General features: G+C 38.8%; 1 protein-coding gene across 1 annotated transcript; it reads right to left on the bottom strand.

Moving 5' to 3' along the window:
• Window positions 1-28,851: 28,851 nt before the first annotated feature.
• Window positions 28,852-83,232, bottom strand: AGPAT5 (1-acylglycerol-3-phosphate O-acyltransferase 5). The gene is given in 9 exon segments (XM_008925856.4): window positions 28,852-31,417; window positions 33,120-33,243; window positions 47,333-47,494; window positions 56,414-56,504; window positions 62,918-63,007; window positions 67,903-68,018; window positions 68,233-68,302; window positions 82,998-83,168; window positions 83,170-83,232. Coding segments are annotated over 9 exon segments (1,098 nt in total). The 5' UTR covers window positions 83,218-83,232; the 3' UTR covers window positions 28,852-31,191.
• Between the last annotated feature and the right edge of the window lie 60,947 nt (window positions 83,233-144,179).

Here is a 144,179-nt window from a genome sequence, read left to right as displayed (position 1 = left end):
TGGCCAGGCTGATTAAGTGGGTAAAATTGAAGAGACTTGTCTGTCTTACAGAAATTCTGAGTTGATGTTACAAACCACTCCCACCCCCCCCGGCCAAAACCTGTAGGATTAGTGAAACTCTGCAACAACCATTGTACAGTTATGATTTGAATTCTTTGGTGGGGCTTAGCTAAGGTTATTCTCTGTGAGATTGTGGTAATTGAGAACCAAATCCAGCCCAGTTTACTTTCTCACAGATAACTCAAAGGGAAAATGTGGGGCCAACAGTGAGTGCTGATCTCCAGACTGAAGTATAACAGCATGATTAATTACAAATGCTAACCATGTAACATCTGCATATGTACTCCTGGGAAATAGGTCTGAAATAACCGTATGTGTAATGTCTTAGTTAAAAATAGTTATTTTGAGACAAATATTGCTTGCACTTAGGGGATCTCACCTGTAGTTAGATGTGATTCACTAAACATGAATTTATTCTGCGTCAGTACTCTGGAAGAAAACATGAAATCTTTGTGCTATAGATATCTCTGATTACTTAAGCAACTTACTAGACGTTGCAGGGAAAAACTGCTGAGTTCACATAGTTTAAAATAAATATGGATAGAAACAGTTTATTACTTTATTGGCAGTGTGTAATTAACCAACAATCAGTGAACTGTCCATACAAGACCAGTAATACAAATAGACAAACCATGCTAGAAATTTCTAAACAGTCTCCTATAACTAATCCCAAAGCCTTGTTAGTGTACACATATGCACACACAGAAACAGGCCCACATGCGCACAGAGCTGGGTGCACCCCCTCACTCATGGGCAGTATGGGTTACAAAAACACCCCTTCCCCAAAGATTGCAGACTTCCCTGTTTACACATGACTCCTGCAGGAGATATGGATCCTCTACCTCTTTGCAGACCCCTGCAGCTCTCTACAAGTCATGGGCTGAACCACCCACCCTCGAGGCAGTTGTTTCCCCTCTAAGGTCTATCCCTTCTGTTGTGAGTTTTCACGCGTCTTTTATACTTCTTTTCAGTCTGGCTCCTGCTTTGTATCAAGTGTTTTTGTAATTCCCCAGTAACTGTTTAATCTGGTTGATAATCATCTTCTCTAACATGATCAGTTTGGGCCAATGCTGACAAGGCAGTTTGGTGTGTTTTGTACACGGACACACACGGATACACACTTTGGACACATCTTTATCTTTATACATGACATTGTCTATGCCATCTGTCAAGAGGGGTGCTGTGCATGTCTGTCAGGTCCATAGTGAGGGAGAGCCCTCCTTGGGATGCACCTGGGCCACTGGAGCAGGGAGAGCAAGGGGCTTGGCCAAGCAGCTGCTTGCAGCCATGTGGCTGACACTACTGAAACCAGAGTGAGTTGTGATGTTCTGGATGCATCCCACACAGTTGAAGGTAATAAGTGGGCAAGCAAACCTATCCTGACATCCTTTAGGCTCCAAAATCCCAAAATGAAATTAACAGTTGCTTTACTAAATGTCTTTTGAATACCTATTATGATTCTCAATAAAGGCATCATAAATGAGACAGAAAGAGGAAATTGGATCATTGGAAAAACTCTGCAGAGAGACCATCTGGGCCTGGTGCTTTACTAGATGGTGAAGAATTTACATTTCACACTCCCACAGTTTACATTTTCCGAGGTGATAAAGACATTTGGATCATTTTATTTTTTGGATGTTTTACATAAAATGAAAAACCATGATTGAAACTGGAACTGGAGTCAGGAAATAACCAGATTGAATACAATGTGGTAAAGTGCTAACAAATGCCACGTGTTATGTGATTAATTTAGTATAAATGCCAGTTATGGATTTGGTTTGTCAGCAGTTGGCTTGGGTTTTGTGATTACTGGCCAATAGTTTGACTGATGATTTGATCTATAACAGAATCCTCAACTTTTGGGAATGAAAGAGAGTTGCAGTGATAATGAAATGCATTAAGTATACACAGAGCTGTTAGCTGCTAGAAAGGACACTGATATATTCTGGGGTCTTCAAGTAACTGATGAATAGCCTTGTCTCTCAATTCAGTATGATTTATGGTGGTAAATCAAGACGGGGGATAGAACCATGGGACTGCTATTGTTTCAATATGTCTTCAGGCAGCATTTTTGAATTGCAGATATAGAGGTAAAGAAAACTCTGGGTCTGACTATAAATACATACTGCAAAGTATGGCACCACTCTTGCCTCTGAGTCAATCTCTAATCACTGTTCTTGGCGTATCAGTACTGAGCCATGGGGAAGGGCCATCTGTCAGAAGTAATTGAAAATGGAGGCACTGACCATCTGTAGGTATTTAAGGTCTCCTGATAGTTTTTACAAGCTGAAGGATAATCTAGTGTTATAATTTATAGTGTGTCTACCTATTATCCTCTACATTTTTCAAAGGAATACATTATTCTTGGTCTCTTGTCTTTCACTTCTGTGGCCTGTCTCTTTATGTCACAAACTTATTTCCCCCCATCTCTGCAGTTCACTGTTGGCTGAAGTGACCCCTGTAAATCTTTGTAAGTTTGAGAATCTTTCAAAAGATGTGCTATGTAAATTACAGGTCACTGTTATTGTTGGAGCTAGCAAGAAGCTTTCCCTAGAGCCTTAGGATTTGAGTGGGCTAAAGCGGAATTCAGATCTAGTTTCTTCTTTGTGAAAGTCAATGATTGCTATATTCCATTGCTCTCTCTTGTCCATATGGTGTAAATGATTTGACAAATGCCAGCACTATTCCAGAGAAAAGATGTGTAGATGTGTAAAAGTACTGTGCCTGCATACTTCCTGTGTGTGCCCAGCTATAGCTGGTTAATAGTACATAATAATGTACACTACTTGTAGGATCAAACTCTTGATTTTATCAAGAAATTAAGATTTGTAATGCTTACTTTACATGTTGAACAGTTGAATTTTATTTAAATGTTTATTGGGTGTGTCAGTGTGAAGGAAACTAGCTCTATCATATACTCAGAGTAAGTTTGCTTTCTACCAGGAATAAAAAAAGGTTATTTGAATATTTTTGTTAATTATCTTTCTCATGCAGGCACTCAAATACTGTACAGGTGCCGAGCTCACATGGAGAGAAAGGAAAGATACAGCGAATTTTAAATAAAAATGCAGTCCCAGCAGGATTTGAAGTACACTGCTTTGAAACACAAAACCAGAACTTTATTATCAAAGCTAAGCAAATTTTATGAACATATTCAAGGTGCTGTTATGATAAATGAAGGAAGCCTGTGAAGTTGCTTGGAGTTGTTTGAGAATAAAAAGTAAAATACATTTAAGTTTCAGCAGATGGTTGGCAGAAATCAGAACACAGTCTGTTTTTCTGGGCAGGATCTGCATGCATGCAGACCACAGACAAAGGAGACTAATGGCTTGTTTGCTATGCAACCTTGTGCTCTTTATAGGCAAACACTCCATCAGTGTTAGACAATGGGAAGTTGAGTATGGGTGCAATATGGAGCACAGAGCAGCTGACTATGAAAGCTATGTATTTGTGTCCCAGGGAGGCAAGGCAAGGAATACACAAGAGTGTTCCACCCTTTCTGTGGAGCATCTTCCTCTCCCATTTGATCTTTACACAGAAGTGCCAGGAGAAGAGTGGAGGATATGGGAGCTGCTGAGTAGAGAATGTAGAGACTGTCATCGACATGCTCATCCCTGGCACATTAGAGGCGAGGTGGTGTTGGCAGCCCTGGGTCCCACAGCGGGCTGGTGCTGCAGTGCTCTGCACACCTGCGTAAAGCAGTGAGATTTGGACCAGGAGAGATGTGACCATCTGCCTGTTCATCTTCAGAGCTGGAAGCTGGCAGCTGGTTGTAGTGCTGGAAGGAAGGTGACTTTGTCACCTCCCTGTTCTTGCCACCTCAGAGCCTGCCTCTAAAGGCCTGAAATGAGCTGCCAAAAAGTATCTGTGAAAGATTGACTTGTTCTTAGAGTCAAAGTGTTCTTCTCCACCACCAGAGGATATAGAGCAACTGATTTTGCTTTCCAACAGAAAAAAAAAAAATTATCTGGGTTTTAGTGATACTTTTCTTCCCTCAGAAGCCTTTTGAGGTGGAAATGACTGTGTGGATCCTGTGTTAGAGTAATTAGTCTGACATGAACTAGCTATCACACTCATCCTTGGTGTGAGTATCTGAGCTATTCTTGGGTACCATATTGTCTCACAGAAGCTACTGCTGCCTATCACATTCCTGCTGCTGTTTACTGTCTCCAAGGGAAGGAAGGAATTTGCACTTTTTTAAGGTTGGTTTGGAGGCTTTATAGAGGGAGGAGGTAAAATCGATTCAGAGCCTCCAACCTCAGACTATACAAAATACTTGTATTTCCAGCATGGATATGGTGCTCCTGGTCAGATTCATACTTCTAATACTGCAGAGAAGGCATGTACTTCTACAACTTTTGATGCTCTACTGCTGTTGTCTCTAAGTCACCATCATCTTCAGGGTCTAGAAGTGTCTAACCTCAGCCCAGTCTATTAAAAAGCTCAGGTGATCTGAATTCCCTTTTTATAGCTTTGCACAGAGCAACATCTTAGCTGCGCTCGATGACGGTGGTTTTGTGAGGGGAAAAATAAGGAAGCAAATTCGCACTCTTGTTTGTGATTTCAACCTCTTTTTGAGAAAAGGTTCAGTGCACTCACATTCAAATGTGACTTAAGGTTCTTCCCTCCTATTTTTGAAGATTACTGTGCATGTGTATTATGGAAGATGGATGTTATTAGCACAGAACAGTGTGCTTGTTATCTATTATACTATGATATATTTACTGAGAAAATTTTAATAAATAAACCACAGGCTTGAACCTCTGAACCCTTCTAAACCAGCCAATTCCCATGGGAGGTTCAGGAGTTTTTATGGATGAATACTGTGTTCTCATGAGAATTTTATTAGAGCTTGTAGACTCAAAACTGACTAGCAAGAGAATTTATGAGGTTACATGGGAACTATCACATCTTTCATTCCAACACCCTATGAGTTTATAAAATGAACCCTTCCTTAAACCGTGTTATAAAATAGAAGAGTGTTAATTCAACTTTAATAAAATATCTAATATTATCAGTGATTTCTTATCAGTTAGCACAGCTGGTTAATTTTATCAACTTTTCAGTTTTCAATTATCCTAGATTAGAGGGTTGGGTAAAGGCTTTTTGCTAAAAATTGGGGGGGGAAGGAAAGGAAGGGGGGAAGGTCAAAAGTTACCAAATGCATCAAAGAACCCTTGTCAAGATGGATAATTAGAAGGGTGAATAGTGTCCACTATGTATTTGCTTAGCCTCTATTCTGTTTACTCTCTTGAATACTCTCTAAAATTCCTCTTGCAATTTTGTTTAAATTTAGAACAATGTTGAAGTTCTGTAGCTGCACATTATCCTGCTTGAAATTTAACTGAAAATGTTATTTTGCATCTATAGTTCATCTGGAAAGCTGCCTAAGCCAGGAATTGAGGTCTGTGGTAGTGAACTACAGAGGAAGTGGTCTAAGCAAGACTCCCTTCTGGGGATATTCCGACATTTTATTACATTGTGTGTACTAATGAGTAGAGAAAAGGACTGAGAGCCAGGAAGGGCAGAGTTTTAATCAAATGACTCACGATATCGCCTTCAGCAAAATACGTGACCTTGTAATTCAGCCATCTTAGCTATAACAGTGGGTAAAAATAGGGACTCAGTGTAGTGTTCAGGCAGAGATACAGATGTGCCTGTTTCAGCTGTATTCATGGTCTGCAGATTTTTCCTCCTTTGGAGTACACAGCGTGGGAAAAGATCTCCTTTCAGCTCAAATCCATGTTGACATGTATTTTTCCTTTAACGAGAGTTTTTAAAACTGTCAGATAGAGGTCAGTCCTTTGCTCAGTCTGATTCACCTGTGAATGATTGAATTTGTTGATCATAGTGGTGGTCAGGTGTCAGGGAGACCAGGGCACAAGGAGGACAAAGATACACATTTTGAATGGTTGTTTCAAATCAGATAGATTCCTGGTGCTGTTTGCCCAACCAGACAGAGGTGGGAGACCGTCTGGACTGCACAGTCTGGGACACTGGAGGCTAAAGAATTTTCTTTAAATGGTACATGAAGTGCATCAGTTTTCCGAGTGGCACTGGAAACGCTGGCTTGGAGATGGTCCTGACAAAGTGCAGTTGTTTAAGATGTCACAGGCTTTGTTTTAAATCAGGAGTAGATCTTTGGTATGTGTCTAGCACCGATTTAGTTAAGAACAGCCTGTTTCTGCTGCATGCAGCTCCATGTATATTAGTCCTTATGCCTGACTCAGATCACGGCCCCAGAACTCCCCCTGGGGAGCTTCAGGCTCTCAGCAGTATGTGAAAGCATTCACCTGTCTCCACGATTCTTTTGGGTGGAAGGTGCCATACAGAAGCATCAAGGAAAGCTACTTATCATATTTTATAAATATTTCAGGCCCTAAAAAAGGGACAGGACTGGCTTACTTTACCAAATTTGGAACCACCTATTTTATTTCAATCTCACATTACACATTACATGCTTACTGTCCATCAGAAATGTGAGGAAGGAAACCTCATGGGACTTTACTGCTTACCTTATCAGCTTTCAAAATGTAAAGACCTGTTGTGATGGCAAAACACAAGGATTCAAAGTATAGAATCATAGAATCATAGAATCATCTGGGTTGGAAGAGACCTCCGAGATCATCAAGTCCGACCCTTGATCCGCTACCACCATGGTTACTAGACCATTACACTGAGTGCCACATGCAGTCTTATCTTAAAAACCTCCAGAGCCGGAGAATCCACCGCTTCCCTGGGTATCCCATTCCAATGCCTGATTACCCTTTCTGTAAAGAATTCTTCCTAACGTCTAACCTAAACCTCCCCTGGCACAGCTTATGACCCTCTTGTCTTGCTGATAGTTGCCTGGGAGAAGAGACCAACCCCCACCTGGCTACAACCTCTTTTCAGGTAATTGTAGAGAGTGATGAGGTCTCCCCTGAGCCTCCTCTTCTCCAGGCTGAACAACCCCAGCTCCCTCAGCCTCTCCTCATAGGACTTGTGCTTGAATCCCTTCACCAGCCTTGTTGCTCTTCTCTGGGCCTGCTCCAGCAGAACTGTATTTTCATAACAATTGTTCAAGCATAGGAAAAACATAATAAATACATCTCACGTCTCTAGTTTTTGCTGTCTCATGATTGGAAGGAGTGGACAAGGTAGATACTATATTGCCTTTTGTAAATCAATTGATCTATGTATTTTTAGACATTTATACAAAACAGGTTGACTAAGCCTCTTGTGCTTCAGATAGAAAGTATCCCTGAGCTAACATTTCACTGATTCTGTGAAGATTAAAGTAGGAGGAAATCACATACAAGCAGGACTACAAATCACTGAAGTTATTTAATAAGAGAAAAGCACTAGATTGGCTCAAAACCAATCTGGAAAGGCTCTTTGTTGAAGTTATCAAGCTAATCACATCTGGCCTCATTTTTTTATATCTTATGTACTTTTATGAATTTATTTCTTTTCTCTTTGACATTTCACATTCACTGAGTTTTTTATTTTTCTCTTTTGGTTCATGTAAGCTCAGCAGTTTGGACTTGGATCATTATTCTTCAAGTTGTGCAACACTTAAGAAGCTCGTGCAGAAACATTGTTTTATTCTTTAACAAGACCTTTACATTTTTCTCATATTTACCAGCCCATAGCATAATACGAACCAACAAAGAGGCTCATTTTGTAACTCTGTATGACCACCAGGTTCTCATTGGAATACATTGCAAACAATACTGTAAATTGTTAGGAATGAGTGAACAACAGTTTTCATGGGGATATTTGCTGCCTCTGGCAAATAAAAAATTGTTCCTGTCATAACAGATGGTCATATTGCTGGTTATCTGTATCTTCTTCCTGCCAGCCACTGCCCTAGCAACAGTAGTTGCTACTGAGCCGATATCTCTACTAGAACTGCCCTACTTTGTGCTCTGAACAATTATTTCAGGCTCTAGCAGATGTGTATTTCCAGAAACACCTGGCCTGTGAAGTGTGCTGGCTGACAGAGAGGCATGCTTTTATTGCCCCATTCAGATTAGCATCCTGCCTTGCTGCCTCTTTGCCAGCGATGCCTCTGGCAGCTCCTTACTCTTCTTCAATCGGTGTTGCAAAACACAAAGTTTGCTAGTAATTGTTTAGTGGTATAGAGTTAGTTTTAAATGTAGGAAAACAGATTTGAGTGCTGTGACGTTACCAGGAATTCTGATTGCAAATACTTGTGCTTCCAAGTGTGCTTCACTGTTTTAGATATTTTCTAGTAAGAAATTATCTACCTTTTTCCTCTCTGTCAGTGATGAATCTCTGTCCTAATCTAAGCTTGTGGTGCCCTGTTCATCCACCCTGTTTATCTGCTAGCAAGAAGAGCACTGGTTGTTCCCTACCCTTCCACAAAGAAGACAAAATGCCGAGGACCTTCTCAATAGCAAAGTTCAGACTGAAAGAAGGGATTACCTGAGCAGCATTTCAATGTGGAAAAATTCAAACTAAAAAAAAAAAAATAAAAAAATGGAGGTGCCTCTAAAAGAATATTTTCTAATTATGTATTTTAAAGTTGGATTTTGGATTAAAAGAACAGCAGGAGAAACCTCCTTTTTTTGAGCTATTGATGTTGTAGAATATCACAGAAATGTTTTGGAAATACTAACCAGCCATTTTCCTTCACAGCTAAAGAAGGAAAACCCAAGGGAACTATTGCCTTCCTAATTGTAGAAAAGTGCAGGAATGCAACTCAAACATGCTTTTACCATCCTAATTTTAATTGTACATTATAGTTTAAACTTATTTCCATAGTGTGGAAAACACTAGTTAAATTTGAACTCTAGGTCATGAAAGGAATACACATGGATATTTGCAGAAAGTGCTCTCATTGGGTGCTACTTCAGAGTATCATTTCCATTTTAAAATTCCATATCCTTAGGACAATTAGTTTGAAGAAGTTTAATTACATCAAGTGTAATTAAATTTATAAAATGTTCTTTAGTTATGTTTAAAAAGACTGTCTGAGAAAACCTATTTCTAAGGGCACTGCCGATTTATTCATCTGTCTTTTCAGGCATGTTTTTTTTGGCATTTTCATCTATGTTTGGCCTCATTTTTAATGAACTTTTAACTGCTAAATGGTGGTTATCTGGGACACAAGAATCAAAAGTAGTTAGAGTTCCTCAAAGCTAAGAAGAATAGACAGAAATACTGCTCAGCATTTTACACAGTAAGCTGTGGAACAATGAACTATAATTATCTCCTGTTAAAACAGCAAAATAAGAAATATGCCAGCTTAGATTTGAAGTTGGCAGCAGTTCAGAAGTTTGAGAGAATGAGAAATTGTGGAAATTCACTGCCTTATTTTTCCCTTCATGCCCCTTCTATGTCAGCTTTTTAGTTTGTCTGCAAATGCTCAAAATTTATTTGCTCTAGAAGCTTCATCTTCCATCCCCTCATTGTTAATAGTGGCAGCATGAAGCCAATCAGGCTCAAAAAGATGTCAGTTGTCATTATTCAGACTTCAGGCAAAACACCTTTCAGTCTAACTTAGTAGTTACATACAGTTCAAATAGATGGGAGAAACAAGCATCCTCATTTTACAGATAGGGAATTAAAAAGTGTATGGCTCATCTCCGTGACCTGAGCTCTGTGCAAGTTAGATGCTTAATACTGAACTATTTGCTTAAGCTCCTTCCCTAGAGGAGAAAGATAGCCCTCAGTGATTTATCCCATCTGTCTTAAAAATCTGTATTAGAGTGGATAGAAAGGGTGATCCTGTGATAAGGCTCTTGCTCTATCTCTCCACTGACTGTATGGGAAGCCGAAGTGGAAGGTTTTGCCCTCAGTCCCCCCCTTGCAACTGAAGGAGCTTTTGTGGAGGCTCCCAAGGTGGTCAGGGCTAAAGTACATGTGAGGAGACACTGAGGGAGCTGCTCTTGTTCAGTCTGCAGAAGAGATTGCTCCAGGGGGACCTAACAACAAGTTCCAGTACCTACAGGGAGGGTGTCAAGGCATGGAATCAGGCTCTTCACAGTGGTGCGTGGTGACAGGATGAAAGACAATGTCTCAAGTCAAAACGAAAGTGGTTCACACTCAGTATGAGGCGAAATCTTGCCCCCACAACAACAGCCCAGCTGTGGAATAGATAGGCCAGAGAGGCTGTGCACTGTCCATGATTCAGATTTTTCAAGAACCACCTGAGTAACTGGTCTGATCCCATGGTTGACCCTGCTTTGAGAGGAAGTTTGTGCTAGAGACCTCCTGGGGTCCCTTCCAACATGAACAAGTCTGTGACTCTCAGCTGACCATGCACTCGGACTTTCATGCAATGTTAGATGTTATGGGGAGCTGAGAACAAAACTGAACACCATTACATCACCCTCCTAATTTACATTATCCTTGGATTACTGAATGCTCTGCTTAATTCCACTCACCACATGACAGAATAGGTGTAGGAGAACCAAAAAAGATACAGAAAAGAGGCTGTGAGGAAAGACTAAATAGGCTAGGCTCTGCATCTTGAAGAGATGTGTGGGGTCTGGATGTACTACTGACCTAGGAAGTGATGATTATTGAAGAGATGCTAAAAAGGGAATGATTAGTCACTGTTTCTAGAAATATAAGTAGAGAGCACTCAACAGTGATCAGGCAGTAAGTTTAAAAACAAACAAGACTTGTTCATGAATATATAATAATATTGTGAAAGATTTTGAGAAGGCCAAAAGCACAAGTAGATTCAAGAAGTGGTTAGATGAGTTAATGGCAAATGTATCCGTTGGTACGCAGGGATTTGGATGAAACTATCACCTCAGGAAGTTCCTAAATGGCTGTTTGCTGGAGGCCAAGAGACCATGTCAGGAGAAAGTTTAGGATATGCATGGCCTTGGTTGTGCCCCTCTGCACCTGCTGCTGTTCACCACAGAGGAGAGTCCTTGGCCAGTCTGACAGCTCTCATTACTACCTCACCAGCAGTGACCATAGTCTGCTCCTGCTCCCTGATGAGAGTGGATGAAATGGGCAAATTAAGGGAAAGGCACCACAAGTTCTGAAGGAAAAGGAAGCAATGTGAGAGAAAGGCTGGGACTTAGGAGACCTCTCATGGTATTGACTTGCGGTGCTGGGTAGCTTGAGACTAGCAATTATCTTTTTACTTTTTGTACCACATGATCCCTGTCTATAAAATTTGTCTGTTTTAATCTTCTGTGGGGGTTATTAGCATTAAAATATCAGTAAATATGAAACACAAGGGGTGCCATCAGAACATAAGGAAACACTTTTCTTGCTGTGAAGGTGACAGAGCACTGGCACAGATTGCCCAGGGAGGTTAGTCTTCATTCTTGGAGATATTCAAAAGCCAGCTGGACGTGTGTCTCAGCAGCCAGCTCCAGGTCACCCTGCTGGAGCAAGCAGATTGGACCATACGACTTCCAGAGGTCCCCTTGAACCTCAAAAACTCTGTGATTCTGTGAAATAGCAATATTAGTAAATATAAAATAAAATTAGTAAATATAAAATAAAATTAAAATGATACGACTATTCATGTTAAGCTGAGCCTCTCTAGAGGTTCAAAAATGTGCCTGAAAAAGAAGGGAGCTGTCAGCCATGGTTTTTTGATGTCACCAATGTTACAGTGCTCTATGTAAACTACACTTTTATGAGGATTTCCTTGCACTAGAATTGGATGCTTCTTGAGGTACATGTGGATGAAATCATAGCTGCCATCCACCAGTGTCCTCTTTAAAATGTCTCAGCAGGGCAGAATACTCCTAAGCAAGTGTGTTAGACGACTAGATGGCTACCTTATGTTCAAAGACAAGTGCTGTGCTTATAGAACCATATCTTCTTGTTCAGCTTTGATGCATTTATCTGGGCAGATGCCCTTAGCTGAGCTCTTGAACACAGCTCTAACCAGTCAACATGAATTTTACCCAAAGGAGAAAACAGAAATTTTTGGTGTGCCTGTGACAGCTGTGGACTCCTCAGTTTACACCTGTCCCTGACTGCTACTCTGTGCTTGTTCAGAGCAGATCTCTGCTGCAAACACCTTGACTTGCCATTGCAATGGTACCCAAGCCATGAGTGCAGTATTGCTAATTTAGCTGTCTTGTTACATAAGCTTTGCAAACTCAGTGTGTGGAGTTATCACACCTGGTTGTGTCTAAAACCCAGGTTTCCATGGATGCCTCTTTATTATACTGCATCCAGCAGATATCCCCAGGTGTGCATACAGCATGCCCTTACTGTTGGCCAGGGTCTGCATTACACAGTGAGATTGCTTTGCTGTTGGAACAGTATATAGCAATGCTGGCTTATCCAAAATAAATACATAGGGAGACAAAAGATACTATTTATTGCTACTCATTAACAGAATGAGCCCCCAAAACACTGCAGTTTTCCATTGTCGATTGTGTAAGATTTTGCATTGCCAGTTAACCTTTAAATTTTATTCTTCCCTAAAAAGAAAGGATCAGGAGGATGAGGGAAAAAATCTCTTTTATCTCAGGCTTTCCTCCAAAGCAATGTTACCATATAATATAAATACCTTGGATACTAAGGCATAGAGATTTGGGCATAGAGAAGATATAAACAAGATTTAGATGTGCCTATGTGAAGCTACAACTCTGAAAATTACTCTTTCCTTGCCCCTAAATTTGGAAGATTCAATAGGATTATAGTTTTATTAATTCCAAGGCACTACCTATACACAGGCAGATGTACATGTGTGTGCCTACAAACACAGATACGTATATATATGTATAAAGAGATACATGTGCAAAGACTTTACAAACTTGAACAGCATCATATTTGGTTCAAAAGGAATGGGAATGTAAAGTGAGAGTCCCTTCCACTCCATCTTCAGTGTGGATTCTCACAGCATTCCCTAGCATGGCTTCTTGCACCAAACACCAAAGAATAGTTTTCTTGAGAAACTCCTGTATTTGACACAAACACTTTAGGTTAGTTGGAATTTGTGTATTCTATGTGAAATACATGCTTATTTAAAAGTAAAGTTTCATCCTGTCATTTTCCATTTTTAAAATGTAAAATACACCAGGCCTATGTGAGATGGCAAGATGATGACAGTCTAATAAGACAATGTATAGACAGAGAGGAGAGTTAAAGATCTCTGTGTTTGACCCCATGCCGAGCTCTAACATTTTGTTTCTTGCTTTAATCTTTGCTTGGTGTCTCACTTGTTATTGTAACTTTACAGAATTATTCTCTCTCTTTCCTTTCTTTATGCTATTTCTGCATATAAATACAAAAAGCACAGCAGTAAGCATTAAAAACAGCAAGATCAGAATGACTTCAGTTGGCTTACAGCAGGGATGAATTTTCTCCTTTGCCATAAGCTGAGCAAAGGAGAGAGAAGATGAGAGGAATGGATTTCTTTAATCAGATGCAGACTTCTCACATTCTTGGAGTTTTAAAACCATCAAGGCCACACTATTTTATCTGTCCACTCTTCCTTATTGTTCTTTGCTCCATGACCAATGCTTTGGTTTTCTTGAGACATACTTTATGTCACACTGAAATGATGGAGAGATGGTTTTGTTGGTGCAATTCATTGACTAGGAAATTACAGATCACAGAGCATTCTGAGGTGGAAGGGACCCATAAGAATTGAGCCCAACTCTTCAGTGAATGGCCTCTACAGGGATCAAACCCACAACGTTGGCATTATTAGAACCATGCTCTAACCAACTGAGCTAATCTCTGATTAATACTCGAGGTATAGCTCTCTATGGATTTACGTGTTGCTTTGAAAAGCAGAAATGAAACTTTATAAAGATGGCACAGTAGCATTATAAACCTACCTCGCAGCAGTAGTTTCCCAACTTAAAGCAAACAAAGCAGTGAATTAGGCCCTGAAGTTTAATGACCCAAGTAGGCAAGGGAGAGCAAGCGCTCTTTGTATGCAAGACAGGAACTGGTTGCCTTGACAGTCAGTGAAAGTCAGATCAAAAGGTTGGTTGAAAACCCTGGCTTTTAGAAGCAAAGATGGGAAACAACATCTTTCTTTTCTAGCTCTGGGGTTGGGAGATAGAGGAAACAATAGCTGTTGTACAGACAGAGAGTTATTTGAATTCTCCCTGCTACCTCTGTGCACCTGATCAAACAGCTGGTGGTTGAAAGGTTGATGCACTGTCAGGCTTCCTGCATGATACGAGCATGATAAAAATTGTTGCAGCTGAAACATCTGAAAGTAAAAAACTTAGAAGAAAACAGATCCCAGGAAGGAAAAGTGAGGCAACACAAAAGAGTCCTAACCCTGGGACCTTGTCATTCAGGCATGCACAGGCTTCAGGGGAAGCCCAAGGGGAGGAGAGAGAATGTCTTTTCTCCAAATATGCCTTGGATGGGCTGCACAAAAGCACTAAAGAAGACATCCTTCCAACCCCACCTTTTCTTTAATATAATATTATCCCACTACACTAGAACATAAAACCCATATACCCCTCTCTTATTAGCAACCCCTTCTCAGTCCAGGATCATAATCTCCTACCTGCTACTCTGGAATTCCTAACATACCTCAACCTCCCCCTCTTGCTTCACCAGTGGGATCCCTTATCTCACCTGTCTCCGCCCTTATTTTTCCCACATCAATCCATGTTTCCTACTTTTTCTGCCTCATACCTTCTGCAGCCAGACCCAGGAGCAGCTGCAATGTCAGTGCCCTCCTGCCACAGAAGCAGGGTGGAGAACAGGGATCTGTCAGCTGCTGGCCTGCGTGCAGGGGCTCACTGAGCAACTCAGACACCCAGCACGGGAGCTGCCACCAAAGCAGTACACTAAACCTTAGCACCCCATGAACCAGCACTGGAGATATTAAAAACCTGACTGGACAGGGTCCTGGGAAACCTGCTGTAGGTTACCCTTGTAGCTGACCCTGGGCTTGGACTGGATGATCTTCTGAGGTACCTTCCCACCTCAACTTTTCTGTGAATACGTAAGCACTGAGCTCTGTTGTGAGAGAGGCAAGAGGAGTTAAGAAACTTAAGTTGAGAGTTGTAGAGGTAGAGTTTGAACTGCGTCACTGATTGTCAAACCTGTTTTTTAACCACTTGAGCATATTTGGTGCCTAAATGAAGCCTCTCTGCAGACCTTGCTCTATTTTTCCTTTGAGAAAAGGCAGATAGGAGAAAATATTACTTTCCCTGATGCACTTGGCCAAGGACAGCCCCCAGCAAGCATTTTGCACCTGGGCAGTAGGAGAAATTGTGTAAACTGATGGAAAGATGGGAAATGATGGGGACATGTAGGAGGACAGGTGAAAAGCTGGAAGCAAAATTCCAGTTCTGCCAGCACATGCAATTCTGACAGCTTTAGACAGCAAAATATAAGTCAATACTGCATTTCCAGGGCAGCATGGGAAAGCCATACTGCTGTCTGTGTTCATTAGGAAAATTAGCCCTTGAACATGCCTGCTATGAAAAATATATCCATTGTAAAGTGCAAAGGAGCAATTTATTTTAGTAAAAAAGCTGGCAGTTCTATCTGAGGGATGGTATATTCACATCCCCATTATAATCTACTCTGGGTAAAATAGATAAAATTACTGCATTTTTACTGGGAATATTGTCAAGACAACTTTTAGTGCAGCTATTTTGAGAAATTTGTAATACCATGCAATTAAAAAAGACATGATTTAATATACTTCCACATTGTATCCACTTCCTTAGCTTTATCCACTTTATCCACTTTTCAACTTTATAGCAATTTCAGTTTTGACAGCCATTCTGATTGTGTTAGCAGCAATGTGAAATACAGAGTGTGATCACTGCTAGGTCCTGTCACCACTGGGGTGGGCTGCACTCTGCATTTGTGGGGATCAGAAGCTGATGGAGACCCATGGCATGGCCAGCATCCATTGGGCTGAGCTGGACCACCTCAGGCTATTACCATCTACAGGGCCTGCCTACCAGTTTATGTTGTTCTTTTCCTTCTGGTTTTGTTTTGATTTTTCAGTCACTATGTTGGAGAGAGCATTAGAACACTTGAAAATTGTTCTTTGGCTGGGGCCAAAAAAGAAGAGCTTTACTCTGCAGCAACAGTGAGAGGATATGCTTATCATGATGTCTTGGGGATGTTGAAGGGGCTTCAAATGACATGAGTTTTAAACACATCTAATGGGAATTATATAGGATAAGCATGTTGGAGATATTAAAACATTGTGACTATATTAGGCTGGATTAGATGCAATCTTTTATGGATGCATACTAATAAACTGCTGTTTGCCATAGAAGCCTCACCCTACTTGCAGTCACGCTGCTGGCAGCATTGCCAGCCCTGAGAGCTCAGTCATCAGGAAGGTGATGGAAATAACTGACAGCCTGGCTCAGACACTCATTGCTATTAGATCTGATCCTTTAATTTTGCTCTTACATTTTCTCTCACACAGTCTGGCAATTAAGCTGCTGTCCTGCTGAGTCAAGTACAAGCCAAGGCATAAACTATGGCAATGTAAGGTGCTGCTGAGCTGTATAACTGCCTCACACCAGGGACTGGGCTGAGGGCACTGATTTCATGAATAGAAATACTCCCCCTAATCCCAATACTTCTCTGTCTTTAACAAATTGTATCTGCAGATTCTTTGGACAAAGGGAGAGATGTTCTTTGTGTTTCGTAGCCCAGAGACAGATATAGTAGGAAAAAGAAGAGCGATCAAATGCAGGTTGTACAATGTGTGTTTCCCTACACATCTGTAGGCCAAAATTAATTTCTAATGTGGGACTGTGTCTAGTGGATGAATACATTGCTCTTCCATATGAATGCTGGGAAGTCGTGTGTGGGACCTGGCTCTGGAAAGCTCAAGTGAGTTTATGGCATGCCCAGCCTGCACACTGCACATGCCAGCAGGTCTGCTCCTGGGTCTAGCAGATCCAGACACCTGGCAGAGTTTTGTCTTCCAACTTAAGCTTTCTCTTCCTCATTTTACCACTTTGTACTATCTGGCTCCTGATCTCTTCCAAATTGGATTATCCTCTTATTCTTTCCAATACACCTGAAATCAATGAGGTCAATGTAGTATAAGTGATGGTGAGGTTGTTATAGAGAAGATTAAAGAAATGCAATGGGTTTTACATGCAACAATAAAGATCCAGTCCGAGTAACAGTTTGTAATCCAGGACACAAAAAACGTAAGGCAAAATTGATGGGGAAAATAGTACCTCAAAGTGAAGTAACAGACAAAGGGAAGGGCCAAGATAAAGTAACAGAAGTAACAAAGATACAACAAAACAGCACACTAAGAGAAAAACTGTGTGTCTGACTAAGAGAGAAGTGTTCTAGAAACCACAAGAAAGGGAACAAAAAGAGGGAAGACAGCATGAAGCAGGGAGGATAGAAACTTTTAGGACAAGTGAACAACAGAGAAACAAAGTTGAAAGCTGAGAATCTGGGAGGCTTTTCCAAAAAAAAAAAGTAAAATGTAATAAAAGTGTGTGCTGAATTCATCCTGTTCAGGCTCATTTTCTCAGCAGAATTGATTGCTGCAGAAACCAGCAATGGAGGAGCTCTCAAGGTCGTCTCATCTGACTGCCTACAGAGCAGAGATCTTCTCAGAGCCAATAGTGTCTTTCATTTGCTTCCCCCACTTTAATAATGACTAAATATAAACTGAGCTGTTGGCAATATGAGTTATGTTCTCTGTGAGCAGTAAAAGCCTGTGGTTTATCCTGACAATAAGGGGGACAATGTGGAGGTGAGGGAGCTTGTAAATTACAGTGAGTATATTAGCAAGGACAGAAGCTACAATGATGGCCTGTTTCTACAGAAGTGATTCTTGTTTGTCTGTCCCTCCACAGTTCATCAAGAAGACAGGCCCCAAGGAGGCCTGCAAATAAACCCAGGTTTCCTGTAGAGCCGTGTCCTCTAATGTCAGACCAGAACAATTCCTCCGTTTTTTGCTCTTTTGTTCTCTTTAACTGTGGGCTGCACGGGTAGAAACATGCACAGCTCTGTATGGTATGATGTTGAATATACACTGGGATACCTTGGACATTCTGGCCCTACTGCAGGTATTTTATTACAGCAGTCTGAGAAACACTCTAGAATAGAATAGAATAGAATAGAATAGAATAGAATAGAATAGAATAGAATAGAATAGAATAGAATAGAATAGAATAGAATAGAATATACAACTCTGCTTTCATCGTGCATTACCCTGCATGAAGAGTTAGACAACAGGAACCTTAGGAGATCATTAGACCAAAGAGCAAGTGTTCTTGCCTGAGAGGAGAAATAAAACTTGTAACAATCCAGTGACTTTAATGCAACTTTGTTGAGAACGGGATAGGAGCAATTTACTCTGAACCCAATGGGAATGACATGTCACAGCTGAACCCTGTGTAGGATCTACAGCCCAAGCCATCTCACTGTGCTGAGTTCTCAGTATGAATAACAGTGCTAAGCTTTGGAGGTTGTTTTCTTGGTCATCTTCTAAGTGCAACACTGACTGCCCTGAAATGCATTTTAGAAGTTTCTGAAGTAAGGTAGAAATAGATCTAACCATGGTTTAGATTTTTTCTTCCAAAAGTAGGCACATAATTGCACATTCTGCGCTTCCTGTTTCCTTGAGCAATAGAAATTTCTGGATCAAAGTATGGCATTTAGCCATGTAGTTCACTAGATGCAGTACATCCAACATTGCCTAACAAGACTGATCTTTTGTATGGCAACATTGCTAAATATAACTCAGCTTCTGTTGGTCTCCACAGGACAACACAAGTAGCTCAATAAGAGCTGGATATCAAAAAAACCAAAGAGGCAGAGAAAGCAGACCTGACAAGAGAGCATATCTCTCTCCAGGCCTATCCCCAAAAGGGAAGAGAGTGGGACACCCTGTGAGAGTATGTCAAGATACAGAAGCCAAACCACACACTCACTGCAGGTGTTTTGGCAGCTCAATTTTTAACAACCCCCAGGAGGGTGGCATCCTCATGTCAACCTCTCTGTCCCAGGAGAGGGGCAGAGGATGGCAGGAGATGACCCCTCTGCTCAGGGGTGGCTACACTGCCTGCAGCCCTTCCCCCTGGGCTGGAGGTGCTGAGACATGTCCAGTGCCCCCGTGGAGGAAAGGGGCCAGCATCCATCTGGATCAGTGGAGTCAACCTCCAGCACGGACATCTGCGCCTGAGCTGCTCAGGCTGGGCTCTCCTTGCAGCCTGCAGACATACAGTCAATATAACTAATCAAGCTAGGCTCTCTTTCATCTCATCCTGGAATCAATGCCTAAAATTGTTCAGAAGAAGGAAACACTGGACATGTATTTATTTCTTGAGTGACATTAAAGAGAAGTAAAAGGGTCTGGGTTCCTCTGTCCCCTATAAGGGAGTTCAGGTCAGCTGTAGGTGTGTATACTGTGGATGTCTCAAGATATCTGAGACAAGTGTGATGCCAAATGCTTTGCCTGTGCAGCTATAGCTTAAGGACCTCCTGATCACCACACACAGGTTTAAATCAGACACCCTTTTTCTAGCTGGGACAGCCAAGAATTGAGCAAAGGAATGCAGAGGGCTTGGCACAGGATCCACAGGCTTAAAACAGTCCACACTAGGAATTCCTCAAAAAATAAGAGGAGAGTGTTTGGTTTATTCTGGAGGATATGGAAATCAAAGCACAGGGATCTCTCTTCCTCTTCCTGGTTTTGCAGCAAAGTAGGAGATAGAGGGAAAAAAAAGTAGTTTATTTCTGTAGGCCACAGGTTAGTCAATACATTGAACCTGAAGCCCAGTTGACTAGGCTCTGTAGGGGTAAACCACATGTGAAACAACCAGCATTTGTTTGGATACTTACTTTGTTTTCTGAGGACACAGTAAGCATCACTGAGTTTGCATTGCCTTAGTCCTCAGCTCCCTTCTGTCTGGCTCAGACTGTAGCTCGCTAACCCCCACATCACACACCCCCCAAGGCCTCTTCTGATTCATTATCAGGCTAGGGAGAATCTGAAATGTAGAAATTAGTCCATGGTGCATTAAGTCAGTTTCCTACATAAAACATGGTGCATTAAGGCTTTTTATTGTGTCACTGGTTTCTAAAAGCAGCTTAACCAAATCTCAAAACCACTTCACATATTTTCAGTAGGAAATCATAACTCTTCCCCATCATTTTGGCAGGCCTCTTCCTTCTCTGCCCTCCCACGAAATTCAGTCTTCTAAGCTGATTTCTATAATTCCTTTCACTGAGAATCTGTCTTGCTGCCGTTGCTGGTTTGATACATTTGACCATCCCACAGTGAAAGGGAGCAGGCAGGATGTTTTTTTCCTCCCTGCAAATATAGAGCATTTATGCCAGTTTTGCAGGAGAACCATCATGTCCTCTTGCAGCATCCTTCAGGGCCAAGGGCTCCTTGGAAGGCACGTATTGCACATGTGATCTCCGGGGAATGAGCCTGCTGGTGCTTTCCCTCACTCTTGGTCAATCCCGTTCAGTGAGTTCGCGGCATCTCCTTTGCGCCGGGGTTGACAGGGGCAGCACTGACTGTAAAACGTGAGGATCAGCCCTCTGCCCTTTTCCCTTCCTGTCGCTGGTGGGAACAGCCCGGCGCTGGGATCTGCTGGCTCTCCACGAGATGGTGGTAGATGCAAAGCGTTGGGCTGGAGCTGCCTGCGAGCGCCCGCTGCCCTTCCTTCCCCGAGCCAGGCATGTCCCAAACCGTACCCCAGCCCTGCCCTCCCCGAGCCAGCCGCTGCACATGGGACTTGTTTGGGCAAAGCAGGATTGTCTGCAAAGAGCAGGCAGAGAGAGTCCGTCTCACAGCCCAGGCTGCCCAGCGCTCTGGCACAGGACTCCTTAGGGAACATCTGTCCTACAGAAAGTGCCTTCTTAATATGCATTGGCTACCTCAGGGTAGCCACCACATTACGAAAGCTGTGCAAGCAGGACAGCTCAGGTTTGAGGCTTCATTATAAACCACACAGAAAGATCTGGGATTGACTTTTTCTCTGCAATGAAAACCAGTATGTTCCCTCTGTATTTGCAGTTCAGTGTGGAAAAACATTAGATAATGGAAAGAAAAAGCTACCATTCTTATACCCAAACACATATTCATTCCCCTGTATGTTGGTGTGCTTCCTGTGGGCATGCAAGGCACGTGCTGGCCAGAGTGCCAGGGCAGATACCAGGAGATGCACTGCCACAGTCCTGGAGTGTGCTTTGCACCAGCATGTGCTTGCTGCTGAATAGTAACTACCCCTTACAACCCTCACCCAATGGCTTATAAACCGTAATATCTCTTCCTATTCTTCAATGTAGTTCAATGTAAGAGCTTCTCCCAGGTAAGAATTTGGTGTGAAATGTTTCCAAAAGAATCAGATAACCCATATCACTGCAGGGGTCCTGGGGATGGAGAGCAGGATCATATGGGACATCCACCCTCAGGTTCCTGCCTCCAAAGGAGGCTGAGCTTGCAGGGACAGGGTGTCACCTGCTAGTGACTGTGGCTTGCTGAGACGACAGGTGAGTTTGAGTTCATTTGCACAGAGAAGAGTAGCTGGTACCCCAATGCTCATCGCTGCAGTCTGCTCAGTGATGACACCAGAGATGACCCAAAGGCAAAGTACACAAAGGAGGGAGCCCCACAGGACTGTGGCAGCCAAGTGCCTTGGGAGTGGATATGAGCAAGGGGAGGCTTGTGTCAGGCAACCTGTAAGACAGCATGCACACCACCCGTGTCAGCTGGGCCCAGATTCTGGGGTTTAATCCAAGATGCTGGCTGAGCTGCTGCTGTTGTGAACAAATTAGATTGTAACCAACACCGGACAAGCCTCTCAGCTCATAGTTGCCTCCTGACCGAGATCTCTGCTGTTTGTGTGAAGCTGCTCCTTGGCTCTGCTCCTGTGCAAACTCAACAGAGTGACTTAGGTGGCAGGTGGTGTAAGAGGAACTCCTGGATCCAGAACAGAGGACAGGAGGCTTGGCAGAGCACTGGGGTCTTACAGCCCTGCCGCTCACAACTGACTCGCACAGCAGGAAGATGCAAATTTCAGCTGCCCTGGCAGGCCAGCTTGTCTGAGGGGCTACAGGGGATGCTGAAACCCCCCCAAAATGAGCCTGAACATGCAAGCTATGTGGCTGTTGCTAACACATAGTACTGGCATACTGTGTGACTGAGGAACTGTGTGCTGTTGTATCTGCTTCATGAAAAGAATCGCTTCTCTTTTAAATTAAAGCCTGCATTCTTTCCTGCAGCATCAAATCTCATGTTTCTTTTCTAATGCATTTTATAATCAAACCGTCAAAATTCTTCCAGGCAGAAGTTAGTAATATCAGCCAGCCAGTTTGGTTATAGCAATACTGACCTCACTTGGGTGGCAGGACCGTTTCTGAGCACTTTAGAAGCACATTGGTGTTGGATGATACTCAGGAGCTAGTGTTAGAAACTGATACTGAGTGAACAAAACACAGTCTTTGCTTACAGGAGGAAACAAAACACTTAAGATATTCTGTACATGCCTTAGCTACTCTCTGCTTTAGCCCTCCAATTCAGTTAAACCTTTGTAACCTCATTTGTCTTGGCATATTACTGGGTTTGGCTCAAGTAGCCAAACTTTATTACACAGAAAGCAAATCTGAGATATGTGCAGCCATAAAACAGATTCACAGAAGTCACCCAGTTAAAAAAAAGACTCATCCAAACCACCACCAGTCCCACGTTGATTCTTGAGTCTAAATTTTCTCAGAGTTCAAGGCTGAGGGAAGGAAAGATGCAAGCTACATACATAGCTGGTAGTGCAACCTAAGTTTTTGGACTGCCTAATGCATCTTGCCATCTCAGTTCTGGGTTTATTTATCATTTATACATATTTATTTTTATTATTTTTTACCTTTGCCCAATTAGCAAAAAGCTAGTTAGTAAAACACTAATTGTCCAATTAGCAAAAAGCTAGTTAGCAAAAAACTAATTGCCCAATTAGCAAAAAGCCAGAGCTTTGCTTGCCAGGTGTGTCTTGCAGGCTAGGTTTTCTTCAAAGTTTTCAGCCAAAACAGTTCATGTGTCTAAGAGCACCTTTTTTCCTCAATGTAATCATGGCCAGGTTCAAGACAAGCAAAAGCCCACATCCCCCTCCCAATACTCCAGCAATGTTTGAAAAGCTGTGGTGCTTTTTTTTTTTTATTGGAAGAGGGACTTGGAACTGGACAAAACAGTAACCTTACTGCTGAAATAGACTTTTTCTAGTCTCTCTGAAAATTTGGCCAATTCACAGGGCTTTGGATGAAAACCAAGCCAGCTGCAGTTCACATGTGCTCATCAGAAGCCAGCTAGAGATTGCAGGCTTCGTTCTCTGGTGAGTTCATGAGCATGGGATATACTTTAGGGCCTGGAGTAGGACTTCCCTAGAACTTGCATTTTCTAACTGCTTCAGGCCAGAGCAACTCTAAATCCAGATACTTGAAAGTATGGATTTTTAGTTGTTTTTTCAAACTGTTTGTTTCCAGGCTACATGAAGTGACTGCATTCAGAGGAGGTGAGACACGGAAGACAAGGAGATAACTTGGAAAAGTAGACTTGGAACAGACAAAAGGAACCCCGGCAGAGAGCTGGGGGAACACGAAGTATGTGAAGACTGGGGTGGAAATCAAAAGATGAGGAGGAGACTGAAGCACAGCAAAGAACGAAGGCAACTGGGAAGTGGCATATGGGGAAAGGATGTGAAGGAACTCATTTTAGCCTCTCTTTGCACATTATTCTGAGCTCACTTAAGAACACCTGAAGGCCTTCCCTTTCCTTCTGACACTGTCATGGTGAACGTTATAAAAAAAGCACCAAAACTTCACAAAATAAAGTATTTGTTGAACACCCCTAAAATGCAAGGAACAGCATTGCCATCATATTACAAACAGAAAACCAGAGCCTGGAACTATTTCCTGATTATTCAGTCCAAGAAGTACATTTGTTGTACCAGGAGACTGCTGTATAGTGGTGTATGCATGTTCTTTATATGTTCCTGTTGCCTTCTACAGCAGCTGCAAGTCCTAAATTCTTCTGTTAGCTATGCTTTATTTAGGTCAGGTATCTAAGGAATAAGGGATGCAAAACTTCACCTCCATGCATGTGGAAGGATTTGGCCTGAGCTGAGGAAGAGGGGAGGGATGAGAATCTGCAGCGTGGCAGATCCTTACCCAATTATTCTATGGCATCATTTGATACTCAAGTTACTCCAAACTTTGAGGGTTCAGGAGCAGTCCTTCCTTTCCAGGATGTCATATAATTTCGAGAGGGTTTTTCTTTTAAGGCTTTGAATTTGTCCTGCTATCAAAAAAGGAATCTGAAGTCCCCATTTACTTCAGCTGAGCATGGTGTGGCCCCTGGAGCCACAGCCTCTGCCATGCACATGCTGTAAACCCTGTGGCGCTGCCAGCACCCACGGCTTGCGCTGAGATTCTGTCTTCAAACAGGCACTTTGGGGTCTCATTGTGACTGCAGCTCCCTGGTTTGCCTTGAGTTCCCTTTCCTGGCTTCTGCAGAGCTGGTTGATGAACCACCTAGGCTTTATCACTGTGGCCAGCATCCTCAGTGATGGTACATGTCCCAGTTCACACCTTTGCTTTCATACATGTTGTGCTGTCAAGAATAATTGTTAGTTTTAAACCAGCACTGAAAGCAGCATCAGGCATTCCAAAGGGATGCACAGGATGAGCTAGTGACAGCAGCCACTTGGCATTTCCAATCCTGTGGTGCAAAAGGGGATGTGTTCTAAGTATTTCGACTTCTTGAATCTCTTGTGGTTTTGTCAGGAATACAATTGACATATCAGGATATGTACGCACAATCTCTTATTACTGTTTAAACTTAGAAAACAATACCATATCCTGTGCCAACAGGACTACTAAGGGCTATGCAAAATTATTTGTCAGCTCTTTGAAATACCTTTCCTTTTCTGGATAATAAAAACACCATTTCTCCAGCAGTTTCTACTTCTCTGTCTTTAAACAGTTGTGTGAATCAGGTTATTCACCTATGACTACAACCAAGTCCTAGCTACAGGTGTGTGGTTCCACAAAGAAGTATTTCTGCACTATAATTTAACTTCCCTGACTGTAAAAACAGTGTGTGTTTTTTAAAAGTCTTTTCAACACTTGTCAGTATGTGACCATACTAATGCAATCCTTTGCAATCAACAGGAATTTATTAAAGCACCTTGATGTCAAACCAACTTTTTTTATACCTTGCACAACAAGAAGTGATGACTTCTTCTTTTACAGAAGCCAAATAATGCTCACAGACTATACAGACTAGAGGCAAATCTTTATAGCCTCTTTATCACACAAGACTTTAAAAAACTTGGGTGCAAAGTAGCATAAAGGCAATGCCATTTTCTGAACCTACAGTGTTTATGCTAAAAGTGCAATAGGATACTATAGGAAATGCAAATGCCTGTTAAACCATAAGTGACAACCTTAACGAGGGACTGTTATGCATACAGCATGAAAAGTAATTTAACTTAATACCTCCAGTTCAGGTTTCAGCCTTGATTACTCTGCATATTCTTCTATTTGTGCCTAACAATGTTGAACAGCATTTGATACTTTTGGGATCATTACAGTGTCAACTCTCCCATCTTGGCCAACTGCAAATTAAATTCTCTGTAGCTGTTTCCTCTGTGGTCCCAAATGGATGAAATTGTTGCACAGCTGAGTAAGGCCAGGGGCCAGTTATATCCAAAAATTAAAAACTGCTTTGGCAATTTCAGCCTTCATGTCTCTAAAGGAGACAGGGAAGGAGGGCCTTGGTGTGGAGTGTGGGACCACAACAGCCATAGTGGTGACAAGGTCTGCTAGTGCCCATGAAGTGTCAGGCTCACTCCTAACATAGAAAGACACTTCAAAAATATGGCATTTTAGGGTGGAACCCTTCCCATTTTCCTCTTTCTATAAGCACAGCCTGGAGGCTACAGCTGCCTGCACACTGGTGTGAGCTGTGGGCCATCTCTGGTTCCACCTTGTTCATAGGGCAGTTCAGAAATGCCCCAGGGCTGAAGCTGAATGCAGAAATCCATACACCCAGCCAGTGTCTTTGGCACCAGTTACAGTCATGCTGGCCCTACAAATCTTAAAATAGTTTCCAACCTTGTGAGGTGAAAAGCAGCACTGGGGATGCCCTGAGGATATGGAGTGCTGGGGAAAGTAAAACAGCTCTTGTCTTTCTCAGGCCAGGAGTTGTTGAGACCATATGTCCTACTTTCCATTCCAGTGACTGTGCTTTGATGCCCAAAAGTAGGCATAACCCTCCAACTTGTTGCTCATCCATGTTTCAAAGCACCAATGAGCCCCAGCCCACCTTATGGAGAGAACACCATATCTTGTATACTTTGCAAACAAACCAAGAGGGTTTTAGGATCTACCATTCTCCAAACCCCTTTGTACTGGCAGCCCAGTGATGGTGATGCCTGTCTTAGTCTGTAGTGGTGGGACTGGGACTTGAGGGGCCTGTTTTCTGCAGAGGCTTTGTGGGGAGCCTGGCAGCTCAGACCAGCAGCTCTGTCGGCCACTGAGAACTGGCAGCAACTTCTGCCCCTGAACATCAGCATCCTCTGTAGGTTCTCTGGGCCAGTCAGGCAAACAGGTTGAGAAGGCTCTGGTTCCAATAAGTCATACAGAGAACGCAAACAGAGGCATCAAAATGTCCTTCACAGTCAGAATGGCTGTGAAATAGTTTGTACAGGCAAAACTAACTGAACTTTCACATCACAAATACGACCCAGGAACAAGTCACTATTTTTCAGGGGTACATCTAGTCTTTGCATTTACTTACAGCCATGCAAACTGCCTAACAGTGAAAAGCACACTCTGGCAGAGACAGGAGTGAGATCCATCCTGGATGTCAAATACAGATGTTACAAAATCCCAGAATGGTTTTGGTTGGAAGGGACCTTAAAGTTCCAACCCCTCTGCCATGGCCAGGGACACCTTCCACTAGACCAGGTTGCTCAGAGCTCAACAACCGTTTTCTCACCAGCAACACCTCCTTCCAGCCCACCAGCAACAGACTCCAGCGTTTCCACTGGCTTCTGCCCACCAAATGCCAGTCCTCCTAAGGAGGATGTGCCCTGAAAGAGGTGGGTGTCAGTGGCTTATCTGTCAGCAGCTTATCAGAGTGAAAACAAACAGGGAAATTCTTCAGGTCCAGGAGGAGAATGGAGGAAACCCAAGATTCACATCAGTTTTAGACGTGCTGAGGGACTCCTCATTAGGAAAACAACAGACCAGTCAGCCTGGGGTAGGGCTGCAGATCTGGGACTCAAACTGAACAGGTAGGAGGTACACTCAATAGGCTGACCAGGATACTGCTCCTCACACAGAAAACAAATCTTCCCTGGAATCAATCAGATGTAGTGATGCCTGACTGGAGCTGATGTTTCTAATATTTTTATTTTTTTTTTAAATTAGATTATCGTTGCTTTTCCTTCTCTGGATTTGTTCTGTGTTTTGTTCTACTTGTGTGACTTTTGCCATTATACAAACTTAAAACAACAATTTCTTCTTTTGTCTTATGCTCAGCATACTGTGCAACTCACTTCACTGGGACCACAGAGCTCCAAATTGATGAGACAGGCACGAACAAGAAAATGAGGACAAGAGCAACCCCACTGTGTTTGCTTCAAGCCCTGTCACCACAGCCGCTCTGCTAAAAAGTGACCTAGAACTGCAGGTTAGGACCAAACTGTGGTTTCCAATTCTAGAAAGGAAAAGCCTTTATAAAGCAGGTGCCAAGATCTTGAACCTATTAGCTGGTTTTCTACTGCCTTTCTGGGCATGGTTGAAATTTCTGTCATTAAAAGTGGTTTTTTATTTGGAGGTGGTGGTGGGAGAAATATCTTTTTTTAAATTTTTAACACTAAAACAAAAATCCCAAGCCTGGTCCTGGTCTCCTTCATCATCCAAACCCAAACTCGTTATCTCTCTCTCACTTGAAGTGAGTATATATATTCTGTGCATGCTAAAATAATCAGGGGCCAATTTTTAAGTACTAAAAGAAGTTTTACAGTTATGTTACATTTGACTGAAAGGAGAAAAAACAAGTATTACAGTAAGAAAATGCTTCAGAGGAGCAAGCAAAGGACTGCAGCAGGCTAGAGCCCCTCACATGTCCTCCTCAGTAATTTCTTCACTCTATTATCACTCAATGTTTTCTGTCACTTCACTTTTTGTGTTCTCTGTTATTTAAGTTAATGTTTCCTTACCAGCCTTTCCCCAAAAGTAAACACAAGCATATCATTGTAGAATTAGCACATAGTGGTGGTCTTGCAAGTTTTACATATTGTGTATGCACATGAACAGAGCAGTACTTGTGTAGAGGGAAACTGCTGTTATGAAAGGCACTGACAGAGCTGGCAAAGGAGGTTTTTGAAATATAGGTCCATCTGAGATTTAACACATCACTAAAACTTTGGTGGCATTTGCTACCAAGATATACTTCAGGTATTTGTTTGCAATACCTCTTCCCTCCCCTTGGGTCTGTCCACACTGTCTGCCAGTGTGTCAGGCCAAGGCCTCGAGGTCAATTCCTGGACAGGACTGTGGTCCTGCACACTAATGAACATTACTAAGCCTGTGAAGTTGGTGCAGGTGTTCATGGGTGAAAAGCTATTGCAGTTTGACCCACCTGGTGGTGTGTTGCACTGGAACAAGCACAAATAAATTTTAATGCATTTCTAGCTGCATGGGAAAAAAAAATCACAAAGTTGTTTTTTTTCAAATGACTGCTTCTCACACAAGTTTTTCCATCAAGGATTTAAAACCACACTCATAGCCTTTGTGTAAGCAGTTCCTATTAACCAAGCTACAAACATGAAAGTGCAGAAAAAATTGAACAAGTAGACAGGACAGAAAAGTTGAATGAGCATTGGCTCTTCTTATTTTAATGAAGAAATATTTCAAGTTAATATCAGTGCATATTTAGAAATAGCATGTGATACTCCCAATGCCAAATACAACAGCAAATTACAGTTTCAAAACTTTATAAATGAATGGCAAGGAAAAAAAAAGATTAACAGAGAGGATAAGGTTCAAAATAAACATCCTGTTTGTTTGCTGCACTGTGTCAATTATATTCCTGGTACTTACACAGCAAGAGTGATCCAGTATTTCATGGTAATTAGGCTCTCCAAAATAGCAGTTATTTTCCTACAAATGAATTAAGCGGTTTGCATTTATTTTTGATGTATAATTAAATGTTATTCTTAGCTGTTACAAAGAAATTTAGTCATGTCAGAGTAAAATTTCATTCCATGACTGAAAAAATCACACTAACATAGGAACATTGCCTTCTGGTTATACCCACTGGTAACAGTCAGCTGAGAATAGGAAGAACTACGTGTAAGCACATTTGGCTGTTACATAAAATGGCTTTTTTTTTTCTGTTTCACAGCCTCATAACAATACTGTTTTTCAACATTGTTCCCAGTCATTGTTTTTAAAATGGTTCATCAACATATCCTGAATCAATCACCGATATAAATAACTCCAGTGACAAAATCCATTATGAAGGACACAGAACTTCAAACTGAAAGTTGTACTGAATGATTTTAAGGTGGAACTGTAATAACTGTAATTACTCTATAAGGTTAAAAAAAAAAAAAAGAAAAACACACAGTAAAAGCCGTATCTTTAATTAACTGGCAATGATGGAATCTGAAAAACTGAGATGTAATTTTAAGAGATGTCTAATTCACAATGGACTGTAAAGCAAGACAAATCATACTGAAGCTAGAGAGAAATGCACATTTAAAGCTTGCAAGTGTTATATAAAAATATTTTCTAGTTCTTTCATTTTGATACAAGGAGTCCAATTCCCTAATGGAAGAAGATAAAATACATCCTCTTTCCTACCCCATTGCTGTACATATAGACTGTTCCCTGGATATCAGGAAATGGCTTTTCCCCAGCAAAAATACCAGCCTTGGGAATCGCAGACTTTCTGATAGTCAGAGTTTGTTGATTTTGCTTTTTAAAGTATACTTTCAAGCAGGTGAAATACTGACAGGATATGCATTTTGTTCACTACTAGTCTACTGTGCAAATCTTATACATTGACCCTGTAACTTCAATCCAGCTGCAGTCTGCATCACCTAGAATGACTGTGAATCTTACTGTGATACTACAGCATGGAGATGACTGCCAGGTTATGAAATATCAGGCTAAATCAGATTAGTGGGAAAGGCACATGCTTGGGATTTAGCAGGAACACCTGAAGGTTCCTTGTTACCGTACCCTTATGCTCCTGGAGTTACAATAATTCTGTGCAGTACCCAAACAACAAAGTTTGCTTCCAGAAAATTGTGAGGTAACAGGAAACTTCTGCTTATGGCACGTACACATGAAAGGTCTGTGAGTTCAGCTGAAACACTTGAGGTGGTAGGGATAACAGACACAAGGGAGGCTACAGTCTGGTTAGGCCAGAAACAAAAACTTAACATTTTGTTACACCACGTACATTCCTTTTATGCACAAACACAAGGTGCGCAAAATAAACTGTTTGCTCAGTACAATTTAATGTTTTGCATATGTAAAATAATCACCTAATACTGCAATATAATCAAAAATCATGCACTAGATAAACAGAGCTGCTTCCCCATGAACAGTAGTTCTCGGGAACATTTTATTCTGCTTCAGGTAACATCTCATGATTTGCTAGCTTACCCAGTCCCTTTTAAAGAACACAGTATTTAGCTAAAACTGAAGAGCAAAATTAAAAAAAAAAAAAAGAAGTTTTGATTTTATTTGTGATACAGCTGGGACAGATGCAACTGAGCTGCTGCAATGCACGAAAGAACAATGAAAATTCAACATGAATATCAGAAGAATAAATATATACTCTAAATTAAGCTCTGTAAATACATTCACAGGTCCACTTAAGACACCCTTATGCATAATTCATACTTCTTCAAATCTGCAGAGAGAGATGGATGTTAGTTCATGGGGAAAGCAATTTATCATATGACTCAGTTTATCTGTCATTATTCCAGCAAAAATCAGTAGCAAATCTGAAAATCTACATTACTTTTCCCCAGACCAACCACACAGAGGCTTAAGTCACAAAATCTATTATTTCCAATATTTGACCAATAAGGCTTTATTTACACTTTTTTTTCTATAAAGTCAGGAAAAGGTTTGGTGCAATGTACAAGAAAAGACTGCACATTTCACCAACTGGAGACTAACATCTGCTTATGGTTTAATGCTAACCCAGAGGCAGCCAATTAAAGTCCCATATATCCATGTTTTTACATAAAGTTTCCTTCCAGATTCTGTCAGAAGCATACTAGCAGTCAGGCCACCTAAAAACAGCAAAGATGGCAAAGTTTTCTTGAGGCTTAGTTTGGAATGAACACTTTTTCCAGGGAATTTATTTCTTCTTTTAGAATCCTTTGCATCATAAAATTCTATTAGTAACCTAAAAGCAGAGAAAAGGAGATGGTTAAAGTCATACAGGAGTGTAAGGCATTTTAAGCACCTTAGTTTCCTCCAGTAACTGCTTCTAATCACACATTATTTAACAAATGATCTCACCATGTGTAGCAGCTCATCTGTAGCAAGTTGAAACAACAACTACACCTTATGAACATGTTGTGTGTCAGAGAACTCAACCTGAACGCTTGTAAGCAATAAAGGTATATTTTCCTTGGGGACTAATTTTAACAGTGAACATAAAAATTGAAAAGAATCCTTTTCATTCAGCATTTAGCATAAAAGCCCATAGCACTGAGCCGTATTGTAGGACAAAACAACACACAGATAATCACTGAACACCCAAGGAAGAGGAAAAACATCTTCATAAAATAAACTAATAAATAACAAGGGCTCACAAGACGCTAAATACATCGGAAGCTAAACATGCAGGAGTAAGATGCTACACCACTGGTTTAGTGGTAACTTTTTTCCTCCTACTTTTAAAAACCTTTAATAAATGGATCTGGAAATTCTGGGGTTTTAACTATCCCTAAATTTGCCTGACAGATTCCTTTGGTCCCAGGAAAGATGTTCCAGTGAACAAGAGCCTACAATGAGACAGAGATAATCAGGGTTCAGTTTTGCTTGTCTTCACCAGACAACTAAAGGGATAGACACTGGGCAGTCTTTTATTTTATGTATCACCTGCTTGTCTATATAAATTAAATTCAGACTTTCTTCCTTTCTAAAGTGAAGAAAAGTTTTTTAGTGATTTTAAATGTCTAAGACACTTTAGTAACAGTGCTGTGCTTACAGATAGTCATGTTAACTTTTACATGAATTTGAAGTTCACAGGAGAAATGAATACATTTTTTACCATGGAGTGTGAGATTGGCAGAACAATTTTAAAGCACAACATAACTGAAGAATCAGGGAAATTTTTGTCTCACATAAAGTATTCAAAGATTTAGAAAGTAAACAGATGCAGCTCTTTAAGTTGGACTTAATGGCAAATAAAACCATCATCTCTCAAACAATATTTAAATCCCACACTGAGGTACAAAGTCCTTCCAGAGAACAAGGTCCCCTAGGATCTGCTGCATATGCTCACTAGTGAGCTTATCTGGAGATGCTGGAAGGAGCCAGGCACTTCAGTTCTGCCACAATTAAAAAATGGACAAATGAAACTTCTACTTCACCTTGTTTCCCTAGTGAAGGTAGGGATTTTGGGGTTAATTGTGGTTTTTATCCAGTTGATGTCTGGATGAAAAACATGTAAACAATTTTGGCAGAAGAGATTAGATCAAGACCTGCCTTTAACTCCAACTTAAAACTGACTACAAGGAGAGAATCACACTGCTTTTTTTTGCTTGCCTACCACAGGCATCTTACATTCTTGGCTATACAGGACTCAACTACAAGCAGATAAACGGAGTATTCAAATGAATAGGAGTCTTGCCTGGAACACAAGACTCACACCTCTTCAATCTAAGGAAGGTCAAAACCCCAGGAATCCCAACCTCCTGAGCAAAAGGTTTAAGCAGAAGGTTCTGATATGTTATATGCACAGGAATACCAACATCACCCTCTCTTCAGAGAGCCTTAAAGCTGGTACTGCTGGTAACACAGAAATCAAGGGTGTATCTGTTAATACAAAAGAAGTAAGACAGACTGTTGAAACAGGAAGTTCTACATATTCTACTCACTTATCCTTTATTTCAAAACGTTCATGAAGCCACCTTCTCATATACATCTGCTCTTCTGGAATGTCCTTCAGCTCAATTCGGTCAATGAAAATATGAACTCTTGGGCATTCCTTACAAAGAAACTCTAAAAAGAGAGCAAAACAACAGAACTGAGTCACAAAAACACTGTAGGGCATTTATTTGTCTAAAATACACCAAAAAAATTGGTCTGTGCGTGCCTTGGAAGCCTAACTTCAGTGCTCAAAAGCCTCCCCTCCTTACGTTCAGATCCTGAGCACTTCGCTGAACTTAGAAACCACCTGGCCTACACACTTCAAACAGTGGACCATTGTAGGAGCAGGTGTTCAGCAAAAGGCCCCAGAGATCACGTGCAACATGGAAGAATTGTCCTAAAATGCACCCTGCTAACTGTAAAATGCTGTGCTTGAAAACATTATGCTCTACCTCAGCAGCAATCTACTCATTCAGTAGTGTGGGATGCAGTAACTTTGATACTGTAGTTATCCATCCTGCAATCTTGTTAGTAGTCCTCTTTGCTTGTCCTTTTTAAAATCTAAATTTTCTTTGCTCCTGGATTGGAATTACAGTGATGTCCCAAAGCATCTCCAGAAGAAAGTATGATTCAGTTTAAGCAATAATCTATAATTACAAAGTAAAACAGGGCAAAAGACTCAGAAAAAAATGATCTTTCTATTTTTCATCCCTTCATTTTTCTTCTGCCTTACAAAGCTCGAGACAGCCCTATTGTAATTCCCCTCCCCCATTTCCTCAATTTGTCCCTAGAAAAATTTACCAAGCAAGCATTAATGAAAAACAAAACCCCATTACTCAAATAGCCTTGTTGGATTTCTTGCAACTAATAAGTGGTGAAAATACTGTGCATGACTATTGTGATATACTGCATATTGTAAAATACTATGCTTATTGTAACCACTGTGAAATCCTGTGCAGTGTGTATTGGTAACCATCTGCATTTACCAGTAGCAAGGGGTGCTGCAGTAACCATGACATCTCTGTAGAGAGAGATGCATGATGTGAGGATGGAAGTCTTCAGAAATTTGGACAGTTTTCATATTTTGGAAATGGACCAAAAGTGCCTTCCTACAATACAGACAAGCAACAAATGTAACACAGAGAGGGTGGTCCCTTTAGGTTGTTGACATGTTTGGACAGCAGTGCAGATGTACAGAAGACTTTGACCCGTAACTGTTAGGGGTATCTTGAGGAATGAATGTGCAAAATAATTGCTGTGGCATGTACATCTTTATTGTTGTCTGCCAAAGCAGATATCCCTGTATTTATTTTTCATCTTTACAGGATTACTGATTTGGAAGGACTTTGTTGTAAAAGCAGTCCTTATCATATACTAGAAATTGCCTTAAGGAATTTTAAAAGCCTGTTCATGCAAATGTGTATGTGTGCTTGCAGAGGGGGAGGGAAGGAGAAGAGATAAAGAGATCACTGAAGTCTCAAGGCAGTTTGATGCACAAATCTGTAAGGTGCTGTGTGTGGTTCTGTCTAGAGTTCAGGCAAAGAGAGTCCTTCACCAAACTGCACCGTAACGTAAAGGGAGCAACACGGCCCCGCACCATCAGTTGGGGAAATGGCTGAGGGCTCCCAGCAGGCACAAGTCAACCTCAGCCATGCAGCAAACACAGCTGGCACCAGAAAGTTCCTGGCAGAACCTTCTCCTAGCTACAGCTATTAGATGACAGGCAAGTTAAGTACTTGGAGTCCGGAACGGCGGTACAGGTAGACATTTTCTTCAGGTTTATGTGCAATGCTTTTACTAACCACAAAGAAATCAGAGTTCTTTTATCTAAAAGCAGGTTTTTCCTCTTGCTTTAATGAGAAGAAAGGATTTTCCAGGTCTGTTTCTCCAAGGATACTATCCAGGCCCCTACATGAAGGTCATTGACTATATGATCACCTAAAAGCATACTATTAATATTTTAAAATGACAGATGTATTATCCATGTCTTAAACACTTATGATGTTCACTGATGTATAAATCCTCTTTTGAATGGCATTACTATTAAGTGGAACATTCTAACAACATGCAGAACTGTATCTAGAAAACAAATGCCTGGAAGCCAGATGATACAGTCTTTTTTTGCACTAGACTCCTATAAAAAGCATCTATGGTATGCATATTCAGCTAGAGCTCAAGATCCAGCTTTAAAAGATATTTGAAACATTCTGTGCATTTTCTACTGTATGTTTCTTTTGCTTCATAGCACATAGGTTGCTCTGCATAGGAACAAACAAGTCTTTACTGACGTTACTTATAACCTCAGTTATAAATTATTAAGGGAAATTATAAGCCAATCAAAATTCAAGACATAAGTATTTCAAAAGAAACACCTTACCCCCATCCCAATCTGAAATGTAGCGATTCTACAAATCTGCTTGGACAGCCAAAAACCTCCACAAATACCTGAGAGTTGCTGCTCGCTTTCTACCTTGTGCCCAAGTTCCAATGCAAGTTGACTCTTACCACTTCCCACTCTGGTCTTCTTCAAACAATCTAAATTGAGTCCCCATATGTGAAGATCCTAAAACTTTGTCATAATTTCCCACCTTTGTAAATGCCAATGCTTTCTTCCACAGCCTTACTCTCCCTTGCAGTTTGAGCTTAGTACAACCTCACTGAAGGCTGTGGGATCTGCTACTGCAGGTGCTCCCCTGGAGAGGGTCATGATTCCCACACATCAATTCAAGGCCCTTTTATCCAAAGTCTGGGCAACCAGGACATCTGCAGATAATACCGTAATGCATGCAATCAAGCACATCAGGGAATCTGACTAGTCTTTAATTATCCAATTCATATCAGGGTTTAATGCAACTAATCCAACTTTTTTTCCCCAATCTACAATGTCACTGCAATCACATAAGAACACCAGTGAATAAGGACAATATATTGAGGTCGATTTTGAGAAGAAACAGCTGGATTTTATCACCACAACCTCTAAAGGTTAGTGGTGGTCCCATGACTCCTAATTTCACATTAGCTTAACTCCCCAAAGACTTATGCAATTAAGCTAAGAAACAAAATCTTATTGAAGCAATTTATTATGTTCAAATTACATCTAACTTCAGGGACACTAGCCCTTAAGGCCAACATCTTACAGGCTTTTCAGATTCCTAAACTTGCCAGGATTTGTTATAATTAACAGCAGGAACAAGCAAGCCTGAACTTTCCTTCAAGAGACAAACCATAAGTGCAAACCATGCATTACAAGCAAACATTATGTTGGGGACAGCATTAGCCAATCAAGAATTGTGTACCAATTGGGTTAAATTAATGCTAACAACTCGTGTGGGAGCCAAGTGGATTGACTTTTGTGTAGGAGATAATTTCCTAATAAAACTTTCTATCTGGCTAAATAACAGATACAAGCACAGAATGTTTATAATGCTTCTAGTGGCCAACCACAGCAGAAGGAAGGAATTGAAAATAATAAGGTGGATTGAGCATTTTTTTTCCTTAGACTGTGACACTGTGTCCTTCCTTCTGTGGGACAGGTTTCACACTAACACAGGGCTGAAGGATTCAGTGCAGAATTAGGATTAATGAAGGAGGTGCAGCAGTCTCCAGGAAAGGAATTGGATTCACAAGATTTTTAATTGCAAACCAATGTTTGGAGCTTCCACAAAATTCTAACAGTTCTCAACTCCTCACCTTCAGAAGCCAATTAATTGTTTGGAATTACCAGTATTACCAGGGAAACTGAGGGAAAAGAGAAGCTCCAAAGCATAGACATATCTTAACCGAAAAGGGACATACAAATGGCCTCAGACCACCTTCCCCTTAATACTACCACAGAGGTTCATTCCACCACTCCAAACCATTTGCCTTGCCCCTTAAGAAAGTTGTGACAGTGGCATTACACTTAAGCAGATACTCCAGTTTTCAATTACTAATGAGGTCTATTTTTATATGCACTTTAAATACGACGGCAATAAAGTAGCTCAGATTTCAACCTCTTACATTGGCTCTTTTACTGCAATGTAATTATTGCCAAGTCCTTCAAAATTAAGAAAGGACAAACTGAAACCTGACATCGTCATGTTCACTTAAACAGTCCACAATTCTCTCCTGTTTTAACAGATTTCAGTAATGTTTGTGATAAATTGATAGTGATATCAAAGAAATCTGAAATTTGAATAATGTATATTTATTCTAACTAGCCTTTCAAATGTTTAAAAGTATGTCTCTTCAGTAAGAGAACATTGTGTGTTGTGGTGTGTATAGTTTTACAGGCAAACCCATGACAGCAAAGACATTCCTCTCTGAACTGTAGATGCTTTCTTCTCCACTTTTTAAATTTCACTAGTCAGGACTTTAGTGTTTAGCTACCAAAGCAGTTTGTAAAATATCTCCTCCTCAAAGAAAAAAATCCCATCTCTCTACTTCCATTTACTTTGTACACCAAATTTACAATCAAACAGAAAAACAAACACAAATTTAAGTGCCGCATTGTTTCTCAGCTTTGTGTGTTCCATCACCTCAAGTTGAGCTGACAGGAAACTATTTCACAACTTGCTCTAACAAAATAAAGCAGCGGTACAGCAAAGTGGCACCAGACAGGAAAGCAAACATCCAGGGCCAGCAAAGGTTGCTCAGTGGAGTTAACCTGGGCAGCAGTGGAGGAGCAGGATGCACCAGTACCTGCAGGTACTGCTGATGTAGGGAAGCATGCAGGGGGTATTGTGCAGGCTTGACTGAAGCTCACGGCCAGGAGGGAAGCCTGGGACCTGAGGAATAGCCCTTTCAGGAATACTGCCAATCCCCTGTGCAAGGCCCGCCATGCACACAGAGCTCAGAGCCTCCATGCATCCAGAAGGGGCATGGCATAAGTGACTTAGGGGCTGGAGGATGTTCTGAGGTGAGAAACAGGATGCACCTGAATCATTATGAAGCTGCAAAAACTGAAAAAGTTAGAGACTGTCTGGAATGGCAGTTAGGGAAGGCTGAAGGTCAGGAAAAGCAGCCTGTTCAAAGGGATGTGGCATGAGGTGGATGTGGATAAAATTCAATGTGAGGGTAAAACTCAGAAGTTTACCAACACACATGTAGCTGTGTACCAACACGAGATGCCTAAATATGAAGACAGAACAAGAATTACTGGCACCAAGAGATCACCCCTGTAAGGCAAGTACCCAGGAGCCTTGCAGGAGGTTACCAGGCTACCGGATTTCTAGGAATGACAGAAGAGGATTTACAAGTAAGGGAATAGTACCGTGCATGAATATATAAAGTATAATAGCTTTCTATAATAAGGAGACAGAAGCACAATGAAATCCTTTTGCATGGAAATCTTAGGCTCTAATAAAATACATATTAGATAAAAATATTAAATGACTTCCCAATAAGTTTGATAATAGTGAGCAGAAACTGTGAAGCCAGACTGAGACCTGCAAGTTAAGGACTGACGGCAGGAGTGTGAGATTTCAGCTTATTGAACTGCATCGATACTTCATCTGAATGAGCAGGGAAAAAAACCTAAAGTTCCCAAACCAAATCAAGCCAAACAACTGGACAAAAACACCAGAGGAAAAAAAACCCAACAGATTGTTTCCTGGAACAACTAGTAACAAAACCCACATGAAAAGATGCCACTTCTGGTGTGGTCTTGAGTGGTGCACAGTGTTTGTAAGAAGTGCTCTGGAACCACAATACAATTAATTTCAGTGTTGTAGAGAAAGAATCTGCATAGAAATGCAGAATTTTGGGGGGTTGGCCTCTTCTCCCAGGCAATTAGCAATAGGACAAGAGGAAATGGCCTAAACTTGTACCAGGGGAGATTCAGGTTGGATATAAGGAAAAAATTCTTCACCAAAAGAGTCGTTAAGCATTGGAAGAGACTTGCCCAGGGAAGTGGTAAATTCACCATCCCTGGAAGTGTTCAAAAAATGAACAGACGTGGCACTTTGTGATATGGTTTAGTGGGCATGGTATTTGGTCAATGGCTGGACTTCATGATCTTAGAGGGTTTTCCAGATTTAATGATTCTGTGTATTAAAGGAACTATGTAATGGGAGGAAAGGCAAAGTGTCAAAATACCCTAAAAGAAACAGTCCAAAAGAAGGCAACCTAGAGACTGGTAAAAAACCCCCAGAACACTAAATACCAAACCCCAGAAAAACTTGCAATAAAAACCCATGTAAAAGACATATAACACTGCAAAAGGAAAAGTCTGCATGGGTCTGAAAAACACCTGTATGGTTTAATGGGAAAATTAAGGAGGCTACAACTATACTCCTACCTTCTTTTCCTCCTTGAGGAATGGAAAGCTTGTCCAAATAAGGAAAAGCCAAGAAATCACTCATGCCAAATGTAAACATAAACTTAAAAGGACCAAAAAGAAACTTGAAAAATGGCAAGGGTGCTCTATTTTAACTTTTTAAAATATATTAAAAGCAGTAAACCAGCTAGGTCACTGGTGGGACTGCTGGAGGACAAAGGTGTGAAGAGTAGCACTCATGATAAAGTATAAGCCCTTGCAAGAGAAGCTCAGATATTTGCTTGCAATATTTTCCTTGCTGAAACTGTTTGATTCCTGCACCCATTGCATTCTTTGTATCAGATCACTCAAAGGAACTAGATCAATAAGTAAACAGACAGAAAGTATTAGACTAAATAAATAAGTTTGATGTCAGGAAGTCACCAAGACCAGACAGCATTCATCCAAAAGCTCTCAAACTTGGACTTTGAAAACAAAGATGTGTAACGTATCATCACAAACAACCATTGTGCCAGAAAAATGGGGAGTTCCCTTTTACAAATGAAAGCTTTAGAGATGATGTCGGGAAATACAAACTGAAGAGTCTTACATCCCTGCGTAAGATAGCAGGGTCTATAATAAGATCACTAAGCACAGAGATAATCACAGTTTGTTGAAAAAAAATTGGTGTGGATTCTGTAAAGGGAAATCCTGCCTCACCAATATGCTGGATTTCTACAACAGTGTCAAGGAGCAGGCGGATAAAGGGGATTCACTGGACGTGATATATTTGAATTTTCATAAAGCCTCTGACAGGGTTCCACATTGAAGGCTATTAAAGAAATTAAGCTGCCATGGGATTAAAGGAAATGATGTTTTATAGACCAAAAGCTGCTTAAAGGAGAGGAAGCAAATGGAAGGACTTAAGGATGGAAAACATTTGACAACCGGGGTCCTCCAGGGATCAATGCTAGGACTGGTTTTACTCTGTGTCATCACTGATGAGTTGAAGAAGGGAGCAAACAGTGAAGTCTCCAGTTTTTCACATTTCTTTCAGAAGATCCTAAGCTCTTATGGGTAGTCAAACACTGGCTTAACTCCAAAAGGACCTCAAAGCTGAACAAACAGGGTGAAAATGGGGCAGCCAAGCTTCAGTGTAAACAAACATGGGGAAAAAACCCCCTTAAACTCTGATTACATGATGCTTAACTTGGAATTGGTGGTTACAATTTGGGAGTTGCTGACCCTTCCCTGAAGCCATCCTCTCAGTTGTGCAGCAGCAGTCCCAAATCCCCCAAATACTGGGCAGCACCAGGAAGGACATTGAGAACAGGGCAAAGATACAGAAAAGATTATAAATCCACGTTTTAAATATTGTGTGCAGTTCTGATCTCTGTAGCTGAAGGAGGATGTGGCAGACTCAGAGAAGGCCACAGAAAAGACAGAAAAAAGGCCACAGAAAAAGGTTATGACAGCTTAAAAAAAATAAAATATATATATATAAATCCTGAAGATACCAGTTCAGAAATATAGCTCCAGAAATCCTGCAAATTCAAGGGTAAATCATCACTTGTCTGTACCTTCCTGAAGATGCCCAGATCTAAAGAATCTTTTAAAGTTATTATTAGAATGTGGTACATATAGTTTTCTATACAGATATTAGTACTGGAGAGCAGCAGTGTCACTTTAAGCTGTCTTGCTGATCCAAGACAGTATTTGATGAAGACCCACAGTACTTGCATATTATAGTTCACTGAAACAATCTTTGAGTGGCTTTAATCTGTTATTCTAACAGATGCACTCTGGCCTTTGTACTGCTCTATAATAATATGTGAATATTGTATGTTGGCCAAGTTAGCAGGAGGTTTCCCACAAAAGCTTAACTGTTTCGATCAACAGGCTGCCAGGAACAGAACCTGGATCAGGTTAGGTCTGTGGATTACATCTAAAGGGTATTCCACCACTGGTAACTGAAAATGAGCAAATTTAGGAGATCCCTGTGTCTTCCTCAGAACTTCTTTAAAGTTTCAGAAGTGGGGAAAAAAAAATGTTGAACTATGCAGTTAAAAAAAAATGGCAAGCGAAGACACAAGGAGTGGACCAGTTCAAAACAATGTTCTCTCTAGCAAAAAAACAGGATCTGTTAGGAACTATGCCAGTAGTGCTATATTGATGTTTTTGCCTTTCTTTCAGACAGTCTGTTTTGATAAACAGAGAACAGTACCACAAACAGAAGAAAACGACCGAGATACACAAAAAAGCAAAAATAAACACAGTCTCTCAAAGCAGCAACATATTTTTGGCCAAACCTGACAGTGTGAAGAAATTAAAGTTGTTTTTGTTATCCTCAGGGTTCAGATACACTTTTGCATAAAGATCAGGAGTTCCTCGAGCTGTTGTAAATAAATGCTGCCTGGGGAGTGGAATGCTGCTTCTCACATGTGCATGAGGTCCAGGGTGCAGGGAAACTTTATGAATCTCCGGTGTAAATACTTTCAAGAGTCACTTTGTGTAGCAGAAGTTTTCTGATAATTGTGTGCTTTCAGATCGCAAATTCCCAAAGGGAACCTATGGATGCCTACCTTCAGTAGGAGCTGCTTGGGAATAACTGAGATACACAAGTCCTGGCCTACACTCAGAGGAACACACACTTGGGGCTTGGAGGGATTTTGCGAGGGGATATTACCCACACCAAAGGGGGGTTATTAACACACAGATGCAGCACCCAAAGGTATTTGTGATTTGGAAAAGGAAGAATCATTTAGGCTCGCCTTAATCTTGCATTCCTCCTTAGACATCTGAGTTTGGTTGTTGGTAGGGACAAGAAACTGGGCTACAGGAACTCCAAATACAGTCATCTTTGTGTCCTTGTTTTGAGATAGGTAAAGAAACAAAGGTGCTACTCATGCTCAGACTGACTTTCATTTTCTCTGATTCTGGAGTTCTATGAAGAACTACAGCAAGGCTTGAAAACATTCCCCTAAACTGATGCTGCTCTTCAGTGAAATGTTGTTGAACAGAAGTGCAATGATTAACTCTTACAGTATGAAAATACTTTGCATTTACCCAGACTGTCCTTATCTGCAGAATATTGATGCATATGCCCACATCTGTGTTGAAAGTGCCATTTCAAGTTAAGTCACCCACAAATTAACAGGCAGGTTTTCATCTTACGCAAACTGTATCTAATATGGAATTACAAGGGGTCTAAAATGACAGATCTAGTCCTAAAGAACAAGTGAAAATGCTTTCAGTTAAAACTGAATGACCATTTACTTACCTTGTGGTACCTGGCGAAATCATGATATTAAAAAGGTTTTATTTTGACATTTTGCACAAAATAAACCTAGGGTTTTTCCACTAAAGGAAAAAAGTATGATAGAGTATCAAGAACTGTTAGGGTTGGAAAAGACCTCTGGGGATCATCTAGCCTAAGACCCACAGAACTATGCTGCCAACTAGCGTTGTTATCAAAATTCCTCCAAAAAAATCAAGGGAAATTTTACATTTTGAAATATGAAAGGTAGTTATTTCTTAAATTCTGCTTGAACAGATGCAGAATGACAGGTTCTTGATTTGAGATTTCCTGTACATACTAAAAAGTGATTGTACACTTGATACAAATTTCACAAGAGCTGATGTCCAGCCTCAGTTCTAATCTACATCCTTTCTTTGGTTACTGTAAAATAAATGACATTTACTTTTCAATATTCTTTCATGCAGTAAGAAAGACAGCTAGCAGAGATCTGAACAATTAGCCATTTCATCACTATAAAACTTACTTCAGACTGTTTTACATTCCTGTTACTGTTTAGGAGCTTAATAATTTAGCTTTTTAATTCTTTCAACCCATCTATAAGCAAATGCTTGTTATCATTCTTTGGATCTTGAAAGACAATGGATGTGATCAAATCTGGGCCACAGTCCAGACAAAAACTGTTTTCTATTCCCCCAGTTGTTTTCTATTCTCTTGTACTTCACTGTCTAACTGGGTCCTAACAAAAGTGCAAGTTTTGGAAAAGGGTTTTTTCCCCTAGGGAAGTTAGGCCAGTCTGACCTCCGCAAATTATACTGATCAAAGTGATGTACAGATTTTCAGAAATGCACACATACGTATGCTTTCAAAGTGTTTGTTCTGAGCCTGATATACCGCAGAGTCAATAATTCTCAAGAATTCCTCTGACTTCTTTAAGACAGAGTCTATATATACTTGCTATTTTTATTCAGTGTTTATCATTGTCACATGCTGCTATTTCACACACTCTTTCATCTACAATGGCGAGATAAATACCATCTGGTTATGCTAAAGCCTTCAGGCAGAATAATAAAGATGTAGATGTGTATATAATGCTCTTTCAGGTGCAAGAATGATAACAGTTCCCATGTCCCACAAGACCTGCCCCTTAACACCAGACCAAGTTGGATGTAAACTCTTAGGACATTTATTCAGCAGGGGGAAAACTAGGATCTCATTCTTTCTTCCCAAACTTGTTTCTACTTTTAACTTGATGATAGTGTAGTAAAACAGTATCAATAAATTCAATGCAAGGGTTTCCCCTCCTCCTTTTCCCTTCTAAACAGTTCTTAGAGAATTCAGTACCTGAGATGCACTTCAGCTGTGCCTCAGTGCGAATATGATCATTTGCATCTTATTCTAATGACCACAATAAATACTGTCTAGCAGCATGGTCCTCCCCAAGCAGGACCATGACATTCTGCCATTAATGATCTGGACAAGCCATCTTCAGTAGTGAGAGGGGAACAATCTGTGGGAAGTCACTATTCTTTGGAAAGGTTGCCATGTGCTGGAAAATTTCCACTGGAAATGTACCAAGATCCAAACTTGTTGTAAGGAAAAGTAATCAATAATGAATAAATGGTAGGAAAAAAATTGCATCCATTGGTCACAACTGGATGTGAAGCAACAGCAGAAAGCAACATCCCTGTCTAAAGCTAAACTAACCTTTGTCCCTGTCTAAGACCAATCAAATTTGATCTCTTCTAAAACAAACAACTTGCAGCTGGAAAATGCTAACAAAACATTAAAATGCATAAATAGTGACAAAAAGTTCAACACATTTGAAAGGATATACTATCATAATTTGCCTGCTCTAAAATGGCACCATGTTATCCGGTATGTCTGTTATTCACTGTCGTTCTGATGGTGAATGCCTATTTTCAGTTGCTAGTATACTATGCTTTGGTTTAATGTTGTCGTGCAAGTCAACATCATGATATTTAAGCTTGCTGGCCTAAATAATAAATAATTCCAATTTTTCAAAGAAAGACTGTTTAAACTAGAGTTGCATATTACAAAATTTGAAATGCAATTCACTTTTTCTTCAGAAGTTCTTTCCCATTTACAGTTTGCTAACACAAGTTATCAGACAAAGCATGATAGTACTCCCCATAATACCTAAAATGTTCCTTTTAACCTGCTTTGTTTACTGCTGAAGACAGCAGCCAAGAGCTGACCATGTCCTAGGTTAGTATGGGTTTTTCCAAAAGTGGTACAGGTCCTTCTGAGGTTGAGATTTATAGAACTGAAAGTAAAATGTATTTCAAGAAACACACTATATCTATGTGGAATTCAGATTTCATTCACATGGGAAATGGCATAGTATGGGAAATGAAGTCCTCAAGTAAAGTTGTGTTTATCAGAAGTTTGTTTTCCATGTAATAAATTTCAGTCAGAGTTGCTAGATTCAAAAAGACATGTCAACCTTATCTTTTAAAAATTACCAGGATTGCACTGCCATTTTATTCCGATGAGAATGAAAAACAAAATTCTCAACCAGCACGGACACAAATATGAAGTAATATGTCCTTTTCATGCATGCATAACACATTTTAGTATTGCAAAAAAGCAATAATGCTAAAAAATGCTGAATGCATAAGTATGCCTAATTCAATTCTTGTTATATTTCTGAACACACCAGTTGTTAGACTTCTGGATAACAAATGGTGAAATGATCTTGATCTCTTATAACAGAAATTGTTTTTCTCCCATTTTGTGTCTGGAGAGCCAAAAAGAATGACAACTATGTTCCACACTGTAATTTATAAAGTGTTCTTAATCTACATAATTTATATTATATGGAATACATGTGACTGCCACAATCACATGGAATGCCCTGGATAGATATATAATTTATCTGCTCTGTAATGGGTAACAACTGGTTGGCTGTACTTCATTCTGTATTACTGCCTTGTATTTAGCCAAGGCCGAGACACTAATTATCCCAGCCCTAACAGTAAGTCTGGCTGAAAGATACGCCTGGACTGCCTGCCATGGAGGCTCCAAAAGGCTGGATGTGGAGTAGCCATCCCAAAACGCCTGATTATTGTTTGACTCCAGACACAAGAAACAGCCAACAGGGAAATTCAGTTTGTTGGTTCCCTTTCCATAATTATATCATGTTTCATGCAAACTTCAATAGGTGAAGAGGTCTTATAAGGAATTTGAACATTTGCCATCTTATCGTTAGGTAATGACATTTTAATAGTTTAATTAACCATCAGGCAGTGAGAAGTTCAGTATGAGAATGGCTGTAGCTGCATAATAATTAAGTCATGAAACAAGATATGCTGCAGGGAAGGAGAAACAATCCTACTTGTTTTGAGGGGGTCTTAAGAATTGTTGGGTGATGGGACAAGAGGGAGACTGCCCAGTTCAAAGGGTACTGTAAAAGAGTCATAAGGCACTTAAAAAATATTTAAAAACTTTAAATAATTGAAATCACTTTGGATATTTAACCATAAAAAATGTCCATTAGGAACAAACTGTGCATAAAGTAAAACCATCCTAAGATCTTACAGTACTATACAAGTGCTAACAATATACAGTGTTAACAGTTTTGTTGCTCACCTATCCAAAAGAATATTAAACAGGGTGAAAATGTAAAAATAGACAATTGCAGAATTTCTAATCACATAGCACCTGGAAGTAGTTCATGTGCTAATGAAGGAGTTACACTTGCTAATGAAGTGACATGGAAACAGCCACACTACAAACTATTTTTAGCAGCAGAAGGAACAAGTCCCAGTGACATTGGGTGAGCCAAGAAGCAGGGACTTAGCTAAGACATATCCTCCAGGTCCCTCAGTCAACACTTGTTCAAAATTCTGAACAGCTCTGTGGAACTACCGTGGCTTTTTTTTCCCCCACGTGGTATCAGTAGTTTTTGTAAAAGACTCAAAAGTTCCACTTTGAGCCAACTAGCAACAGAAAGTCAGGCACAGATATGGCTGAGTAACACATCAACTACAAATGGAAAGAAAGATGATATCTGGCCCTCCAGTAGCAGTGCAGGTAAATGAATTATGTAGAAAAAAAAAGTTATCTACCAAGCATAATAAACAGCAAACCCTGAAGTGCTCTGTCCCAGAGTTTTCCCCTATAGAAACCCCAGCACTTGTTTTCTGGTTAGATTACTCAAGGAACATAAAACTAATTTACCTGATTCTCTTAAGGTGCTGTAGGTGGTTTAAAATACTACAGCAAGTGAAGCCTGCTTCCATAAAATGCTGTTAATTGTTTGTAAGGTCACTGGGTATGTGTAGCAAATTGAAAAACTGCCAGTAAAATACTACTACTACACATTTTCCCTTTAAAATACACATTTCAGCAATTTGATGTACATATGTACCTGTACACATATGTAGCACAGCAGAGGGAATTGAGGATAATGCCAAATCCCAGTGCTAGAAGAAACACGAAGGTAAATGGCACCTGCTGCCTATGGCTCCAAGTTTACTTTGACTCCAAAGACCACTTGCAGAATTGGAATAGGGAAGGGGAGGGCAGGAATGTCACAGGTAACTATAGTAAGGCCTAGAAGAACGATGCCCTACTAAATGATGGTAAGATGGTTGAAGCACTGTGGAGATTACCTTCAGAGCATTACAAAGCACCTGAGGTTGATTCTGTATATGAACAGTTCTGTATATGGCTGTAGCCTGTCTAAAAGACATCAGTCAACTCACCTGTCATAGATGGTGCCAGCTTCCTTTGCCCTTTGTGGTCCACAGTACCTTCATAAGCTACAGTCACATCATACACTGCATCCAGATAGTCTTTCATTGTGTCAATGGCTACATGAGTTGCCTTCACGCGTGGTGTCAGCACATGCTTTAATATAGCAAGTCCTAGAGGGAAAAAATCAAAAATTACAGTATTTGAAAGGAAAGTGGACTACATTCACAAAAGGAACATCATGCCAAGGAAGTTCAGGCATCTCCACTCAAAACCACAAAAGGTTCAATCTCAACTCTCAGTTGAGAGAATGTTCATGTGTGTACACTGCATATGCTCTACTGAACACATGTCGAAGATGAAACAGAAATCCCAAAGGATATTAAGGAGAGGAAGGCTGCTCAACAAAAGAGCCCTTTTTATAGCTCCTGCTCCAGAAGCAGCAATGGTTTTAATGTGGCTCATGAGTGACAAAACAGCACTTCTCTTTACTGTTTATGTGTGCCCAACTGAGGTTAAAAAAAAGAGTAAATTAGCTGAGAAATACTAAACACACAGGCATCACCTCCTGAAATTCTGCATCAGAAACAGATTTGGCATGTGAGGCATAAGCACAGAGAATTTTAAGCATGCCTAATGCTCATCCAGCATTTTACTTCCCAAGGACAAGCCAATTTAGAGAACATACTGAATCCTAATCTACTCACAGTCCTAGCAGAAAACTTAGCGGGGGGGGGAAATACAGCACTGAGAACCAAAACTAAGGAGGAAATCTTCTCTGCTTCCCTGCAATAACCTATTACAATTGATTTGGTTACTAACAAATTCATAGTGAGAGAAATCAACTGTTGTCTTTAACTTTTCCAGACCAAGACACATAGACTGGTATGACAAGGACAAAAGAACGTCAGGTTTAATGTCACTCTGCAAGTCTTAACAGCAGTATTTCCATTTTTGCTTCAGTTGACCACTTCCACCAGAGCACACTTTAGAACATAAAAATACACTGGGCTCAAAATTATAGAATTGATTCTGTTTCCAGAATTTTAATACACAGTGACTTTCAAAATGAAAACAAGCAAACCAACAAAACCAAACCCAAAACCTTTTCATGACCTGGACACAACTCTTCCATGCTTACTTGAAAGGGCTTCTAGAAAAAAAAAAATCACACTATGCAAAAATTGTCACTATTTTGCTATAGGATATCTATCTTTCCAACAGAGAAGATAGAGAAGTATTGGAATAAAATTCTGGTTTTTCCTTTCTAGCCTATTTTTCATTGGTTTACTCTTCAGTCCATTTTTAAAGAACCATCCACTGGTGCTATTGGTTCCTGATAGATGATGCAGAAATTTTTCTAAACAAAAGTATTGTGATATTGCTTTTGATATCTTTCTGCTTGCAAAATCAATTCAAAGGATTACATATTATGTCCCAATTTTGTACTGAATTCCCTTGCTGGGCAAAGCATATTTTGGTCTAAAATTATGAAAATATCTACTCATCACTGTAAGACAGTTTCTAAACTGCTCTAACATTCTTAAGAGTTGAAAATTTCAGTATAAATCATTATCTTGATTTCTTAATATTTGCTAAGAATCTCCTTGACTGAACACAGAGATAAAAGGGTGTTTACTAGCACTCCTTCTGAAGTCATTGTTCTATGCTTTACTGGCAATAGCGATAACTGTCTATGCAAAATGTTATATGGATCATGTAAATATTTTGAAGCATAACATGGTGGTAGTGTTTTCTTAGCTTGTGAACTGTTACATCAAACATCTAATTATGTTATGTTTCAAAATGTTTATGCTGTAAATGAAGCATTGAATATTCTAGTGTTTTGTCAGCAACTCTATTAGTGTTGACATTACACTCAACACAACTCTTGTTCAGCCAAATTCCCAAACTTATTCTAAAAACACTATAATTCCTTTCCTGCCCAACTCATCTTCCCCTTAACCAAACTGTTACTGTAAGGAAGAAAAAGCGAAAATATCCTTCAGTGAGAACTGAATCCTCTAGACAAATTATTAATTATTAATCTGTGACTATTCACTGCATAGTTTTTCTTAATTCATGGCCAATTTTGGTGATGAAGATGGTCAGTGACAACCTGTGAAGTGCAACTGTAGAATAAGCCACTCTTACTCCACATGCTGCCAGTGAACTCTTGAGAATTTAAGGACAAAATGAGTATGTATCTAAATAAAATCAATAAAGTCCATAATTCATTATTCAGAAATACTGACAAACTGAATGTAGCAAGTTCAGCACATCTTTTTAAAGAATCTGTTTTATAAAAACATTACCACACATTCTTGCAATTACTTGATGATCTCTGCTAAAATCAACATAACAGATTTTAAATCCAAGTAGTTACAGTATAGTTACCTTGGCAAGCTGCCTGCATCCAATTCACAAAACACACTGTGCTTAAACTGTTTTTAATGTTGTGCAATACTAAGTTAGAACCTCCATCACAGTATTTGAGGTCATGATATTTTACTTGAAATGCCAAAGAAAATGAACTGGATACTACTAATAATGTAATACTCTACCTTAAAATGCTATAGCTTTGCTCTTCTAACTTTCGATTGATAAACAGACATAAAAAAAAAAAGTGAAAACCTGAAGAAATATGATGAGCAATGATACTTCAAATATCATACATTTACTACATCATAGTAAGATGCAGAATTACTTCAGAAAGTCTGCAAGAAAACTGAATGAAATAAAATAATTACTTTGGCAAATACAAAAGCCCAAATCATTAACATCTATAGAACTGCATTTTACATCTAAACACAAAAAACCTAAAAAGCCACCAAACAAAACATTATTTATCTAACCCCTCAGGGTGAAGCTACATATAATAGTAGCTAAGTACAACTCTATGAAGAAGACTGCTCTTCCCTTCATCTGCTCACAGAGCAGTTCAGTACAGGGAGGCCATCCACATTTTCAAACTTGGACTTCATTAGTCATATTTGTACCCCTGATGTGCACACACTACATTTTTAAATGAAAACAACAAAAAACCCTGGCTCTAAATTAAGAATACTCTCTGCATTACATTAGCATGACTACATTTCATCAACAAAAGTTATGTGCTCACTGAAAGTGGATGTCAGAATTAGTTTGAGGGATTTTTCCCCCCTATAAAACCACGTACTTGAAAATAACACAAAAACTGGAACCAGGGTGAAAACCTTGAAAAATTGAAAATTGATTTCAATACCAGTTAAATCTTTCCTTTTTCATGTGAATGTGTATGCAGTGATGATATTAGACTGAAAGCTTTGCAGTTATGCGTGCTGTCCCAAATACTGACCCAACTCTGAGTTCCCACTAGCTTTCTGGAACGCCTCCAGTGATTGAAGCTTTACTTATTGAAACCAGAGTTAGACTCATAAAATAACATATGGTGGGAGAGCTCATCCATTTGTATTCCATTGACTTACATAAATAGGACTCAGCTGATGGCAGTATTAAAAAACTGCATGCTCTTGTAAAAAGTGTTTTTCTTTTACCACGAACTAAAGTACAGGAAATGCAAGTAACCTCGGGAAGAGTATAACCATCCCACAGCAAGACATGGGAGACACCACACCTTGCTACACTTTCTTCTGTCATGGGTATCTACAGAAATACAGTGTAGCTTCTTGTTTTTCTAAACTTAATTTCTAGGGATGACTTTTAATAACAGAAACCCTTTCTTCATCCTAACAGCTGGTGTCTCAAATGCTACTCAAGGTCCATACTCCACTCTTTTTAAAAATTATATTCTCTTTTCCGTATCTCAATGTGCACTTTTAGAATAAGCCTGCTTACATGGAAGTATAGAAAAAAAGATCACCAAAAGCTACTTTCTTTAAAGACAGTTCCAAACAACATTTATGGATATTAAATACTTTGTATTGCTTTAGAATACAATCTAAAACTAATGCCAACTGAAAGGGAAACATTTTCGATTAGCTCAGTTGAAACACCTCTTTTTTATACGACCTGTAAAAGCAATTCTGAGATAAGCATATCCTGCACAGAAAAACATCTTAGCAGAAAGCACGATATTCGTCAAGATAAACTCAGCATTAAAAAACACTTACATTAGCAACTTTTCTACATAAAAGCAAGAAAGATAATAAATGAATACCTGAAATGTTTGCCTGATTAAATGACCCTTGTTAGAAATTAAACCTTAATGCAAAATTCCATAAATGCCTTTTTCCAGGGAAGATTGTTTTGTCTTCGTTCAGCAAAAATAAGCCAAGTTAAATTTAACAAGCTTCTGATCCCTTTGGTTTTGACTTTTAAGAGTTACTAATATTATGAGTAGGAGGGTTTTGGATTATTCCTATTTGTTTTCAATTGTTTAAAATACCATTTCTTAACATTTGGGATAAAATTCATACTATAAAACCTAAGAAATTTGTGGTTGTTTGGGGTGTGTTATACAGGGCCATGAGTTGGACTCAATGACTCTGATGGGTCCCTTCCAACTTAGCATATTCTATGATTCTATGACTGACTACTACAAAATGATGAGAAATCTACTACATGGGTACATATAAATGGAATAAATTTTATACCAGAAGCTGCTACAAAAAATAATAATCATGTATTTTGTGGGGTTTTATAGATATTTGGTTCTATAGTCCAATACCATTAAAAAGATCCAAGCTTAAAAGATTCACAGTTTGAATGAGATACAATAAAAATTACCACTTCTATCATGACAAGATTAGTTAAATCCCCATGAAAATATGAGTGCCACCTAAAAATTGATACTATTCAGCAATTCAAGCCCACTAACTAGTGTGGGACAATTCCTGCACTTTTAAGATGCCTAAACTCATATATCAGAGCCTGAAAGGGCTCACCAATATGTAAGTCAACTGAATGACTGCATCACATTTGAAGACAGGAATCACATTAGCTGGCTACTCTCACACAATGGAAAACGAAAGCGAACTTGATTGCTGTCTATATACTTAAATACTGGAATACGGAAAGCAAAAGCTTAGGAGACAAGGAGCAAAAACACATGACATCACATTCTTAGTTGTTCAAGAGAGGAGAAGAAGAAATATTTGATTACAAGAATGTTGCAAGACATCCCATTAGAAACACAGGCATTGTCAACCATGCTGAAACAGAGAAAGAGAGAGCCCATCCTGGTAGCAATTGCTGGAATCATCTTACCCAGACACCTGCTTTCCACCAGGAGAGGACAACTAGGTGTATCAGGTTCAAATCCAGCTACATGGCATACATCTCCTTCAGCTTGGAAGCCTCTAGCTAATATTCTGGCAACAGCTGGCTTATGCAGTTTGCTGTAGCTGTGAAATTCCAGCAAATACTGTTATTTTGGCCAAATAACATAAATACCGGAATAATTTTCTCAACTTGTTCTATGAATAACTCCTACATTAATCCTACCACAAATAACCAAACAACTTAGTTTTAGAGGTAATTTTTTCTTCTTTTTTTTAAACTTCAAGAGTAGCATTTTTCCTTTCCCAATGCAATCAAACAAACATATTCTGTGTTTAAAATACTTCCTGGTCCATCTGGGGTAAGAATCTGATCTGACTGGAATCTTCTGCCACTTGTAAAATGTGTAGAATGAGTAATCTTTGAGTTTCTGGGGGTACTAGCATTATCCCTCGATGACAACATTTTCAGTCATCACAGTAAAATCAGTATACCTGGAAGTAAGCAACTTTCTGTTGCTTATTTTCACTGAATACAATTGTGGACAGAACTCACGATGGAGTTCAAGCTAATTAGAGTTTTGCTGTGTCAAACTGATCAGTGCCTGAAGGTTGATACACATGTCAGACTCCAACATGAAAACCACATATATTAATCCCCTAATTTAGGGGATTAATTAACTCTAATCAATGTTACCTCTAGATGTTTTTGGCATTCTTTGGTTTTAATAAACAAAAAAACCTGGCAGTACATTTAACTTGAACTTAGCAAAGCAGTTAATGACAAATTTGAGAAAAGAGGCCATGGATTTAATTTATTAATGTACAGTATCATTTATTGCTTTCTAAAAATAGTACAGTTCTACTCCTTCCCTACAAGTTTCTCTGTGTTTGATGGCCTTCAGCCTCAACTTAATCATTCAGATCTACCCACATCTGTTGGACTTACCCTGTATATTTGATTTCCTTGTGTTTCAGAAAGAGGGAAATCACCTGCTCTTGCTAGGACTCAAGATCTTGTGTAGAACCCGAGTCCTACAGCAAAACAAACTGTTACATGAATTATTATCAGCATTTTTTGAAGTTATTCCTCTATCAAGGGTGACCACAAGCACCTGTAAATTCTTTTGCTGTTTGCTACCTTTCCATCCTATTCACAGACAGATAAGATTTATTTATATATTCATACCAATGAGGAAAGACATAATAGTTGAAATCAGCAATGTCAAAATATTCTGTTGTTTGTCAACCCAAGCTATTTTTTAAATTCACTTTACATTTCTTTTTGTTGAACTGGTCCTAGGACCAACTGTAAAGAGCCTGTAACTGTGTCCAAAACTAGTGTTTACATAAAAAGACCATCACGATACGAGATGCAGCTCATTAACTGGTCCCACTAAGAGCAGGTAATTAAGTTCAGCCCAACAGTTCTGCCTAAACCAACGATCCTTTATTCTAGATGAGGATCCAGCTCATGGACAGTAAAAGTAAACAAAAATTCCACAAAACTTTTTTATATTTCCTCTCTGCAAAACTAACAAAGTACATACACACACAAATGTAAAACCCAGTATTTCAGACAGCATGATAAACATGAGTTATGCTTGTGCCCTGTGCTCTAGGAATAGTTTTGTTATCTTTGGGAGTAATAGCTCTGGTTCTATCATCAGTTTCAAGTTTAATTCTTCTTAATTAAACCACTATTTCCAATATTACACTTGCACTATTTTTTCAACATAAAATTGGGCCAAAATGTAGGAAAAAAGCATTATAAAGCTTACATTTCAAGGTATAAAACAAATAAAAAAATTCCTCTACATGTCTGTAAAGCCAACCCTGAAGCACTGTGCTCTGTAACTAATATACTAAGATGACAAGACTAAATTATTAGACTTTATTATATCCCCATGAAGAATGAAGTGCAATTTTAAACTGTAAGTTACAGTATGTCCTCATTCCTCTCATTGACAGAACTACTGGGCATTACTACCCTTCCTAAAACTGTAGGAAATAAGAAGCCTCCAGGATCTTTCAGACAAGTGTGGAATCATGTGTTTTTAGTTCAGCTGAGTATGTAACATAACAGTGCTCACACACTCACAGGGAGCACAACCAGCACAACATGTAGTGACTGACTGGTGAGGCCACGGTTCCCATGTTGCAGCCACAGGATCCAGCCCGGACTGTGGTGGCACTGGGGTTCCTGCATGGAAGCCGCAGGCCCAGGGCCAGCAGTGCTGTGCAGTAGCATGGTGGGACCCTGGGGAGTTGTCATCACATCCTGCCAGCTGCCATGTGGAATTCCCCATCCTCACAGCTCCCTGGTGTACTGGTATGTGCCTTGTACTGGTATGGGCCTCGTGGACCAGTCTTCAGAACAGTTTGGCAGCAGCTCTCGGTGTCAGCCATCCTGCTTCTCAGCACGCTTGTATGAGGGATGCTCCAGTTCAAGGGAGTTTCTACCTTTGTGTGAACATGCAGAGGAGCAGGGTTCTGCGCAGACTGCTTCCCATTTTCTCCACATAACAATAAGACCAACCATAAAAGAATTTTGCAGTGAGGAAAAGCAGATCTAGAGGATTCTGCACTAGAATTGGCGATGTTTCTTTTTTGATAACTATTTGTCATGGGAGTTTTTAAAAGGAGTAATCCTACAAAATAAAAGCAGACCAATACTGGAGAGAAGAGCACTAGGAGAAAAAAACAGGTGCTCTGAAAGTACAAAAGCAGTGTTTTACTGTTTTGCAGACTGCAGAGATATAATTAAGAGGTGAATTAAAGTAATAGCAATAAAAATCTTTTCCCTGAGAAAGGAGGAGAGGAAAAAAATCCCTATCAAACACCACCTCCCCCCAAACACTCAAAGAACCGCCAAGCTAAATGAAACATTTGACTTTCATTTCCGACAGGAAACTGAAGCAATGAACAAATACATTATGACTTAAGCTCTCCTGCTCATACACGCAAACAAATTCCATTCTTCCCAAGGAGAAGAAAAGTATGTATCCTTTTGGAGAAGAGCTAACAATACTTAATAAATTGATGATATCAACAGGCTGATTCACATACTTGTGAATTCATTTCAGTGTGTCACAGGAATGAATTTACCAGACCTATTTGTTATTCTTTGTTTACCTCCAGAGTGAATTATTTCACTTTTGGTCAACAGGAAAAAACAAAACCAGGAAACATGTTCACCGAACATGTTGAACTTAGAGTTTACATGTATTGTGTATATGATGTCAAAAAATATAAAAAAGCTTGGGACCCTTGGCTTTTTGTGAGCCTTTCCAAAGATGAAGTAATTCCATCTGTGGTTATAGAGACAATGCCAACAACCAAAGTGACTTCAGAATAAAGTTCAACCAAGAGAAGGTTGAGACTGGAAGTTGAGAGAGGAAGAAAACCAAAATGCCACAGGAGTATTAATGCTAATTAAAAATTAAGTGATGGAAGACTTTTTCTTTTAAGGTACAACCATCACTATGCAAAATACTCTTTATATTGGCTAATAACTGGAATTGGAGCTACAATATCAACTTAGGTGGAACAGCCCTGATTCAGTGCAGGTAATTCCTACAACCTTGAACGAGAAAATAAATACACAGATATAGGCAGAAACTATGGAGAGCCTTCTGGAATATTATTACTCTTGCACAATGTGAAATGCATGAAAATATCTGTATATAAGCTACTATAATCTTACTTTCTGGTAAGAGAAACACTAGTTTATGCTATTTTAACCCTTTAAATACCAATCAGGCAGGTTTAATAGTCCAGTTAAGGTGAGGTTATCTTCAGATTATATAACAATTTTATATAATATATATTAACACTGTAACTAAGAATTATTTCAAGACTTATTTTGCTTACCTTCCTTTTCAGCAAATGATTGACTATCTGCAATGACTTTTGGTATTTCTGGATTGTAACGAGTCCCCTCTGGAAAAATCACTAAATACATCTGTGGGTTTAAAAAGAAACAAAACAGACAAGTTCTTATAATAAATGTAAACTGATTGCTTTTACAGAAATTATCAATACTTGATAGGTCCATATCGTAGTTAGCTCACACCACTGATTACTGTAAGGATCCAAAGAAAATCAGAATACTTGAGCTAAAATTTCCTAGCTCTAACAAACTTACTGTTCAAGGTTCAAAAATCATTTTCTTTGAAAATACACCATAGAAAGTAGTCCAGGTGATTTAGGAAAGGAGATGGCACTTGTCAACAAAAGTCAGCAAGTCAGGAGCAGCTAATATCAACAAGAGTATCAGTTTTAAGAGATTTTGAAAAGACAGGCAAGTATGTCACAAATGACTGAAATTTTTTTCTTTAATACTGCTCCTGCCTCTAGTCTTTCCTTATACTGAAATATACATTTAATTCCATCCATGATCAGCTACTTTACAAGCCTCTATGCCTCTCACCGCACTGGATATAAAATATATTAGGAACTGAAAATCATAGTTTAGTGTAATTTGAACTTTAAAGTCACATTCCTTTAAGCATGCATGTCTGCAAGGTTAGATTTCCCAAGTTAATTCATTCACTTGCCTGTTCAGCAACAACCTATAGGTTCCCAAATCATTACAGAGGTAATGATTTTGCCTAAATATCTGCATATCTGAGTGCAAAATTATGTACCCAAATAGGACCAGTCAAATGTGATGAATCTTTCATTTTCTTTGAAACAGAACAGAGGTTTCTTTCTTTTTTAGTGTCTGTGTCTTGCATAATCTCCTATAAACAAAACTGATGTAAAACATCATTTAAGCAGTGAAAATTTCATATTGGGGGTTCATCTGCAGAGGAGACATGGCCACAAATGGTAACTAGTGTGGAGCTGACACATTCACAGTGAAATGCCTACTGTGCCTACACTAACTTCTTAATCTCAAGAAATATTTGAAAGAAAAAGAGACTGTGGATTTATAAAACAGTCCAAGGAGGATTATCAGAGAGTAGATGAAGACACTGACAAGTGGGAGTCCACATCATGTAAAGACATCAAGTTGAATAAAAACTCAGAGAGAGACACACAGGAATCTAACTTTGCGCTTCTAGCCCACAAAACATCAAAGTATTGCACTGGTATTGCACTAAATAACTGCAGAAGAGCTAGAGAAGAGGCTGAATGCCAGAAGACAGGCCCCAGCAAGTAAACGGTCCAGAGTCAGCCCCAGCGAGGAAGGCTGAAAGATGTGCTAGAATTCAGAGATGGGAAGAAATCTAGGAAATGTGACAACCAGTGAAGGCAGCAGGAGATCAAGAAAGAGGAGAATTGAGTACACTGCCTAGAACCTGGCAGGGGAAAAAGAAAAAAGAATATGTTAAGAATGGGAAAACCAGTTCCAGTAGAGTGAAGAGAGCTACAGAAAAAGTGGCACTTGTCACGGCATGTTTGGGGGAGAACTGGCAGACTGCAGAGGCAGGTGAAGTCCAAGAATGTTCAAGGACAAGCAGAAATCAAAACAAGCCAATGTATACAAGCTGTATACAGATTTGGTGGGGAAGGAACAAAAGAAAATGTGTTTAAGAGTCAAGGTGCTTACATTTTTATAACAAACAGTAGTGTAAGTACAGGGACAAGTACAGGAATCCTCATACCCAGCTGTAGTCCACACTTTCCCCAGTCATCTATACATTTCGTCTATGAAGTACACTGTTCAGATATTTAAGTGACTAGGTAAAACTTTTCCAAGTAAGCTGGAAAGGACATAATATTCAAATCCAGATGCATTTTTTTTCGCTTTCATAGATGTGCTCTATTCAAATCACATAATTTGAATTCTTAAAATGGTACTTCAAGATGAGGTGTTCCACCCCCCTCCTTCCCCATCAAAGACTGTATGCTTAGCTCTGAAGGGTAATTCAGTGGCTGTAACAGGTAATAGAGCAAAGGAAGTTAAGCACACAGGATAGGAACACCATTCTTGGTACAGATGTCAGCACTTACAAGCATGCAACAATGTTACTGGTCTTCAAAGCAGATAATGTAACCACCAAAAGCTGATTACACAACAGGGAACAGTATCTACTTACTCCAGTCCTACATGTATAATACAAAGCAGGGATTGAAATTATACTTTAATTATTCTTGTAAACCTCTAAAATACAAGCAGCTAAACAGATTTGTTGACCAGAATCTGAATATCTCTGAATTGAAAGCATACCAACAAGACTGAGAAGAGGCCTTTGCTTTAAATTCAGTACATATAAAGCTACTATGTAGCTCACTAGGACTACTCTAACTGAGTAAAATTCATAAATGTAAATAGATTCCTACTTATATTCACATACAGTCCTGCACAAGACAAAGATATTCTGCCAGAGCAATTCAGCCTACCAGATCTATTTGTATGACTGGCTTTTCTCCCAACATGGGCAGCAAAAGTTAAATCCTTAAGCACTATTTCCAAAGACTGTAAATCTCTTCAGATTTTAATAAATAAATAAGCTCCCCTGAACTTGGAATAAGAACTGTTGAGGTGTAGAAGTATTTTAATTGCCCAGAAACACTAGCTGAAGGTAAGGCCATTTTTTAAATGGATTTTTTCAATTATGGCAATTAGCTACATAAAGTTACACACTTTATAGCAGTGGCTGCAAAGTACAGTGCTTGTGTTCAAAATGGCCTAGGCAGTTTCGGATTACAGTAGCCCCTGATTCGTTGAGACATTGATTTTAACCCAAGCACTAGGTCCCTATGTTCAGTTAGGTGGTACTTTCATGCCTGTTTCTACAGGATGGTTGCATGTCAATAAACTCTGTATCTCTCATCAGTTTGAAAGCTTCAAGGTGAACCTTTGAATCAGGATTCATTTAGTAGAACCCTGCTGATTCTTGTTGGAGTCAGAAAATCAGGAAAGAGGCAGGGGTTACCGGCAGTCCCCAGTGTAATGTCAGTGCACTTGCCACAATCCAAAATGAAATGAATGGAAGATGATAACTGCATTCACCCAAATAGCAATTCTATTCATTCCCTCAGCATCGTCGAGGTCTCCCAGGCAAAACCAAACAGCAACAGCACCAAAGGGGCTGTGCCTCCAGAATGGGGGGTAGGGTAGCCGAGGAAGTCCCTGCCATAGATCAGAGGGCCACAAAAGGAGCTGGGTGGAGCAGGGGAAAGCGGTCCAAAGCAACAGATGAGAGTCCCTGGAATACAGAACAACCATAAACATACAGGAAGAGAAGGTGACAAAGAGAAAAGCTGGCCAAGGACAGGGCTTTGGAGGGTGTCCTGGAGGAAACTGCTGCCATTCTGTAGAATAACATAGAGCATCAATAAGTGGTAACTACTGACTAAAGGTATCTTGCATTTACTGTGCTGTTGCCAGGTGACAAGGGGAAAACAAATATTTTCATTTACAAAATTCATATTATTGCATTCTGACAGCTAGAGAGACTCATATGTGTTTAGACCACTGCTTAGAAGGCATGTTTCTGGTGAATTGGATGCGAAACACTATCATTCAGATCAATAACCAAGATCAAAAAAGATAGGGTATGAGAAAGCCTACCTGGTATAATTGAAATGACATACAAAGGGTGATGTGGGGAAAGCAGGCAAGAACATCCATGATTTATAAGTTGTTAGGGATTTGCAAATTAGTAACTATATGACAAAGTAATTACAATAAGTCTTATAGCAGTTGTATTAATGTACCTGTCCCCTCCACGCTTTTATTGTTTGATTGGCGTTGCTTCGCATGACAAAACTGTGACTAAATGACAAAACCAAAACACATAGTAATCAGCTAAATATTGTTGTGCTAGTTTAAATCTCACATCTCAGAATGCAGATTTCCTACTCTCAGTGCATGATAAAAATAAATATAAATTACATTTTCATTTATCAAACTGAATAGTTTGCTGTTCAGAAGAGTTAACTTTCTTTATAAACCAAGTACATTGAGCATATAAAGTGTCAGCTGGATATATTGTTGCATTGAGAAACGCATTAATCTTATTACAGCCTACATTAAAACAACATTAATGCAGAAGTGCTCTTTAAACAATGTGACAGTCTGTGTTCTCATAACAAGACATAAGATTGCAATTTGTTAGCAATCAGTCAGACTTCATGGAATTTTAAACAAAATCACAGCGTTTCAAGTGTGTTTTACCAAGAAAAGGTTCAATAATGCACCATTTAGGTGTATAATTCAATGACAGTTTGGGAAGCAAAGTAATTGCCAAAATTAAAAAATGTATTAGTTCAAGATTCCCACTAAGGAAACATGAGTGCAACAGTGTTTCAGTCTAGTATCAAAATTTTATGCGCGTCTGATACTGCTGCGCTGCATCTGGGAAGATGGGTGGACCAGCTGCAAAGTGGAGGAAAAGGGGCTTTTAAGGCAGGCAGGTGGAAGTTGTAAGACAAGGTGGGCAGGAACATCATGCAGTCCCACTGTTACGGCATGAAAGGAGGCTTACCAGATCACTAATCCAGTTCTACTGTGAATGTAAGAGGCTAAGAGACAGTCTTACTCTTCCTATCAGTTTTAACTCCAATTTACTTGTAATTAAAAAAAAAAAAAAAAATCCACAGTGAAACAGTAAAGATCTTGCTACACGGAAGAGAACAGAAGACTGGTTCTGTCTTCCTATATGTCTTTAATTTCTTAATGGGAATAGGGATGGCTCCAGACAGACTGAACATTAATCATCTGGATTCTTTTGTTTAAATTGTATGTGCAGAGAAACTGTAAACAACAACATGACCCTTAACACAGATTCCTGTCCATCCCTACTCTATTGGTATATAAATCTTCCCTTAGCAGCTGAAAGGCCAGCTCTTCTCTAACACTACAATAAAGAAAGAACTCCACCACCACATACACGCAGAATGACTAAGCTACACCAGCTGCCCTATAAACTGAAGAAAAGCCCACCCTGAGCTACAGCATACAGTACATAAAAATTCCAGAGTAGTAGATCGGTTATTTTTGCATGAAGCTGATGACTTTAGGGCATACTTGCTTTACTGATCAAAATGTCTTTTATTTTAAAAGCTATATGGTTGCTCGTGAATGTCATGCTAAGTTGCAGAACTGCAAAGTATCTCCATGAATAATGGTGTAAGGAGACAAGTTATCATGTTCTTCTCAGAGTAGTAACTGCATGTTAAAGGCCATTTAATAGCATCTCCATTTAAATTCTCAGATAAAGCAGATTACAGAAAATTTAGTCTTCTCTCAAATGACAACTCAATGGCCTGTGTCTTTTACCCAAGCAGATGCAAATATTTGTCTCAGTAAATAGGCTTTTGACAGCTTTGGTTTTATAAAATTTGTCATTCCCTATATGGTTTGACTGAGAGATTTTAAACAGAATGAATGTCTGCAGCAACCCTAGACAGTATGAAGAAAATGGCAACAACTGCCTGGCATGCACATCCAGGTTCTGGGCCCATTTCCAACACCACCAACTTTACTCATTCAAGCCTCTCAATAAGCATAAGGCCAGTTTGCTTTTTGAACACAGACACATGCACAAACAGAAACTCTCTATCTCCAAAGAAGAAAAAAGAAAAGACTATTATGAATGTCAAAGCAGTCCATGCACTCCTTTTACCCAAAACCTCCTTTTACTCCAAAACCTCACCTTTTATAAGGTTTGACAATATGTGGAATCTAAATCCTAATCATACATTTTAAAATAAAATGAAAGTGTAACTGTTCTGTATCAAGGCTTGCTTAGTTGGTTTTTCTTAAGTTTAGCCAAAAAGGCAGAAAAATTTTAATACACAGCAAGTAATGGAAGCCAAGCACAGTGATGCTAACCACTGAGCCACAAACCATACAGGGAGTCATGAGAAAAGTCACTTGGCAGTAACAATCATTCTTCAAATAGAAAATTATCAAGAGTTTGTTTTGGTAATTTTTTTCCTCCTCCAGGCATATCAGACAAAGTTATTGTGTTCTTAAGATGTCACTGCCATTAGAAATGATTGACCATCGTGATGACTAATTAACATTTGGTAAGAATGGTTCTTGACTTTCAGAAGTCATGAGTGTCAGTCTCTGACAAGCACACAGTAGTCAAAATGTTGTCTTTTGAAACAAAGGGTTTCTCTTTTGAAATAGTGGTTTCTCAAGGAAGGTGCTACAGTTCATCTTCTCAGTCCAAACCCCTCGCTCTCTACAGAGAGGATCACAAAGTTCCTATCATTCAGAAAGCACTAGTCAAATTTTCCTCATTTTAATTAGAGGCATCACTCTAATCATAGAAAGCAACTGTAAAAACACAGAAAGAAAACAAATCCATGATTACCATCTTGTAGTTTGTGGGTATCGGGCATGGCTCTTTTCTCCAATAAGCCTTTGCCATTAAAAAAGTCAAAGAAATGAGAAGGAAGGTATAAGCTTACTGGAGTCTCAGCTTTCATCTGGGCCCGCAACTTCTCTCTCATTTCTTTCTCATTGAATTTGGCACTTCTTTTTACATAGACTCCTCCATGCTATCAGAGAGAAAAAAAAAAGAAAAGCATTAAATATTTAAGTGTAGTTTAATGTAGAATAGTTGATAGAAGAACAAACAAGACAACAATGACAAGTCACCTTTATGACTCATTGCTGCAAATTGCCCACAAGACATTTTCTCCTAGGATGAAAGCACCTGAAACTAATTTTACACTTGCATGTACTTCAGTTCACAAAATCTGTTTAAATAAAAATCAGATACAAAAAACTCCCAGTGCATAAGACATTTGAAGTGTCTTGTTTAAAGGTGTTAAATAATTAACTGAAGATGTCATTGGAAGTGACCCCAGGGATCTGTCCTTGACAACACTGACATGTAGCTTAATTTGTATATCAAGGGAAAATCACACAAATGAAGTTACTCACATACAAGTACTTACAGGTCAATGCTTTCAATTTTATGCATCTGCTCTTAAATAGTGACTTATGCAAATACTGGAAATGCAAGTATCACACCTCCACATACAAAATTTATGAATAGCACAAATTTAGCTAGCATATGTCTTGAAAACTTCCATGCATTTCTTAGAGAATCAAATTTTCAATAAAGAAGTTACATACAGAGATAACTGAATAAGTAAACCAAAATCTGTAGAAGACAAAGAATTTTATAGAAGTATTTTTACTGAAAACTATTACAAAAAGTTGGACTATGTCCAGGAAGAGATTCACTTTATAACTTGTTGCACACAATCACAAAAACTTCAGTAAAAGGACTACAGTAAAGTACACACAAAGAGAAATTTGCTGTATCATTTCCCTCTTCCACCACTTTGTTTCATCTATGGAGTAAGAGGATTCAAACAAACATGCATCAATATGAACTACTGATACAATAAAGTCTGGAAAAACAAAATTAGCTTCCAAATAACAGAATTTCAGTTTTAAAGTACCTTGTTTTCATGGGTTTTCTAAGGGGTTCCATAGCTTCTTAATATTCTTTTCTGTCCACCTTGCCTATTAGTATTAGATTTTGTCAGACAACTTCTGTCCATTTATGGTTTTACATGCTCAACAGAAAGGTGACAGCAAGATTAAAACTACTAAGAGTTGAATCTCATTTAAATGTCTGATCTCAGGAAAAGATACAGTACACATTGTAGAAACAGGGGCTGTGTGTGGAACTGGCATGGCATGGCCAAAAATAAAGTCTGAGGGGTTAGGAAGAGGTCATGCAAACTACTTTCAGCCTTTGCTTTTCATGGCATGGAGAGATGGCCATGTAGCTGCTTAGACAGTGGTATTTGATGAGACTTTTAAGTTGTCCTCCAAAAGCTGCAGTGAAAAGGAACATGAAAGTCAATGGTGCATTAACTCCATATTACATATTCTGTCCTAACATTATTGTCTGTGGTTCTCTGCCAAGGTGAAGTAGCCAGCTCTAACACTCAGTTGGGCTGCTGTGACTGGCAGGGGACCAAAACCATAAACAGAATTCCCCAGCCCACTGAGTTTGGCCTTTAGCAGGCAGAAGCATGGTATTGGGACCATCCTATAAGCAGTATTAACAGTTCCAGACAGATAACAGCTTGAAGAGAAAAATGTTCCAAAGTTGTGTAGTAAACAGAGAGCTATAAGTTATCTCCACACTCCACTTATAAGACCATTTTTAAGATCTGACACTATTAAAGGGAAGTAGAATTCTTAAGCAGACTTAAGTACAGTTGTATTCTGACACTTACCACAACCACCCCTTTCAGGAAGGGCAAACTCAGTTTGGTATCAGAAATAATGCATCTACTATACAAGACTTCCATGTAATTGGTAAGTCGTCATACTGTGTGAGTTGAGCTAGGTGAGGCTTTGATAAATGGGAAAAGGCTGAAATCAAGGTCTTCCCTTATCAAATTACTAACCAGTTGCAGTGAACTGGAAAAATACTGAACCAACTTCTCCTTGTTTAATTTGTTAACTGGGAGAAATGAAGTTACTACTGTAGAGTTTCCTCAGGGACACCATAACACCAAAGACTCATCTGGTGTCCCACCTCAGATTTCTTAATGCTCAGAAGCAGATTTGTACTTCTGAAGGAAATGAGCATACGGTCACATAAGAACAGACAAAGTATGTAGTGTAAGATCAGCATTTGCTGCACACAACCCAAATACATCACTGTGTCGGGTGCCCCAAGGCTCAGGGTTACAAAGCTAAAGAGAGGCAAGATGCCACACTAACTAAATATGTTGCTAAAATTCAATAACAACCAAAAGGGTGCACAAGCTGATGCTGAATAACAGAAGAGATAAAGACATGCTTCCTGTGTTAAAAAATCAGGTGAACTGCGAGATATCAAAAATATTTATCAAAATATTTATCCCAGCTGCACTGAAATAGGTTCCACCTTATAAATCAGACCTGAAACATAACAGGTTAATTTCAGTGTTTCTTTTCTTTTCTTGCTATTAGATAGCTGCCTCCAAAGAAGAATGCTAGTTATGCCATTGTATATAGCTTGAATTCCCCAATTTGTATTGCATTTCCTTTTCAGTAAGAGATCAAATATATGAACTCCTTTCAAAACAGATTTCTGGAAGTACTGTTTTTAAGGTTATAATTTTTTTCCGCTGTACTTTAAAAGCCCCTCTCTCAGTCAACAATAGATTATGTTTACAAATATACTTCCTTTGTGCCTGAATTTCGCTCTCCTGGACATCCAGACCACGTTTATTTCCAAACAGGATGTTTACCTGAGGTAGGGAATATGAATTCCGTGAGCATGGCGTAATTGTGTGGCTCTGGAAACTTTTAGTGGAGTGTAAGTGACATCACTGACAGAACATCAACAGGAAGGGCAGGAAGTGTTTTATGTTTTTGCACTGTTTGGTGTGATAAAAACAATAAAAATACCTATTAGCTCGCACTGCAGGCCTTCAGCATCCCGTCTCAGTCATTTAAGCACACATGCATCACCACTGCCTTTCAGTTGTGTCACTGAATTAATCATATATATATATATATATATATATAAATAATCACCCCTCACTGAATCTTGTAGAAGCTTTATTTTTTTGAGGAATCCGAAGCTGAATAGATTTTATTTAATATATATGTTTTGATTAGTAATGTAAGCTACATTCAGATTAATTTCCACAGGAACCTTCTTTTAACAGTCAATATACCAGTCAGGAAACTGAGCACGGGATATTCTGGATAGCAAAAGTAATTTTCCAAAATCTTGAAAAAAATAATTTCTGGACACATAGTGATAGTGGATGGAATATACATCCTGTCTGTATTTTAATTAAAGCAGACTTAAATCTCCACCAATGTAATGACTACAGGCAAGGACAAAGAGCAAAATATTTCCATGCAGCAGACTGGTCACTTTAGTGGATGAAAAATGTAGAGAATGACTGGGGACAAGCATTAGACAACTGAAAAGTACATTTTCTCCCAAAGGATACCCCTAGTGAGGTATGACAGGGTCTGACAGCTTGAACTTATTTAGGGGACTGGGACAGCAAACCTACCAACAAAATAAATTGTGAATCATTTTCTTATTTTCTCTAAAGTATATGCTTCTCTAAACATACCAGTTTTAGTAGAGCCAAGATCTATAATCTATTTGTTCTCTAAGACAATCATCCATAAGACAACAAAGATTTTCAACTATCAAGTTGAAAACATTGAATATGATGCCAAAGATGAGGGAAAGAGTAAATTCTCCTCTTCAGACATACACCTCTTCATATATTCCTTTACATACTAATATATAGTTCTAATCATACCGAGCATAGTATTTTCTCAATGTTCCCTGCCCTTTTGGACAGGGCTGACAGTAAGTTCAAACAGTCTAATTCTATTAGAATTATTTTTCTAAGTGATTTTTTTTTGCTTTTCTTTGCCCGGGTGGTGGGGTGGGGGAACAGAAAGCAGATTCATGTTCATCAAACACATAAGAACATACAAAAGACAAAGCAGAAAAATCTTATTGAACAAGCACTTTGGAACAGTTATCCAGAACTCTATTTCTATTCTAACAATGAAGCACCCATCTAAATCCTGAGATAAGTGCTGTAAAGCCATTTCTGATCACCTAGAAAAACAAACCAGTACTTTCAAAAACATCCCCCTCTACATTTTGTTTGTATTTAAAAACAGTCCTGCTTTCAGAAAAAGCAAAGACATGACAAATTCAGAGGATTTTAGGGAGGATTTTAAGTAATCTACACTGCTCTCCACCATTTTAGAGCGAAGATCACATCTACTCAGCATGTTGGTTGTACAATGACCATGGCCCACTGTTTCTTAGTAATTGTGTAGTTTTGAGTCACATCAGGTTGAGATTTCAAACTAAAAGCGACAAGAGGAGCATTATGCAGAAAGAGGAGAAAGAAAAATGTAGTAATAGGATTATTGTTAGACTCAGGTTTTTGCTTAGTTAAAGTCCAAAGCAAAACCATCAACACTTTCACGGGGCTGCCTTTCCTCCACTAAGATCCAATTTTTCTCTTTTATATTGTGCTAAAACCAAACAACTGAAAAATAAATAAGTACAGCACAGAAATGCCAATTTACTCCCAATTTGTAGCATGATACATAGAAAAAAAAAAGTTTGTTTACACCTACTGCTAAGTGGACTTTTGGACTGTAAAAAGAACAAAGTTCTAGAAAATTCTGAAATGCTTCTAACAGACAGTTTTAATTCTAGTAATAAACATCATCCATAAGACGTATTCATTTACTGAGTCTAATAACTGTCTCTCAACTAAGATACACATCTAACTACACTGAGTGAAACCAGCTATTTTCATGTCCAAATAAATAAATGCCAGCTCAGAACTACGTCTTCCCAGCATGCATGGCAAACAGAGGGAAAGTACATCTTACATATTTGACCCACAAACAGCAAGGAAAAGGTGAACAGGCTTACCTGTGAAAAATACCATCCATAGAGCGGAAGCCACTTTAAGCCATCTTTCAGGACATACCGGACATGCCCAAGAGCATTCTGCCTAATTGCCAGCATGTCCGCAATAATCCAATCAACTGCAAAGACAAAAGCCCAAAATACTCAGTTAAATTAGTTCTTAGTTGCTACTGATGAAACACAAAACACATGGTGTACGTATAAATGTCATTAAAGGTTTTTGAACTAGAAGTTCTTGCTCATTAGGGCAAGGCTGGAAAGAGACACAGTAAAGAGACAAGCAGACTTTTTAAACCTATTGAAGTGCTAAGACAAGCAAAAAAAAATACAAACCTGTACACTGATGATTTGATAAATATATTACATTTTCTTTATTTTTTGGCAAATCCCCGTAGATTATTACCTAAAAAAATTAAAAAAATATGCAGTATTACTTTATTATTTATTTTCATTGCATTAGGCAGTGACGACATCCAATGCAGTAATTGGCTATTTACTAGGAAAACTGTCAGCAAGTTAGCACCATCAACAGACAAACACTCTATCACTGTGTCAGGACCCACCACACAGACAACTGACTCATCAACAAAGCTGCAAATATTAATTAATAAGGGCTTAAGAAAGCTATTCTGTTTTTGTGCTTCAGCCCTAGAACTGGATCCATGGAAGCTGACCTTCATCCACAAGATCCCTCCATTAGTATAACTAAAGCTAATAGCCAGGTACAAAATCACCATTTCACTTTATACATCTAATGAATAAGACATGCTTCAGCCAGACACTCACTCTTTATCATCCAATCTAAAATGTTAAGTTTTCCTGGGTTAGATCAATCTCAACCATTTGCCATGATTTTAACAATCAAGAACGAATTAAAAAGCATGAGGTTGAGAGATGTCTTTAAATTGGTCTGTGGCTTCCAGCCAGCATGTTTTCTTATGCTTTTTTCTCTGTTATATTAAAGATACCCTTTAACCTTGTAGTTTCTCACCCTAAGAGGCAACGGCCTCAGTGAAATAACCTTGTGGGAGCAAGACCAGGAAGCAAGATGCTGAAGCAGGAATCCTAGTCACCCTTTTAAAAGGGATTAATTCAATTCCTTTTATATCAAATACAAAATGAAAAATGAATTAATTCTGAACTGAAGAATCAATACAGCTGTTCAATTATCTTTAATAAATATTTTCATTATTTAATGAAGCTTAGTTTTTCCAATAGGTACATTCTAGGCAGAATTTAGCCCTTGCTCTGCCAATACCAGTGGGTGTACTCCTCATTTCTAGAAGTTAGTTGTATCAGATATACACACTACCGCAAAATTAGTCCATTCACCAAAAAAACCAAAGTGCTATTTGGAAGGTTTACCCACTTGTTATCATCACCTCCCTGGTCTGGACAATCTTGGAATTTTATCTGGAAGATCTAATTAACATTCAGATCTTGATTGGTATCATTTAGTATGCTAAGTCTCATATGCTGGTCTCAATCAGCATCTCCAGAAGATCTGCCCGCCTCTTAGTTAACCTGTGATATTGGATGGGTAGTGCCTTGTTTTGTTAATACTAGACAAAAAACCCTCATAAAAGCTGTCTGTTTCACATTCATTCTGTTTCCTCTTTGAATATGCAACCGCACTGTTGACTAAATTTTGTTTCCAAGGCAGAAAGCACATATTGCCAAACTGAGATATTCAGTAAACATGTGAACAAGAGATCATTGAGCATACAGTAAAGAGGACATTACTTATCTGAATTAATTTCCCTTGCCCCCCCCAAAAAAGGAATACAATAATAAATTCTAACTGAACATTATTTGTAACAAGTCAGTTGACACATATATTTTGAACAGTATCCAAGAAATTCAAACAAGATTTTGCTACAGGAGTAGTCTTCTCATTGAAGTTCCAGAATTTATAGCCTTACTGTTGACACTAGGTACCACTGTTCAGTATAAGGTTGACCTTACAGTTCAGGTGCAAAAATTCCACTGAAATAAATCTTGCTATTCTCACAGAGTTAAAGCCTCATTTTCCAAGAGTACACTTTCCCAGCACTGTTACATGTGAGGTCCATAAACACTGTTTGCTTTAATTTCAAGTTAAGACTCCACTATGCCGTTTCTGGCAAAGACTGCTTTAGAGGAAGGGAAAAGGTCCAATACAACAAATTTCTAAACCAGAAGGTCCTGAATGCTATTTAAGCTTTTCTAAAATATATATAAAAAAATAAGAACAAGAGGAAAACAAAATATGCCCTTGACCCCAAGAGCTGCCCCACGCAAGAAACAGGGTTTGAAATGTACAATTTTTAACTTCAACTTGTAAATATTTCCTCTTTCATGTACAAAGTCAAGATCTCAGTGTAATCAGACCCACAATTTAAAGCCTTCAGTTGTGATTATTGCATGAGTAAAAACAAATATAAAGGATCATTCCCTTAAAAAAACATGTATAATGTTGTCTGCCAAATATAACAGTTAATCTGTATTATTTTTTATTTCAATAAGATTGGATCTAGTTCACTTTTAATCCCAAGGAACATTTGCTCATTATTACTGTAAGCAATTTCTGTGTACAACATTATGTTTCACCATAATGGTATGGACCAAAATCTTTTACTCATGGTAAAACACACAGCCATACTGTTGTACAGAATTTTAAAAAAAAAATCTTTTCCTATTTATAATTAGTTCTCATTAAACACACAAAAACTGGACATTTTATTTCAAAGCAAACATAAGAATGAGAAAATCTGGAAGCTCTATTTTGTTTGCTCAGATGGCTCAGCCTAAGAGGATGCAACCGCTTTAACTGCAGCATCATCCACTTCAGCACTGCCTATTTCACTGATCTTGAGAAAAGGCTTATACAGTTCATTAAAGGCCAGCAAATACCTATTCATGTGAGACACTCTCAGCTAGGAATTGAGCCACAAACTTAAGACTGATACTACAAACAGATAAGAATGGCAACTTCAGCCTGCAATCCCAGGAGGCACCTACTCTGTGGGCACCCACACAGCTCTCCTTCTGAGACCCAAGCGTTTTTGCTTTATCAGGTTTCTGAAAATTTTCATCACACACAACAGTGGGGTAACAGTTAGAGCTTTGAATCTTGCAGAAATTTTGTCCTTTTCCCTTTGAGATGATGTCTGAAGAATTCACCTGCTTGTGGATAAGCAGGGGAAGAGTCCTCTCAGGACAGGCCTGCAATTTCTGACAATCTGATGTGTTTAGGTGAACCAGAGCACCTAATGTATATTATAGTTGCAGAAGGAAATGATATAGTACTCTGCTTCGTGGTGTCCAGAAAACCTCTAACTCCCTGCTGTTTTACATAGCTAACTTTGCAGAATTCCTTGCTGCAGAGGCCATGCAGTCTCTGGCTCCTTCTCAGTCTGATGGTGCAGAAGGTATCTGGGGGCCACAGTGAATCACAGAAGAGTCTGAGTTAGAAGGGACAGACAAGGATCATCAAGTCCAACTCTCATGTGAATGGCTCGTATGGGGATTGAACCCACAACCTTGGCTTTATCAGCATCATGCTCCAAGGCAAGCACTTGAGTGATTTATCAGGGACAGCAGGGCAGAAACAAGTGTCCACAGTGCCAGGCTGTATTCAAGCCCCTTTTGAAGCAATCTGAAGAAATCAGAGTGGCTAAAAGACTCCTAGCCCCGCACAGAAGAATAATGCTTCTCTCAGGGTGTGAAGAGCACAAGAGGGGGGGGTAGTCTTCCCCTCTGCAGCCAGCACACCAGCGAAATGGCACAGGATATGCCTGGGATGCAATTTTCAGTTTCAGAAACTAAGTACCTAGCTCTTTATATGTCACAGTATACGTACATACATTCTACCTATCAGCTTAAAGAACTGATAAATGTTCTGTCTGCCACAATGCAGAATGTGAGGATCCTATTCATTTAGAATATAATCTGCTGTGTTAAAAAAAAAAAGGGCAAAATGAAGTCAAGCAAAGAAAACAAGTTAAAAGGAAGAGCAACACATCAAGTCAAAGCAAGCAGAGATCTGAGGGAAAATGTTTAATATGCAGATTTACAGTCTAACATTGCAAATATTACTTGTGTACACAACATTAAAATGCATGCTTTTAGCCATGTTTTGGTTGCTTCACAGCCCACTTCACAATAACAGGTAATACAGTTAGTGTTAATGTGGGTCTTTCAGATCTCTTTACAAAGCAGTGCTGTCAAACTCAATTCAGTGTGATCTCAAATAAAGGAAACTGGATGCTATTAGATCCCCTTCTGAGGGAAGGCTGGTACCCAGCTTCCATGGATGCAATACACCAAGTTGTTCACATGCTCAGCGGGCACAAGACACACCTTGGAGTGTCATGTCCACATGTAGCTCTGATTCACTGGCAGGAGGTTACAAGTTCTCCTGATGAGTGAATTTACTAACTCAGTGATAGGCTGATCTGGTGTGCAAATGGGAGTTCCTGGGTAATCTGATGACATCAGTTTCAGTTTCCCTACCAGCCTCTGCTTCTTCCAGTGCAACATATTCAATTATGGCTGTGCTAATGTGGTAGGTCACGTAGCAATGTAAAACAGTCCTGCATGGTAGCCACACCTGAATAACTCAGAATTTCCAGAGGTTTTCACTGCAACAAGGTGGACACTCCTAATTTGGAGTTCTACTTGCTTATGAAATCTGTACATACCAAAGAAAATTAAATAGATCATTTAATCATGTCCTAGCTATATCATCAGTAAACAGTGCCATGACAAGAATAACTCAAGAGGTAAAAGTAATCACACTATCTGAAGACCTGCTTGTAGGTCAACTGGTGATCACACCAAACTCCTAAGATGATTACTTTAATATTATAATTGGATGTAGTTGATAATGGGAGCAGTTAGAAGCTGATCTGCAAGCAGATCTGGCACTTCTGCTTCTGTAGTAGTAAGGCAAACAACATCTCATCTGATGTCCTATCACATCTACCAGCACACGTTCTCTTGGTTCCTCAGCCTTCTTAACCCTCCTCCCTTCTCTATGCAAAGAAACTAGGTGTGAATTGCAGAATGATGCTTCCTTCTTTGCTGTTACTTCCACAAGACTGATGTGCACTGGGGCACTTGGTGAAGGTGGTGCATTGCAATCAGGAAAAACATCAGTTTCAAGCACAGGCAATAGCAACTAGAAAGGAGGATAAAAGTAGTAGGATAATGGGGAGAACATTCCCTCTTCTGGAGGAAGAGAGGAGAAACAGAATATTCACGACATCAACACTTAAAAACAACCATATAGACTTCATATACTCAGCTGTACTACCCTCATGAGATGCACTTCTCTCCATTTCAGTATTTCTTCCCAATTAACAACAATGCTCTTTGGGACAAGAGCATTCTTGTTAGCTGGGCACTGCTACAACGTGCTTATTAAAATACATAGTATGCTAGGGCGTATGTCTCATCTGTTTGTTACAAACTCGAGATACAATTTTGTGGTGAAGGGGTGGAGCTTGCATCAACCAACCATCAGAACAACCACCCAGTAACAGCTTCTGAAGTCAGCATATTTCCGGTGCAAGCTGACCTCTGCAGGCATCTTAAACAAAGACTAAAAACCTGCCTGATGACACAAGTCCTTTGAGCTTCTAGAGAAAGTACCTCAGACCACAGAATCTATTTACCTGTTTGACAAGGAGCAGGCTCAAGACAGGATACAAACAGGGAACTGACACTTGCTGCTGACAAATTTCTCAGATTTTCAGATGTCCTACTATAAGAATTTAAAATATTTATTTTTAAAGCACTTTTATTCACATTTAACAGATACAGGTTCCACTTGCCTAGAGCATAAGGAATATGAATAGGACAGAAGGGGAAAGACTGTCATGGTTTTAGTTGCATTTTCTCTAGATATGAAAAAAAAAAGTTAATCATTTTTCTAAAAATACCTTTAGGGCACATACAATTTGTAGGTAATGATCATATTATTGCTACACCTCAATCTTTTTAGAGACTATCTGCTCAATACATAATTGCACAAGTCTGAAGTCTTGCTCAGGCTCAGCAGCAAACCATAAAATCATCATGTGACCCATTTTATTAAAGCAGAGTTCACTCAAACATTCTGCAGCTATGGATTTTACTGAGGTTCAGTGAAGAAAACCATTGCTAAGAGACTAAGCTCTGGGAAATATTAAAAGGATTCCTGTATGTAATGTAATGCAATTTTTTTTAAAAATACATCTTTCATTTGATTGAATCAGAGAGCACAGAACTTCAGAAAATACACTTATTGCCATTCTATTTCCTTTTTATAAGAAAACTATATTAGCAACCTATATGGATTATGCAGGAATGAATCATGATGTTAAATATGAAGTATGTACATTTTTGCTTTCATACTAGCTTTTAGTCTCATGGTCTAAATTGACAAATTTTTACCAACATTACATTTCATTCAGTGTTACTAACCTCATGTATTGAAGTCATCTAGTTCTGATGCTGACTACAAAGGTTTTACAGTTTCTGAGCTGAATTAAAGATAATGCGTCCCCGGAATCCTTAAAAAAAATTTTAAAAAGGCATCTGTATAACTTAGATGTTCTAGTCTTGCTAACAGAAAAAAACCCAAGACTTATCAAGAACACGACTTTAGGACTCTGGCATCTAAATTCTGAATAAAACCTATTTTCAGCACCCAAATAATTTACTGATCTTTCTCCAAATGACTTGTTTTTGATTACAATGTAGTTCTATGGCACATACCCACAACTACAATCACTTGGGAAAGTGATTAGAGCATCTAAATAATTTTTATAGTAAATCACCACTAGTTATATTTTTTTAACAATAACTGTACATACTTCAGACATGTACATAGCACATGTGAAAGGAGATTATTTATAAGTTGAGATTTCAACAGGTGTGTTTTTCTGAACATCTGGCATCTTGGTATTACACAAAACCTAATCATGCCTTCCAGCACAAGAGTGGAAGGAAGTATTCCATCTGTTTCAATAGGAGAAAGTCTCCTTTATAAGCCTTTGGCACCTCTGAAGACTTCTTCGCACATATTTTTATAATCTCCTTAAAAGAAAGGCAAAAGCAACCCACATTTAATGTGGCTATTGCTTATTTTATTACGTTTCTGTAGTGGAAAATACAAGATGTCCATGTCCCATCCCATCCATTCTCCCCAGACAGCAGCTACTCTGGTACATTAAGCTCACTCTGGAAATAACCTTTGTGCACCACACATCAGCCAGAAGCAGGAAACCTTGTAACAGTTTGCAGTGTTTCCTCCAGCCAGAACTCTTTATGATAGGAACTTTGCTTCTAAATATCTAGGACTTCAAGGAGAAGTTGTATCTTTACTTGAAATACTCGTACAAGTGTTTTTATCAAGTACAGACTAAACTGGTGTGAAGCTGTCAATAAGTTGACATGAATGGGAAAGGGGATGATTAAGAAAACTCTATGTTCTCTGCTTATAATTGTGGAATAAGATTTTTGAAAGCTTCTCCACGCATCATTTTCACTAAGTATTTAGAATTTAAGCACTATGGACTTTCACAGTGAGGCAAAGGAATCACTACACAGCAAAAGAGAACATGCAAGGAGGTATCTGAGCTAGTGGCAACAATTCTGGCTCCAGAACTGGACACAGTAAACTATATCAGCTCTAAAAAATCACCAGATGAGAATCATGCTAATCTGCTCACCACCACAGCATGTGATTAAGACAGTTCACCTGCAGCTTGCTCAGGAGCATGTACTATGTTTGCTTACTCAAAAAGAAAAATGCATGCCCTCAGATTCCCAAGCAGCCTTAGAAAATGGAACGACTCTTCAAGTCAATCCATAAGTTCTGCAGGAAAAATTACTGCGACTACCACAATACAGTTCAAAGTAACTAGATGGAAAAAAATACTAATTTGGATTATGTGCTAAAATACAGATTTGACCAAATCAGGTGTAGCTAATTTTACATTTAAAAATCAAACAAGCATAAATGCTATGATTTCCTACTCCCACACTGAGGATCTAGTTGTAACAGGGAAATGACAAGTAATATGTGACAGAAATGAAAAGAACAAAAGAAAATTATTTCCCTGATTTTTTTATAGTAAATCCCTTCATAGGATAAATTCAAACTGACAGAAGATAGATTAAAGAGTATTTTTCCCCTGAGAAGATATGCTTCCTCATAATTGTAATGACAAAATCCCTGACATCTGAGCCTACTTTACCTAACACAACTAAAACAGACAAAAAAAAAAAGGATACTCTGTAAGCCTGAAGTAAAAAGTTTGAAATAACTGCACTCAAATGTTTAACTATGAATAGAATCTTCTCTTAGCAAAAACAGCGTCCAATCATAGAGTACTAGGAGAAAAAACAATCTCAATTAACAATCATCCTTACATAAAGTACCTGGACATATTATGTAAGCAGAAAGAAAGGGCATGGAAGATCACTGTAAAACTCCATGGCACAGTATCTACCAAAACACAGTAAAATGCAAAAAGAGGAAAGTGTCAAAAACTCATGCAGGTTAAAAAAAAAAAAGTAATTTAAAAAAATGTGATAAATACAATTTTTATTTCAATGTGTAACAAATTATGTAAAGTTAGAACAAATTATATTAAAAACTTAATACACAAAAAATCTTAAGATACTAAAATTAAAACATTTAAACAGAAAATTTTAAAATCAAACCATGAGATTGCAAAACTTACTGGCCAAAGGAATCAGAATTTATAAGTGCACTCAAACTTGCCCTTTGACTCCTTAGCTTTTCCTACCTGACACATACTTTTTAATACTTTCATACATTCACGTAGCTAACCTAAAAATGTAAACACACATCTTTTAAATTGAGACTCCAATAGATAAGACCAATATGAAATTCAGATTCAGCTGTGACTTCCCAATTAGAAAACATATGCTAGTCAAATCTTCACACAAAGCTCCTAATTTATGAACCCAAACAACAGTTTTGGTTCAGGTAGCTGATACTGGATTTCTATAAAATGCTAACAGACCTCAGTTTTAATTGATTTATTTTATTTTTCATATATCAGGCAGTAAGTGGAGGATAATCAGGATCAGCACGGAATGTGGAATCTCCCCATACTAAATTCTTTCCAGATTGCCCCAAAGCCAAATCTGCAGCACACCGGAACCGTAGCTGGTATCTCATTGTACCAGAGTCCTGAAGGACATAATTTTCACCCTCAGAACTACAACCAAAGGCAGACAGAATAAAAATTAAGATATATGCAAATATCTGGTTTGCGATATCTAAAACAGAAAGAGCACAAAGCTTACATACCTAATGTATCTATTTTTGCTGCCAGCTGAACGTAAAGTCTAAAGTTAGGCATACATCTTAATTTGAAAGTAGCATCCCTTGGGCTTAGCAGGTATCACTTCATTTGTGCTCTAATAACACACAGGACTTTGTTGTATACTATAAAATACATATATGCCTGGAGACAGCTGTGCACTGAAATCGCTAATGAAATGTGACAGGGTAAACCCTTTAAATGGAGCCAGTATCACAGCAGAAAAATTTCACTAGGCTTCTTTCAAAAGTTTACCACATAAACACGATACACTTCACTACACTTCTTTTCAAATTTTGCAGTCCACCAATCCCCAAATTTCTACCCAAGACCTTTACTTCATTATTTCCACCATCACAATTAAATTACAAATTGGAATTATTTCAACCTCTCAAAATGCCTCACAACAGCTAACATTGTTTCACAAAGCAGCAACATGAGCAGGTGCTAACTGGGGTTACTGCTGTAAGTTACAGGAGTTAATAAAGCTCAAGCCCTGGGAGGCTGCTCAGCTCCCACCCGAGCTTAGAGGTTTGCCTTGACGGCAGCTCTGTGCCCTCCTGCTCAGCTCCCACACCGCCCCAGTACCCTCCCACTCTGAGCTGCCACAGAGGGAAGAGGGCTCAGGGAACTCAAGCACAGGTTAATAAACCCAGTCTCATGCCAAAATGCAATGGCCAACACTTTCTTTCCAAACACAACTGAAGAAGGGTTAAAAGTGATATTTCCTTTGGATTTTCCAGTTACGGCATTTGCCTAGGAAGTGGGTCCTCATCTCGAGGAGTCAGACCCTGCCACTCTCATCTACTGACAGAAAGCAGTTCAAAGGCAAACCTTCACCCTGACATGATGAAACCTGGTTATGATGCCTCTGCCATCATGGAGAGGGGAAGAACCAGTTTCCTAAGAGATGACAAACCACCTCACCAACAGCAACCAGAAGCACTTCCCTGTATTATGCTGCCACTTCACTGCTAGACTTGCACTGCCCCTTGCCTTCTCATCTCCACCTTAAGGCCTCACAAATTACCTGTTGGTCGGCTGAACAGCTTCAAAAGGAAAAGCAGGGAGTAAGTAAGGATGATCTTGTCTGGGAAGGTTGCTGTCCTGGGAATAGAGATGGGTACACACACTCACGTCCACTGCCATTTGGCCAATAGCTAGAAGACTAAGCATCTATCCTAGTCTCAGACACCAAGCTCTCCTCACAGATTTCCTAGGAAGCCAAGACATAAGAAAAAAGCCCAGGCTCTACTCCACTGAAAAACACCATCTAGAGTTTAGCAGCATAACATCTCCACAAAGTTTTAGTTTGCTCTAACCCTAAGTAGTTTTCAACCTTGTTGAGACACAGCCACATCAAACCAGGAAGCACACTGCACTGTCTAACAGGGATCTCTTGTATTTTATAAAATAATTGTTAGAAATACTGCAGCTGTGCTAAAAAACCACTGAGGTAGCATCTGATTCTCATGGCCCTTCCAGAATCCCATAATGACAACGAAAAACACAATTTCAAAATGTCTTTAATGAAAACACCAATTCCAAAAAATGCTATTCATCAGGAAGTGGGGATAGGGAACGACAGCTGACACAAGTACTGAACAAAATCCATATGCATTAATTCAATTATGGATTTCATTCAATTGTCAAAATCTTTCAGAAGAAAATGATCCTTTCAGAAGATGTCTGAGTGATGATTTATTATCTCTTCACCGGCATTCCATACAAAACATCAAAAACAATTACAACAGAAAAAGTTAAAGAACATTTAGTCCTCATCTGATCTGAAACGTGCACAAACACAATAGATATTAATTTCATCACCCTGACAGCAACTGGGATAAGATGCTAAGGGTCAGAGAGAGATGAGAGCATTCAGCATAATAAATTAGTCCTTTCAGCTCTTCAGACACCCTAATCGTAGGCATATTTGTAGCCACTCTAGTTTTCACATTCTAGGGAAAGATTCAGCTGTTTATTCTCCGTACAAAATGTAAAAGACCAGACTGCCCTAACACAGTAAAGACAAAAGCAGTAATACCACCACAGTTCATCAGCTGCTTGATAATTTAAAAACTTGGGGCCAAATCAAGTATTAGCACCAGCAAATGCAAGTCCTCCAAAGTGTGTGAATTGCACCTGTTTGTACCAGTTACTGCCTTAGCTCATCACTGATAAAATTAACCTCCTTTGCTCTCTGAGACTTTCTTTACATAGCATTTGATTCACTTTACATAGTGTTCAACCACCATGTATATATTCTTCCTAGAAAACAGCACTGTAGGGTATCTGCAGTTCACAGCAGGACAAGTGGGAAAACACAACTGCATTTGCATCAAAACCAACAAAGGGCCAAAGCAGGGCTGCTCTCTCTATGCCACTTTCCAACAGACAGCATTTACACATTTTCATTACTGTGAGTTTATAATTTTAGAGACTATTGAAGAGCAGTGTCACAATGCCACATATGAATTAATTTCATATATAGTTCCTTAATAAAATTCACGGAAACCCGCTCAACTGTAATTGCACCGACAAATTTACACAGTATTATAGGATTTCACTTTATAGTCGTACTGGCTTTGTCCAATTTACCTCACTTACAGCATTGGGATGCTCTGGTTGCTTTTTGTACTCTAAATACTGGTTCTTCAATTTTCTACAGCCAATTCTTGCGTGCTAGTCAGCAAAAAGGACTATTTTTGGCAAATCATTAACGAATTTTAACATTATTGGAAAACCTAAACTGATGCCAACTTAGCTTGAGTTCTCTCAGGCTTTGTAAAACAAATTGTTTTGGTGGAAGAAAAATGTGTCTGACCCAAAATTTAAAAAGGGAAAGTATTTACAGTATAAGCAAGTAAGAAACTTGTACAGTTACTTTATGAGCCACCATCTAGAACATAAGTACTCAGCTAGGGCTCACAGCAACTATAGATCTGCAATTATTTTAGAACTCAAAAAAAATACTTAAGAGAAAGGGAAATACTCGTATTTCAAAATTTTCTGTCATGCAGATGAGGTTATCATCTTATTTAGTTACATTTCCCAACAGAAGAGATATTGCTAAAAAGATAAAAAGCCTTCCTAGCATGAACTAGAGTTTTAACAAACCTGGCTAAAAACATCCAAGTCAAGAATAATAAAAAAAGAAGAAAAATATGCTTGTGCATACACTCATGAGGGGGAGACAGATTTAGATATTTGATGGACTAATGGCAGATGACAGATAGAAACATCACCTCCTGACAAATACATAGAAAGTAAATATCATGATACAGTAGTAGTTAATTTAGTCAAAAAAATAATCCATGTTTATGATCCAAAACAGCTTTACTCTATTAACACCCATCTCAGATTAATGGGAATTTCAGTAAATTATTTTAAGATTGGACACCTCAAATATCCACAACTGCCTTAGAGCGTTCTTGTATGGAAATGCCACAAATACTCTGGGTGAAAAACCAAAGAATGATAAACAGTACATAAATAAAGATTTTTTATGTACAGTAAGATGGCAACACTGCCAAAAAAAGTCACTTAAGCATCTGTAGAAATCTAATGACTTCAGGGAGACTACGCAACAAGTTCCAGTATTCTGATGGATGAGGTTGTTGGCCTTCCATTTATCAGTTACAAAAAAAAATATCCCCCAAACACTTCGATCTATTGAATAACCTAATAAACCTGAAAGAGACATGGAATTCCTCCCTCTCATGGCTATTACGGTATCTTAATGCTGGTAAAGCCCTACAACTGCCTTTATGAAGCCACTATTCTTGCTAGTTTACTGGAATTAAGTTTAATGATGCTACACTTCTGCATCTAATTATATGCCTTAAAACAGCTCTCAGGTTACCATCCCAATCTCAAACACTCAGGCACATGGTTAACTTTCCACTGTGAGTTTCAAGTTAAGCATGTACAGGGTTTGCAAGAGTAGGTCTGAAAGGACACTCTGTTTCTCCTCCTCAAAGGGGGGGCATCTTCCAGTTAAATGATACATGAATTGTAAGGGTTATACCTCTTACCTCCCTACATATGCACGTACTTTCCAAGTTTTTATTTACCTTCCAGTCTCAGTTACTATTTTGCTTATGACATATGTCTCCTCTTCCATCACCTCTTAACGTCATCTGTTACTTACTGTGACAAAGCATCTCTATTTTAATATTGTCCTAACTGATCACCTGTACAATCTCCCACTATTTTTATGTGTATGAAGTTTATCAATGCAATAAAACAGGTCAACAGATTATGGCTGCCTTTTTGTTTCTTTCGATTAGCATTTTCCTTTCTTTACCTCTATGTCGTAGGCATTTTTTGGATAGAAGTTCTTATAAAAAATTCAAAGTGTTTGCTACTCTCTGCACACCAATCATAGAAAACTAGAGTAGTTTTTCTATTACAATTTATATATTGATTTTTGGTTCTCATTCTTAGATTGGGTTGAATTAAACTACTATTCTGCTACTTTCAGCAGCTAATGACCAAGGTGTACTACTACACATCGAGGTATCTGCACTAAAGACACTACAGAAGGCAGATAAAATGGTAAGTACTTAATCTGTGTGCTACTACTTCCTCTTTCCCTTTTTCTTCTTTTTTTAAAAAAAAGTAACCCAGATGTGTAAAGCACAACACAAGTTAGCTAAGTTGGACAAGACGTAAGGGTGAAGTTACACGAGTTACAAACTGAATCAAAAACCACCACTAAAGGAAGATCTCACTTTGGTTTTGTATCTGTACTATTTACTCTGATGTCAAACCGTGCAGCTCCTGTATCTTTAGCTGGCTTTGGGGGTTTCCATCAAAATCAGTATGAAGCAAGCCCTACAACTGTACTCAAGAGTGGAAATTAGGGAAGATCTAGCCTGATTCTGAAATAAATGCTTTGTTAGGAAGTGGACAAATGCCTTAGCTGTAAACATGGACAAGGCCTTCTTTGTATGAGCTCTGTCACCTGTCAACTTGTGTTGCTATTCTTTACTCTCAAGCACCTAAAGATGACAATAACTTCAAAGAGACTTCTGTATATTCAAAACATTTTGAAAGTCAGGTTTAGGTGCAGGAAGCACCTGTCATTTATGTAATTATTTTTTACATGCAGAATTAAAAGTCTCCTTGCTTACTTTTCAAATTACAGACAAATATGTAACGTCTCAAACACAGCACTTTGTAAGTGAGGTATTATTACTTGAATGCAAATATCCCGCTGGTCACACAAGAGAGGCCTCTAATTGCAACTTATTCACCTGAAACTGAGATCCTGAATAATGACAATCCATGGCTGATCCAAAATTTAAGGGCCAAAGACTGACACGTGGTAGACTGCACAAAAACTGAAAAGCTGTAATAATTTTGAGGTTAAGTAATCTATTTATTAAAAACTTGTACGTGTTTTATGTACAATTATGGTGATAGCTTCCTCATCTGTTGCCAATTTAATACTACAGATGTGCAACACAGGCAACGGGGCTTCAAGTGTGTAAAGGCGGCTGCCACTCAAGTGCTGACAGAGCACGACCAGTGTCGCATCTCTTCCGTTTTCCCGACCTGCAAAACGAACACAACACCAACACTCCGTGAAAAGCATCACCAGCGGAGCAGCGGCGGCTGCGGAACGAGGCGGATCCTCTGCGGACCGGGCACAGGCCGGGGCCGCAACTGCCCGCGGACTCCGCACGACCCGAGAGCGGCACCACCGACCGACGGCCGCTCCTCGGGCCGCCGGAGCCTCCTGCCCTGCTCTGCCCTACCCACCCGGCTCACCTGCACGCCCGTGTAGTTCTCGAAGAAGAAGAGCACCATGCTCTGGTAGATGGTGTACAGCCGGTCGTCCACCTCGCGGTAGAAGCGGGCGGGCAGCACGGCAGAGAGCAGGCGCCAGGCGCCCCATGCCAGCACGTAGGTGGGCGCCGTGCCCATCATGACGGCGGCGGGGCAGCACGTAGCGCATGGAGTAGGTGTGCAGCACCAGCGACAGCAGCATCTTCCCGCTGCCCCCGGCCTCACCGGGACACCCACATGGCGGCGCGCTCACACACGGTCCCGCAGCCGCATCGCCCGCGCGCCGGCCGGGCACACACCGCCAGGCGGGCGGAAGCAGCAGTGGCGGCGACCCGGCCGGCAGAGACAGAGAGAGAGCGCGGCGCGGGAGCGGGCACCGGCTCACAGCTCTCTGCCCGCGCCGCACCATCTTGCCCGCGGAGGCGGAGCCGCCGCCGCAGGAAGGCGGCCCCGCGCCGCGGCGCTTCCGGGCGGGCGGGAGGGGCCGAGCGGCGCCGGCCGGGCCGAGCTGCCCCGGGACTGTGCGTTCATTGCTGTCCTCGGGACTGTGCATTCATTGCTGTCCTCATCCCTCTCCGCGCACAAGTGGCTGCAGTGGTGGCCTCTGGCTGCTGGGCTCCGTGCCAAACGAGGCACCCGCGTTTGCTTCCTGCCCACGATTCCAAAGTGGAGCACTAAGAAAAGTAAACTTCTCCCTTTGCAAGCTCCAGGCACAGTGGTGCTCAGGGTTTAGGAGGCATTTCACGTTACCAGTCTGCATTTGGACGCGTTCTCGCACAAGCAGGCAGCTGCCTGGCTCGCGTCCTCCTCTCTGACCCCCAATAATCTGGTGGCAGCAGCATCCAGATGCACCAACTGCTTTTCAAGAAAATACAAGAAGTCTTGAGGAAAACAGTTCCATAACCTTCCCAGAAGGAATTTCTTATTATAGCGAGACATTTATTCCTTGTCTTTAAAAAATTAGTTTTATCCTGAAACTTGTAAAGATCTCGTTGTTTTGAAAGAAGTGGATGCTCAATACCTTCTGCTAAGATCTGTTTCCTTTGCCAGGCTTTAACTGGGACAAGCTTTGTCCTTCAGTGCTGTTGACCTCGTGCTAGCTATTTTTTAATGTGTGTTGAAAGTGGCATACTGAAGAGTTCTGCAAAATAAGACTTGGGAAATGATACTAGGTTGAAGTCTGTGGCAATGTTCTCTTCAAACACTGAACATTCGTCATAGCATCTGTGTCCCTAACAAGACTAAAGGGTCTTTATTTCGTTTCCCCATCCAGAAAGGGAGGTAGGAGGGGTCATGGCAGCTTTTCTGTCAGGGCTCCCCATCCTGATTAGTGCATACATTTCTGACTTCATTGAGTAACTGCATACACTACTCTCAGCTCTGGACTACCAGAGCTGAGTAGAAGCACTTTCCCCATCACAGCCTCTTTTGGCAGGGAATTTTTCTGCTTTAAATCTGGCAAAGCTAGGTTAGACAGTAAAGTGAGGAGGAAGCTTCCATTTTGTGATGTCTGTAACATGGCCACATGGAAGAGAAAGTAATTCACTATAATACAGGGAGGACAGAGTAATCCAACACAACACAGAGAAGTGGAATTGAGCAGAGCCAGATATGGAGGAGCGAATGCTCTGGTGTGGGTGGAACAGTGGGACGGATTGGAGAGGGGATCCAGACCTGCTGCTTCACAAAGACAATGGCAGAGAGAGACAAGGATTCTGAGCAACTAGGTGTGTTTGTTTAATGAGACTGTAATCAGGAGTGGAAAATGTAGATTAGCAATCTGAACTGGGATTGGGAAATGGCAGAGGATTGGGGAAAATATAGCAAAGTTAAGCTGTCTAGGCTTAAAAGCAGATAACTTTATGAGAAGAGGGTAAAAACACAGTGAACAACCTGAAGAGATGACTTGCAGTGAAACGAATGTGAAGGGAATTAAAATAATCTTCATATCAAGGAATAAACTTGAAGCCTCTAATTCCATGTATATAAAACCATATCTTTTCTTACAGGATTCTAAATTCAGTCATACTTCTGAAGAACCTGCATATTATGTGTTTACAAAATCTGCAGAAATGAACAATTCTGCCTCTGGAGAACAGTTTGGCTATCATGTAATAACTAGAAACTGAAGATGCAGTGTGCTCTAGGATGAGCCTGCTTGGGGAGGGAGTTTGGACCAGATGACATGCTGTGGTCCTTTCTAACCCTACCCATGAAGGCACCTTGAATAAAAAGGGAAATAAAATACCAGGCTCATCAAGAAATAATACCCATTCTATGCACCAAAGGCAGTACAGATCTAGTGGAAAAGTAACATAGCTGAACTCAGTCAATCAGTCTTAGTCTGGTATTTCTTGATATATTTAAGTGCTGGACTTGTCCACTTTAATAATACTTTTTCAGTTTAGGATTTGTGAGGCCCTACTATATTTATTTACATGTGTTTATTTACATGTCTGTTCTTCCTGTCTTGAATCTGACTCAGTCATTTGCCCCAGTGCTGAAAATGAGCACTGAGATTCTTCAGTTCATTAAGCTTGAATATAAAAATATGTCTTTACCAGTTTTAGAATGTTTACTTTTGATTCCTTTGAATGTTTTTGCCCTGTATGACAAAGACTGCTGTATTTTCTTTGCTGTGTTTTACATTACATGTTTTTAGCATGCTCTCTCTTTTTCCTTTTTTTTTTGTTACACTAATGTTTGAATTTTATTTTTGCCTTCCATTTTACACTTTTTCAAACCATACCATCCCCACACCACACACATATGCCCGTGCTCACACACTTCATTTCTGCTTTTCATTATTTGCTATTTTCAACAGGTTGTTTTAATATATTTCCTCTCCTAATTGAGTATATATTATCACATGTATAGATACCATTTTAGTTACACAAAAGTATGAAATCTACGTACTGTGGCTTAGGGCTTAATTTACTAGTATAATTAGATCAGTATGATGTGGTAATATTGTGTTGAAATGTCTACAGGTGAATGAAACCCAAACTTTTCCATTAACGAAATACACTACAGTGATTAGATACAGGATGCTGCCACCAAGTCCTTGCTTCTCTTGATTCAGATACACTTCTTATCCTAGATCCCTCTGTATTGTGCTGCAGGAATTTGCATATTAGTCTTTCAGATTCTAGACAACAGAGACAAAATAAGAAAATTGTTCTGATCTTTGCTACAATTCATCATTTCTAGTCCTATGAAAGCAAAGGCCCTAATTACAGCTCCTTTAACCAAATTGTTTTCTAAGCATTTTACTTTCATTTGGGTGCAGCAAAATCACCCCATTTAGGGTGATTAGAACTCCATTTAGGATATTAAGACTTCAGACCTGTTAAGGTATTATTTTCTTCTGTAGAACAACCTTGAAATTTAGAGGAATAAACAAGCCTTCAATTTTGGAAAAAAGCATTGGTCTTCCATGCATAAGGAGCTCAGCCTGTTTGGTATGACCCTGATTATTCTAGTATTAGGTTCTTCTGCCAGTGATTGTCACACCTAAAGTAGCCAGACTCACCAAGCTCTGGAAAAAATATCAGATGTTAATCTTATATCGAAAAATACTGATGACTGTGCCTCTAGAAGGAACTACAAACTGTGTCGCTAAGCACCAACTCTGAACATTACAGGGTTTTCTCATACTGCTAGTCACAAAACTGTGTTCCACAATTCTGTCACCCACTCACTGCAATTGCCAAATAGACTAAGCGAAAGCCAGATAATGTTAGATACAAATCAAACTGCCTCGAGGTTTAGAATTTACACCTTTACAGATGGTGTTATCTTCAGCAATATCCTGGGAGATGATTTATTGGTATTACCTCTGTTTTTAAATGTTGATAAGCGAGACACTGATATTACGGTCAAAGATCTAGATCCAGATAAGGATTTAAGCACCTGAACTCCTGGAGTCCAGGACTTGGAGTGGGAACTTAGGCTTGCTATGCCATGCATGTCATGCAGGGAGCTAAGCAGCACAGAATAGGGTCCACAGCCATCATCAGTCTGTGCAGGAAGTTGATTAAAATTAGCAGGTTGAATGTGTATTTGTGCAAGATCAGGTAGAATGAAACATTGAGGACAGTGTTGTGGCCTAAGTATGATCTCGCAAGTTCTCATTCTGTATTTCAGAAGCACATCTGTCAACTTGAGATCCACAACTCACAAATCTCTCTCAAAGAGTTTCGTAACACACTTTTAAAAATGTGGCCAAAGAAGACACCAACATCACCTCTTGCTTCAGAGAACTGGATTCAGCATGGATTCAGTTTAGGGTATCAAACTCATACCTCCCATCACTGAGGTGGGTGACCTGCAGGGTAAGAATAATGCACATCTCTCATGTTGAAGATGCATTTATGTAGCAATTGTTTAATGTAACATATAGAAATAATTATATTATAGGTAGACTAGTTTAGACAAGTAGACTAGTTTATATTACACGTCCTCTAGCTGTGTGTGTTTTTTCTAACAATGCCCATGACCTTCTGCATCTCTCTGCATTTGCTCAGTGGAATGAAGGCTTCCTTGAATTCTGCAATCCTCTCCAACCTCAGGTGAGAACTGTTGTTGTTCCTGTCCATCCCTGACTCTGGCCTTGCAGGGCTCCTTCTTGTGCTTCTGTCCCGTTGGACTCCATGGCTGCCCCCCACACAGAACATAAGGCTGCACAACATCTAACTGATCCACCTCAGTAACATGTCTACTATATGCTTGTGCTCTGCTCGTTCCTTTCCTCACCTTCATGTCCTGCCCAGAGACTCTCTTACCACGAGAAAATGTTGAGGAAGCACAGTGGGCCAGCTTGTGTTCTGAGCTAATTCTGTGCCCACAAGAGTATTTTCCACTTTATGTCCCTGTGTGGCAGTGGGCATGGTTGTGTTTGTGGTGATTTACACTGTCTTCTGCATCATTTCCCTGCAGTGATAAGGAAACTCAAGTTCAGCTGTACATTAATTGAGGCAGTTCTTCTCTGCCTCCTAAGAAATTTCTTCTTAAGAATTTGGTTATACTTTTTATCTCTACAAGTCTACATTCTCTCCCATTTGTGGTTCAGGGTCTGGAGCCAGGTCTAATTCACCAACAGACTTATCCTATGTGTGTCTACTCATTCTTCCCTTTGCCCATATTGGCTTTTAGCCTCCACAACAGCCTTTGACAAGCAGTAGAATTATCTCATTTTTTTTTGGACCTGCCACATTATAATTTCATTTTATGTACCTTAGAGGTTGTATTGAAAGAGACAGAAAACCTCTATCCCCTCTCTTATTTGTGCCACTCATGATTTTTACAGATCTCCATATATCCCCTCTAGGTTATCTGTTTTCAGACTGAATTTTACTGAGTTTTGCCCCATATGAAAGCTGTTCTATAACTTCTGTCTTGCAAGCATAGGAGGAATTACCTATGGCATTTGCTAACTTTTAAAGTTTCATTTTGCAAGTGATTCTTCTTTTACCAAAAATAAATCCCCAATCTTCATGTGAGACATTACTTTCACTCTCATAGGATTTATACATAAAAATAACTTGAAGATTCTCTGACCCAAGTCTAGTATAATATGTCACCATTTAATAAACCAAACTAGTAAATGAGGAGAAGCACGCTTTTCCTATGGTTCTAAAACATATCTGATGACACCAGAGATATTGTGGTTTTCAAGACTCTGCAGATTGTGGAGTTAAGAGAATTTTAATGAACACAGACTCTTTTGCATCAAACTGGAGTACTATCATTTTTCATCTGCCTCCAAGTTTTCTCATTCCTCTGTTTCCAGTCTTCACCCGTCAAACTCTCAGTCCCCCTTCCAAAACACATCCTTTGTTCTCAGCTATGCTTTTGCCTATCTCCTTCCCAGGCAAACCTAGCTAATTCTACTCCCATGACTCTGTACATCCCATTCACATTTCTCACACAATGTCAGTCTCTTTTTTTCCCCAGTGAATCCTAGTTTGCTCTTAATTTCCCTCGAGAGCTCCTAATCCTGTTATCCAGTCTTTATGTCAGTCTCTGCTTGAGCGATTCTAGTTTTTACTTCCTGCCCACTTGGTCACTGTCCAGTCTTTCCTCAACAATTCTCAGCCACAGCTTCATCCTTGACCAGCAGTTCTAGCTCTGCCTTTTTCCCCTCCTTTGGTCAAACTCTCAGTCCCTTTGTATGTAACTTGGGTGGCCTCTGTCTCTGTGGCACTTGAGTATAGGCAGGGAGAGCACTGAGAGAATGGCAGAAATAAGGTACTGTAGCCCTCCAACTGGTCCTTGGACAGCCTGAAGGGGTCAAAGCATGCTTTCTCTCTGAAAGGACAGCATCTGTAAAGCCTGTTCAGTGAGCCAGGATTCATGTATTTTAGCTGGTTCTCTATTATGCACTTGCAAACAGATTTATCAAAGGTCTGTGACTTTGCCAAATTCGAGCCAATTTTCACAGTAGGAGCAGAAGTCATATCCATAGCTCAAATGCTATTCATAATGTTATCAAACAAATCCCTGTTCAAAGGCCAAAAGTAGTAAAATGTAAGAGGGCTATGAGCAGCATAGCAGAATAGCAGATTTTACTTAGCTATGTTCCCTAAGGGAATGCGGTTTAGGAAATTTCAACCCCAAATTTTAAAATAAGCAAAGACAAGACAGCAAAGCTCTTTGACACTTGAAATTAAAATCTACTAGTAAAAACTGAACTGACTTTCATACCAGGTGATGCTACAGTTCTCCCCTACAATTAGGGCAGTGTTCAAAGTGGAAATCCTGCTGAAGGACAAAACCTGGGATCATGAAAGACTTGGGAAAAGAACTTCTGTGGTGTACCTAGATACAGATGTAGCTGCTTGTGTTTAGCAGAACCAGGAAAACCAGTTGAACTGTATATACAAGTGTTTTGGGAAGCATTAGTTATCTTCTTCTATCTAAAGTTTTAGTTCTGTACTACCCACAACCACATATGAGGGTTTTAGTCATAGTAAACCAACATTGTTTCAGGGACAGTATGGCTTCAGTATAAGAAGACTGTAGCACAGAGTATTTTCCTGTAGGAATCTATACCGTTGCTGCAATTAGTATGCCTAGATAAGTGAAGTTGAGTAAGGTTATCTGCAACTGACGGTATCTTTTTTGTGTACCTTGTTCACGAAAGAAACAAGTAGGCTTGCTACTAAAGCTCAGCAACTTTAGAAACATTGGGTTCAAGTCTTGGCTCAGATACAGGCTTCCCATCTGCTGTTGTACAAGTTATTTTAGTTTCCTATTTATAAAATGAAAGTAATACTTATCTCACAAGTTCATTGTAATGGCAAATTAAGTTTAGAATAAGGAGATTCTTGTGACTAAGGGATGGCATGAAATCTAAGTTTGCCTGCTAGCTGTGGACTTTCTTCAGTACCTGGCATAAGTTACTTCTTATCTCTGCCTCAGTTCCCTTGCTGTAAAATAAGGATAGTATTTCCTCCCCACACCCTTTATTTGTTTAGATTATCAGTGGAGACGGTTGGAAGAATTCTGGCATGATTGATAACAGTAAGCTGGGGGGGAGTGTTGATCTGCTGGAAGGCAGGAGGGCTCTGCAGAGGGACCTGGATAGGCTGGAGAGTTGGGCTGATTCCAAGGGGATGAGGTTCAACAAGGCCAAGTGTCGGGTCCTGCACTTTGGCCACAACAACCCCATGCAGCCCTACAGGCTGGGCACAGACAGGCTGCAGAGCAGCCAGGCAGAAAGGGACCTGGGAGTTTGGATTGACAGGAAGCTGAACATGAGCCAGCAGTGTGCCCAGGTGGCCCAGAAGGCCAATGGCATCCTGGCCTGGATCAGGAACAGTGTGGCCAACAGGTCCAGGGAAGTGATTCTTCCCTTGTACTCAGCGCTGGTGAGGCCACACCTGGAGTACTGTGTGCAGTTCTGGGCCCCTCAGTTCAGGAAGGATATTGAGGTGCTGGAGCAGGCTCAGAGGAGAGCAACAAGGCTGGTGAAGGGACTTGAGCACAAGTCCTATGAGGAGATGCTGAGGGAGGTGGGGCTGTTCAGCCTGGAGAAGAGGAGGCTCAGGGGAGACCTCATGGGATGACTCTCTAGAACTCCCTGAAAGGAGGTTGTAGCCAGGTGGAGGTTGGTCTCTTTTCCCAGGCAACTATCAGCAAGACAAGAGGGCATGGTCTTAAGCTGTGCCAGGGGAGGTTTAGGTTGGATATTAGAAAGAGTTTCTTTACAGAGAGGGTAATCAGACACTGGAATGGGCTGCCCAGGGAAGTGGTGGATTCTCTGACCCTGGAGGTTTTTAAGACAAGACTGGATGTGGCACTCAGTGCCATGGTCTAGCAACCGCAGCGGTAGTGGATCGAGGGTTGGACTTGATGATCTCGGAGGTCCCTTCCAACCCAGCTGATTCTATGATTCTATGATTTGCTGACTCATCAAAATCTAGTGTTTCAATGAGAACCCTACCCAGTTTCCTGACAGTTTGCTGACCTGGATCCTTGGCAAAAATCTGGGAAGTTCTGGGAGCTGTGGCTCTCCGGGCTTCCAGGCTTATTCTTCGTTGGTAGCTGGAGCTCTCAGTGTCCACAGCTGCGTGGCAGCCTGCTGCGCTCAGACTCCCATTGCTCGTGGCTCTGGGGCAGTCCACCTCCAGTTCTCCGTGCTGCACTTTCACGCCTTTTTTTTCTGAATAGGGTATTGTTCCCAACAGAAAGGCACTATATTATGAAATAGCAATCTCCTCTAAAACAAACTTATCCTCTGTTGAACTTTTCAGAACAGGACTGTCTTTTGCTTTAATGCTGGTAAATTGCATGAGACAAAGAGTATAGCCCTCTGCTTAAACAGCAACAAACCATGTAGAAAGAAGAGTGACGCAGAAGTTAGTTAGTCCTTTCACTGCCTCCCACAATAATTTTGTCTCAGTTTCCAGTCTCAGAACACTAGACACATTGCTCAAGCCATTTGCCGGCAGATAAGACACCCATGTAAGAACACACCTGGAAATAGTTGACTGATCTTCACACTACCTACTCCCTCTTCCTGTAAAGGGTAGATGATATCTTCACCCTGTAAAGGGAAGGTGGTATCCTTGCCTGACATTGTAACACCAAAGAAAAAGGGTAATATATATAATCATTTAATAATATATCCAGCATCAGCAAAACTAGTCTCTGTTCATCTCCAAAGGAATAATCTGAGACATAAAGCAGTCAAAGACCTCATACGAGATGCACACACACAAATTTACAATTCTATGTATGTTCACCTGTAATTTGTGAATGAATAACTGCAACAGGACAGAGGGCTGCCAAATGCTTGGCTGTAGGCCATCTTTATCTCTGTATCCTGCAAAGAACTAGTCAAGGAAAGAAAAGTAAAATATGCAGATATATCCATGAAAACAACCATCTCGATGCTCAAAGGCACTGATGGTGAAATTGTCAGGCCCGAAATGTCTGATGGTGACCTTGGCAATGACTTTCTGTCTTGAGACAAAAGCATTGAAATGCAAAACCTGACACATTTCTAGAGATTATCATCTTCAGGCCCCTTGCATTAAGAAAAGCTCAAACATCTGGGGTGCATCAGGAATCAGGTTGAGGCCTCACCTTGAGTCCTGTGTGCGCAGTTTTGGGCACCACAGTATAAGAGAAATTTAAAGCTATTAGAAAGTGTCCAAAGGAGGGCCACGAGGATGATGAAGGGTCTAGAGGGGAAGCCATATGAGGAGCAGCTGAGGTCACTTGGCCTGTTCAGCCTGGAGAAGAGGAGACTGAGGGGAGATCTCATTGCAGTCACAACTGCCTTGTGAGGGGAAGAGAAGGGGTAGGCACTGATCTCTTCTCTGTGATGACCAGTGACAGGAACCAAGGGAATGGCCTGAAGTTGTGTCGGGAGAGGTTTAGGTTGGATATTAGGAAAAGGTTCTTCACCCAGAGGGTGTTCTGGCACTGGAACAGGCTCCCCAGGGAAATGGTCACACCACCAAGCCTGACAGAGTATGAGGAACATTTGGACAATGCTCTCAGGCTCTCAGGCAGCTGTGTAGGGCCAGGAGCTGGACTTCAGTCATCCTTGTGGGTTCCTTTACAACTCAGGAGATTCCATGATTCTATGATTCATACCTAGTTAGTCTTTTATGTCTTTTATAAATCTTATTACCAAACTTCTTCCCTGAAGCCTCTTTAACTCTTCTTCATCCAGGTGCAAATAAACCTAAAATTTCTTCAATCTCTTTCTTCCATGCCACAATTTCTAAATCTCATATTACTTGTTTTTTTTTCTTGACTCTCCATGTTCTGTAAAATTCTTGTTAATACTCAACTTTGAAAACCTGTCCTAAACAGAACAGAATAGAACAAAATAATTATTTCATGTTTCACAAATGCTTTTGCTTAAAGGGAGAATCAAAATGATAAAACCATATGTGAACACCTAAGACCACTGGAATCAAAGCGATAAAGAATGTGTGAACTCTCAACACCACCAGTATTCCACCAGAGTAGACATTTTAAATGGAACAGTATATAAAAAAAAAAAAAGAAAAGAAAGAGCTATGTTGTTGTCTCAAAGGTGGCTGCAGTATCTTAAGGAAGGACAATCTCCCATATACCCTGTGGACTGTGAAACTGAGGACATAATATGCTGTAGATTTACTCTTTGTGACATACACTTAGTCCTTCTCTCAGACATAATCATTCTAAGTGTCTCTTTAGAGTTCTGGACAGAAGAATTTAGAAACATAGCTGGGAATCAACATCACAGGCTGCAGAAATTATGTTCTCACTTCAAAGGTACCTGCAGGAAGCTGCCACACTGGTACTACAGGGATTGCTAACATAATCCTGAGTAAATACAAGTTATCCAGTTCTACCTTGGGCAATACAAAGTGTATTCATTTCACATTAATCTACTTGAAATACCTGATGGAGGAATTTATTGACTTTTTAAATTACCACTCATCTACAAGCAGTGCTTTCATGGTCTACTGAGAGGAGGCAGAATGTACTGTGTGCATGACGAAGACAGGTAACATTGATTCTGCATCTTGCAAGGTTTCAATTATATCAATACATGGTGCTATATTTAGGAAGAGTACTCTGGATAGTATTTCAGTTTGACTTCACAGGACTTAAAAATCTGTTTTTGACGGAAAAAACCAAAGAGACCAAAGAGGATAAAATACAAATTGCACTTTAGTATTCTTTAGTAACGTAACTGAAAAATTACAATAAGAGTTGTCAGCTTCTTTAGAGGACCTGATACAGTGTCAAATGGAAACTTAGTAATTAAGGCAGAGAACCTGATGTTCAGCATTAGAACTGTAGGCAAGGTGAGGAACTGGCTAAAGAGAAAGAAGAATTCGTGTCAAAGCAGAGTTCCTCGAAGACTGATCTTGAGCCTGATACTGTTAAATGTTTTCTGTAATGACTCTGCCACAAAAAGTCAGTCTGTGCTATTGTTATTTCTCAAGAGCACAAAGCTGAGTAGCTGGTGAGGATAGAGGAGGTAGGAACACCTACCAGTAGTGGCAGTATTATTGTGATTTAACTTTGCACTTCACTTCTAGCAGAAGATGTCAGCACACTCATTTATGGAATGTGTGTGCATATTTTTCTTTCTGAAGTAACAAGCAAGGTCACTCTAACCTTGCTAGGATAGTAGAGCATTTTCTATTTATCAGCAGAACGATAATGCAGATCTTGTGTATCAAATACATTTCTTAAAATTACACCATTCCTGGTGCAGCTCTGTAAGTGCAAAACACCAAAGGTTAACAGGGTAGATGTGAACTGGAGAAATGGGATTCATTGTAATTGTGCCAAATGCAAGTCAACGCACTGGAAGATTAATACTAGATAATTCTGTTAGAAAACAGAAGCTTATCTCTTGGAAATGAGAACTTCCTTACAGGTATAGTGAGGCAACAAAGCCTAAGTAGTTTTAAGATGGAGTTTGATAATTTTATTAATGGATGATATGACATGGTCCTGAGATAGCAGACGACTGTGATTTGATGACTCAGATAGTCCTTTCCTAGTCTATGTGCCTTTTTTGGTGGTGGAGTTGCTGAGGGAAGAGCTAGATGTCTCTAGTAGGATGGAGAGGTGCATATGAGGAGCTGTGAATCACATTAGCAAATATAGGTTTCACATTTTTTTAAAGGTCTGTGGACTACACAAAACCTCAAAGAAATAAAGTTTTCAGACATATGTGAAAGGAAATGTTTCTGGTCTCATTCAATAAGTCTGTGTTGTCCTTGTGACCCATGTCAAGGAGTTACAAAACAGGAAATGGTCTTGGTCTCTAGCCCAGACTATCTGGGAAACCAAATTAGGGATACCTGGTGAAGAGCACCTGGTGTGGTGTCTAGTGTGGAGCAGGAAAACTGAGTAGGTAGTAGGAGAAGCATCTGTGGTGGTGTGCACCCTAAAAGGTTTTTTTTTTAAATCAAGATTTTGCAAAATCAGGCTCTCCTTATGTATAAGGAATAATCAGACAAAAATGTTTATTTTCAGAGATTACAGGTTATTGGAAATGTCTGGCTGATAACCAGGGGATCAAAATCTCTGAGTCACAGAGATGGGATTCGTATGCAGCACATATATAAGCTCTTAAAAACCCAAATATTTGATTTCCCAATTACTTGAGGCAAAAACAGGAGAAAGAAGTCATGACTCATTTTCAGAATTAGAAAATCCTTGGATTATACAGATAGAACAGTAGGATTAAGATTTGCTTTTTGAATTATAACTACCAGTTGTCCAAATTTATCCTAGGACATTTGCTAGTGGGCTATAGTAGCCAATTACAGTATCAACAAAAATACACACATGACATTTCCCGTTTTATAAAATTTTTTGTTGTAAAAAAATAAGGGTCAGTATTACATTAATAGATGTTTGAAGCCATGCATTTATTTCCATATAAATTCACTTTATTTTAGTCAAGCAATCATTTAAATAACTTGTGTAACCTTTTAAAGTAAAAATCAAAATATCCTGCCCAAAACTGAGGAATACCAGTACTCTCATTACTCTCCCATTTGAAAGTGAATAATATTATACATCATTTTACAGACATAACTTTTAGGAGAATATGTTGCTTGACATTCACAAATGTAAAACATTTAAATGAAGAAAAGAATGAATGGAATTCCTTTCACACAATTATAGCACCATAATTAAAGACAGAATATATATTAATCATTTCCTTTAGAACCAAAAAGGAACTTTGAAATCCCACAGGTCATTAAGTTGGAAACTCATTAAAAACAAGACATTTCCCATGCAGCAGCACAAGTGTACTCCTTAGTTTCACAGAATCCAGTCCTGTAAAACTAAAGTTAGATTCATAAGAAAAAAATGGCTATGAAAGCGCTGAATACAGTTAAATTTCCATCCTTCTAATGTAATAAGCATATAGATGTATGGACATATAATTTCCATAATGTTTCTTCAGTCAGTACCAGCACAGAAGATAGATAACATTCATCTAACTTTTCTTTGAAAATATAAAGAAACAAATATTAGCAGATCACATAAAATCACATTTCCAGCTGAACGGATCCATTTCCAGTATTACCTTGTGATTTTTTATTTTCTGTCACTGCCGGGAATATTGTAATCATATTCTAGCCTAAGCAATTTACCAGAGTTCTGAAATCTTACCCAGAAGCTTTTCTCATGGGAATTTGTTTAGGGAATCTCCAAAGTCCTAATTATTTCAATGCAGAGAGTCTCTGTGGTAACACTACCTACACGCAAATTACAAAGGCTGTTAATGTATCGTTGGCCAAATCCCAGGTACAGTCAGGAAGACATTTCTACTTGTTCATATGATTGCAGGAATTTATGTCAGCGATGGCCTTTTCTCGGATGTGTTTGGCATTGGTCGGAGACAAAAATGGTGAATTGAACTACATGTTCACTGAGTTATTCTGGGGCTTTTTCTTTGCAGGCAATTCTACAGAGGCAATAATTTTAAGTAGGATTTAATTAGAAGTACCCTGACGTGTTTTGATTGTGTTCACACTGGGTGAGGAATGTCCCTTTTACCCGGTTGGGCTGAAGCTCTGAGCGCCTGGCTCAACAGGGAAAGGGCTGTGGGAAGTGAGGACATTTGCTGCAGTTCAGTTATTATTAGTGCTCCCCTGCCAGTGACACTGTGAGTTGGATGGCAATGCTATGGCAGGCAGAGTCAACCCACTGAAAAACTGAGGACAGAGCAACCCTTCCATGGGGTTTGTGGTGTTGGGGAGATCATCGTGTCAGTTGCCTGCTTACCTCAGGGTTTACCTCACCTGCCTGCCTCATCTACCCAGTCTAGCAGGTTTAAAGGACTTAAGGCAGCACACATCCCTCCTCCACAGTCTTGCATGGAGACTTTCTCACTGCCAGGTTGATGTGGGAGGACAAATGCGCTCTGAAGCAATACAAACCTGCAAGAAATTGTATTGATTTTCCTCACGCAGTTTTCAATGGCAGGCTTGCCATTTAGGAAAATGGATGCTCAGTCATCTCATTAATTGCACTGTGCAGAAACTCTCATCTTAGTCCTTCACAGTCTAGCTCTGAGGATTCTGATCATACTTTTCTTATGGGGCAATTTCACAGTATACCTGGGAGTGGGCCTGCTTCCTGCAGCCCTGTGCTCACACACTGCTTCCCTGAGCTGGGATTTAGATGTTATGTAACCACAAGTTGATCAAGCAGATGATTCCACAGAAAACTAAGCCATCAACATAAGATTGGGTCCCCTGCAGAGGAGGCAGTGGGACCACCCTTTTTGGTGACAGTCAGCAATCACAGCAACTTAGTGTGATCTCACCCCTCTGGCTAATCGTTTCCTTTGAAGAGGCAAGATTTCTTTAGATTTCTTCCCACTTGCTGCAGATTTTCCAAGAAGGCTGGGGTCCACGTTCCCATTTTACTGAAGTCATCAGCAGAAGTCCCATTGGTGCCAACAGAAGAGAATTTGAGTTCTCAGACAGCATTTCTTATAAAAAAGATGAGTATGGAAGAAGTGACTGACCTTCCTCCCTCAGAGTGTGAAAGAGAGGAGAGTGAGATGTGACAGAAACAACTACAGTTTTAAAAATAGCCTATGAAATTGCTGGGATTTCACCTTGACTGTATTATATGATGAGATTTTTGACAGTGGCCCTGCTGAAATTCATGGAGATTCTCCTTGTATTGAGGGAAATTTGTATTCTGTCAGTTCGCGATCGCCCAGATACATTTTCCTTGCTCCATTTTGCCAATTTTAGTTTCCTTTTTGCATTCAAACAAAGATTTCTTTCTCTCTAAACATGGCTTTTACTGCCTTAGGAGCATTGCCAAGCTTGTGCCCTTTTTAATTCTTTGCAGCTAGGCTGAAGCTTTTAATTCACAATATTTAAATAATGTTTCAGCTAGATCATTTAACTCTTTCCTCTCTCAGCTTACTACCACATTCAACTGCATAATAAATCTTATCTAGAATAGTGTTTAGGCTTGAACCTTGAACCGAGCCCTCTCAGCGTATTACTTCTGTTTGGAAATCATGTGTTTGGCACTTTGGTTCTGTAAAAACTTGCTCCATGCCAAATGAGAGCAGCATTTTGAGTTGAATCCATTAGAGTGAATTGCATTATACCCTACAGAGATAGGGAAATGCAGAAGAAAAACGCTGCTCAGAAGGGAGATGAATGAAATTACTGGTTCAGAGTCTGTGGCTTGTACTATGACTATTTAAATGAATGCTTACTAGTAAAGGAGCTCCACTTGAAAAACAAGATTGGAAGGAAAAGAAACTGGGCCAAGGAGCATGAGTGCTTACTGAGTACTCAGTGACAATAAGACAGAAGCTGTAAATTTTTTTTTTTTTTTACTTCACAGAAATTTCTGGGATTATCCTACCTAAGTGCAAGTGCAATGTACCACTTGGTGCATTCTCACTGGCCTTTCCAAGGAGGAAGGAGTGTTGTGTATCAAAGCTGTGGTTAATTCTGTAGCTTTGTTTGGAGCTTATGTTCCTACTTTCATAACAGCAGAATTATTTTACTGGTCTGCTGGTATAGGCGTCTCAATTCTCATTCAAAAATACCCTGAATGAGAGTATGTGCTGGCCACTGCATACTCACCCTGATCAAGAGATCAGGGTGAGTATTTTATCATTAACCATGGAACTACTGCTTCTCTTTTCTCACAATTAGCTTAATATAGAGGTGATCTGTGATGAGTAGAGTGTTTTTAAGTAGACTACAGAGCACTCACTGATTGGATGATTTGGTTTTGGTTGATCAGCTGTTACAAAGGTTTATTATGTTCCCACATTCTGTCTGCATCAGATTCAAGAAAAAAAATAATCTAGTCTCCTCCACAATGTCAAGCCATCAAAGTCTCCAATGATGATGTGAGAGGTGGCTGTGCAGAGAGCTCTTTGTTCCTGTGCACAGTCAGATCTTCTCTGTGATGAGGCATTTTCAATTATGTCAACAGCTTTTTTTATCTGGACTAACTGAAATTGAGTCAATGTAAAAAGGAGGTATTTTTGAAGTGAGCCATACTTTGTTCAGTGTTCAAGCATTTAAGTGGGTGCAGAGTTTGCATACCATATAACAAATCTCTGAACAGGCTGTGATAGTAATACTTGTGGAAGTGCTGGCTCTTTTTAAGGAATCAGCATCTTGGTATTGCATACATCACAGACAATTTACATTCATTTTGTATACAAATTTGCAACTGCATAGATACAAATTTAAAGCTATTTTGATTTAAAGCATCAGAAGAAAGCAAATATGAATTTCTGCAGGCATCTCAGCTTGGGTTTTTGTATGCTAAACCATTTCGCTGTGCTCTCAGTATTAGACATCACACACTTTACACCTTATATTATGGAGGTTCTCTGAGGTGCCAGAGTCCTGTGGGGTTAGGACTTTATCTTCTCATGCTCCTTGTTTACAGAAAGTCATTGCCATCTAATATTAGGAACTCAACATCCTTGCCAGTTCCTGGGCCCAATTTAAAAATGTTTGTTTTGAAACTGGTCTTTCATTACCGCTCATCTGTATTTCTGTAGACATGACGCCATGCATAAAATGGTCTCATCAAACTGCTCTGTACTTTTAAAAGATATAATGGCATAATGGATTTTTTTTTTCGCATAAACATTTTTCTGGGCCACATAGAATAAATGGTCTGGGTCTCTCAACCAAGCTGTTCTACTGCTCTACTTCCTAAATTTTTGTGTGAAGCTGTTTCCTGTAGCTGCATCTTGCAAATGCCTGTTCATTAGGAGGTACATGATCTGCTGTCCCTGAGCAAATAATTTATCATCTTCTGTAGTGATAAATTCCAGTCTTTTCTGATCAACAACTTCAAACATCTTCACATACGGGTTAAAACAGATATCAAAGGTTTTAGATCTTTTAAAGTGAAAACAGTGTGGTGACTTAAGGTGACATAAAAAAGGCAAGACAGAGGAAATGAAGGACAGAATGGCAGGACATGATTTGCCATTGGGTCAGGCTTTTTTTTCTTTCTTCTTTTCGTCAGATTTCCAGTTCCGAACTCTCTTCAGAACGACTTTACTGTTCTCCAAAGGGGGAATTCCTGTTGGCTGTCGCCGTCCCGTTGTGCGGTGCCTTGCGGGACGCGGTGCCTTGCGGGGACGCTCATGGTGCACCTTTGTTGCGGGAGCGCGGCTGGCTTGCGGGACGCGGTGCTTGCGGGACGCGTGCCTTGCGGGACGCGTGCCTTTTCGGGACGACGGTGCCAGCGGTCCCTGAGGCGGCGGCAGCGGCCGGCAGGGGCGGCCCCTTTCCCGCCCGGGACATTCCCGGCGCCATTCCCGGACCTTTCCTTCCAGCCGGGCCTCGGTGGTTGCGGCCGCGGGACCGGCGGCTCCGAGTCGGAGCCGCTCAAGTCCATGCCTAAATGTGAGCCGGAGGGACGTGTCCTGCTTTGGTGTTTAAAATAGCGACCGCTGAGCACACACGTCCTGCACGTAACTGCGGCCAAACCCCGCCGTGTGGTTCGGGAACAGCGCCTGCCTGCGGGAACAAGCTCCAACACACCGATGGGCTGAGCGGGCAGGAACCTACTGCAGTCGGCTGGCAAGACCTGTCTGGGGACATCACGGACGTGAAGTCCTGGCGAAAGATGCTTGACCCTTTGCTGACGCGAAATCAGCCCTGCTGTAGCTCCGTCTTGCTCAACTCTCCTAATATACATATTTTCTGAGCTGTGATCTAGCCTTATTCCCAGGGGTTCTCCAAGAAAGGAAGTGGAGAATGTTCTTTTCAAAAGCATGAAGTGGGAAAATGTTTAGAACTATTTATAGCTGCACTTAGGCTGTGGAAATCCCAGACATTATAAACTATTTATAGTTATTCTCTGGGTTAAAAGGGTGAAGTCAGAAATCTTATTGAAAAAGTTGCCTATGCTTCTTATCCGTCAGTTAGATTAAATGACACTGCTGAGCACGGGATGGGCCCAGCTGAAATTGATGAAAACTAACAGGAATCAAAGACGAGGTAAAGACACTAATTCGGTGGAACACACACCCCATGTTGTGGAAACTGGCAGGGGCTCCTGCCTGGGGCCTGTGGTGGCTGCAGCTGCCCCTGAGCACCTGCCGACTTTGCCCAGTGCCAAAGAGTGGTCGGGATGTGCACACTTGCTCTTTAGCTGTGGCTGTTGATAGCAATTTAGTGTTGTCCTTTACCACAGGCTTCTCTGTCCTGGCTGTTTGAGGAATAACATGCCAGCTACTACTGTGTTCAAGCTACTGTCTCTACTTGCTTTGGTGTATCAAATTTCTTTATGCTTTAAATGCTTGGAAGTGTGCATGAACTCTTTCTTCAGTGAGCTCCCTCAGGGGTCAGAGGGCACCAGGTATCACTAGGTGCATTATATGTATGTTCATGGCTGTACTCCCTCTGAAGCTCCAGCAACTAGGATTGCCTGTATGTGGATGGTGATGGGCTGGAATTGCAGGGCTGGTTCCTTGGCCTTGTTAGGGCCCCTGTTGTCACAGCACCTTGGTGACTGACTGTATTTCGAAAATAAATCATCTCTAAAGCTTTTTATGCTTTTGTGAGAATTGTTTGGAAGAAGCCTGAATTTGCCATAAGTGATTGAAGAACTCAGTAGGAATATCTCTTTACCACTCTACTGACAGTTGAACACAACCACCAGATGCTGGTTTAGATGACATCTAAACAAACATGTATTGTACAACCTGAGAAAAATGCTGAAATGCACCTCATTAGTACAGAAATATCATACAAACAATACTCTTAGTGTAACCAAACATTTTAGGGGAAGGTTTTTCTACCGTAACCAGCATAATGTCAAAGATGAAATTACAGTGCTGCATACTTCCCATTGCTGTGCTTCATTGAAGTTTGCATGCAAAATCAACTCTCTTTAAAAATCCCCAAACCCAAATGCCATAAAGCATTACTATTATTATTTAAAAACCCTCTCCTGCCATCCAACACTTTTTATGCTACCGGACGTGTATCTTTCAATTAGTATCACTGATAAATGGATTATTTCAAGTACTGAAAGAAGAATCTTTTAGTATCTTCAGATAAACTCACTTTTTGTTCTTTGATAATGGATTTAAATGTCTCATTTCAAATGAGAGTTGTCTTTTATTTTTTCTTTAGGCCATTTTCTCCTTGGTTCTTCCTAATCCTGAATTTGTGCAAATGTCCTTAAACCTTGTATGGCTTGCATTTTGCCATGCTTTTAGGGTCATCAAGGAGATGCTACATGGTAGCAGTAGGCAGTAACTTCTTACTTAAAATTGATTTTTGCTTGCTAGTGATTTTACTGGTCCTTCCAGCCTTTTGGACAAGCATGTTTTCATTGGATGTCTAGATTATCCTACCTTGTGTCTGCAGTCTCTGCGAATAGAAGCATGGGGTGGATATGTGCGTAACTACCTACCTGTTCTTCTGCTATTTTACCATACTTTCCCCAACTTGACTATATTTCTGTAGTGACACAGAGTGAAGAAAGAGGTTCCTTGGGGTAAAAACACCATTTTGAAATAAGGTATCCTTTTTTCTCCCCACCTCCTCCTTCAGGTGTAACAGGTTTCACAGATGACACTGGAATCACATGCTGATACGAGCACAGAATGAATCCCCCAGGTCAGACTTCAGCCTTGGGCTGGTCAATCACCAACCATATGAAGTTCAACAAGGGAAAGTGCCAGATCCTGCACCTGCGATGGGGCAACCCCATATATACATACAGACTGGGGAATGAGATGCTGGAAAGTAGTGCCATGGAAAGGGACCTGGGGGTCCTGATCGACAGCAAGTTGAATATAAGTCAGCAGTGCCCTGGCAGCCCAGAGGGCCAACCATGTCCTGGGGGGCATCAGGCAAAGTATCGCCAGCTGGTCGAGGGAGAGGATTGTCCTGCTCTGCTCTGCTCTGGGGCGGCCTCACCTTGAATATTGTGTGCAGTTTTGGGCATCTCAATGTAAGAAAGATATAAAGCTATTAGAGAGTGTCCAAAGGAGGGCAATGAAGATGGTGAAGGGCCTTGAGGGGAAGCTGTATGAGGAGTGGCTGAGGTCACTTGGCCTGTTCAGCCTGGAGAAGAGGAGACTGAGGGGAGACCTCATTGCAGTTACAACTTCCTTGTGAGGGGAAGAGGAGGGGCAGGCACTGATCTCTTCTTTGTGGTGACCAGTGACAAGCCTGAAGTTGTGTCAGGAGAGGTTTAGGTTGGGTATTAGGAACAGGTTCTTCACCCAGAGGGTGTTATGACACTGGAACAGGCTCCCCAGGGAAGTGGTCACAGCACCAAACCTGACAGAGTATGAAGAAGCATTTGGATGATACTCTCAAGCACATGGTGTGACTCTTGGGGATGGTCCTGTGCAGGGCAGGAGTTGGACTCAAAGATCCTTGTGGCTCCCATCCAATTCAGCATGTTCTGTGATTCTGTGATTGATGCACTCCTGCTTTTACCACCCTTCATAGTATGAAGGGCTGATGACCAAAGTTGAGATAAAGTTGGTTTAACAAAGTCAAAGTCCAATTTAGAAGTGACTTGACTTTAGGATCTAATTTATCACAATTGGCATTTTGATAACTTCATAAATAATTTTATTAACACTGCCATGATTCTCTTAATGATTCAGCAACATCCCACAGCAAAAAAAACCCCAGACATAAAAGGTTGCAGATAAACCTCTGTTTTAATAGGGAGACCTACCAGATGGCTTCTTTTATTGGCAATAATGCAGGCATTTACAATGTTATTAGGAGCCACATGTACATTACTCAAGAATTCTCTATGACAATGCTGGGTGTTTCTAAAGGGTATTTTCAAACTTATTTCTCCTATTGCAATGTGCCTCCTTTTTTCCAAACCTCAAATTCATCAAAACTTGAGCTCATTTATTTCTCTAAAAGATAGAAAAATGTTTTGCAGCAACATATTTTAAAAAACTCAGGATGTAAAATAAATAACATCATTTGTCCATAAACCACACCACCTGACTGTTCTGCATGAGCAGTGGACAGACAGAGCTTGTGCTGTTTCAGTTCAAAGTTAGTTCTTTCACCTTATTAAGGATACCACAGGCAATGGCCAAGGATGAAGTGAAGCACATCTGGTCCTCTTTGGTGAAGCAGAAATAAAGTATGGAGGTGAGTTGCCTCACTAGTTTCGCTTGGAATTTTCTAACTTGTGAAATGTAGCTATGAGTTTTCAGATATTCAGTTACCTGAATCATGGACAACAATAATGGGATGGAAATCACTTCTGAAGAGGCAGGTGCTAGTACTTCTCTTGTGCAGGTCATGCAAAAAAGCACAACTATGCAAGTTAAAAAGAAACATGGCTTGTAGGCACCCATATTGATATTCTGCAGAAAGAGTTTATTAAGCCTGTAAATATAGCTGTATTCAGTGGCTGACTGTACAGATTATCTCAATATCAAACCCACTGTGAAGCAGTGTTTTACGTCACTGATGACCAGTAATAGCACTGCAGAAGCAGAGGTGTTGAGTTTAAATGTCAGCTGTGACCTGAAGCTCTCAGCATTTTCCCACACTCGATTTGCACCATCCAGTTTTCCTGAGAGACCCCTGTATTTGTACTTTCCTTGTATAACTTGGGATTGGACATTTGTACACATTTTTTTTCTCTGCGTTGGAAGCTGAAAGTCTGCATTTGGAAGGTAGCTTAAGAATGTTTAGTCTCACTAGGGAGTAAAGTAGTAATCATCTGAGTGAATTGCTGGTTTTAGAGGGTCCAGCAACTAAGACAGAACTGGAAAAAAAGTAAGGCCACTGATGTGAGTAAATTGTATTAGTTACAACAAAACAGAGCACTTGTTCCTGATTTGAAAAAAGCAAAGATTTTCTTACCTCAGTAACTGAAGCTAATTCTGCCAAAAATGCAAAAGCAAAAAGTTATCGTTATTAGCTTCAGTTATTTATTCATAAGTTCATTGTAACACTATTCTTTGATTAATTGGAAAGAATTCTGGTATTATTTTAGATATAAAGAGTAGTATTAATCAATAGCTACCATTAACCACTAACAAAATGGCTCCAGGGTAAAAAAAAGAAAAAGAAAAAAGCATTGTTATTTCAAATACTGAATAATTCTTAGCCATTACAGGAATGTATAAATAACTAAGAAGCAGACAGGAAAACTTTCCAAGGCTGATTCATTAGGAGTGAGATACCACGATCTGTAGCACTGAATATGAGCACTCAGCTAGAAGAAATACACTTCCTGTGAACACCAACAAATGCAAAAAGCACTCAGTTGTGATTTCTCAGCCAGATGCTTATTGCTTGTATTGCACGACTGCCCTGTGTCCAGCCTACCACGGCCTGTGTGCTGTGGGATGGCTTACACTGCAGGTTAATTTGGGTAGCTCCTCTGAAAAGACGTGTCTCAAATCAGCCATCGAGGAACGGCATTGCAGAAGGTGCCGTGGCATGTCACTGTCAAGGCAGGCTGCTGTTTGCATCTCAGCATGGTGAGAGCAATACACCATTTTGAGCTTTCCCTGGGACAGTGGCACAGATCTCTTTCTGAATACAGACACACAGATGGTTGGTAACTGTATTGGGAGTTCTTGTGAGTGAGCAAGCTTTCCTACTCACTGCATGCCACAAAGAACAGCTCATGCCAGCTGTGTCAGGAGAGTTAGAGTAGGCAGAGCTGACCACTTTCTAGTAATTTCCTGCGGTTATGTACCCATTTCATAGTCTCTGGTCCATGAAGAGAAACAGGTTTGTGTTGTTGCTATTGGAAGGCATGGTCTTTCAGCAGTGCAGGAAGAACATAAAAAAAGGGAAAATACGTCTTATTTGGTACAGTAGTGGTGGGACCACAAAGTTGGATTGCTAAGATTATTTGAATGCAGACTTACCTGCAGGGTTGGAAAGATGATGGTTAATTAGTATGGGTATTCTTAAGATTCAGCCCACACTATTTCAGGCTGACAGTCACAAAGGAAGCCATAGCAGAGTTAGCACTCATTAACTTCCTTGAACTGTCACAGACACATTTTATCTGCTGCCCTGACCATATCTAATGGGTCATCATCAGCATGTTTTGTCTCTGCTGTATTGCAAACCATTTTAGAAGATCATCATACCCATCACTTCCAGCTAGTTTTGTAAGGTTCATGGTATCTTGTATAACTGCTGCCTGGCAGCAAAAAGGCCAGGAAGTGCCTGGAATTGGTTCCATCAAGATCAAGGGAGCTACCATGCCATTCAACAGAATGGTTCAGCCTCTAACAATTCCTAGATCAGTTGTTTTTAAATCCATATAAACTTTTAATGTTCACAGTTGAAGTTCCATAGCTCACTTTTATTTTGTGTGAAAAGCAACATGGCTTTCTCAGCCATCTCTTTTGCAGGCAGGAGAATCCCAGTTTGTCCAATCACTTCTCATACAGAGACCACTTTGTAGATTTGACTTTTCTGCCCCTCTCTAAACCTCTTCAGCACATACCTTGTTGGTTTAGATACAGGGAGAACAGAACTGCATACCCATATGTTGGAAATGTAAAGGAAGATGCTGCTAGTCTGGCAGGAAGTAAAGAACCTTTCTTGACCACCAAAAGGTGGTCACCTTTTGGATTACTTACGCCTTTAGTGCTCTAATTTAGGCATTAGGAGAAACTTTCAGAGATACAAACCTATCCTCATTAATGATATAATCTCCTGAAAAACTGCAGTTGGATATTCAGGTAACCTTTATTAGGAGTCTTCATGCTTCTGCTGTCTCTGTGCTTACCTACGCTTTTAACTTAGATGCTCTAAATTGCATGTCAGTGTATGACTAATCCTCATAAAGGTATCCAGAGAACTGAAGACTTGGGTGCAAAGCCCTTGTTAGCCTGGGCAGATTCAGGCTCATATCTCCCATGAGATTTCTATAGCTTCATAGTTTGTGTGTGGCTCACCACTGCTGCTCTAGGTATGCAAAAGATTTCAAATGGGAAGGCAGAAGAAAAGATCTGATTCTGTAACATAGTAGCTATGATACTGTGCAGGAGAGTACTGTTTAGAGAATATGGGTTTCTGTCTCTCATACAACACTCTAAATATAATAGACATGCAATATCACTACTAAGATCAGAGGGGGAAAAAAGGCAAGAAAGCACAAAAGGAGGAAAGGCTGGATAAAATCAGGCCAAAGTGAATCTCCAGTTGGATCATTCTATAACTTCAAATTCTTTTCTTTGCGTCTTCATGGCCTCCAATAGCTTCTATATGGGTCATATGTTCAACATCCCTGGACTTATGAAGGACATTCTTCTCTTCTTCAAGTAGGATACTGAATGTAGCTGGGAATAAAATAACAGTGTTGATTCCCAGACTAGAGAACTCTGCTTTTAGCGTCAATTTTTTATTCAAGCCTGTGTTGCCTGGGCAATGTCAGGGAAAATATAAATTCTCTTCTGTAGGAGGAAATGCTCTGCCTCCAAACTTCTAAAGTGCTTATCTTTGTGTACAGCTGAAATATGATGAAGCATGTGTCCAAAAAAGTGTATTCCCAAGTCAGCATTTCAAGTGGGTGTGAATTTCAAGTTATTCAGAAATATTCAGTCATCAGTGTGGGGGGAGGAGAGCACCAGATTTCTTAAAGTGCACATTAAAAGTGGCAGAGGGACCAATCAGGCTCTTCACAGAGGTCAAGTATCTGTAAGCTTGTAGCAGGTTCCCAAGTGTCTTGATTTTCATATGAAGCAAGACATTAGACTATAATCAGAGCAGGTCCATATTGTTCATTTCTTGAACTAAAACCTTTACCCTCCCCACATCTGTTAAGATAAAAATCCTGGATTTGCTCAACTTAACATTTAAAGAATGTAATGCAGAATCGTAGATGTTGGTTTAGTTTTATCCACGTGTGCTCCACAGAACATTTAAAGTCATGACATCTTCTGTACTTCATGTATGCATCTTGGATTTAGGCTTATCTCTAAATCCTGGGGGCTACTTACTTAGTGAAACTTCCCCTGAACAAACTTCTGATTTGTGAGTGAATGAGCTGGAATGCTTCACTCCAGAGCAGAAAATCTGGAAAATGCTCTTCCTTTACCTTCCCCATATTTATAGCCAAGACAGCAACTGAAAATGATCTAAAGAAAAACAGCCCTACTGAGTTGAAAAAAAAGCCTGAAAAGCAATTTAAGGCTCAAGCATATCATGTGTCTTGCATACAGTTTGAGTCTACACGGTCATTCTGGAACAACATGTTACAGTATTTACTGTTTGTTGAAAATAGGCACAGGGTTATGCCAAGTACATAACCCATGTCTTACCTTAATATGATGGGAAGCTCTTCTATTATGAATCTTCCTCCAATTTTACAGCAAGGTAGAATCTGATGGTCCCAGGCCCTTGACCTCTTACAAATATGACAATGTGCTGGAGAGCTTCCTCTGGGAACATGAAGCAGATGAAACAGAGGCTTAGATTAGATATAATAGAATAATACCATCTAAATACAACAGGAAATAAATAGTTCTTAGCCCATCAGAAGCTCAGAGTATAGCTTTCTACCTGCCTATCCCTAACCAAGTAGTTCCAGTGTACAAGTAATAAAGAAGTGGAGACCTTTAAAGTAGGACATGGAGAGAATGAAGAACTGCACCGCAGACTTCTACAGTGACTTTTAAAATGGAAGTCTGAAAAGCAAAGCATGAAAATGGTTATTAACCACCCCATCCCTTTCTTTCCTCACTAGATTTAATGCTTAAGGCTGATATTCTTTAATGAAACAAAAGTGAAAAGCAAAACATAGGTATGTGCCAGATCTGATAGAGAAGGTGGGACTACAGTGATGAGAGCTCAGAAGAGAAAGGAAGGTTTTGTTTGATGAGCTGGAAGAATGAAACAAATTGTGACTAAATCAGGGAAGATGGAAAAGAATAGCAGAGGGAAGGATCCATCTTGGAAGCATCTGTTAAAAGAGACAGGTTATGTTTTATGAACTTGATTGACACAACACTAAGGAATCTGTAGGCACTATCGAGAAATAGTTATTTGCAAAGAACGTGAAGGAGGAAAAGATGATACCCAGTCACTGTATAATATAAAACGTGTGCTGCTTCTTGGTTTGAGTGAAAAGATTTACCTCCGTTCCTCTGCAGATAGTACTTCACTGCCTAGTAGCAAGGTCTCAGTTGTTCTAATCAAGGAATTTTTTTTGTAAAACTAACTCACCCTTACTTACACTATGCTCTAGGCTGCCTTCTTTTGATTTTTGTGTGTAAATATCTTGCATTTTAATTTAGAGATGAGATCATCTCCCTAACAGTTCTCAATCATAAAATATCTCCTCCTGCAATTTCTACAGTATATTTCTTTAATTCTTCATTTTTTTGAAAAAGCACAGTCTTAAGAAAGACTTACGTACTGCAGAAAGTAACTACTTGCAGCAGACTTTCCACGTTTCAGCTTCAGCTGCCTTGACTATCACATGCACATGTCACAGCAGTAATATTGTGAAACCACCTCCCTCTGCACACTCCTCTCATAAAAGATCCAAATGTATAGCTCCATAAAATCTGTCATGAAGAAGGAAAAAGCAAATCCCAAGCAATCCCTAAACTTGCCTGGACTGGTAGTAACAATCCTTTTCACCACCTCACATGTAACTTCACCTTTTTTTTTTTTTTTTACATCTCTAAGAACAATGTGAAAGACATTGTGGGCATTGATAAATCCACTTGGAAAATAAACACCCCAGGGCAGTTCTGTCTCTAGTGATTGTTCAGGTGTCTTCCAGACAACAGAAACTACTAGGCAAACAACACAAGCTGGCACGGAAGAGGTTGCATGAAGGTTCAGCTAGTGTGACCTCGAGATTCCCGAGGTGAGGAGAGTGTGGACGTGTTGGCAGGCTGGGAGAGCTGTGCCTCCAGCACTATGCCCCAAATTACCCTCTGAAGGATGCTGACTCGGGCAGATCAAGGAAACGTGCAGTCCGTCCTACATTACACCTGGCTGTTACTTATCAACACCTCAGCCCCGTGCAGGAGTTTAAGCCACTCCTGGGGGCTTAGAGGGTTGTTTCACATCTGTATCAACAGAAGAAAAACTCTGCTTTGTGAGGGCCCAGCAAAAGCTCTCAGCAGACACCTGTCCTGATAACAACACCAGCTGTTATTTTTTTACTACTGGCACTTTTAAACCACCCTGTTATCAGCTGCTGCATATTGATGTAGTAAAGGTGATGCTCTTCCAGAGCCTGCTGTTTGGTCATGTCATGCAAAGAGATAATTCTGAAAAAAAGCAATATAAGGATATCAGAAATAAAACTCTGATCAGTGCAATAGGACTACAGCTATTTGGTTTTGTGTTATTAGATCTGTCATTAAAGGAGACTGCTGGCACAGACACAGACTTTTTAACGCTTTTAAGTTTTCAGTGTGAGCAAATATTTAATTTTTTTCCCAGGGTTGTGTGTTGGTTTTGAGGAAAAAAGTCAACTTTCTAGATATAGTTCCTGGGATACCTCAATTTTGTGCTCTAGAAGGGTCAGAAACACAGCTCCACAGAGCCACAGTTCCTGCTCAGAAATACTAATTGAAAGCACTATTGCTTTACAGTCCCTAAGCTGATTATAGGTTTCATCAAAAAAATGCATGTGTGTGCTAGCAGCTTCCTAGTACTGAATGTGCTGATAACACTTCACCACATAATGCAGTTAAGCCTAAATTACATTCTATACCGAACAATTAAGATAACACAAGTTTATTTTATTGGAACTATAAACAGAAGATCAAGTCATGCAATAGTTTTATTAGTTATTTTTATTTAAAAAGTAACAGTCTCCAAAAAGTTGAGTATAGTTGAGTGAGGAAAAAATCCAGAAACATAAAACCAGTTCAACAAATCTGTAGTTTAATAAGTCAGTGCCAGATGGTTCATGTACTAGGATCACTGTGAATACATAGAGACCTTTTACTCAATTGATATACACACCACAAACACAATTCCAATCTAAAACTGATTACAAAAGCAGAGAAAGGGGGGAAAAGGTATAAGAGCCATTCACCTTACAAGTTTCTATCAGTCTTGCTTTCAAACACATCCTTAGGTAATCCCACATCATTAGTCACTGAAACTAAGAAATTATTTAAATCCCAGTTTATTTTTAGGGATATACTGTCTGAAGAGGACACCAATTTTACCGCCATTCTGACACAGCTTAAGCAACACATTCTTCAAGGCCATGCCTGTGTTTTTCCTTAGTATTTCCACATTTACAAGTGCAAGTCCCCACAAAATTATGCAAAGTGTGGTAAAAGCTCTTCTTATCTCTGGAAAGGGAAGGATGGGAGGGATATTGGTGGTCTGCACTCAAGTGATACCACCTATACCACTGATGAAAGTAAAATGAGTTAAAATAGGACTTTGCTGGGACTTACACTACATTTACAAATTAACTCAGCTAATGTGAATCTCAGGAAGGAATAATACTTATTTTGAATTTTCATGTATTTTAGTTTAAACTAAAAGTATTTTAGTGTACATTAAATGTATTTGAGTTTAAACAGATTCCTAACCAAATTAAGATTACAAAGATCTTTAATTGTGCTATGGGGTTTTGCTAGTGACAGCCTTTAACAGGGGCGCAGAAACTCTCTGAGAAGGAGGGACAGTGGCTAAGCTGAGCCATTTTCACAAATGAATGGCAAAAATACTCATGCAGGATGAAAAAGGTAGGATTAAGACAACCTCTTCTCCACACAAAAAAAAAAATAAAATTGAGAGAAATAAAGGAAATTAAAAAACATAAAGTAGATTCCTTATAAGGAGAGCCTGGTACTAGTTTGTAGAGGACAGAATGCGTGGCTGTGCTGTGACAGAATGTTCACAAACCACTGTACACTACAAAGATCTTAGCACTGACCAACTCAAAACTACTCATGAATCACTGATGCTTCTTGCTGCTTGGTGTTCTGCCTTTTCTTCTCAGTGTTACTGTCCTTAGGACTTAGTATCAAGTACAAGTTGTTTTTTGGTTGGTGGATTTCTTCTGACAAATTTTTTTACTGCCTGTACAAGGTGTCAGTCTTTGGATTTATTTCTAACCTCTCCTGTATTTGCTATGGACTCTTACAAAGCAAGAGTCAGTCAGGATGGACAGCACTCCTGTTGCCAACCATGAGACCAAAATTAGGAATTTAGTTTTCTTCTGGCTGTATCTGCCTGTCTACTACAAATTTTGCAAGAACAGCTGATAGGGATTTCTATCAAACCATATAATTTAAAATGAAATTATCTAAAATGACCAGTTGTTTTATCTGAAACATTTTAGTTTAGGGAAAAAGGATATTAGACTTTTCATTGTCAAATTTGTTACATGTGTGAGTAACAAAGACCAAGAAGTTGATCCAAGAATTTACGATTTAAATAGCTGAGATTAATCTTAAGAAGATTTATGAGAAAGCTGATTTGGAATGCTATATTATATAAATTAATAGTGACAGATTTTTGTGGGTAGTACACTTAGGAAATGACTACAAAATAAAACTTGGAGGTCATTATATTCAAAGTTAAGCAGTATAATTCAAATAAATTATTCCGTTATTTACTGGGAATCAGATGTTCACATGCTATAACCTATTTAAGTATTTGTATTTTAGTCTATAGTACTTGGCAACTAGTTTCTTCATAAAGGGGCTCATAAGGTCAGGGGTGAAGAGTGATAATATTACATGTTACCAGTGATCTGTGGTCAATAGGTAAATAGTTTTGATGATAAATAGTGCAATTTGTAGACAGACCCGATTATCAGTGTTTGTATCAAACATACCAGTTTTTCTATCAGACATACTTTTCCTAGATAAGATGCTGTTAAAAATGTGCATATCAGAAAACCAAGCAAGGAAAAGACCTAAAGAAATTGTATTTTCTAGTTTATATACTGAATCCAGCTATATAGGATTTGAAAATGAAATCTTAAACCTTTTGAGTCACAGGTGCTCAGTATTTCTGAAAATAAAATCAGTTTAATTTTCCATAAAATAATCATAACTTGGAACTTTTCCGTTATGAAGTAAGTTTAACATTTTACAGAGCAACTATACAAATGTAATTTATACCTGAAACAGCCTGCCACCCAGATACTGCTGAACTAGTTTTGAAGAAAAAAAAATTGTATAATCTTTGTTTACGGAACTTCTATATTCAAATCTCTTTAAAAGCCCAAGAAGTTAGAACAATGCAATAGAATGGCAATGTTTATAAACCATTGTACTTTGACTGTTCCATAATGTTAACTTGAAATAATTAATTTTTTGTACAGAGTTTCCATTTCCTTACACTGAGAGAACTCTTAGGGAAGCACTTACTTTGTAAAGTGTGAGTTATGACCTGCCATTAAGTTACTTGATAACACATTATTCTCTATGGTGATACATCATTTTTATGGAACTTGGAAATATTTAAAGGAGTTTGTACCTTTATAGATATACAGGTGTTATGCAACATTCTTTACATATAAACACTACTTTGTACCTGCTAAAAACAAATCCACAGATTGAAGAGGAATTCAACATTTAAGACATTTGCATACATTTTTCAATCATACCTAAAGGATTTCATAGATTCAGCAGATTTTAGCATTTGAATGATATGCTGTCTTAATGCATTTGACTGAGTCAGTAACTGTGGTTTCAGCCTAGGTGTAAGGTAGACACAGTTTGAGATTCAGTTAAAGGCATTGAAATAAAATAATACCTTAATTACACATCTGAGCATAATCACTGAGTTTCTATTAGTTTTGAAAACTCAGTTTAGAAGTGCAAGTTTACACTCACAGGTGTGAGTTGAGCACCATGGGCAGCCTTGTTCTTTTACCAAAGAAATGTATTTAGCAATGGTCATGAAGATGTGGCAACATGGGCCTTCAGCTGGCCACAGAGACACTTGGACTAGAGGAACCTATAGGATTTGTGGATCTGCCCTGGTAACACAGCTCCTGCTGACTACATCAGATGGAGCTCAGGCATGCTCACTCACACTGACTGCACATCTTCTAATTACACTGTAACGTGATCAACTTCACTTAAAGATTAAATAATATCTTTCCACTTCCTCTGAGTTAAAAATGATTCATTCATTTTAAGTCCAAAAGTCTTCAACAAATAAATAAAAGCAAGTTGACTTTTATTAGGGAAGTACTTTATTTCAAAAACTAAAGATTTCACAAGATGAACTCTTGTACAAGTATTGAAAATGTAGAAACAATTCTCCTGAATTTATGAATATGTAACTTGCATTTTCATAGAAATTTTTTTCATAGCTTATTTTTTCGTTGAATCCAAACTAGGCGTGTTTCCTTACAACCATATGGAAGCTCTTGAGTTAGCTCACAGCTGAAAAATGTGGTTTTACTTGGGACATATTGTATACTGAGTGATTGAATCTAAAATAAATTTTAAAAAAAAGCAGGATTATTTAAGATAAAATGAAAAGAAACAGAGGATAAAGCAACCACGTACTTCAGAGCAATTTCTGTTATAAAACAGTTTGGTGGGGCTGAGAACCCAGAGAGAGAAAACAAACGCAAACAGTGAAATGATAATAGTGGAAGCACTTACCATTTATTAAGTTTTAAAAAGGTGCTGCATTATTGACCGATACGCTTTTTATTCTGGTCAACGTTAAGTGAATTACTTGGCAGCTGGTATTAACAGCAGAAAGCAGATAGCCACAAACCAACTGGATTGTAACAGTTAAGTGTCAAAGATTAGAAAAAACTTGAGATCTGATTTATTTGATTAAGACAGCAATTTATAGGTGACATTGTTCATCCTATTGTGTACACAGATGCTGAGGAAGGGGCAGAGCTTCAAAGGCCTGTATAATTCCTTTAAAGCATCATACAGAAATGCTTCTTTTTTCTGAGCTTTGATGATTCATCATTTAAAACCCATTAGCTGGATCTTGTATAACCGTGTCTTGTGAGTGGGATATAGCAATTAGAAAAGGCACCATCAGACTGCAAAAGTGAACTGAGAAATTTGTGAAGGTCGCAAAGAATTCAGAGTAATTTTTCTTTAGCAGATGGACATGCAACTCCTTCAGTCAACTGATAAGCTGAAGGTGGCCTGTCCAAATGCAGGCAGCTCATGAGATCTTGGACCTGGGGTGAGGCAGAACTTCATGAAACCAGTAGAAGAGAGGGGCATACCACATGAATCACATGGAACTTTAGACCATTACATTTGTCCACCTGGAATTTATGACTGGAGTACTACTACAGGAAACTTTTGTGTTTAATTTACTCTTATTTTTAGTCCTGCAGAAACCTCTGGTTTCCTCATCTGGTCACTTTCTTTTGCCACACTTGCTCTTAAAGTCTTTGAAGCCAGAGAAGGGCACAATAAACAGCACCACCTTCTTATGGCTCTCTCGCCAATCTTCACAATTTTATCTTATACCTTAAGTAAGCGTGAAATAAAATTTACATTTATATGAGTGTTTTTTCCCTTATAGCTCACTTTTCCTTTCTTCTTTAGTGGTATTTTCTTTCAGGTTTTAAGTTATATGATCTTATTTTTTCTCATATGAAGAAGGTCCCTTTTTGAAAAATACCCTTGTCTGAAAAAAAGAGAGACTGTCAGACTGTGTTGTGAATGAGTCGGAAAAGCGATAGACTAACAACTCTCAGAAACTTAACGGCAGATTTTAAAAAGAAACTTTTTGCAAGTGAAATACAGACTTCAGAAAATTGTCTTTCAGATGTGCAGTACAGGATTCAGGACAGATTATCACAGGGTGCCAGTTACCATATTTCAGTAGTGCTATGCCAATTTATACCACTTACAAACCTTTCTTACTACACTTAAAATTGAAATACATGCCATTTTAGAAAGTACTCTTAGCTGTAAGAGAAAGTCCTGACCATGGAGAGAACTTTCCTGAAACTGCTGTAGCAGTTGGTTCTATTTTCTTCCCTCTATAACCTCAATTCAGTGACCTATTTATGATAAATTTTTGAATACATATTCTGCAATATTTTACATAAGTTGAAATTTAGTGTCTTACCTAATACACATGTTTATGATAAATATATTATTTCGTGGTACTTCTTTCCTTGTTTTTTTTCTTATAAAGATTTTTGCCTGATGTGAGGCTTTATGTATTTTTCCCCCTGACAGCTGAATAAGTTCAATGAGCTTTTTGCAGGGTGGTTGAGTGGTAGGAGATATAAACATGACAGGCTGGTTTGAAAAAAGATTCTGCTAGTATTTTCCTGTTGATAGGTGACACTGAAGTCTGCAGATCTGTATTTGAGGAAATAAGAAAATTTATTAACCAATGTGTTACATTTTCACTCAAAGTAAAACTAATCCTTGGTTTCTCTAGTTCAGAAAAAAAAGAAATATATGAGTAGGAACTTTACTTTTTCAAGTGTATCAGAAATTCTTGCATAAAATATACAAAGAATTTGCTCTACTGGATTGTTACAATTCCCAAACCAGACTTTGAGACTATTTCATTATAGGTCAGACAGTTTAAGTATAAAACTTCTTAAAGCACTTGACAGTATTATTTTTCACCATAGTCTTACATTCTTATGTTTATAGCACTGGCCATCACACAGAAATATTAAAGGATATTATAAATTATGCAATAGTCTTGCAGCACAAATACAAACCATGATAGCCTTTATAATACATAGTGCTCATCAGTTCAAATGGATCTAATTCAGAGCTTAAACTACTTAGGACCTCTTTTCCCCTCCTGTGCTCCACAGATACCAACTGTTTTTCCTCTCAGCTGTATAAAGTGACACAAATGTACCAGCACTCAGAACAAAACATTTAATGTAGACCCTTTTGTCTCCAAAACACGGAAAAAAGTTCTCTATGAATGCTGTGCAGCTTGTAACATTTGATCATTATAATAAAAGCCTGCTTGATCTATATAAGGCAAATTTTCTTCTCTGTATATACCAGGCAGGATAGTACTTCAGCAGTTAAAGCCATCTCCTTTAGCCATAATGGGCATAAAAGCAGTGCATACAGCAAATGTACACACCATGGTATGCAATATAAAGTTTTCATACCAAAATTTAAAACAAAGCAAGTTTGTATTTCTTAGAGCGAGGCTGCCATTGACCTGCTATAGCAACATATGTAACAGGTCTGATTTGGTATCGCTTGTCAAAGTTTGGAAAATTTATAGAATCACAGAACATTCAGAGTTGGAAGGGATCCACAAGGATCTTGAAGTCCAACTCCCTAGTGAATGGCCCACACAGGGATTGAACCCACAACCTTGGCATTATTAGCACCAGACTCTAACCTACTGAGCCAGTCTCAGGGGCTGAGATTGGAGTTAATAGTAAGATGACAACAAAAAGAAATGTTTCATATTATGTAATGCTTGGAATTTTTCATACAGATGACCAACATGAGCATAGAGGAAAGGTCACTTTGCATATATCTGGTTTATATGGACATTTGAATGTGAAACTGTAGTCAGTGAGAAGGTGTAACTGGAACAGTGGAAGAAATTACCTGTTGGGTGGATTCCTTACTCCAATCCTGACACAAACATGCTGTGAAACCACAGGCTCTTTGGAAGTCAATGTGATAACATATATGCTGGGCAGCCAAAGTGAGTCTTTACCTGGTTTACAGGGGTTTGTAAAGCCAAACAGTTCCATGACATGTTCACAGATAAAAGTGAATTGCCTTAGCACTTCTGATCAATTAGCTAGAGCTAAAGCAAGCACCTGCAAAGTGTGAAGCCCATGCTAACACGAGACTTTGTAGCTCAGTGGCTCTGTGTCACTGGCCTCTACTATTCTGGGACGTGTCAGTCCTCATCTGAATTTTGAGATCTTCATCAGTAAATAATTCAGCTTTCTCTGATCATTAATTCCTTGACTGATCTCCTGATAATAAAATTAGGTTGATTCTTTGGGTTCTGAGTTCAGTAAGTTATAAAGACAGTGACTGCTATGGTTGAAGCAGGCCAAAGAGACTCAATCACAATCCAAGAAATACCCCATATTTTTTTATTTTCTATTCCTCTGTGAACTTAAGTTATTGAATGTCATGGCACCTAATCCTGTCTCATGGAAGTCAAAGAGCTGCTAAATAATTTTGTTGATCACAGTATCAATGGAGAGTTATACTGCAGATTTTGGAGGACCCAAACTCATTGAATATATCCAATGGCCCTTCCTGTAAATTGGCACCCAGTGCCTTACACACATGCAGAAGATCTGGTTTTGGACTCAGTGGAGTACTGCCTACCTCCATCTGAGCAGAATGCTCTTCTGTGAATCCCTGTCTGCTGGGCATCTTGATGTCACAAAGACCAGAAAATTATCAATTGTACTGTTTTAATATATAGTATCAGATTTAGAATTCACTTGCTGATGGATCTTGTGAGGCTTAGAGGCCGTGATCACTCTCTTAAAAGGGGACTCGGTCAGGAATATAAAACACTCTGCAATCTCCAATGTACAGAGCAGTGTGATTTTGATATTACTAGGACTGCAATCATAAAATTTTATCAAATTAAAAACTGTGCAATTGTGAAACTATTAAAGTGCTTTTGGTAAGCAAGGTCAACTAATTAAAGAGTGCACTATAGTGAAAAATAACAAGCTCTCTGGAACTCTTTATTGGCACAAATCAGATGGAATTGATAGAAAAAAGAAAATTACCAAGAGACTATAATACTAGTTTGTCTAAAAAAAATCAGATTTAACTAAAAACAACAGAAGTCACACTGATTTTGTCAACCTGGAACTCTAAGATTTTAAAGATGAAAATTATTAAGATTGAGAAGCTTTTAACTTAAGAATGGAATTGGACTTTTGTTAAATAGAAGACACCAAATATAAATTGTTGTGACCTGCTATTTCACATATTTTAGGGAAAATGATTTAAAAGGGCTAATTGTATTCCCACTTCCTCAAACATTTTTCCTGAAAAGATTTATTTGCTGCCACTGTAACAAAAACTCATTTATATGATACATCTCCCTATAGAAACAACTGTCGGATGAAATTAATATCAAAGCAAATGTTTATGTAGCTAATCATCAAATAAGGAAATCCAGATTTTAAGGACCCAACAGAACTCACCTCAGCTGATGTCCACAAATTTTATTTTATATTCTTTTTTTTATACATTTAGAACATACCACAAGCACCCAGGGAAGTGAAATGCTGACATGCTTTAGAGAAGGTTTTCTTAAACTGCCTTTACAATTTCATCTGGGTGCATTATCAGTGCATTTGAGAGGAGAACAGGGTAAGAACACAGGACATCTTTGTGGTACCGTCAAAGGAAAGCTTCAACATGCAGTGTCGTATTTATGTTTCCTTTCTTTGGATCACCACCACCACCACGTTCCCAGCCGGCTGTGCTTGGATTTGCTCAAGCACATCGGGTCCACTCACAGGCCACAGAGAGAGGGAAAAATCCCAACCTTTATGTTCAGAGCTCAGAGAGCAGTCTGGAAGGTTAACTTTGCTTTCTGGCCCACTAACCTGAAAGAAACACCTCTGGCCAGTTGCTGAAAGGGCAGCCAGCTGACCACACAGGGTTTGGCGGTGGGATGAGAGGGCACAACTAAGCTCTTCCCCCTGAATTGACTCAGCTGCCTTCCCAACATCAAAGCCTTTGCAGCACTCCAGGGGTGCTCGCAGCCCTTTGAAACCACACACATTTCGCGTACGCTTTTACAAATAAATAAATAATTCCTTAGCAGAGACCAAGCCTGGGAAAATATCAGACCCCAAAAGGGACTGTTTCCACAAATTGTGTATCTATAAGTCAGTAGTTATGGTTACAGTTTTGTCAGTGCCTATTATAACAGACAGCACCAATTTTCCTTTCCAATTATATTCTTTAGCAGATGGACAAAACCCCCAAACATTATAAAAACACCTATTTAATCTTTTTGGTAAGATTCTAAGCATTAACCTCATTCTTTCACTAGCTAGGTGAATGGCAGGAAGACACCTTTTACATGCATACACTTCTCATAAATGTACCATTAATTTAGTTGTTTGTTTGAATGTATGTTTCAAAAAGGAAAAAAAAATCACTGTTGACAGAAGTAAAACTTAAGGAGAATGTATGATAAATAAATAAAGCCTTTCTTCCCTGTAAAGAAAAAAACCCACAGAAAACATTTCACCAACTTTTGTCCCTCCTGTGACTGATTTTCAGTCCCCACAAGCCGAATGAGCACATACCATAAAAAACCCCAAACTGCAGTTTTGTCTAGAACTTTATGAAAATATCTTGTGCTGGGTGAGTTGCCAGAACAAACACAAAACTCCATAAAAGTCCAAGGGTGTGATCTTTTCATGAGGCTTATGAGACAGCTATCAAGTGCCACAAAGGTATTATCTCTAAATAAATACCTGAATTCATGCAATATGTAAGAAAATAATTATCCTGGATGTAACTGGAAATTTTTAAGCATTGAAAGTGCTAATTTTCTATATACAGCACAAAATTTTCAGTGTCCAACTTCCAGAAAATAGCACTTGAAGAAATTTCCAGTCTAAATTGGTAATAGAATAATAATATTTCACAAAACCTACATGATTATGACTTATTACAATTAATAGAAATTGTATTTGTAGGCTAGAATTGATAATGTGAAGTATTACCTTCAAAAATATATACAATGTAGCCATCTTTAATGATTATACATCTGAAAATTTGTGCATGCATTACACAATATATGCATTATTAATCTTTATTATTAATTTCAATTATTCACCAGAGGTAAATAAATCTACAAAAATAAACTTCTGATTTATTTTATCATTACTATTTGACCATTTAATATAGCATTTACTGAACTTATGGAAAGCTGTAATTATGCCTTGATTACTATTACTTGCAAAAATAATAAATATATTCTATTAAATGCAAACAGCAGAAGATAAAATTGCAGACACAAGTTTGAAGGGAGAAGATTGTATTTCTTGGTTTATATCTATCCAAAGACCAAGTATTATTTCATTTGAAGTTGATGAGAAATTGTTCATTTTAATTAAAAATAAATGATCTGACTGTTGAAGTCTTATGGATTAGTTCATCACTCTGCAACTAAATGACAGAAACCCATAAAATTGATAAACCCCAAAACTCACAAGCTTTATGGTTTCATAATGTTCAAATTTATCAAAAAAAGACATATAAAATAGCATATCCATTTAATATAGTTGAGTGGTGTTGCTGGGGAAATATTAAGCTCTGAGATTTTAATATTCATATGATTTCAGTATGGTTCATTATACTGGCCAAGTAATATTTATATTTTCAGTTACTGTAATTCTTTATGAAGCCCTTGTGAAGAACGAAATCAAAATTACAACTCCATTAGGAAACATTACAGTTGCATGGTGATATGCATTTTCAGACAGTCTATCATTTAGTAAAAATTTAAAAGAAAAACACATATGTGGAATCCCATATACATGTAAAGATCAAGGGCTCACACACATCCACACAAGTGGAGCACCAGCCTGCTTCTGATAAAGAGGAGAGTATTGCAGTGTGCAGACTTCTGAAAGTACAGTTGTCCTGCAGTGAGGAATTTGCAGAATCTGCAGGACCCTACAGGGATCAAGGAGGTTTGTGTTAACAATGCAGTACTGCTGCAGGACAAAGAAGAAATGCTCTCTTTTTCATCTTTATAAATATCAAGTTTAATAGGATAGAAGAAACTAAGCAAACAGCAACTCTATTTTTGTAGGAACAATATGTGCCATACATTTTCTACTTAAAAAGCTCATCATTTTAGTTTGCTTTCTCTTATTTTAGCAGTTTGCTGATTTTTTTAACATGTCGAGAATACCAAAATTGAGAGTATTCACTAAAGACTTTAAAAATTACATTGAAATGCTGCACTAGATAAATAAATTGGTGCTCTCTGATATAAAAGGAGCATGCTAACAGCTGGAAACAACTTTCTTCAGCAAGCTGTTCCTCAGCTTTGAGGATCTTCATGGAACATCACACATGTGCAGGACCCCAACTTGTTCAGGACATACTACCATACTACATCTCAACAGCACCCAGAACCTTATTCCACTCTTTGGTATGACATGCATTTGTTATTGCTAGTGATGTTTTCTATTCTCAGAGCAAAACTCAACTTGCAACATTCATTAATTAATTGCAAATATTGCATCCTTATTTGTGACTATTTATTGAAACAATGCTTTCTCATTGGTTATCAATATCCTTTGGCTAAAACAGAAGCTCTCTTTCTGTCAAGTCAGAGAAGCATAAGCCTTCAGACAGAAGTGAGAATATACTTTTTGGACACTTGATAAGGCTACATCAGCACCCCAGCGTGTGCACACACCTGTAGATTATGTACAGGCAAACTGGGTGTAGGTTTCTGTGGTAGAAGACGACTGGTGCCCTGAGCCAGGAGCCAGAAGTGAAGGCAGATAGAGTGAAAAATTTTGTCCAGAAAAAAAGAAACCTTTGAAGTTTGGTCTTGAAAAACAAAAAGGAAAGTAAAAGAAGGAGAAATGGCATACAGTCAAGACTGTATTATCTGGAAAGTTCTTCAAAACTCAGTTTCTTCCCCTCCTCTGATAGTCCTTCATGTAAGTGTTTCCTGGCCAAGGCAAGGGCCAAGGGAAGAACACTTGAATCCAGACAATTTAGTTGATATTATTTCTTTCTACTGCATTTTGGCAGACAACTTTGCTTCTCTCAAATCCCACAGACTGATAAGAAAAGTTAATTTCACCAATTTATTCTCTGAAAGACCAAGTCCAGTGGGAACACTGCATGAAAATGTTTGGCAAATAAATCTACTGTTTGGCTGATATTCAAAACTATACTGAAAGATGTTTGAACATTTTTTTCCAGTGTAGCAAATTTTTGCAGGAAAAAATATAACAAATCCACTTATTTTTAGTTTAATTTCCTTGTTTTCCAGAGGTAGAACTATTTCTAAATACTATGTAATATCAACGTAATCAACTATAGATTAATAAAAACAAACCAGGGTAAAACAATAAATTTTTTCCCAACATATATATAATCTAAAACCACTCTGATAATATTGTAAGAGGTGGTCAATTTACTATAACTATTTTTTTAGAACTTCAACAGTATACTGAAAGAAATATATTTGCATTTGGTTTCAACACAAACTAATTATTTTTGAAATTAAAAAAAATCCTTTCATTAAAAATTAGCTGAAAAAGGGAGTATTTTTCAGGATTAGAAATTAAAACCTTTCTTCAGAAATACCTCAAAATTTGTCCATCCTTGGTTTTATCTTATTTCAAGAGAGCTTAAGTGACTACCAGAGAGTGATGAGAATGCAAATTACAATCAGAAACTTATGTCAAAATTCTGCATATAATTACCAGTTGCTCGAATATCAGTAAAGAAGCAATGTGCCACGCATCACATAAGTGGAGTATGAGTGTGGCACATATGACTCTGAGTCCTGCACCACTGGCATACCATGAGGTACGTCCATACAGGACATGTGACAAGCCCCCAAGAATCCCAGTAAAATTCAAAGGCAGAAATCTTCCACCTCCATACACGGTCCAGTCCAATGCTTATCTTCTCTCACAGTTAGAAAGCTTTCTTTAATAATATAACCAAAATCATCTCTACTGCATTTTCAGCCCGTTATTTCTTGTCCTAGTGCCAAAGGACATGGAGAACAATTTCTTCTTTTCCTATTTGCAACAACCTTTTAAATATTTGAAGACAGCTATCATGTCTCCACTCAGTCTTCTCTAGACTAAACAAACACAGTTCTTTCAGTCTTTGCTCCTGGGTCATATTTGGAGACCTCTGATCATTTTGTTATTCTCCCCTGGATTCTTGCCAATGGATCCACATCTTTCCTGAAGTGCAGTGCCCAAAGCTAGACATGGTATTCCAGCTCAAGGCCCACCACTGCTCTCTGTACACTGCAAACAATTCATGTCTCTTATGCTTAGCATGCATGTTAACACATCCTGGTATGCCTGTTTCCTTATCTGGGTATGACAGAAGTTACATATATCAGTTTGGATCCTCTACTGAGTTGCTCTTTGAGCAGAAATATTGCACTGCGAATCTGCAAGTGATTATTTCTCCCCCTTTGCACTTGTCCTTACTGAACTCCATCAAACTTATCTCTGATCATTCCTTCTGTCTCTCAGGGTTATTTTAATTACAATCTGTTATAGTTTGGCCCTGCTGGCAGCCAGGCACCACACAGCCATTTGCTTCCCCACTCTCTGCGATGGGGGGGGTGTGGAAATTCAGAAAGGTGAGAATGAGAAAACTCATGAGGTGAGATGAAGACAGTTAAGTAGTTAAAGAACTTGCAGTTTCAATCTCCAGTTCTACTACTTTAGGTCATGATTAATCAAATTTTCCAGCCTGGTAGCTTAGCAAAATCCTAGACAGAAAACGCAGAATATGGATGAGATAGTTGTACCTATGTACCTATGAACCACTGTACTATGCCAGTGGTTCCTACGTGTGCTGGTGGTGGCCTCATTACAGGAATGACAAAGAGCTCCCATGAGTGCATATGAATCGTCTGTGCAGCAGATCTAAGTAAGCCACATAGAATCTACTGTTTTATATCAAGCATTATCGATAGGACTCTCCAACTAATTCAGGTTTTAAATGCATGCAAGATAATATGTCTCAAACCCACAAAGGAAGTAAAGGAAGAACAGAAAGTTTTTTCCTGTAAGTCATCTGACAGTTGAACAAAAGCAGTTGAGACAACATGCAAACCAAGACAATCTCATCCTCCAAATAATTTGCTTTAGACAACCAGCCATAACTTTAAAAGGTATGTAATATATACATGGACTTGTTTTTCCTCACAGCTGACAAAGATCTATTCTTGCTGGATACATCCTCATAAGACCTTTGGCAAAATGCTACTTACATTCTTACTGGTCTAGTTTAGTGCAATTTTGAAACTAATCTCTTGGTCATTCCCATTGGGTGTACTTTTGGTTCCCACTGTGGAGCAGCCATCGGAGCATAGACTGTACTCTGTTTGGATGAAACACACTAAAAGATGTGATCAGTTCAGGGGAGCAGGCTGGAATGAGCCCAGAGCCCCAAGTATGTGTTGTGTGCATGGTGCTCTTGGCACCAGCTCATGCTCTGCAGATCCCTTTCCATTTGCCTGTGTTACTGACTTACAGACAGGGGCACAAGTGAGCATAGAGTCACTTCTGGCAGAGATAGTGGGCTAGTGACGTAGGTATGGGACCCTTCTTTCAAATGGAATTATTACCTGCACTCAAATGACCTCAACTAAATGTAGCCAATTTTATAAGTTGCCTGTATTGGTATCCCGTAGTTCATTCTCATACGGCAACAGGAAGGAGGAAGATTACTTGCATCTTGGCATTTATTCCCTCATCTTGCAACCATTTACCCATATTTTACATAAGTATCCTTGAGGCTTATTGAACTCTCCCAACCCACATAAGGCAAATTGTCTATTGTTTTGTTTTGTTTTTTTTGTTTAGGCAGACTAATAGCTATTGCATGAGACCAGTATGTAATCTAGGAATAGGTTATTAATTTCGGCAGAGTAGCTTAAGGAATGAAGTATTAATGAAGTAAATAGCAATGTTTAATCATATGGGAGTAAACACATCTGCATTTTCACAGACTGAAAGAATACATTTCCAGATAACTATATTTCAGTGATGAAAGACCACACTGAAACAGAAATTCCATGAGCTAATAACACACTGCAGTTCATGGAAAACAACTTGATACTCCCCATGGTTAAATACTACAAATAATGAAGACATGAGATGTGGAAGCCTAGTATTTGCATTTAAAAAAATTCTAAGCTCATTTCAACTACCTTAGACTTTTCAAATATTGAATCATTTTGGACTGTCCAGCTTTCTTTTTTAATCAACACAGGATATTCAGTGAGTTTCAAGAATGACATTTGTTTTGCTGGCTTAGGGAAGTGGGGAATCCTTCCATTTGCCTTTAACAGTAAATGATAAATCCAATGCTGTCAACAGATTTGCTATACCTGGCAATGTGCAGATGAATAATGCTTTGATAAATAAAAGAGTTTTCTGTTCCAGTAATAACAAAGTGAGTGATCTTGTTGAAAAGAAAAGCCTGGCAAATGTGAAGGGTTACACAGATGCTCCCAAAAGGCTCGTTTCCCAAACAGTTGTATTAACCCACAATAAAAGTAATCTTAACATTAAAAATAATTCCTAGTTTTATCTTTAAAATATGAAAATGTGAGTCCTCTTGCTGTGCCTCAACAGATTGAAATGTTTTAAGTGAAGGCAGAATACATTATTCTCTCTACTCTTGTTTTAGCTGTGTGCCACTGCAACACTCAGTAGTAAGTCAGTGTGTGCCAAAAATGAATATTTTTAAGTGTCATTTGAGTTTTAAAGGCTACAGTAAGTGATGGGAACACAATTGTCTTGGGAATCTACAAATAACTTTAAAAAAGCTCATAAATCTGGCTTTCATGGTTTGGTTTTCAACAGCTTTATGAAATATGTCAAAGCTTGAACACAGTGAGTTAGTTTTCCTTCAAATTTTTTAGGCTTGACTTTTCTCAATCTTTTTTTTTGATATGCTACAATGAGACAAATAAAAAGGACTTCACTTTAAAAAAATCAGGCATCAGCATATTAGGTTTTTTTAAAGTTGCTTTCTTATTTTAATTTTTTTTTGTATCAGCAGAGGAAAAACTAAGTAGGGCAGCCTAAAGTATTCCCTCATCAACAAAAACATAAAATGTTTCTGTTCAGCACCCAATATATTACAACATAACAGACCACACATTAATGAAAAAGTCATGTATAATTAAAAACTGTTTTTTCTTCAATTGTTTAAAAAAGAGGCATGGCAATGATGAAGCACAGCAGAAACCTGGAGAGTTGCATTCAGAAGTTCCATGCAAACCTCTCTACTTACAGGGAAACACATGCACTACACTTATAATTAGTAGGAAACACTTGGTTTTTAAAATATGAACTAAAGTTTCAGTTGAATTTCAATGTTCAACAGAGAAAAGTCTTAAAAAATGTCTGAGAATTACAAAAATAAATCCACTCAAAGATTATCTGGCATCACAAAACTGGATGTCACTGCTGTGGAATGCTGCCAACTGCAAGACTAGACCTGGTTGGAGTTGCTTTCAGAAACTCCAGAAAGAACTGCTGACATGATCAACTCTGCTCTACAACTTCCCTGAGCAGTACTGCTTGGCAGGAATACTTCTTTATGCATCATAACATCTCTTCTTCACTTAATCTATATTACAAACTGGAAGAAAAGATCCCATAGGAAGCATGGAAAGCAAAGTCATTTAATCCTTCAGCACTAGGAGTAGCAAGTGGAATTGCCAGCGCATACACAACAAAAAAACCCCCAGGTGTTTAAATATTTGACCAGGTGCTTTTTGTCAATTATGTTTTAAAATTACCAGTACTCAAGAAAAGTTTGTTGGAGAACACCACTTTCTTCATTTTGATATCTCAGTTGTTGCTGTGAGTAAGAAGAAATTTGGAACATGTCTTATTTAGAATAAAATTGTATTCCTGATTAGGATTTTAAATGCATTTGGGATTTCAACATGTAATACCTTTTCTACTTTTTTATCACTTATTTCTAGTTTAGCTCTTTTTAGTGACAGAGATGATGAAACAAAATTAATTTGACTTATTTTATATTTGCATGTGATCTTGCAGAAACTATTTTAATGAAGATAAAATAAAAGGATGACTCTACAGGTGAAGCTATTGAAGTGTAAATCTGAAGTGGCAATGCAAAATCAATTCACAAAAAATTCCAGTTCTGTTTACTGAAAATGTAATGGTGATCTACTAAAAAACTTTTTTTTTAAAAAAAGAAGTATTCTTGTAAATTCCTTATGGAATTTGGTTTTGTTTTAAATTTGAGCCTGCCAGCTATGATACAGTTAAATACAGAGAAATAGGCAGACTTATTATGGTAGTGGACTTTCAGTGACTTCTGATGCTAGCTGGGCAAAGTTTGTAGGGTCAAGCTGCTGACCCTGTCCTCCTTTCTTAGTTCCTTTCCTGTATTCCTACCATTCTTCATCTAAGAATGGTACAGGACAGAGAGGCAACTACTTTCTAGTCTGTCTGGATTTTTCCTGAAGTGCTTTAACTTTAGTGAAAGCCAAAAGCCTTTTCAAGAGGTAATCCTTGCATAAGCAAGCAGTTGCAATTTGAAAACCAAAGGATACTAAGCCGATACTGTACATAAAATATGAACAACTGGGATTTGAGCTTAAATGCAAGATAAATACTCTGAAGCACAGAAACAGTCATGATCTACAAGATTACTAGTTATTTTCTAGTCAAACATCTGGATAGCTTAGATAAAATACAAATGCTCAGTAACTCCTCTCCTGCAAACTAGTTTTCTAGTAAAAGTATGTAAATAAATATTTACCATATCTGGCTCTGTCCAGAATTCCCACTAAAATCAGTAGGAATAAAGTGAGTGTATCAGGAATACAGCTTTAGTCCTATAACAATGTAAACTACCATGATGTAACAGAAGGTACTGTTGCTTGCACACATACTATACTAAAGTATATACACAGAGAATGAGGAAAAAGAACCTAATACAGCTATCCCTGCATAAGGGCAAAAGTTTAAAAATGCACACTCTGTGCACTCATGTCTGTTTTTATTTTAAAATTCTATTAACTTTAAAATTGAGGAGCTAACATGATAATTTTAATGCTATCCATGGAATTTTTTCTCAAAATTGCATTATTGGTTAAAGTGCTAATGCATTTGTCCTTATGCTATGGACTGGTACTGGGAGAGCTATAAAGCCATCATTGCTCAGACTGTTGATGGAGGAAAGAACTTACTGCACAACACTGGAATACTCCTGGGGTTAAACAGAGGAACAGTAATGATGGGATTTGGAGGGAATTCAATAAAATCCTTCTCATTCAAAGATGACCAGTGTCATGCAGACTTTGAAGGAAGGGAAAAGCTAAGTTGTGCAAGAGAAGGTATTCACATAAACTCCAAACTGTTTTTTAAAGATTTCACAGTTAAACAAAACTACATGGTATCATCACACTCTGTTCTGCTATATAACAGACCTCTTATTACAAACAAATATGACAATTAAACATTAAATAATCCCATACTAAAAACAGTAGTTTTATCAATTACAACCTTATCACAGCTGATTACTTTTCCAGTTTGCAGTAAAGCTGAAATCAGGTATGAGATGACTAGAAGAAAGAAAAATAAGAGTACTTTGAGTAAGTAAGTTTTATATTATTTCATAAATTAAATTAACACATCAGGTTTCTTCTGCTCATTAAAAGCTGAATATATTCACTCAGACACACTCCGGTAATGCCAGCATGATATAGTCACAAAGCATGCACATCAGGGTGACAGCTAAAAAGCAACAGAGAGCTTTGCACATAATCTAAAACTAAATCTGTTTGTAATTTCCTTCCCTTTGTTAATTGAAGATTAAAACTAAATCAAGGGGAAACCTTCTATGAGGCTACTTCCAACAACAGATGACTCAACTAGCACCTGAGAATTTGTTGTGCTTGTGTGTACTGAGGTTCTGAACTTCCTGTTTCAATAAAATACCAAACAAGTTGTGTTTCCTTTACAAATAAGCTATTACATCAAACTCCGTTCCTATAATTTCAGTTTTTGTCCACATTCCAACATTTTCTTTGGCAAATGTAGAAACATTCTAATTAAAGAGAAGAGAAAAACAAGCATCATTCATCATGGTAAGAATGAATGCTCAGGAGAACATCCTTACTGGTTACTTTGTTCATTCAGTTTAATTTGGCTTTTTAAGTGCACTTAATTATGGAATGCAGTTCTCTGAGATGAAACATGGATAATAGCATTTCCACTAATAGTGTCTCATGAAAGCTATTGAAGGTAATAATCAATTACTCTAATGCCACGCAAATGTAATACAACCTTGTGAAATGATTCAAAAATATTTTTAGAATACTTGTAATACCCTATTCTCTGACATATAATTGGATTTTTTTAAAATGGAAATATTTCTATGTTTTCCTTAACATGATTTACAAGATAAGAGCAATAAGAATCCTTTACAATGTCCTCTTTCCTTAGTTTTCAGTTTTTGTTAATGTTTAGATTCTGTATGAAAGACTTCTGTCTACTTCATTTGCAATTACCATGAGAAAGACAAAATTAAACACCAGACCTGCAAACACAACATAATATAATTGTCTGGTTAGGTACAATACAGTCTATATTTGACAATGTATGTGGTTTCTTTCCTAAATTCGTTTAATCATACAAATGGAAGTGCTGATTTACCAAGGCAGAAGTTCAAACTTAAAATAACATTATAATAGGAGTTATAATTAGTCAGACAAATGTAATTTTGAGTAACTAAAGTAACTGTTGCTAACAGGTGTTCATGTGCACATTGTATCTTTGTGGAAAGCACTGCTTCTTTTTCTTATAAACTAAAGGTAAGTTCTCCAGTATATGCAGTTAAAATCCTAGCCAACTGCTCAGGCTTTTTTTCTAGACAAATCTGAAATGCAGTAGAAAAAACATGCACTGTAAATGGTTGGAGCCAATAGAGGATGTGGAAAACTTCTGATAAAAGAACCACTACTACTTCTGCAACACCCTCCAAAGACAGCATGAAAACAGAAATAGTCCAGTTAATCTTGGAAAAATCCTAAATTTGAGAAATGATCTCACCAAAAAAGGAGAATGATTTGTGAGTGTTGGTTGAGAATAAGCCAGCAGCCCCAGAACACTGGTGTCATGCTCTAGGGGTAAGCACACAGTAGGAGATTGGATGGCAGTGTGTGCCTGCAGCCCAGAAAACCAAGAAAGCCAACCATAACATGGGGTGCATCAAAAACAATGTGGCCAGCAGGTTGAGGGAAGTGACTCTGCCCCTCTCCTCTGCTCTCATAAGACCCCACCTGGAGTGCTGCGTCCAGCTCTGGATGCTTCATCCCTGGGAGTGTTCAAGGCCAGGTTGGATGGGGCTCTGAACAACCTGGTCTAATGAAAGGAAGTGTCCCTGTCCGTGCTGGAGGGGGTTGAAGCTCGATGACCTTTAAGGTCGCTTCCAACCCAAAAAATTCTATGATTTATGATTCTATAAATATCAGGAAAAAAACCACAATAACCTGAGAAGAAACATTGTTGAACTTCATGTCAGATGAACCACTGTGTGTCCTTCAGCATCTCCTACGTGAGCAACCAGCTCAATCTACACCACGGCGAGAATATAATGGGATCACACTATGCTACCACTTCAAGAAGAACATTTTTTGTTTTATTAGCATGAGTTGAACCACACCAAAAACCCAATGGGATGTGACAAACAGAGCTTTCAATAGTTTTTCTTCTAAGCCACAATCAAGTCAACTATATAGTTTCACATAGCAAAGTTTTGTGCAAAATGTCGTAGTTGTCTACCTCCTTCATGTTAGACTAAAACCAGAATTTCAATAATAATATTCAAGAAATCTGTAGAGTTTGGCATTGCTTTGTATTGAAACTTCAGATGTTTCAGACACTTAAAATGTACCTTGATTCAGGAAGGAATCTATGAGGCTAGGCAAAACTTTTGTTATATCAGTAAAGTTTTGGGACAAGTTTTTCAGTTTTAACATGCTAGCAAGGACCCCTTTAAGCTAATTCTGCAATGTTTATTTCCTTCCATTTTAGGGAGTTAAAAGTTAGTACTACACAAAATTTTTACACTTTTTCCCTGGATTGCCCAAAAACTAACAAGTTTAAAAGTTAGATATTAATTAACAGTTACTGTTAAAACAGCCAACAAAAATCCACCCCATTCAGACTACCTATAAAATTCCCATCCCTCAGGCATATTCCCAATAAACTTCTCTCTCTACAATAGATTTAAAAGTAGGCATGCCATGCAGCAAAGACTTTTGAGGGTCAGCAGTATCAGGCTGCCTCAAATAAGCTCCACAGGTAAAAGTCTGTCATGTCAACCACTGCCAGAGTTTTCTGCTTGAAATGAAGTTGATAAAGCCCCAGGTCACAAATAAATCTGGCAGGATGCAATATGGGTAAAGTGTGACCTTTCAGTCAGACTGGGAAAAAAAAAGGATGGAAGTATTCTTCTGTAGCTTAAAAGGTCCCTGGTGCAGACACTACCTTTTGTTTTGAATTTGTACAATGCATTTAGATGCAAAGTCTGGTTTTATATTCAGTGGAAAATAATGAATAAATGCTACCTTCATAATAGTAATATATTGACTAGCAAAGTGAGGCTCTTTCATGATTGCAGCCTCTGGGACCAACTTTGGGCAAATATTAAATAATACTTTTTTAAAATTATGAATTCAGATGATCTTTTAAATACTTATGATAAATAACTTCAATACAAGAATATAAATCACTGTAAGAAAAACATGACAGTGGAACTTCTTTTCTTTGAAAAATCCCCCAAGGTCTACAATCTCATCAACACATAATATAGAATCTCATCAACACATAATAAATCACAAAACAGTAATAACAAGTACAGAAGTATGTCTATATATAAAAATGTATACGCACAAGAAAAAGAAATTAAAAAAAATGCAAAATAAATCAGCTGAAGTTGGAATTTGGTTTGGCAACTATCTTATGAATACATCTCAAAATTGAATTTTTTTTCGAGCAAAGGTATGGGAGTTAGAAATCAAAGGAGCCCATTATATCAGTGAAACTAAGATTAGCAGGATGAAATTTGGCATAGGTTCATGGAGTATTTTCTCCATATTATCTATGAATTACTTCAGCCTCGATTTTGGAGGACAGAATGCTGCCGTTAAGACTGTGCCTTAGACAAACGAAAGTGTCTGAGAAGGGGAGCTGTATCAGCTAAAATATACATTCCAATGCTCTCAGGAGATGTAACTGAGAATTCCATTCATAAAAATACCTTATCAGGTCTGTAGGCCGTGATCCTACACTGTAGAGACCTTGTCATGGACTTCAGTTTCATATGCTCTTCCAAGAACATGAATAGAGTTGCAATACAACCTTTTGCCTATAAATAAATGAAAAAACAGCAAGGAATTTATTAAAAATAAGGGAACTTTAATTAAATTACTAAGATTCACTTTTGCTGGAACCATTGCATGACACTGTGTTGAGGGAGTCAGATTTATAACTAATTTTATTGCCTGGATATAGTGTACTACAATTATAATAAACAAAAGCCAACAAGAGCATCTCAACAGCTGTCTCCACTAAAACTGCTAGACTAGAAGTTTTACCTTCCCAGCATAAAGAGTCTCCACAAAGTTCCACCATATTTTGGCTTATTCAGCTATTCCATCTAGAACTATTTTAAATAAATGATAATATAATGATAAGAGCACATAATCCAATAAATTTTTCCTCTTATAAAACAGCATTTCTTGATAAACACATTTTACTGTGCTACATAGAAGAAGTTCTTTACAATTTCACCTTTGAAATAAATGGAATGTATTTTGGACTGACAGCATTTTAACCATTACAGATAAACACTGCATAGAAACCTGATTTACTGTTATGCAATAAAATATACATGAGCAATATCCTTCCACCATAACAAGTGTGAGATTCAAGTAAGACAAAGCATGATTGCTGAAGCTTTAGGTATATAGCCCCCATGGTGCTTGAATGGCTTAACCAACAAAAAAATCATTGATGTGCAGAACCCAGGAGGTTTTTTAGCACATATTGGTCTCATGAATCACTCACTCACTCTTTCATTCATATAAGAAAGATGGAACACTAATTTTTCTGCATTACCATCTATACATGCAATGTTTCACTCATGAAATACTGAACATGTACAGAGAAAACTTTTTTACTGAAGGATAAAAGTATTTAGATGGCAGTGACTAAAACAACCATGATTTTTCTAGGCATTAGGATAATATATATTACTTATCCCAAGAAAAGAAATATTAAAGCTAAAAGCTGATTATTAACATTAAGCACTTTTGCAAAGTGTATGCGACCATCTGCCAGCAAGCTTGTAATGAATCATACAGGCAAACACAATCACAATGTAACATGACTAGAAGAGAAAAAATCCACAAAGGCACATAAACTCGATCAGTTTTTTTTCTCCATGGAAAAAAGACCAGAGTAAAACTCTAACTGTGTTTTTTAATGATAGTACAGTTTTCCCAAATGCTGATTTTCTAGAAGTGCAAGGTTACAGTTAAGATGATAATGTAAAAGTAGAATGTGTTACATTTGCAGCAAACCAGAATTCTACCAAAACTACATCAACAGAACAATAGAAACCTCTGTTTCTCTTAGCAATGAATATTGGCTGCAAAGATGACTGGGCCTGACTCTGCCCTTCTTATTATCTATACATTAAGTTCAGCTTCCTTACTGCAGGTTTGCTTGCTCTTCTGGTACCTTGTTATCACAGTATTTCCCATATAAGTATATGGAAACACATCCTAGTGTTTCTTTTCATTTAAGGATCATGTTCTCTCAAGAAACTTGGAACAAAACCCAAAAGTAAACAAACAAAAACTGCAGTTTAGGTTTATGAAATGTATTCTATGTTTATATTGCACGGAAAATTCTCGGTTGGAATCAGCCATCCTGTCAACGCTTAGCACCTTCTTTCAGCAAAAAAATTTACATTCACTCATTTTTCATTTCCATGTTGTCCAAACCAATTAAATGCAGAGAGAAAACTGGTGTCATACATCAAAATTGCAAGCAAAGTAACCAGTGAAAAGTTTGTGACCAAAGTGTATGAAGGCATCAGGATTCTACCAGTGAGATATATGAGGTCATCATGGTGTAAGTAAGACTACAGAGTGGTAAAAAGGAATTACAGACAATGATTTTTATACCAGAGAATTAGCTATGTAGCTACAACAGAATTCTTTTTAGCAGCTAGACTGGTGCTAAAGGTTTTTTGTAAGTCATTTCAGGACATGACCCTGTGCTCAAGTGCATAGATAAGGACATCAGCCAGAGAAACCACACAGGTATGTGGGGGTCCTTCCCAGAATGGGTTCCTGAGCAATAATCAGATGCGCCCATAAAGTCCAACAGGTTTTGGAACTCATCTTGGCTATTTTGTCTGCATAGGCTATGTATGTCTGAATGTACTACATTTTAAAAAACAACTTTTGGATAAAATTGGCCTTTTGACTCAGAATGCCTTTGTAAACTAACATTTAAAGGACACAGTCCACAAAAAAATGACACTATGTCTTCCTCCTTCCAGTCTGAGCCAATTTCCCTGGTATGGAAGCAGGATGTACTTCAAGTTCTCATGTCTTCACTGGTAATAAAGGATAAAATTAGTGCCAGGCTCAACAATTTATCTTTATTAAATAAAAATAGTAATTTACGTTCTCATCCTGAATATATGAAAGTTCCTTTCTTTCTTGTCTGTAGCAATGTATCAAATTAATATCGGGATTATTCTGAGTTTCACAGATGTAACACAGGCAAACTAACAGCAGTAGAGTATTAGAATATTGGAGAAGCAGCATATGACTTGCAGAAAATGATGGCCTGTTAGTACCTTTTTTGACCTAGTACATAAAGTGAGACAATGCCAAGTAGGTGATTTATGCCATCTATTGTAATGTAGTTAATATTTAAACCATGATAAATGAAGGTAAATATTCTCATGATTCCTTCTGTTAGACTGGGAGTTGAAGTGCTTAAAAAAAATCCTCCACATGAATTAGCCTGCATATTATAAAAGTTCTACTAACAGCCACAGTATGTTTTAGTAAGTGAAACCTGTGACTGTGGATCATACTGTAGGCAGGACACCCAATTCCAATTTCATTTGAAGTTTTCCACAGCATCAAAGGTATTGAGAGGACTTGTTTCTCACTAGGTATAATAAACATGTACATTCCAATATGAAGGGGTTTAACAGTATTAGATGTATAAATAGATACAAGAAAACAAAGTCTCAAAAGCAAAGTCAAATAAGTTGATGTTATCAGTATTTACTTTCACATTTTGGAGATGTGAAAGGAAGGTCTTACAATGGGACTTTCAGGGGAATTCAGATGTCTAGGACTGCTAACTGAACTGCACAGAAATCAGGATCCTGGCTTCCAAAATCATGCTAAAAATTATGTTTTTTATTTATTTGCTGCATTCTATTGCCATATTGCAGAGTAAAATTTTCATGCTTCTGTAACCATGAGGAATAGAACTATTTCCCCAAAATTGAAACAATATTTTTTTTCTTAATCTAATTAGTTCACAATCTAGGATGTAGCAGACCAAAATGGCTGAGTAACCTAAGAATTGGCAACACTAGTATGGCTCAAAACAAGGTAAGACTTAATTTTTACCCCAAAACTGTTTAGCAAATTTATAACATCTGCCATTTACATTTCAAATACAATCTAAATTACTCATGCATGTAACATATTGAAATGCTCTTATGCTTTTCCAAGCTAATAGATCAGAGATACATTCTTACCTCAAGATACAAAGGGAGACATACTAGGATTTTTGGAAGATTCTAAGCCTACACTGAGAACCTCTGAAAATCTGTCATTCATTTATGCATATTAAACATTTTAAAGTTTTGACCACAAAGGATTTTAAAGTACAGAATACATGGCTATTCCAGCTCAGATACATTGTTAGAAGGTGACTGTAACAGCTGAGACCAGAGTAGAATATAAAAATTAGAAACAGAATAAGGATTTAGAAATCATTTATTCCTCTGGTTTTATTCTCTTGCCTGTATCTTTTCTTTCTGCTGAGCTTGGCAGGTGTCCCATGTACCAGGGGATGTCCAATATTACACAGTCAAGTCTCTGTCTCATATGAAAAGCATATGGAGCATGGCTTTCCACATATTTTCATTGAAACCAGGCTGTTTTTCAGATGTCTAGTAAGCTGGGAAAATGGCACAGTGCATACATGGATAAAATCTGCATGTACAGCAGATGCAGTACCAACTACAGTGTATTTGATGTCCATGTGCAGAGCTGCTACACAGTCCTAAACTGTCCCAAAATTCAACATTTAGTATTTAGGATTCACAACTCTACTTTTATAACAGAAGATTAACTAAAAAAAGAATAATTTAAAAAAAAGGACAAGATAGAGAAACCCCCTCTCCCTTATTTCTAATCCTGAACACCTTCCATTCTGTTTGCCTTCTTACCTAATTCCCCTACCTGTAATATGGGGCATCTACACCATCTGCCAATTCATTGTTTGGGAACAGGTGCTCCTTTTGACATGAAAGAGACAGAAAAGAGATGGAATTTGATGATCGAACATTTAATGAATTTATGAACATTGAGAAATCAATGAAAGGGAACCGAGTTTCACATAGTGCAAAGCCTGATTCTCATTTGATTCTCATTTGGACCAACCATGAAAACCAATATTTTAACTAGTGGTTACACCTCTTGAAAATGCTTCCAAATGTTTAACTAGTCCAATGAATGTTTGGTGAGAAATCTGTACCTTTAAAAAAAAATTCTCACTGTGTAAAACTAATGCAAATGGCAACTGTTTGAGGATTCACACATTCTGGTTTATTTTTTAAAATACACTTATATGTTGCAAATAAAGACAGTTCTTGGCCTCTCTTCATTTCATTAACAGCTTTAAAAGCCTTGGGCCATCCTCTCTAAGCAGTCACAGGGTATCTGCAAATTACAATAATGGAGAACAGACCCACATTTTGTTTACTTCAGCAGCTTCTAACCACTTCGCACGATAGACACATCAGAAAAAGGTTTTGATTGATACAAGAAAAGTCTAAATGAGAGGCCCCCAGATTGCCTTTAAAGCATCACTTTTTTCTTAGTCCTGCAGGCTATCAGTTTATTGAAATAGCTATCTTAAAAGTATGTGTTATTTTTCTTTATTGGGTGTACTGCAGTCTTAAGCTGTGGGCCAGCAGAGTTAGGTCAGAGGTAGGTGAGTGCAGATTTTCTGCCCCCATTGCAGAACCAGCAAGATAAAGCATAAGAATACAAAGGAGTCCACTTCACATAAAATAAATGTTCCAAAACAGAGGTTTTAAAAGTCATAAATGAATCTATCCCAACTTAATAGAAAAGAAGAGCAGTCTGATTTTGATGTAAACTTTGTGGTCTGTTATGTTCATGATATCTATGAAGTACAGGTTCTCTTGTGGGCAATAATAGTCTATGAACAGTCTCACTCTAATGTTTTTATCAATTGGATTAACTATATTTGTTTGCATGTCACTTATGGATAATATAAAATGAAGTTGTCCCAATATTACAAAAAAATCTAAACCCATAATAATTTCCAATATTAAAATCACTGCTGCATTATATAGCAATAATTGTGCTTAGCAGTTTGCAGACACTAAATTAGCTTGTGGCTGACAGGTTTAATTTCACAGCTATGAGAAAATGCAAGAATTCTTTCAAATATATTAATTATATTTTTATCATTTGAGGAGGGATATTTTTTCCTATAAGCACTTTTCACATGGAGATCCAATATAAACATTTTTCTTTCTTTCATCAAAGTGATGAGGTTTGATGAGAGAAATTAAGAGATGAAAAAGCTTATTAGGTCACTTAATTCATACTCCTGCCAGTACAGGATTTTTCTTTACATATTTCAGTGTTTTGCCCATCTATATTAAATTACTCATACAAAAGGGATTCCACCGTTTCTCATGAGAGGCTTTTCTACAGCCTCATAGATCTTAGCTTCAGAAAATGTATCCTTATACTTTGTATGAAATTGAAATGAAGTTTAGGCCATGACTCCTAACCATTTCCCTGCTTGCTCTAGTCCTGCCTGGAATACTTTAAAGCTGGTTGAAAACTCAGTCCTTTGTTAGCCCACCCTTTCTTGCCAGGGGTTTCAGTGGGGCTCCAGAACAGTCACTGCTTCAACATTTCAGCTGACATTTAGCAAAGGTATAGTGCTCTTAACCTTGAAGAATGTGCTTACAGTGTAAAAGAATTATCTTTCCAGGGTGAATAATCCACTTAGACCCAATTTTTTGCTGGCTTGTTTTTTTTAATCAATTCACAGTCCACATGAATCCATTACCAAAAGAGATGAGAGGGAAAACAATATAGTTTGGATACAATAGTCTGAATTGTAATAAAATGAAAAAGACTGATAATATATCTATCACTTAAGCATGAGACAATGAAACACGTCTGAAATCTGGAATAACCATCACTTATTTCCATAAGTTTCATGACATTCACTTCACCTAAGTTCAGATGCTGTCATCTGAGCTTGTTACTCAAGAGTTCCCTTCTGATCAACTGAGAAAAATCTCTCTGACTCAACAAGAAAGTCTTGGTTGACCTGATTTTTGCATTTAATCGAAGAAGGCCATCTTGACATCCTGCACAAGGATACAATCTTCATTAATATAAAAGGAAAATATTCTAAGTTGGTTGAATTAGGAGATGTTCTTCTAATTGTCATGGCACCATCTAGTAAATATTTTAATATATGCATTTTGCCTCCTAACAATGATACTTAAGAGGACAAAGAGGCAAAGGAAGGTAGAAATTAGTAGAAGAACATAATCTGATTATTAATTTGATGAACCAGAAATAAAGCTATTTATGTTCAAGAAAAATGCTATTCACAGGACATTGCTATTAGAAACATCCCTCAGGCTATGGTTGAAACAGTGATAACTGAGAATATATCATTTAACACTAAAGCTGAAGCTTTATTAATTTATAATAGAATTTGATCAGAGATTTGACTGAAAATATTGACATAAAAATCAAGTAAGAACATACAACTACGAGCAAGATGTTCTATAATCAAGTTTAAACTGAAGCTACTAAGCTAAAATTGAAATAGTTGAAAGGATTTGTAAATATAAGTCAGTTTGACTGTGGCTAGGCTGAATGTGGATTCATACTCAAAACAATATAGACATCATCAACTAATGTTTTCAGATTTCCTGTACATATATATTTCTAGTGGAACAAAATAAAGTTTTTAAAAGATTTGAATTTTCTGTGTAGTAAAACTACTCAAAAAGTAAATCAGATTTAGATAAAGTGAAAGACCAGTAAGAGGACTTTCTAATTGGTTTGTGTTGGGAAGAAAATATACCACTTTCATGATAGGATACTCATAAGAGATTTGATCTTCTGTACACATTCCACTGATGGAGGATTGTCTTTCCAGCAAATGATTTATTTGGAGAGATAAAGAACAGACTGTTACTCAGCCAGTGAGGTACTTATGTTAATATTTACAGAGTAATAGATTGTATGGAGGCAAGGAGTCCAAACTCAAAGGAACCCTAATCTTAGTATCTGTATACAGGTAATCTTTGTCCTGTCCCATCATGGGTTCTGATGCCTCACTATCTGGGGAAAAATCCCCACTTTTGTTCCTTCCTTTCCTTGCACAGCAGAAAGATCAGTGATAAAAAGAATGCCCAGTTTTTGTGGCAGAATCGGAAAGAGGGTGGGCACTGTTTTTGAGAACTATTACTGAACTATGTTTATTAGTACTGAAAAAAGAAAATATTTATCTTCATGGACTGCAAAAATAGTTTGCAGTTGCTCTGCCCTCTTCAAATTACACATCCATAATACAGTTCAACAAATATGAGTATATGAAAATATGCTGCAAATATTTTTCTTGCACTCTCCATAAAAAGGTTAGAGCACGTACTGTATTTTTTTCTTGAGGGAAACAGATGTCAGGAACTAGGTACCTTACTGTTGCTGTAAATGTCCTCTCTCTCTCTGAAAGCTTTGTTTATTCCTCTTACACAATTTCTCACTTCCTTTTCATTCTCTCTTTGACATCAATTTATCTTTGAATTCAGATTCTTAACTTGAACATGCTCTTCGGAAGTATGACAGGCTGTTATTATCAAATAAGTGTGCTATTATCAGATGAGAGAACCTTCCGCCAACCTGAATGACTGCTTACAAGAGGAAGGGTTTAAATCACAGGGACTGGGGTGATTTGTAGGGCTATCTTATTGTCAGCTTCTTAGACATTTTAAAAATACATCCTTTTAAACAAACAACATACGTATTTTTCTTTAGGATGTCAGTAAGGCAGATTTCTCATTTTCCAAAAGCCTTCTGGATTCTTTCAGAGTCTGCTGCCTTTTCACATCAACATAATACAACATTGACACAATACAACAAAAGTCAAACCCTTACATAAAGATTTTAGGTTTAAATTGTCCAAGTGCACAAAACTGTAATTAAATGACATTTTTCAAAGTATATAAACAGTATATAAGCATATAGAGTAAGAACATCTGTTATATTCTTTCACTTATAATTCAACAATGAAGAGTAAATATGCAAGTGCTATGGGAACAATTTTTAAAAACAGGTTTTAAAGGCTTTACTAGAGTAGTTGCTACACATTAGCACACAAGTTATTCAGCTTCAAACCAATGGTAACTTGCTTAAACAAGTGCTGTATTATGTTTTGCCCACTCTGGGAAATAACACAGGGCACAATACTTAACACTGTCAAAGATACTCAACAATGCAATTGCAAGATCCTTAATACAGCTGTAATTTCCATGTAAATTTTGAACTTGTGCTATTTGAGTTTAAGATGTAATTACACTTTTTACCAGCTGAAGTTTGCTGTCATCACATAACTGAAGAGAATAAGTTCACTCTTTCACTCTTTGAGTAGTATAGCCAAACAATATAAAAGTGTTAGGGAGGAAGGACATATAGCAGCTATTCTTCACAATCCAAGGACTCACTTCCTAGTTCTACACATGGATGATTCATCATTCAAAGATTAAAATAACATTCACTATTATAAAATGCTTGGAGTGAAGAAAACTACCATCTGTCCTACAAACAGGAACTTCATTAATGTACAGTGAGAATCTTCTCACATATTTACCTACCTCTGTATAGATTACAGTTTTATAGATATTTGTGAATTCCACCTTAGCTATTGCTTGAAAATTTGGACTGATACAGGAAATCACTATAAAAGTAATGAAACAGTATAAACAAAGAAGCATTTTGTATTTAAGGAGTTTTTGGAATCTGGAAGTGATAATGACAGGAATTTCAAAAAAACATTAATTCATGTTATTGTTCTTGCTCAAGGTGTGATATTATAAAGTCCCCATCTAAATTAACATGCTACACAGAAAAGACAATGCAGAAAGAATCGTGCCTTGCAGAAGCCCACCTAAGGAGTCTTTCTGCTGTGCCTTTTGCAACTGGACATGCCTATCTCGTGTTGGCCTTTTTAGCCACCAGCGTGCTTGTAACAAACGTGGGTAGAGCTCTCCCCAGATCATCGTTCGCGAAGCCCGGCCATGATGATGATGCAATTAACATGACCGATTATATTTTAGCATCTACAACACACCAAGCATACAGATATAATTACGTATACATAAAATGTATAATTCCTTTTAATGTTGATGCAATCTTAGTCAAAAAGCCTTAAGCAAATATATAACAAAAAGTGGGACACCAAAATAAATCTATAATCAGAAAATATGGTCATGTTAAATGTCAGATTAACTGAGAAAAGACATCCCAAGTTCAACCCAAGACAATCCACAAAAGCCAATCCAGCCAGTGGCTACAAAGCAAGCAATGAAACTGCCATATTGGTAGGAGAGGTGCTGAATTTAGACCTTCCAAAAATGAAAATATTCAAAGCAATTAAATAGATAGTCTACTTGTGTGAAGCTCTGACAGATAGCAAAGTTGAATGTAATTTACTAAGTGAGGCAGAACTGCTATAATAAGCTTCATAAGCAAGTCTTATTTCAAATGTTATGGAGGAGTCAGACAGAATATGTTATGAAATTCAGTGTGTTGATGATAAGGATCAAGATAGGAATTTTAGATACATTAATGGAAGCATAGCTCAAAAATGGGAGAGAATAAAATACCAAAGAAATGAAGGAATATAAACATAACTTGCAGATTATAGATTTAAACGCACTGAAGGATGGTGGCAGTATCAACTGTGAAAGAGAAAAAGGGAGCATGCAAGCATTTCCAAGGGAATACACAAAGTCTGTTTTTGGGTGCATTATGCTTCCACTAATGCTGTGACATCTAGCAAAAATACTGCGTACTGAAATGATGGATTGGATGTTACAAGGCAAGATGGGAACACACAGACTGAGTCACCAAGTCAGAGTGGTAACTGAAATTTTCAGTGGATCAGATTATTGACCTCTTGTCCCTTCAGCAGAAGTACAATATGAGAACTACTGGGCAAATGCCCTCTTTTGAAAAGAAAAGCACTCGAAGCAGACGTGACAGAACATCAGAGATGGAACATAAAGATGATTATGAATTCACAAGGTGTTACACCAGATGTTCTGAGTGATTAGAAATAAGCTGCATCTGAGAAAGTGAGGGGGAATCCTGAGATTTTTTTAAATAAATCATGAGAGGCTGATGGAAAAGTTCAGACTGAATAAAAAGGATAATAAGCAAATAGTGGGGAAAGGAGGAATGACTGGTAAGATATTATCATTAATTTTAAAGTGCTAAAGATCTGAACTATGAGTCTTGATGAAAAGAAATGGTTTGGCTTTTAGGAAAACATAATAACCTGTCACTCCTCTCTTTCAGAGAGAGTGAAAGATCTAAAAACAGATAAGATTTTCAGCAGACTAGAAAT

Source organism: Manacus vitellinus, unplaced genomic scaffold (assembly GCF_001715985.3).
Source record: "Manacus vitellinus isolate BGI_N305 unplaced genomic scaffold, ASM171598v3 scaffold_11_pilon, whole genome shotgun sequence".
In the NCBI taxonomy this organism is placed as follows: domain Eukaryota; kingdom Metazoa; phylum Chordata; class Aves; order Passeriformes; family Pipridae; genus Manacus; species Manacus vitellinus.
The sequence above is the reverse complement of the archived record's forward strand: the minus strand, read 5'-3'. Positions and strand labels throughout refer to the sequence as shown.